This window comes from Trichomycterus rosablanca, chromosome 2, assembly GCF_030014385.1.
Source record: "Trichomycterus rosablanca isolate fTriRos1 chromosome 2, fTriRos1.hap1, whole genome shotgun sequence".
NCBI classification, from domain to species: Eukaryota; Metazoa; Chordata; class Actinopteri; order Siluriformes; family Trichomycteridae; genus Trichomycterus; species Trichomycterus rosablanca.
In genome coordinates this window covers 8,826,585-8,970,763 of record NC_085989.1, presented here as the reverse complement: position 1 = coordinate 8,970,763, position 144,179 = coordinate 8,826,585, and the positions used below count along the sequence as shown (strand labels likewise).

The following is a 144,179-nucleotide window of genomic DNA, read 5'->3' as shown; positions in this document are numbered from 1 at the left end:
TACTGTCCACTCTATTAGACACTCCTACCTAGTTGGTCCACCTTGTAGACGTAAAGTCGGAGACGATCGCTCATCTATTGCTGCTGTTTGAGTTGGTCATCTTCTAGACCTTCATCAGTGGTCACAGGACGCTGCCCACAGGGCGCTGTTGGCTGGATATTTTTGGTTGGTGGACTATTCTCAGTCCAGCAGGTACAGTGAGGTGTTTAAAAACTCCCATCAGCATTGCTGTGTCTGATTCACTCATACCAGCACCATGCCAGTGTCACTGCAGTGCTGAGAATCATCCACAACATAAATAATACCTGCTCTGTGGTGGTCCTGACCTTTAAAGAACAGGGTGAAAGCAGGCTAAAAAGGTATGTAGAGAAACAGATGGACTACAGTCAGTAATAAGATAAGATAAGATAATCCTTTATTAGTCCCACAGTGGGGAAATTCACAGTGTTGCAGCAGCGAAGGGACAGTACAGCACTCAGTAAAAAAAATAGACAATAAAAAGTACAGTGTATAACATAATAATAATAAAAAGTCAAAAACTCTGAAAAAAACTAAATATTTACAAATAATTACAAACAATAATTGCACATGGGAAAAAAAATATTGCACATATTGCACATTGTACATTGTAATAATTACATGGGGAAGAAGTTGCACATTGTTATGAATAATGAATGATTTAGAGTGTGTGCGTGATCTGTCTGGAGCAGTGCTGGTTATACAGTCTAACAGCAGCAGGAAGGAAGGACCTGCGATACCGCTCCTTCCCACATTTGGGGTGAAGCAGCCTGTCACTGAAGGAGCTGCCCAGTGCTGCCAGAGTCTCATGCATGGGGTGGGAGTCGTTCTCCAGCATGGATGCCAGCTTGGCTAACATCCTTCTGTCTCCCACCACCTGCACTGGGTCCCCAGGACAGAGCCGGCCCTCTTAATAAGTTTGTCTAGTCTCTTCCTGTCCACTGTAGATATGCTGCTGCCCCAACATACCACTCCATAAAAGATGGCTGATGCCACCACTGTATCAAAAAAAGTCCTCAAGAGTTCCCCCCGCACTCCAAATGACCGCAGTCTCCTGAGTAGGTAGAGTCTGCTCTGACCTTTTTTATAAAGTGCGTTAGTGTTAACTGACCAGTCCAGTTTGTTGTTGAGGTGAACACCCAGGTACTTGTAAGAGTCCACTCTCTCAATGTCCATTCCCTGGATGTTTACCGGTGACAAGGTGGGTCTGCACCTGCGGAAATCCACCACCAGTTCTTTGGTCTTCCCCACGTTTAACTGGAGGTGGTTCTGCAGACACCAGTCCATGAAGTCCTGGATCAGTTCTCTGTACTCGCTGTCCTCGTCATTGTTTATAAGTCCGACAATCGCTGAGTCATCAGAGAACTTCTGGAGGTGACAGTCCGGTGATCTGTACATGAAGTCAGCCGTGTACAGGGTGAAGAGGAACGGTGCCAAGACCGTTCCCTGAGGGGCCCCTGTGCTGCTGACCACCATATCAGACACACAGTCCCGTGCCCTCACATACTGTGGTCGGTTGGTGAGGTAGTCCAGTATCCAGTTGGACAGGTGACTGTCCACTCCAACATGATCCAGTTTGTCCTTCAGGAGCCCCAGCCGTATGGTGTTAAAAGCACTGGAGAAATCGAAGAAGGTGATTCTCACAGTGCTCCCAGGTTTCTCCAGGTGCGAAAGAGCTCCGTGTAGCAGATAGATGATGGCATCATCCACCCCGACGCCAGGTTGGTAAGCAAACTGAAGAGGGTCCATGGATGGGCTCACCAGAGGGCGGAGGTGGGTAAGGACCAGCCTCTCCAGTGATTTCATCAAATGTGAAGTCAGTGCCACCGGTCTGTAGCTGTTTAGGTCCTTTGGGTGCTGTGTTTTCGGCACAGGTACCACACAAGATGTTTTCCACAGCTGTGGTACTCTTCCCAGCTTCAGACTCAAGTTGAACATGTGCTCAACTACCCCGCACAGCTGATCTGCACAGGACTTGAGGAGCCTGGCACTGATGCCATCTGGACCCGCAGCTTTCTTCACCTTGATTTTCTTCAGCTCATTCCTCACCTGGGCTGTTGTGAAGGACAGATTGGAGCATGGGGGCTGGGTGTTGGAGTGCATGAATGGAAAGTTAAAGTTGCCAGCAGATGAACCAGTGGGAGGTGGTTGTGATAAGGGCGTGAGTGTGAGAGACGATGGGGGAGGGTAGCCAGTTGGTGGTGCCACAGAAGGGGGATTCAGCCATAATGTCTGTGTAGGGGGAGGGACAGGTGAGTGATCAAATCTATTGAAGAACAAATTGAGTTCTATTGGAGAACTACAAGGTGCTTTTATATGGTAAGTGGAGATGATAAAATGGACAATGAGTGTAGAAACAAGGAGGTGGTTTTAATGTTATGCCTGATCGGTATATATATACATACATTTGTTTGTTAATTTTAATGGTGTGTTTAAACACAGGAGCTAATAAGAAGCAGGGCCACTTTGTCTCCAGATAAGCTTCTTGCTTTTTTTTTTTTTTTTTTTTTAGAATGCTCTCATACAATTAATGAAAATCTCCAGTGTCTTTTGGTCAGACCTTCTTTTACAGCTGATACAAGCTGGTAATTGATGATCATCCTAATAAAACATCTGTCAACTAAAACTGTTAAACCAGTGTGTTGATCAGTTGAAGTGTCTAAGAGGATGGAGGCAAATTGACGTTCTAGAAGAATGACAGACTGTCTGTTTACATTTTGTTAGCAGGAGGATCCATGTTTCGCTGCAATCATGACTGATACACAAAGAAGTGTCGGAAATGCAACAGGTATGACCTAGCAAATGTTTTTGATCCATTACTGTAGAGTGTCTTGTGAACTGTTCTTGCAACTATGCATCATTCTCATTACACAGCAACTGTGCAGATGGTCTCAAGTCAGGGATGTTATACAGTATAGTAAAAGCCTACTTGTCTACTTGCTTTTAAATGTGATTTCATTGCAAATGTAATACATGAACAAATATAATGCATACATTTCAGGTTTTGCTAGACAAGTCCATGTTAAAATATTCTGTGTAATAAAATTGGGTTTGACCCAATAACCACAACGAAATAGGCATTTGTCTTAAAATTAATGAGAAATTTGCTATGTCCCAGTTAACACCAAATGTTTACAGTACCAGTACAATACCAATAGTGGTGCGCAAACTTGATGTAATACATAATGTTTTACATATAATTTAATGTTTTGATTAAAATCTCCTGCTTGCATTAAGGAGGTTTTAGTGCTGATCCTATTTTTAGTGGTTACGGCTTCAAAACCACCAGACAAACAAAGAGTGGACATATACAGGGGTTGGACAAAATAACTGAAACACCTGTCATTTTAGTGTGGGAGGTTTCATGGCTAAATTGGACCAGTCTGGTGGCCAATCTTCATTAATTGCACATTGCACCAGTAAGAGCAGAGTGTGAAGGTTCAATTAGCAGGGTAAGAGCACAGTTTTGCTCAAAATATTGCAATGCACACAACATTATGGGTGACATACCAGAGTTCAAAAGAGGACAAATTGTTGGTGCACGTCTTGCTGGCGCATCTGTGACCAAGACAGCAAGTCTTTGTGATGTATCAAGAGCCACGGTATCCAGGGTAATGTCAGCATACCACCAAGAAGGACAAACCACATCCAACAGGATTAACTGTGGACGCAAGAGGAAGCTGTCTGAAAGGGATGTTCGGGTGCTAACCCGGATTGTATCCAAAAAACATAAAACCACGGCTGCCCAAATCACGGCAGAATTAAATGTGCACCTCAACTCTCCCGTTTCCACCAGAACTGTCCGTCGGGAGCTCCACAGGGTCAATATACACGGCCGGGCTGCTATAGCCAAACCTTTGGTCACTCGTGCCAATGCCAAACGTCGGTTTCAATGGTGCAAGGAGCGCAAATCTTGGGCTGTGGACAATGTGAAACATGTATTGTTCTCTGATGAGTCCACCTTTACTGTTTTCCCCACATCCGGGAGAGTTACGGTGTGGAGAAGCCCCAAAGAAGCGTACCACCCAGACTGTTGCATGCCCAGAGTGAAGCATGGGGGTGGATCAGTGATGGTTTGGGCTGCCATATCATGGCATTCCCTTGGCCCAATACTTGTGCTAGATGGGCGCGTCACTGCCAAGGACTACCGAACCATTCTGGAGGACCATGTGCATCCAATGGCGGTGCCGTGTATCAGGATGACAATGCACCAATACACACAGCAAGACTGGTGAAAGATTGGTTTGATGAACATGAAAGTGAAGTTGAACATCTCCCATGGCCTGCACAGTCACCAGATCTAAATATTATTGAGCCATTTTGGGGTGTTTTGGAGAAGCGAGTCAGGAAACGTTTTCCTCCACCAGCATCACGTAGTGACCTGGCCACTATCCTGCAAGAAGAATGGCTTAAAATCCCTCTGACCACTGTGCAGGACTTGTATATGTCATTTCCAAGACGAATTGACGCTGTATTGGCCGCAAAAGGAGGCCCTACACCATACTAATAAATTATTGTGGTCTAAAACCAGGTATTTCAGTTATTTTGTCCAACCCCTGTAAGTGCTGCTTTGGACTACAATTTTGAATTGCTGGGATAGGGTCTTGGCTGCTTGATAGTTTTACTTATTGATCAGTCACATTAGAAATACAAGACCTGACGCCCAGGTGGTGCAGCAAGTTATTGCAACTGTTAGCACACCAGGTGCAATATCTCGCTGCATATACAAAGAAGAAGAAAAAGAAATACAAGGCATATGCCCTGAAGTGATGTTAATCCATGCGTTGGTCGGACGCAGTCACAGCAATCCATATTGCCTATATAGGCAATTTTTTGGATCTGTTTTAGTATGCCATGGGAGCATAACTTATGATCCGGAGAGCTAGAATTTGGCAGGCTGTTGTAATTCTGTTGCTAGAAGCCAATTTAAACCAGGTTTCAAACTTGCTCAAAACAGTTTAAAAGATTTCTCTGCTCTTATCGCACCTGATTTACCTCAGGAAGGATTTGAAATTCACCTCATGAACCGGATCCATTGTGTTGGAGCAGAAAAATCTTGAAGCTGTGCTCAGCACTAAACTTCCAAGATTGGAGACAAAGAATCGGGTGCATGTTCAATCGGGTAAAACACTTCAGACCTCCAGTACTGGTCAACCCTGCATTTAACCCTTTCCTATGTCAAAAGAATAGATACAAATGGCCCCCTCTGCATAAAATTCATGTATGCATAAAGCAACAGCAAGAATTTTCATTTGTGTGGTAGAGAACAGCTGGTTGTTTATTGTCTTACTTTAATTTTATATCCTTAAAACCAAGGTAGAACAATGTAACGCTGAATCATTTTATTGAGTACTACACTGTTAATAATGTCATTTCTGAAGGGGGTGCAATGCATCTCTACTCTGGTTATGATGATCAGTATTGTTTTACATCAGTTTTTACTACCTATTTACTTATGAGGATTAAACATTATACCAATTCATGGTTTATTCAATTTTCCTCTCTTTCATCTGCCTTTTTAAAACAGATTTAAAAAACGAGGGCAGCTATGAAATCTCTATTCCATTTGAAGACAATAATACAGACCCGGCTGGTTTCTACAACCAGACTGACCATGAGTTTGATGGTAAAGTATTTAATTCTTTAAGTACTGTTGCCAAATTAAGTTCTGTTAGTGCTCATGTGCTTGTTCATATTTCTTTTTAATTGACAAGTTGTACTTTGTTGTCTAATTAAATAATAATAATAATGACACACTATTCCGTTACTGCTACTACAGCTTTTGCCAGACCAGTCTCAGCCCCCTTGATATTGATATACTAATACATTCATGCTTTTTTCACGTTTAACAGAAACTACTTCCCAGACTTCCTACAATCCATATCTACTGATTTCCAACCTTCGTGCCCAGCTACAGATCTCTTTGGAAAAGAACTCATGGCTACAGAAGCGCATTGAGGATCTAGAAGAGGAAAGGGATTTTTTGCGCTGCCAGCTGGACCGGTTTATCTTCACCACTAAGAGTCAAGAGAGGAATGGTAAGGGATTGGAAGTGAACTAGACCAACGGTTCCCAAACATTTCTCATAGTGTCTGTGTTTTTGTTTAGAAATTGTCACCCACTCTTGTACGCTCCTATTTCGGAGATATATTTGGGCCATTTTGCTTGCACAGCATGTTTAAAATCTGCCTACAGATAATCAGTATTGTTAATGTTGGAGTTTAAGGTGTGTTTTGCACCTTATGTGTTATGTTGTAGAAGCTACTTTTGCTTTAGTTTCTAGCCTGAATTTGCTTGTATGTAGAAAAGGGGTTCTTACGGGCAGCTTGATGAGAACACACCAACATTGGTTTAAGAAGTCATGCACTAGGGACATAAGTGACAATTTAATTCAAATATCCTTTTAAAGCAATGCTACTTTTATTTATCCTAGATCTTCCATCTGAAGTTGCACAAAAACAGACTCCACAGAAGAACCCTTGCAGACCGTCTACTCCACCTCCGACACCCATGGTGACACGCTCTGGACAGATTCCCACACGCAGACCAAAGCTAAAGCATAGAAAACGCAAAAACAGTTGTGTTCAAGGTTAGTTGCATACTTACTATTTCAAAATTAAGTCTTTAGGTTTTTGTTTAGGGTATTCAAAATAGCCAGCTGCATTCTCAAAGTTGGGTTTGGTGCTCTTACTGTTACCTTTAACAAGACATCAGCCACCTGTGTCCACTTTTCCACATGATCTCAGAGAAAACAAAATTCATTGAGCCAATTGACCTCCTTTCACTGCTTCAGCATCCAGCTCTGATGCACTTGTGCCTATTGTAGGTGCTTTTGATAGTCAACAGTAGTTTGCGTAGACACAAACTGTCCTGCAACTATGCAGCCCCATACGCAGAAGTGTTGAATGCAGTGTGTGTTATGACGCATTCACCTCCTCTCCAGTGTTAAAATGATCTGCAATTTTAGGCACACTCTATCGTCTGTCGGTCCGTACCTATGCCATAGTCTTCCGACATCAATGAGTCTTGGCTGTCCAACAACCCTTGTCCTTTCTACCTCCACTGTTGGTGGGTACTGCGAGCGCTCACTGCCATGATGATTTTACACTAAAAATCACTCAGGTCTTTATGGCTGCCCATATCCGCTGTGTTCAACATGTGAACTAATAGTAACTACCATCAGCACATCATTTAATATATTCCTGACCAGTTTTGGGGGGTTGGTCCTAATGTTTTGGCTCATTACTGTATTTAATTTGCTATTTGCGATTACTTTAATTGGGCGGCACGGTGGCTAAGTGGGTAGCACTGTCGCCTCACAGCAAGAAGGTCCTGGGTTCGATCCCCAGGTGGGGCAGTCCGGGTCCTTTCTGTGTGGAGTTTGCATGTTCTCCCCGTGTCTGCATGGGTTTCCTCCCACAGTTCAAAGACGTGCAAGTGAGGTGAATTGGAGACACTAAATTGTCCATGACTCCATGATTGTCGATATAACCTTGTGAACTGATGAAACATGTGTGATGAGTATCATGTCTGTCATGATAGTAACCAAAAAGTGTAAAACATGACATTTTGTTAATAAGGTTACTTGGGTTAATACTGTATTTGTCATTATCAAACAGTGGTGTAAAACATTAGAAGAATAAAGAAGAAACATTAACGACAACTATTATTACTTGCACTGCGTAAAAACGTCTAAATTGCCTTTGTTCAGATGAGGAGGACGACGATGATGACATCATGGCGGAAGAAGAATATCTGGAGGAGGACGGTTACCTAGAAGAGGAGGAAATTGTTTCGGGTGGTGACGACTCCGACAATAAAAGCAGCAAAAGAAGCAGATCGAAAAGCAAGTCCAACGGCGGCCAGATGAGAGTCAAAAGGACTCGGGTTTTTCGCATTGCACGCGGAATGGAGAGACAGAGAGGTGAGAAGGGGGCACAGCACACAGTGAGAATTCTCAGCACTGCAGTGACACTGACATGGTGGTGGTGTGTTAGTGTGTGTTGTGCTGTTATGAGCGCTGCTGGAGTTTTTAAACACCTTACTGTCACTGCTGGACTGAGAATAGTCCACCAACCAAAAATATCCAGCCAACAGCGCCCCATGGGCTGCGTCCTGTGACCACTGATGAAGGTCTAGAAGATGACCAGCTCAAACAGCAGCAATAGATGAGCGATCGTCTCTGACTTTACATCTACAAGGTGGACCAACTAGGTAGGAGTGTCTAATAGAGTGGACAGTGAGTGGACACGGTATTTAAAAACTCCAGCAGTGCTGCTGTGTCTGATCCACTCATACCAGCACAACACACACTAACACACCACCACCATGTCATTGTCACTGCAGTGCTGAGAACGATCCACCACCTAAATAATACCTGCTCTGTAGTGGTCCTATGAGGGTCCTGACCATTGAAGAACAGCATGAAAGCTAAAAAAAAGTAGAGAAATAGATGGACTGCAGTCAGTAATTGTAGAACTACAAAGTGCTTCTTATGGTAAGTGGAGCTGATAAAATGGACAGTGAGTGTAAAAACAAGGAGGTGGTTTTAATGTTATGGCTGATCAGTGTATGTGTGTAGTAAAAGTAAAAAGTGAAAGTAAAACCTTTAGCTAACAGCTATGTAAAATGTCTGTTTTTTTAGTAAAAGATCCCTCCGGAGTCCTCCTTCGCTACAAGAAGATTCTGGTGACCTACCAGAAGCTGAAGAGCATGTCCAGAGCCTTTCAGGTTCACGGGGTGGACCGTAACACAGTCGCTTCGACCACTCCCATAGCAGAGCTGCTCCTGGTGGCCCCCGAGAAAGTTTCCGAGGTTGGCGAGTTCGATTCCTCCAAGGAGAAGCTTTTAGACTATGCACGGCGTTGTTACAAGGCCCTGGACGAGGCCTCTCACGCCAAGGTACAGGCTTTGAAGAAGAACAACCTTTTACTGCCCATTTCCTACAGATTTAGGAACTGATCTACTTAAAATACAACAACTATTTCTTTAAAAATGCTGCAGTGAGTTATGGAAGGGGAGGCTTCAAGGTTGCTGATCTGATGTTGCCGAGTCTAAACAAGGAACTCTGGTCATAATGGGGTTTTTTTTTCTTTGTACCTCTGCTGTGGGTCTTGAGTGGTTTTGTCTTTGTTTTTTTGTAGTTTGAGTGTCTCTGATCAGGTCGGACAGCATAAAATAAATAAAACTAAGAAGATTAAGCAGCAATAATGTGAAATAAAAAGTAATTCAAGAAACAAAAGGAGAGCATGAATAAAATTTGTGCTTCAATTGTAAAGAAACAATCACTGTATGTAAAGGCAGGTTCTATTTTTGTACTGAAAAGCTTGCAATAATATACACTGATCAGCCACTCATTTTATCAGCTCCACTTACCATATAGAAGCACTTTGTAGTTCTACAATTACTGACTGTTGTTCCTTCTGTTTCTCTTCATGCTTTGTTGGCCCCCTTTCATGCTGTTCTTCAATGGTCAGGACCCATACAGGACCACTACAGAGCAGGTATTATTTAGGTGGTGGATCATTCTCAGCACTGCAGTAACACTGACATGGTGTTGTGCTGGTATGAGTGGATCAGACACAGCACCGCTGTGTCACTGCTGGACTGAGAATAGTCCACCAACCAAAAATATCCTGCCAACTGCGCCCCGTGGGCAGCGTCCTGTGACCACTGATGAAGATCTCAAAGATGACCAACTCAATCAGCAGCAATAGATGAGCGATCGTCTCTGACTTTACATCTACAAGGCGGACCAACTAGGTAGGAGTGGACAGTGAGTGGACACGGTATTTAAAAACTCCAGCAGCGCTGCTGTGTCTGATCCAAGTGTCACTGCAGTGCTGAGAATGATCCACCACCTAAATAATACCTGCTCTGTAGTGGTCCTGTGGGGGTCCTGACCATTGAAGAACAGCATGAAAGGGGGCTAACAAAGCATGCAGAGAAACAGATGGACTACAGTCAGTAATTGTAGAACTACAAAGTGCTTCTATATGGTAAGTGGAGCTGATAAAATGGACAGTGAGTGTAGAAACAATGTTAATGTAATGGCTGATCAGTGTGAATGTGTCAGAGAGCCTTTTAGGAAAGCCTAGGGCTTTTATGGTTTCTCAAGACAGTAGGAGGATGGAACTATCTATCAAACGAAAGGCAGTAGTAATTTAACTAAAACATTGTTTCTTGGATAAAAATGTAAAACAGAATGAACAATTACGTGTAAATCAAGGGTTAAAGCTTTTTCCTTATTTATATATTTTCTATAGAGAAGAAAACACTTATTTTTTTACTAGTATTACTAGCAATACATTCAGTTTTTGAAGAAAATTCTGTTTATTACAAGGTACACAGGACAGCGATTTTGGTGCTGCTTGATTATTGTTTCCAAAGTGTTTATATTTCTGCGTTGCCACCACTTGGCTGGGCACCATCTAGCAGGCATAATTGGCAGTGCCTGCAGCAGACACGGTTCTGCTAGGGCGGGATGACCGGACTATGTTGGTGGGGTTTTCATACGCTGTGTAAGGACCCTGATTAGCAGATAGAGAGGCTCTTGTGCAGAATGCATGGGCGAAAAAGGGTTCCGCTAAGGGCTGTGCGTGGGTCGGAGGAGGCGTGAGCAGGAGTATACCCACCTTGACTGCAGTCGGGGATCCCCCAGAAGCTGAAGACAAATTGACTACACTAAATTGGAAAAAAATGGGAGAAAATGCATAATTGATGTGAAATGCAGTGTCATGACCACCAGTATACATAGTTCAGCTCCTCTACCATTCAACACTGAATCTCAGACAGCATCCTTCTGTCAAACCATCGATACCAAAGCATGTACTACACTCGCAATAGTATTTCAACCCGAAAAAAAAACACTGCTGGTGGTTTTTTGCTTGTTTGTAGGATTTTTAACGTCATGTTTTACACTTTGGTTACATTCATGACAGGAACGGTGGTTACCCATTACACAAGGTTCATCAGTTCACAAGGTTATATCAAACTTAGTCATGGACAATTTTGTGTCTCCAATTTACCTCACTTGCATGTCTTTGGACTGTGGGAGGAAACCGGAGCTCCTGTAGGAAACCCACGTGGACACGGGGAGAACATGCAAACTCCACACAGAAAGGACCCGGACTGCCCCACCTGGGGATCAAACCCAGGACCTTCTTGTGAGGCGACAGTGCTACCCACTTAGCCACCGTGCCGCCCCTACTGGTGGTGATCTGGATACTATTTAATATGGCAGGATGCAATTTGGGACACGGTATGCCTCTTGAACACGCTTGTCCAGTAGTCGCAGTTAAATCCCCACTGAATCATTGTTTTCCAGGGTGGCTCAGTGAGTAGCACTGTCGCCTAACAGCAAGAAGATCCTGATTCGATTCCCAGGTAAAGCGGTCCGGGTCCTTTTTCTGTGGAGTTTGCATGTTCTCCCCATGTCTGTGTCCATGTCTCCCACAGTCCAAAGACGTGCAAGTGAGGAGAATTAGAGATACAAAATTGTCCATGACTGTGTTCGAAATTAAACTTGTGAACTGATGAATGTTGTGTAACCAGTAACTACCTGTTCTGTCGTGAATGTAACCAAAGTGTGTAAAACATGACGTTAAAATCCTAATAAATAAACAATATGGCAGGATGCAATTTGGGACACGGAATGTCTCTTGCCCACGCTTATCCATGGACCGACGTTTCAACAAGGTGCAAGTAGTCGCAGTTAAATCCAAACTGAATCACTCTTTACCATCCAATCAGAATGGGATTTATCCAAGCTACTTCCCTTTCCCCTCTGCTTATCACATTTACCTTTGTATTTTATGTGGATTGTTACAATCATGAGCATAAGATTCAACTGTGTTATCCTGAGTTGTACAATGAGGATTTAAAAGTATTGCATTTCTTTCTAGGATATGGGGGCGGCACGGTGGCTAAGTGAGTAGCACTGTCGCCTCACAGCAAGAAGGTCCTGGGTTCGATCCCCAGGTGGGACGGTCTGGGTCCTTTCTGTGTGGAATTGTGTGTGCATGTTCTCCCCGTCCCCGTGTCCGTGTGGGTTTCATCCGGGTGCTCCGGTTTCCTCCCACAGTCCAAAGACGTGCAAGAGAGGTGAATTGGAGATACTAAATTGACCATGACTGTGTTTGATATAAACTTGTGTAATGAGTGACTACTGTTCCTGTCATGAATGTAACCAAAGTGTAAAACATGATGTTAAGATCCTAATAAACAAACAAACAATTCTAGGATATGGTGTTAAAACAGCTGGCCGATTTATTCATCTGGACCTCACTGTAAAAGCTGATTAAGGACATGGCTTTTTTAAATTGTAAACGAAAACGATTTTGGTTGCTTGGTTGTTTTTTGTGCTAAGTATTAAAGTTCGGACACGGCCATCCCATATAAAAAAACCTTATATAATTATTTAAAGTGATGACAAAAGCTACTGTACCTCAATGTAGTTGTGCGGTTTCTTCAGGAGTGGAACAGGCTTACTCAGTTTCAGTACACTTCACAAAATGTATATTTTTCAGCATATTTTTCAGTATATTTTTCAGAAATGTTTGTCTGAATACACTGTAATTAAAGGTTAATGATCTTACTTTGTTATCTTACATTGTTTCAGTCTATCTAGTGAAAACTTTTCTTGTCTTATCCTCATGTGCCCTCAAAGTGCTTTTAAGTGCTTTTAAATATTGTTTGTATGATTTCTGTCTAGTGAAAAGTTTAGGTACCAGTAAATGTTTATAGTCTCAAACTTCCACCAACGGACATCAAACCCCTCATAAATGACTACATTCAAAATTAATGGCAACTAGGGGTTGCTCAGCTGTTGCAGCAGTAAAACATGCTAGCACACCAGAGCTGACATCTGAAACTCATCAGTTCGAATCTCAGCTCTGCTACCAGCAGGCTGGGTGCCTACGTGAACAACGATTGACTCCTTCGCAGGAAGGGTGCCGGAGGGGATTCCATATAACTAATGCGATTATGGCCTCTTCTGCCTGTTCTATGGCGCCTGCACAGAGACGGTGGGTAATGAGATTAAGGTGTGTCTCTCTGTGTGCAAAGCTGATCCACATATAAAGCCACCTCGTGCAGGTAAAAAGATGCAGTCGGGTACTGCACACGTGTCGGAGGGGCGTGTGTTAGTCACGACTCTCCTCAGTCAGAGTGGAGGTCAACATCAGTAGAGGGGTAATTCGGGTAATTGGATACGACCAGATTAGGAGGAAAATAGGGGAAAATGCAAAAAAAGAAAGGCAACTTGAATGGAACATACAAACAAACATTAAACTACAAATAAAAAAACATACAGATCAAGTTATCTACACGATGTCGAATAAACCATTCCAGACTGACACACCAACACAATGCTAGAAGAAGATCTCACACTTTGTACCATCACTGTAAAACATCCTGAATGAATGCCCAAAGTACAACAGTGAAAGACAAAGACAGCATGCCCAAATGAAAGAAATCCTCACCCAAGATAATCCATAAATAATCCTCAAATTTCTCAACAGTATAAGACCACCAAAACAAGCACAAAACACCGATTCCTGCGGTGAATATCACAAATGTAAAAACGGGGTTAAAAATAAACAAACCTGACCTGTAGGGTGGCTCAGTGGGTAGCACTGTCACCTCACAGCAAGGTCCTGGATTCAGTTCCCAGATGGAGCGGTCCGGGTCCTTTCTCTGTGGAGTTTGCATGTTCTCCCCCCTCTGTGTGGGTTTTCTTCAGGTGCTCCGGTTTCCTCCCACAGCTTAAAGACGTGCAAGTGAGGTGAATTGGAGATACTAAATTGTCCATGACTGTGTTCAATATAACCTTGTGAACTGATTAATCTTGTGTAATGAGTAATTACCTGTCCAGTAAATAACATGACATTAAAATCCTAATAAATAAATAAATTATTATATTATAAAAATTATTGACCTGTAAAATAAAATGTATATGTTTAAAAAATAAATAAATAAATAACTATATATATATATATATATATATAGAGAGAGAGAGAGAGAGATTTTAACCACTGACCCACTGTTGGTGGTTCCATGTTTTTCCATTTACAAGGCATATATTGATCAGTTTTTTGTTCACACTCGATATTGTTGTATTTTCTGAGAATAAACCCAGAATACAGTTTTGGGCAGAAAGGTATCTAAATGGAGGAAATTAATGATATAATTTCTATTACACTCTTCCAAAAATTATTAATATAACTACATTCCCACATACAGTGAAATAATGTTCCTACCTCCACATCACACTTACTACATGTATCCGGGTTATTGTCATTAAACTTGTGCAACAGAGAAGGACAATAATATACTCGCATAATCCACTTGTACTGTAACAGTCTGAGTCTAGAATTTATAGAGTGACACTGTGAATCATGACACACCTTTTTCCATTCTTCATCAGCAATATGTACCTTCAGGTCTGTCTGCCAATCTATTTTTTTCTTCTCTGAAGATTCTTTACAGTTATTATTTTAAAAGTTATATTTAAATACAATATCTGACCCTTGCCAGAGGAATGTTCCAGAACAGTTTTTTCAAGTAAAGACAGCGCATGTTTATTATCAGTCTTTATCTGCGAGGCTAGGATATAACCTCTAATTTGTAGATATTGAAAAACAATGTTTTGTAGGAAAATAAAAACTTCAAATGTATAGAGCAAGTTATTTTCATCATATAGATCCACCACTTTACGTAATCCCTTATTCGCCCAAAGCTTAAATCTAGGATCAAAAGCATCTTATTTTAATTGCATGGTGGATTTAGAAAGAATTTAGACCCATTGACTTTTTGCACGCTGAATACTTTTCCCAGAATGTCCTAGAAATGCCCCACTGACTACGGTCAGGGATCTGTGATATTTTCAAGTTGTTTATGGTCTGGGAACCATGTTAGGATACGTGGCACCATGGATTCCATGTATAGGGTGATTTAATTAGACAGTAAAAGTAAATAATTGAAGTTATGTATTATTTTTCCTCATAGGGAATTAAACGAACTAATTGACCCACTAACTGACCTGATAACTCTGTTTTACTATTTTAATACTGTTCTCTTTATTATGTGGCTGTTATTTCCATATGGAACATACATGGTTGTAAGCTTGATTGCTTTGTACCTGATAGTAATGTTTTGTTTTGTTTTTTTTGCTAAAAAATAAACTAATTAAAAGGTGTCCAAAGACTTTTGACCATGCACTGAGCATTATGCGTATGTCTCTTTCCAGGCCGAATGAACAGTAATAAACCTCCGGGCCGATAGGTGACACAAAGCTTGTACGACGACTAGGTCAGTGAACGTGAGTAGTGCGGAGACACAAAGGCTGTATCTAAAAAGTCTCACTGCATCTTGGTGAGTGCACTACATAGTGCCTTAGATAAGAGGTTCCGGCAGGGTACGTAGGGCACACTGTGAGTCAATAGGAAGCCATTTGGGATTCAGGTAAAAGCCAGTTCCGCCAACGCATTCAGATACGAATCCGCTGTAAACTAACGAGAAAGAGAGCACGGTGTGGAGACTGTTGTGCACTCGGTATAACGGTAGTATTATATTTACATTCTTACATAAACCTTGAAATGTGTTTTATTTTAAGTGTATTGTGCAAAAATGGATTATTTAGCTTTAATTATAACACCTCGCTGCACCGTGTGAGACTTTTCTCGCGAGAGCTTCGAGAAGCTAGCTAGCTACCTAGCTGGCTAGTTAGCTAGCTAAGTTAGCAGAATAGCACAAAAGCACGCCTTGGATGAAGTTTTGTTTTAGCTAGGTTACCTAGGTGTATTTTTAATAAGCATTACTTTATAAATGTGCACGAATGTTTAATAAAAGACAAAAATACAGTTTTGAATGAAGTTAAATTGGTTAAGATTTAACGGGTTCACGTTCCATTCATCCACAGCGAATTCAAAATGTCGGAGTTCGACGAATTTGAGAGGCAACTGAGTGAAAACAAACAAGGTAGGTGTTTCGATTCATTATTTACTGGAAATACAATAGTATGGGTTACTAAATATCTACACACTCGAACCGTAAACGCTAAAATATGAGATTTTTATATCCTTTAAGTTAACGGTGTTCCGCACATCACTCATGGACCATTGTGTTCCGCCGAGCTCAGATGGAGCACGCAGTTTTACATTAATTAGGTGAAATCTGCACACCTTTCCTTTACCAGATTATCAGTAACAGTATAAAGTGTTATTCCACACTTAAAGATTTGGAGTAATTAGTATAAAACTAGAACGGTTCAGCTGTATGGAACAGTCGACCCATGTGAGGTGCGAAACATAATGATCTTACTGTATATGTTCAGACCATACAGCTGATTCATCTAGTTCTGATATAGCAGTAAAAATTGGCTCATAAACTTAAACAGATTAAAGAATTTCACTATAGATTACCAAATGTTTTAAAAAGGTTTATATATTCTATTAATAGTAACATACACCGATCAACCATAACATTAAAACCACCTTGTTTCTACACTCACTGTCCATTATATCAGCTCCACTTTCCATATTGAAGCACTTTGTAGTTCTACAATTACTGACTGCAGCCCATCTGTTTCTCTGCATGCTTTGTTAGCCCCCTTTTATGCTGTTCTTCAATGGTCAGGACCCCCACAGAGCAGGTATTATTTGGGTGGTGGGTCATTCTCAACACTGCAGTGATACTGACATGGTGGTGGTGTGTTAGTGTGTGTTGTGCTGGTATGAGTGGATCGGACACAATAGTGCTGATGGGGTTTTTAAACACCTCACTGTCACTGCTGGACTGAGAATGAACCACCAACCAAAAACATCCAGACATCAGTGCCCCATGGGCAGCCTCCTATGACCACTGATGAAGGTCTAGAAGATGACCGACTCAAACAGCAGCGATAGATGAGTGATCATCTCTGACTTTACGTCTACAAGGTGGAACAACTAGGTAGGAGTGTCTAATAGAGTGGACAGTGAGTGGGAGTGAACACGGTATTTAAAAACTCCACCAGCGCTGCTGTGTCTGATCCACCCATACCAGCACAACACACACTAACACACCACCACCATGTCAGTGTCACTGCAGTGCTGAGAATGATCCACCACCTAAATAATACCTGCTCTGTGGGGGTCCTGGCCATTGAAGAACAGGGTGAAAGCAGGCTAAAAAGTATGTAGAGAAACAGATGGACTACAGTCAGTAATTATAGAACTACAAAGTGCTTCTATGGACAGTAAGTGTAGAAACAACTAGGTGGTTTTAATGTTATGGCTGATCAGTGGATTCTATTTTCTTATCTCAAAAGAACCGCAGTATTATTATTTTCAAGCTTTTGCAAAACCAATTTTCTAAAACGTGTTAAGTCGGTAGGTTGGGAGTTTTTTTAATTTTTAGAATATATTAAATAAATTCATTCACAGCGCTGTGAAAAAGGTATTTCTTAGTTTAACTCTTTCGTCTTTGCTCAATTATCACAATGAATTGTTTCTGGTATGTAAAAAAAAAAAAAAAAAAAAAAACTGTAATACTGCACAGACAACCTGAGTAAATTCAAAACATTTTTCCATAAATAAATAAAATGTTTATGTAAAAATATCGTCACTACGATTTAACAGCAGCAGCAGCAGCCAAACACTTTTAGTTACTTGATTTATACTTGAGATATATTTTGAGGCTTTTGAGCATGAACTAGTTTTATATTTAGGTTGGTGCCACAGCATTTTAAAGTAAGAACTTTGATTAGGCCTCTCAAACCTTAAGTAAACTTATTATTCTATATCTTTAAGCTATTTGAGGTGGTATTGTATTTGGTATTGTTGTCTTGTTAGTAGACTTGCATCAATTTTGGCACGACAAGTCCAGAAGCAACAAAGCACCCTTATACACTTATCACTTAACTAGGGCGGCACTATAGCTCGGTGGGTAGCACTGTCACCTCACAGCAGGAAGGTCCTGGGCTCGATTCCCAGGTGGGGCGGTCCGGGTCCTTTCTGTGTGGAATTTGCATGTTCTACCTGTGTCTGCGTGGGTTTCCTCCAGAAGCTCCGGTTTCCTCCCACAGTCCAAAGACATGCAAGTAAGGTGAATTGGAGATACAAAATTGTCCATGACTGTAATATTGAACTTGTGAACTGACGAATCTTGTGTAACCAGTAACTACTGTTTCTGTCATGAATGGAACCAAAGTGTTTAAAACATGACTACAATCCTAATAAATATCTTAGAAGAACCACAAGCTTTTTTTCTTAAACGTGTTATGAAGTCGGTGGGTTGGGAGTATTTTTGAATTTTTTTGAATGAATTTTTAGAATACATTAAATAAATAAGTCATTCACAGTGCTGTGAAAAAGGTATTTTTTCTTTTAACTCTTTTGTCTTTGCACAATTATCACAATGAATTGTTCCTGCTCTTTACCTTTACTTAAATAATGTAATTTAAAAAAAATATATATTAATAATAATAATAATTTTTAAAAAAACTTAACATGTTGAATTTAGGGGTAAAAAAATTTTTATGAGGGGCAGTAGGTTTTAAAGATTTTGAGTTTAGGGGATGTTGAGTTACAAGGTACCACTGTACTTGATTTACATTGTATTTTGCCACAATTTGAATCTTTTGACGATAAACTAGTTTAGATTAGGTCAGAACTTCGACTAGGCCTCTCAAACTTTAAAGAGCCTCACTAATAGACTTATGTTATGTCATTCTTGTTTATTCCCTCTTGTATTTAATGTACAGGGTGGGCCATTTATATGGATACACCTAAATAAAATGGGAATGGTTGGTGATATTAACTTCCTGTTTGTGGCACATTAGTATATGGGAGGGGGGAAACTTTTCAAGATGGGTGGTGACCATGGCGGCCATTTTGAAGTCGGCCATTTTGGATCCAACTTTAGTTTTTTCAATGGGAAGAGGGTCATGTGACACATCAAACTTATTGAGAATTTCACAAGAAAAACAATGGTGTGCTTGGTTTTAACGTAACTTTATTCTTTCATGAGTTATTTACAAGCTTCTGACCACTTATAAAATGTGTTCAAAGTGCTGCCCATTGTGTTGGATTGTCAATGCAACCCTCTTCTCCCACTCTTCACACACTGATAGCAACACCGCAGAAGAAATGCTAGCACAGGCTTCCAGTATCCGTAGTTTCAGGTGCTGCACATCTCGTATCTTCACAGCATAGACAATTGCCTTCAGATGACCCCAAAGATAAAAGTCTAAGGGGGTCAGATCGGGAGACCTTGGGGGCCATTCAACTGGCCCACGACGACCAATCCACTTTCCAGGAAACTGTTCATCTAGGAATGCTCGGACCTGACACCCATAATGTGGTGGTGCACCATCTTGCTGGAAAAACTCAGGGAACGTGCCAGCTTCAGTGCATAAAGAGGGAAACACATCATCATGTAGCAATTTCAAATATCCAGTGGCCTTGAGGTTTCCATTGATGAAGAATGGCCCCACTATCTTTGTACCCCATATACCACACCATACCATCAATTTTTGTGTTCCAACAGTCTTGGAGGGATCTATCCAATGTGGGTCATCCTCGTTGAGATGCTGCAGCAGCTGGAGTTTGTAAGGGTGCCATTTGTGAGTAGCTAATATCCGCCGAAGGGATGTTCGACTGATGCCACTCTCCAGTGACATGCGGCGAGTGCTACGCTGTGGGCTCTTGCTGAATGAAGCTAGGACAGCCACTGATGTTTCTTCATTAGTGACAGTTTTCATGCGTCCACATTTTGGCAAATCCAACACTGAACCAGTTTCACGAAACTTGGCAAGCAGTTTGCTAACTGTAGCATGGGAGATGGGTGGTCTCGTAGGGTGTCTTGCATTGAAATCTGCTGAAATGACCCGGGTACTGCGTTCACCAGACATCAACACAATTTCTATCCGCTCCTCACGTGTTAACCTCTGCGACATGTCAATGGCTGTAAACAAAGAGAAGCTTGTAAATAACTCATGAAAGAATAAAGTTACGTTAAAACCAAGCACACCATTGTTTTTCTTGTGAAATTCTCAATAAGTTTGATGTGTCACATGACCCTCTTCCCATTGAAAAAACTAAAGTTGGATCCAAAATGGCCGACTTCAAAATGGCCGACTTCAAAATGGCCGCCATGGTCACCACCCATCTTGAAAAGTTTCCCCCCTCCCATATACTAATGTGCCACAAACAGGAAGTTAATATCACCAACCATTCCCATTTTATTTAGGTGTATCCATATAAATGGCCCACCCTGTATTTGTGGCATTGTATGCTGTTTGTGATCTTAGCTTCATCACATTGCTAGAAGGGTTTATTTACAATTCTATGAACATAACACTTGTATATTTGGGTTGTATTTGTCTTATACTGAATATAGTTAGAGTATCTGAAACCCTAGTGTGTAGTTAGTATAGTAATATAGTATCAAGTTTGTCATATGCAGGAATAAATGAAATCTGGAAGGAGGCAAGTACTTACATAACTTTCAGAGCACTGTGTAGGATAAACCTTTTGCTATCATTGCATCATTTGCAGTAATTACACTGTTGGAAAGGACTGAACGGTCATCTACAGTACTTTCGTGTTTGTCAGCTATATGCAAAGATAAAGGTCCTACATGTTCGGTTCTGCATACAGCATAATATAGTTGTATTTATTTATTAAAAGAAACTGAATTCCTGCATAAGGCATAAAATAGTTTTCCTGTATGATTTTAGTGTGCTCTCTGAGGGATTTTTAGTGTGTTTTGGGAAGATCTCCAAATGGAAACAATGGTGAATATCAGCTCTTACTGTACACAGAAATTAATAGAATAACTTAATAGCTCTTCTGGTTTTTCTCCCAATTTTGTCGTAGCCAGTTACCCAGTTGTATTAAATTGTTGATTTGCTAGCTCAGCAACATTGAATCATGTATTTGGGTCAGTGGTGCCATTGGTCAGATTGGGAAACACCTTGTTGCTGCAACAGCTGCTCCTTGAGGCACAAGTATTGGTTAAATACAGAGAGCACAGCATGTTTCTTTGTACGTTTTAGGCTCTCCTCCGGAGCTGCTGTTAGTCTGTGGCTGAGCTCTATGGCCCCTTTTTGGGTCAGGACCGGTTTAGTTCATGCACTTTAGGTCTGAAAACAATAGGTAATAGAAAATGGGAATCTGTTTTACTCAGGTTGTCTTTGAATTATATGAAGTGTGGTTAAAATCTAAAGAGTGGTGACTGTGCAAAAAGTAGAAGTAGTTAAAAAGGGGGCAAATATATTTTCACAGCACTGTATATGGATTTAAGTTTAGAAAAAAGCTCAACAACGGTTCAGATGACACCTTTGTTTCCATCCACAATTTTCATAGTTTTTACATATAGAACGATAGAAGAACTGAAAAAGGTGAACAAGTGGTTTTAGGCACATGCCAGAAGAAAGCTTAAATTTTTACCTTGTGAATGGAATCATTCACCTAGATGCTTTTTCTTAATGTTGCGAGCCAACGGCAGCTCTGACCTATTTGTCATCATTCACCTGCCAAACATGGTTATAGCGCAGGTCAGCAAAGCTGATAAACAAAGCCTGTGCAGGCTGTCACGCAGTGTATAAGGTTACAGACAGACACCTATAGGAGGCTCATAGACGGCATGCACACTCCATGGTAAGTGGAGCTGATAAAATGGACAGTGAGTGTAGAAACAAGGTGGTTTTAATGTTATGGCTGATCAGTGTATTATGGTATATGTTTATACAGGATGTATAAACATATACCATAATACACTGATCAGCCATAACATTAAAACCACCTTCTTGTTTCTACACTCACTGTCCATTTTATCAGCTCCACTTACCATATAGAAGCACTTTGTAGTTCTACAATTACTGACTGTAGTCGATCTATTTCTCTACATACTTTTTTAACCTGCTTTCACCCTGTTCTTCAATGGTCAGGACCCCCACAGGACCACCACAAAGCAGGTCCACAAAGCAGGTATTATTTAGGTGGTGGATCATTCTCAGCACTGCAGTGACACTGACATGGTGGTGGTGTGTTAGTGTGTTGTGCTGGTATGAGTGGATCAGACACAGCAGCACTGCTGGAGTTTTTAAATACCGTGTCCACTCACTGTCCACTCTATTAGACACTCCTACCCAGTTGGTCCACCTTGTAGATGTACAGTCTGAGACGATCACTCATCTGTTGCTGCTGCTTGAGTTGGTCATCTTCTAGACCTTCATAGTGGTCACACAGGACGCTGCCCATGGGGCGCTGTTGGCTGGATGTTTTTGTTTGGTGGACTATTCTCAGTCCAGCAGTGACGGTGAGGTGTTTAAAAACTCCAGCAGCGCTGCTGTGTCTGATCCACTCCTACCAGCACAACACACACTAACACACCACCACCATGTCAGTGTCACTGCAGTGCTGAGAATGATCCACCGCCTAAATAATACCTGCTCTGTGGGGGTCCTGACCATTGAAGAACAGCATGAAAGGGGGCTAACAAAGCATGCAGAGAAACAGATGGACTACCGTCAGTAATTGTAGAACTACAAAGTGCTCCTGTATGGTAAGTGGAGCTGATAAAATTTACAGTGAGTGTAGAAACAAGAGGTGGTTTTAATGTTATGGCTGATCGGTGTATGTCACTGTGCATTGAAACATTTTTCCCCCAAGTATTCTGCCAACTTTCACCATGATATATGACATGACTTTCTTTGTGCATTTGGTCAACAATAGGGCATTCCTAGTCAGCCTTTGGAGCATTGTATTGTGTTAATCACCAGTTCACCAGTTCTTTTAGGTCAATGCAAGCAAACCTGAGCCTGCTGTTGTGTGGCGTAGAGTAAGAAAAGTGAATCATTGCACAGTCTGATTTTAATCACTCTCATTTTCTTTCAACACAGGTGACGGTGTTAACGGCCATGGTGGGTATCGATTTGGAGTGCTTCCTCATACTATTCTTAACATACACAACTTTACTTTTTTCCTTTCTCAGATATGTTTTTTTAGTCTTCTCATGTATGAACAAAACGCCCTTAAAAGTATTTCCTGCACGATTTCACCTTTTGCACTCTCACACACAATGATTTTAACCTTTCCTATTTTAGTACTCAGGTAGGTCCTAAAATCTCTCATTTTCTGCTGCTGCAGTTACTGGCCCTTCTCTCCTCCACAGAATTTCATTTCCTGTCTTTAGGCTCCTTCAGCTATGTAAATATATTTCTCTTCTCTTTCAATGTTCAGTCTCACTTACGTTTGCCTCTTTTAGAGCGGGATAAAGAGAACAGGCACCGGCGGCGGAGCGGATCGCGTAGCCGCAGCCGGGAAAGAAAGAGGAGGAGCAGGGAGAGGAGAAGCCGGGAGCGACGCAGCAGCAGCAAAGATCGCAGACCTAGACGCAGGTAAGAGAGTAACCAGTCTGTGATCTGGTATTTACACTATTGTAAAAGGATTGATAACATATTGGTCATTTATTTAATTCATTTTTATTTATTTTTGAAGTGATTGCTGTAAAGTCTAATTCTATCAATACCAAATAGTGCACAGCACATCAAGCTTGTTATGGTATATAACAGCTTTACATGAATTACTGGTATATACTAATACTGTGGTGAATTTGAAAACTGACTAGGGATGCAAATTTTGCTCACTACTTTAAATCAGAATCAGATTTATTGGCCAAGTATGTGGATACACACAAGGAATTTGGTTTCGGCTGATGGTATCTCTCTAGTATAAATCCAGTATACAAGCAATGTACGAGTTGCAGACAATGCACAAGAACATTAAACACAAAAATATACAACTATAAGACTATATACAACACTTTAAAATATCACTGCACTTTGTACCACACTGAACTCTGTACTTTTTACAAGTGTACCATCTCGACTATATCAGTATTTTGCAAATTTGCACATGGCACTATTGCACTGTTTACACCAGCACAATAATAATGTATATACTGTATATACTTGCTATACTTATATACTTCACTTTATTTATTCTCATTCATTACCCATTTATGTAGCCACTTTAGTCACCTTCATTACTCTGTAAATACATATTAGTCAATTCACTGTACAATCATCATCATCTGTTTAATAGTCTTAATATTTTTATATGTCTCCTCATTTCACTTATCTGGTCACTTCTGCACTTTAATACTGTGTATTATATGTATATAATCTCTATCTTGCACTTCTGGTTAGATGCTACTGCATTTCGTTGGCTTTGTACTTGTTTACTCTGCACAATGACAATAAAGTTGAATCTAATCTAATCTAATATACAGGCAATATATGGAAAATGTATGGACATGTGCATGTATGCATGTATGCATGTATGCAGTATTCAGTGACCTATGTATGTACATATAAGCAGAGGTACACAATATATGGTAACATACCGATGACTATATACAGTAATATACAGATAATAGTAAGCTAGCAGTGTGTGGAATATTTAAAAATAACAGTAACGTGCACAGCATAGAGGATGAGTTCTACAATATTTGGCCAATTAAACAGATAACTGTCATTAATCGACTGTTAATCGATAAGCTTATAGGGTCCCATTAAAAAATAAACCACATCAGAGTTTCATATCAACAAGTGATGTTAATGGTTAATCGAGTCATTGTTTGATTAATGCTGTCGGTTAAAAAAGGTCATTTGAACTAATTTCCAGAAGGTGAAGTTTGACTGTGAGAGATTAAACTGCCAATTTGAGCTTTAACCTTAGCCACCGTCAGTACATATGTGCCAGCTTCGAATGATGTGGATATTTTGCATCGTTCCACTATAAAGGTTGAATTTGTAATGATGAACTTGTTCTGCGCATGGTGTTTGTTTCCATCCTGCTGTTTTACACCACTAAAAGTATAACGACTGTATGATGTTAAGTCAGTAATGTATTAATCATTAAAAACTAAATGCTGAACCACATTAAATGTTAAATTAAGTGCAGATTAACAAAGTACTCAAGAGGTTAATATGTTTCTGTAAACAGCATTCTGTTCAATTTTACAATGAACAGACTAGGGATGTAACGATGCACAACAAGACGGTTAAAAATCGATTCACGTGTAACGATTCAAATTGGTTTACATGTATAATGAATCGATATTCACTTTAAACAGCAGAGGGCACTGGCGCTATTCACCTCGCCTGGTTGACGGCACTACAGGGTTGCCAGGTTCGGAGTTTTCCAGCCAAATTTATTTATGTGAGGATACTTTATTTAGTTGTATTATTCATTTATTTATTTAATGTGGGATTTATTTCATTTCAGTTTCTTTTTTTTACACAAAAAGGGAAATGTGTAGCATTGTTTTGCATAGCTTGTACCTACTTCAAAAATAATCTTCATTATTTAGATAATAAAAGATGCGCACAAATACAGTATTTAATTAAATTTTTTTAAAGAGAAATAATAAAAGGAAACTCATTTGTCTTCAATTTCATTTTGTTTAAAAAATCTGAAAAAAATCGTCTTGTGAACCCAGTATCGTGAATCACATCGCATCGTGGGTAGAGTGTATCGTTACATCCCTGGGACAGACTATTGATTACATGCAATGTTGAGTCCATAAGCAGCATTTCTTTTTCTTATTTTCTGTTTTCCCCCTGCAGAATTCTGTTCTTTAGTGTGTTAAAGCTTCTTACTTTACTGGCTCACTATTTAAAAGTATTGTTTTGTTCGGCCTACACTTCAGGACCTAGTTTGCTTGGTTAAAATGACTCTAAACATCTTTAAAAGATAATCCAGCAGCAGATGCTTATGCGACCATAACTCACAAGTTGTTATAATGTTTAACATTTACAACCAAACATGTTTCCCATCTTTGGTCTTATTCTTTTAATTCAAATGCTTCTTTTTTTTTTAGTCGCTCACCACCACCTAGGGAGAGGAAGAAGAAAATCAAAAAGTACTGGGATGTTCCTCCTCCAGGCTTTGAGCACATTACACCCATGCAGTACAAGGCCATGCAGGGTGAGTAAAACACCAAGGAAATATTCCCTCTCCAATAGGTTCATATTTTCTTACCACTATTCAATGTAAACTCTACGCTGAAGTTAGAAATTATATATACAAAAATTAAAACATTGTGGTGTTTATTAGTGCTGCATTTATTTGTTTCTGGTATGATTATTAAAATATGATTATACTGTTACTATCCTGTGAACTGAGCAGTGTTTTTGTGCTGTTTTGATTAACATTCTGTCTCTGAATGTGTCAGCCGCTGGTCAGATTCCTGCCACAGCCCTGTTGCCCACTATGACTCCAGAGGGACTGACTGTTACACCTACTCCGGTGCCAGTAGTGGGAAGCCAGATGACCCGTCAGGCTAGAAGACTGTACGTGGGCAACATCCCATTTGGCATCACAGAGGTGAGTGGAGGCTCTCAAACCACTACATACTGTTAGCCCATTTTTGTATGTGTGTGTGTGTGTATATACACACACACACACACACACACACACACACACACACACACAAGTATTGGGACACAGGTATATAAAATCAAGCATCTAGCCATGTAGTCAGCCCTGATTGGGACATTCTACAGTTCACTGAATTTGAGTGTGCTGCTGTAATAGGATGCCACCATTGATGCTAAACATAATTCACATTCTATATTTATGTAATATGTTTTTAATTTATTTATTTTTGCTTTTCATCTTTAGGAATCCATGATGGACTTCTTCAATGCACAAATGAGACTCGGAGGTCTTATTCAGGCTCCGGGAAACCCAGTCCTTGCTGTGCAGATCAACCAGGATAAGAACTTTGCTTTTCTTGAGGTAAAATTTCCTTCCTGCCATCTTTATTAGTCAGTAAAATTATTATATTTAATTTTGCATGAGCTTGGCATCAGCTCTAAGGTACTAAAGCCCAACTTTTTTTTTCATTAATGTAAAGGTTAATATCAGAGGTTTATATCTTTTATATTGGAAAGGAGGCACTTGGAGTCTATAAAGTAGAATAGAAGACTGATCTTGCTCATTTCTTTTCTTTCTACCATCCTCTAGTTGCGCTCAGTGGATGAGACTACACAGGCCATGGCTTTTGATGGCATCATATTCCAGGGCCAGAGTTTGAAGATCCGCCGGCCACATGATTACCAGCCTTTGCCAGGCATGAGCGAGAACCCCAGCGTGTATGTTCCAGGTAGGTCTACTGAACGAAATACATCAACGTTCAGTACTGTCGACTGACCGTGTTTACAAACTGTCCTGTTCCTGTTAACAAACAAACCTTGTGTATATGTAAGCACTTGCAAACAACTTAATACAAATAATACACTGCCAATGGTATAATTAGTGAAGTCAGGGTCTATGGGACTTAACTTTGGACACGGAGAACATTTTGTCGAATTGCACAGTTAACCCTTTATAGCCTCTTTTCCAGGTGTGGTGTCTACTGTAGTCCCGGACTCTGCTCACAAGCTTTTCATCGGAGGCTTGCCCAACTATCTCAGTGATGATCAGGTCTGTTTGTACTCATTTTATTTGTGGTAACCCTAATTAACTGATAAAACCCATAAACAGTTATTTAGAATGAGAAAGTTGACCTCCTTTTTACCACTGTGTTTTAGGTTAAGGAACTACTGACATCCTTTGGCCCCTTGAAAGCATTCAACCTTGTGAAAGACAGTGCTACAGGCCTCTCCAAGGGCTATGCTTTCTGTGAATATGTTGATGTCAATCTCAACGATCAGGTGTGTGTGAATACATGTATGTTTTGTGACACAGAATGCATTGTTTGGAAGAAGTAAAATGGTGTAGCAATAATCAAGTTTGCTGCATATCCCTTTACTCTATAAAATGTATGTTTTGTGTGTGTGTGAACACCAGGCTATTGCAGGACTGAATGGCATGCAGTTAGGAGATAAGAAGCTCCTGGTTCAGAGAGCAAGTGTTGGAGCCAAGAATGCCACTATGGTAAGAAAACACTTGATTTTTGTTATATATGTAGTTATTATTACTTCTACCAAGCTTTCTTCCTATCTTTAGAACACGCTAGCACACCAGAGCTGGGATTTCGAACACATCGTATCGTATCGAATCTCAGCTCTGCCATCCAGCTGGGCTGGGCGGCTATATGAACAACGTTTGGCTGTTGTTCATACAGGGTTAGGGAGCCGGAGAGGGACCTCATAACTGATGCAATTACGACCTCTGCTGGCTGGTTGATGGTGTCTGAACAGAGTCGAGGAATAACGCATTGGTCAGGGTGTGGCTATTGGTGCACAGGGCTGATTCGCGCATGAACTCGGCTGGTGCAGGTGAAAAAATGCAGTTGGCTACTGTACACGTATCGGAGAGGCGTGTGTCAGTTCGCTCTCCTCAATCGGGGGTGGGGGTCGGCACCAGTAGAGAGGAAGCATAATGCAACCTGGGAGAAAAACACCAAACATCCATTATGATAAAGCACATCCTGATAGGATGCCCCAAATACACAAGAGAGAGACAACAAGTCCACATGCCTGAAACCATTAAAGAAATGCTTACACAAGAACAGGTTTAACCCAGGTCACGGCCATAAAGATGAAAATATAACATTGACCCGTAATATGAAGACAAGATACAGTATGCAGACTCAAACATAATACGGATCATGCCGTGAAATGACACAAATATGTGTTAAACATGGCATTAAAATCCAAACAAACGAATCGCTTGCATAAAGTGTGTTTAGATGAAATAAGCAACATGATGCATATTGTGTTCATCAGTTTGATTATAAATCCATGACTCGTGTTAAAATGCTCTTCAATTTGAGCCACAGTGACCTTTCTGTTGGTCCATACCAAACACCATAGGCTTCATGTCCTCGGTCATTAATTAGTCTTTGCGGTTTGTGTTCTGTCCTCACAGCTGCCTTTTAAGCACCCTTTGCATTTCCAGAGATACTTAATTCAGACTCGGGCCTTGTCAGTCACATAGATCTTAACGGCTGCCCATTTCACTTTACACTCCTGACCATTACATGCACAGTTGTTATACTTGCAAAATAGCCATTCCTATTGTTCTACCATGTGTTACAGAGTAATCGAACAGGACAAGTGCTAGACTCTAAAGAGAACTAAGTGGTGTCGTGATAGTGCAGCCCTGTCAGAAATAGAACTAATGGGTATAACTAAGCCCCTGTCTAATTCACAACTGTGAAAATCGCTTCACGGACCGTAAAATGAGCCGTTTTCTGTGTAATATGCAATTTGCTGGAAAAAGTTTGTGTTTACCAGTGTAACGTTTTATATTTGCTTAGCATTTAAGTGCCTCAAGTTTTCTGGTTAATTTGCACTATGAGGTGGTCCTAGAAATCTCATGAATTTAGTAACACCCTAAGTATAACCCATCTATGGTGACTTTAGAATCATGCCACTATTATGGAATCATGATCTATTATGTGCCCAATCGCCGGCCGCATCTTTTCACTCAGAGAAAGCACTGCATTATGTTTGGAGAGACTCGCTAAGCTGCTAGACTCGGCCTGTCAATAGTGCAGCTGAGATTTAATCTTGGATCTCAGCAATAGTGGGCTAGCACATGAGATCGGCATACTACCCGCGCTCAAATGGTCATTTCTGAGTTGTGGTTAAGTGATTAGGTTTATCGTGTCAGGTGTCTTATCCTGTATCTTGTACAATATTATAATATTACAATACTTTACAGTGCATTATGAGTACATCCCCAATATGCTATTTTATTTTGCTTCTATAAGTCGTTTTTGTCTGTTTTTTAACATAGGCAAGCATAAACGAGACACCAGTGACACTGCAGGTACCAGGCCTGATGAACAGCTCTATGAATCAGATGGGTGGAATCCCCACCGAGGTGCTGTGCCTGATGAACATGGTATCTCCAGAAGAGCTGCTGGATGATGACGAGTATGAGGAAATTGTGGAGGATGTCAGAGAAGAGTGTTCCAAATATGGTCAGGTTAAGAGCATCGAGATCCCACGACCTGTCGATGGCCTTGAGATCCCTGGAACTGGCAAGGTAAAGAACCAGTTACACATCTCATCACATAAACACCTGTGGAAGTATAGTTAAATTAACATTTTTTTCCCCCACAAACAGTTAAGCATGTTATCAGCCAGTTTCACAATATTTAAGAAAAAGTAATAGCTCCTATAAGGGTTGTGCATTTAAATTGTTTTAACTACAAAATGACTGAAGTTGTTTTAGGTTTGACACCAGTAGGTATAATACCTTATTACAGCTCTAATTATGCATTAACTGTTAAATGGCCAATTGTGGAATGATAGAAGATATAACTAGTCCTGTTTCTTTTGACAAGTTGTGGATTATGGCTAAATTGTAGTGGTATTATAGTATTACCACTAATGCCTATAGTCTTGATTAGTTTGGTCAACTGATGATTTGTATTGGGAAATCATCATGCATGCATATACACCTACTAGGCATAAGATTATGACCACGGACAGGTGAAGTGAATAACACCGATTATCTCATCATCACGGCACCTGTTAGTAGGTGGGATATATTAGGCAGCAAGTGAACATTTTATCCTCAAAGTTGATGTGTTAGAAGCAGGAAAAATGAACAAGCGTGAGGATTTGAGGAGTTTGACAAGGGCCAAATTGTGATGGCTAGACGACTGGGTCAGAGCATCTCCAAAACTGCAGCTCTTGTGGGGTGTTCCCGGGGTGCATTGGTCAGTATCTATCAAAAGTGGTCCAAGGAAGGAACAGTGGTAAACCGGAGACAGGGCCATGGGTGGTCAAGGCTTATTGATGCACGTGGGGAGCGATCCAACAGACGAGCTACTGTAGCTCAAATTGCTGAAGAAGTCTCTTCATGTAATATACATTAATGCTGGTTCTGATAGAAAGGTGTCAATACACAGTGCATCACAGTTTGTTGCATATGGGGGCAACAAAAGGGGGACCAACACAATATTAGGAAGGTGGTCATAATGTTATTCCTGATCGGTGTATGTTTGGTACAGTTGGAATAGAAAATAGTAGGTATAGAAAATTGAGCAAAAAAATTATGTCGTCTTATTATTATTATTATTTATTCTCATAGTGTTTCACTATGTATATTACATGAAGAGACTGTCCTTTATTATTTAGGCAACAAAATAACCTCTTGCGGAAGGTGTTATGTTTACAAAACCTGCATGTCACTTTAGCCACGTTTCTCTCTCTCTGCTTTCTACAGATCTTTGTGGAATTCACATCATTATATGACTCCCAGAAGGCCATGCAGTCTTTAACCGGCAGGAAGTTTGCCAACAGAGTGGTGGTCACCAAATACTGCGACCCCGATGCCTACCACCGCCGTGACTTCGGCTAGACCTGAGGTAGAAGAGGGAGCGGAGCGAGACAAACCGGATCTTAGGCTGTATGAGGAGAGGAGTAAGAATTAAATGGCAAAAGAGGGCGCATTTTTGTATTCAAGTGCAAGGTGGCATTTCATGTTTTTAAAGGGGTTGTGTTAACAGCAGAGCATCACAAACAGCTATTACTTCAGTTGATTTTGTTTTCCTTTTTTAATTATTGTATATGAATTGAAAATGTTAGCTGGGGAAAAGATGATTGATGGTCCCAAAACCAGGGAATTTTGACAACGGCAGGAGTTTTGGGGGGAGGGCGGGAATGTCGCTTTCTCCTCACTCGCAAATGAGAGAAAAGAAGTTGTTTTGTTCCTTGATCCCTCTTCAGTCACTATTTACTCTGTTCACATGTTATGTACATTTGATTCTGATTCTCGTTTTTACAGCCGTTAATATCCTTAGACTCCTTAATTTGGATTAAACTGTGTGTTAGTTATTACTCATCTCTGTCTGTTTCCAGTATACATCACTGCCTATGATACTGGTCATGTAACTTAGTCTAGCATGGCACCTTTGTGTCTCTGTATGTGTGATCTTGAATATAATAACCCTCTTTTGATAATAAACTTAGTGACAATTTGAAAGTATGGACATTACTGCTGCGCATCCTTTCAGTCCTCTTCATGCTTATTTGAGTATTTTACTAATTCATTTTAGATAAAAAATTATTTGGCTGTCATTTTGTGCTCAACAGCTGTTCTTGCTAAGATTTGTGAGGGGGTTTGTGTTTTTTTTTTTTAGTTTTTTTTTTTTTACATTCTCTGTAATTCACTTGATTTAAAAAAATGGGCCATGATAAAAATAAAGAAATAAATAGTAGCATCTGCTTGAAACCATTGCATAGCATTTTAAGTAAATAGTTTACAGGATTGGTTTAATGGGGGACATCTGTTTCTTTACATGCTCTGTTAGCCCCAGGACCACTACAAAGCAGATATTATTTAGGTGGTGGCTCATTCTCAGCACTGCAGTGACGATGACCTGGTGGTGTTGTGCTGGTATGAGTGGATCAGACACAGCAGCGCTGCTGGAGTTTTTAAATACCGTGTCCACTCACTGTTCACTCTATAAGACACTCCTACCTAGTTGATCCACCTCGTAGATGTAAAGTCAGAGACGATCGCTCATCTATTGCTGCTGTTTGAGTTGGTCATCTTTGAGATCTTCATCAGTGGTCACAGTACGCTGCCCACGGGGTGCTGTTGGCTGGATATTTTTGGTTGGTGGATTATTCTCAGTCCAGCAGTGACAGTGAGGTGTTTAAAAACTCCAGCAGCGCTGCTGTGTCATCCACTCATACCAGCCCAACACACACTAACACACCACCACCATGTCAGTGTCACTGCAGTGCTGAGAATCATCCACCACCCAAATGATACCTACTCTGTGGGGTCCTGACTATTAAAGAACAGCATGAATGGGGGCTGACAAAGCATGAGGAGAAACAGCAACAAAAGACCACATCAGGTTCCACTCCTTTAAGCCATGATATGAGACACTACAGCCACACTGCCTAGGTTAGGTGATCCCTCCAAAATCAGCAAGTTGCAGAAGTCAGTGTCTCTGACCATACATCAACACTATGTTCAAGACGTTACACCTTTTTGTGGGAGAGTTGCCAAAGGGTAAGAACAGCAAATCCTTGTTTGCTAGGACTGGTGAGACTAAAATCTTTTCACTTAAAATTTACACCATGTGATTTAAAACTAGCAAGCCACAGCTAAATGTTCATTGTAATGTTATGGAAGCATCAATTGCTGAAAATCCAGTAAGGCATTCTTGTTCCCCTTTGTCCAGAAGTTTAAATTGCAAAGAAGTCCTTTAAACAGAACAATGACCCAAATAAAAAAAATGATCTTATTACCATCAAACATCATTGTTGAGATGTAATCATGTGTCTGCTCAGAAGACGAGCATCGTCTATGGGAATTTGTTAACCATTTAGTCAAATGAGGCCGCTTGGGTGGTGCAGCATCGTACATCGTATCGAATATCAGCTCTGCCTGCCGGCTGAGGCTGAGCGGTCACATGAACAACGATTGGCCTGTTGTTCAGATGGGCGGGAATAAGCCGGATGGGGCCTCTCTCTCTCATGACTGGTGCAATTACGACCTCTGCTGGTCGATTGGTGGCGCCTGCACAGAGATGAGAAAAGAGTGCTTTCAGGGAATGTCTCCGTACACAACGCTGAGCTGCACTGCATTCGTCAAAGTGTAGGTGATGAGATGCATACGGCATGCTGCCCACGTGTCGGAGGGGGCGTGGGTTAGCTTCGTTCTCCTCAATCAGAGCAGGGATAGGCATTGGTGGAGAGGAAGCATGATGCAATCGGGCAATTGGACGCGCTAAAAAGGGAGAAAATGCATTAAAAAAATATTTTAAAAAAGAACCACTGGTAGAGAGTGACTGAATTTTGTTATACCTTTTATTCTTCATTTTTACATGGTATGTTTGATTTTACAAGATTAAAATGGCTAGATTTGTTTTCAGAACTGTTTTATGTCACTATGTTATTTCTGAGTAAGTAAGCATCCCCTGTATCTTTAAGTACTTCAGTCCATTACCATCCTTTGAACTGTTACGCCCAATGTTGATTACTCCACTGAATGTTATGGACTACTGAGTATTATGAAAAATTGTGTTTTCATATAGCATTGCTTACTCAGTGGGTAGAACTGTTGCCTCACAGCAAGAAGGACCTGGGTTCAATCCCCAGGTGGAGCGGTCTGGGTCCTTTCTGTGTGGAGTTTGCATGTTCTCCCTGTGTCTGTGGGTTTTCCTCTGGGAGCACCAGTTTCCTCTTACAGTCCAAAGACATGCAAGTGAGGTGAATTGGAGATACAAAATATTCCATGACCCGTGTTTGACATTAAACTTGTGAACTGATGAACCTTGTGTAAGCAGTAAGTGCATGTTCTGTCATGAATGTAAACAACATGTAGCATAGTTAATGATCCAGAAACCTCAGTTTTATATTCACTGACTGCTAATCTTTTTCTGCTTTGATAGGGTTTTAAATTTGCTTCACAGGATTAATGTCAATACACAAAGACTTAAGGAGAAGGAAACTACAAAGTTGAATTTCTAAGGATGAAAGTGTCCAAGTTCTTTATTTTCAGTTAGTGGAATGATAGTGGTACTGATTTAAGTTACTATTATGAATACTTTTTGTTTTCTGTCACCATTAAGTGTTGGGCCTTCAGTAAACTGGTGAGGAGTTTAATGAGGGGATTAATGTCAATACACAAAGACTTCAGGAGAAGGAAACTACAAAGTTGAATTTTTAAGGATGAAAGTGTCCAAGGTAGAAGGATAGTGGTATTGATTTAACTTACAATCATGAATACTTAAGTAAACAAAATAAAATGTTGTTTTAGTCCTGTTACTTCAGTAATTCCATTCATCGGCTAATTAATAAGCCTGTTTGAGACTTAACAGAACTGTGTCCTAGCAGGGAACTATTAAAATGTGCAGTGCTTGGATACTTCAAACCAGGAGAAATGAACTGGTGTAACTTTTAATTCTTTATAAATATGCTTTGTTTTGTTTTTGTTTTCTGTCACCATTAAGTGTTGGGCCTTCAGTAAACTGGTGTGGAGTTTAATCATGGGATTAATGTCAATACACAAAGACTTCAGGAGAAGGAAACTACAAAGTTGGGTTTTTAGGGATGAAAGTGTCCAAGGTAGAAGGATAGTGGTATTAATTTAAGTTACTATTATGAATACTTGTTTTGTGTTTTCTGTCACCATTAAGTGTTGGGCCTTCAGTAAACTGGTGAGGAGTTTCAGGAGTTCAGGTTTTAAGGATTAAAATGTGTCCAAGTTATTTATTTTCAGTTGGAAGAAGGATAGTGGTAATGATTTAAGTTACTATTATGAATACTTCAGTAAACTGGTGAGGAGTTTAATCATGGGATTAATGTGAATACACAAAGACTTCAGGAGAAGGAAACTACAAATTTGGATTTTTAGGGATAAAACGGTCCAAGTTCTTTATTTTCAGTTGGTAGAAGGATAGTGGTATTGATTTAAGTTACTATTATGAATGTGTTTTGTTTTCTGTCACCATTAAGTGTTGGGCCTTCAGTAAACTGGTGAGGAGTTTAATCATGAGAAGGAAACTACAAAGTTGGATTTTTAAGGATGAAAGTGTCCAAGTTCTTTATTTTCAGTTGGTAGAAGGATAGTGGTATTGGTTTAAGTTACTATTATGAATATGTGTTTTGTTTTTGTTTTCTGTCACCATTAAGTGTTGGGCCTTCAGTAAACTGGTGTAGAGTTTAATCATGGGATTAATGTCAATACACAAAGACTTTAGGAGAAGGAAACTACAAAGTTGAATTTTAAGGATGGAATGATAGTGGTACTGATTTAAGTTACTATTATGAATACTTGTTTTGTTTTTTTCTGTCACCATTAAGTGTTGGGCCTTCAGTAAACTGGTGAGGAGTTTAATCATGAGAAGGAAACTACAAAGTTGGATTTTTAAGGATGAAAGTGTCCAAGTTCTTTATTTTTAGTTAGTAGAAGGATAGTGGTACTGATTTAAGTTACTATTATGAATACTTGTTTTGTTTTTTTCTGTCACCATTAAGTGTTGGGCCTTCAGTAAACTGGTGAGGAGTTTAATCATGAGAAGGAAACTACAAAGTTGGATTTTTAAGGATGAAAGTGTCCAAGTTCTTTATTTTTAGTTAGTAGAAGGATAGTGGTACTGATTTAAGTTACTATTATGAATACTTGTTTTGTTTTTCTGTCACCATTAAGTGTTGGGCCTTCAGTAAACTGGTGTAGAGTTTAATCATGGGATTAATGTCAATACACAAAGACTTTAGGAGAAGGAAACTACAAAGTTGAATTTTAAGGATAGAATGATAGTGGTACTGATTTAAGTTACTATTATGAATACTTGTTTTGTTTTTTTCTGTCACCATTAAGTGTTGGGCCTTCAGTAAACTGGTGAGGAGTTTCAGGAGTTCAGGTTTTAAGGATGAAAGTGTCCAAGTTATTTATTTTCAGTTGGAAGAAGGATAGTGGTATTGATTTAAGTTACTATTATGAATACTTCAGTAAACTGGTGAGGAGTTTAATCATGGGATTAATGTGAATACACAAAGACTTCAGGAGAAGGAAACTACAAATTTGGATTTTTAGGGATAAAACTGTCCAAGTTATTTATTTTCAGTTGGAAGAAGGATAGTGGTATTGGTTTAAGTTACTATTATGAATATGTGTTTTGTTTTTGTTTTCTGTCACCATTTAGTGTTGGGCCTTCAGTAAACTGGTGAGGAGTTTAATCATGGGATTAATGTCAATACACAAAGACTTCAGGAGAAGGAAACTACAAAGTTGAATTTTAAGGATAGAATGACAGTGGTATTGATTTAAGTTACTATTATGAATACTTGTTTTGTTTTTTTCTGTCACCATTAAGTGTTGGGCCTTCAGTAAACTGGTGAGGAGTTTAATCATGAGAAGGAAACTACAAAGTTGGATTTTTAAGGATGAAAGTGTCCAAGTTCTTTATTTTTAGTTGGTAGAAGGATAGTGGTACTGATTTAAGTTACTATTATGAATGTGTTTTGTTTTGTTTTCTGTCACCATTAAGTGTTGGGCCTTCAGTAAACTGGTGAGGAGTTTAATCATGAGAAGGAAACTACAAAGTTGGATTTTTAAGGATGAAAGTGTCCAAGTTCTTTATTTTCAGTTAGTAGAAGGATAGTGGTACTGATTGAAGTTACTATTATGAATACTTGTTTTGTTTTTCTGTCATCATTAAGTGTTGGGCCTTCAGTAAACTGGTATAGAGTTTAATCGCCCGCTGTACCTTTAACCTCGAGCCGTACACCAACCAGTGCACGAGTCGCGCGGAAGCTGTCGATCTATTCCACGAGACGAACAGGCTCGAGCGTCCAATCAAAAGCCAGCGACGAGCCGCACGATCCAATAGGAACTCAGTAGGCGGGAATAGCGACCACCAGCGCCTCGGCGGAGGAGGTGTTCCTGGTGGCCATCTTTGATACGCGGAGTGATTGTTTGGCGAATAGAAGTGATAGGAAATTAAAAATAAAGCCCGAAAGTTGGGGGAATTGGAAACGGGACGCAAGGTGAAGATAAGAGGAAAGGTGAAACTCAGGAAAAGCAGGTAACACCGCCCGCGTCCGGCCCGAGCAGCATTCCATTTCCATTCTTCTTCATTTTCTCCCCTTTTTTCCTTTCCAGTTTGTAGCCCGGCCAGAAAGCTGAGCCGGCCGCGTACAGCCGCTCACTGCTGCTATTCAAAATATAGCCAGCATGCTAACTTCACAAACTAACCACGCTCGTGCTCGTACCGGACTTGCACAATTTCAACTTTATGACCCGCATTTCCACTCGTCGAACCACACAGCCTAGAAAAATCCACAGAAACGCGTGCATGTGAGGGGAGAACCGGAGCTGCACAGTCCTGAACAACCGGAGAACTGTTTAGTTCCTCCCGAGCCGCGTGTCACGTCGTGTTAAACCGCCTGTGATGTTGTTAGTGTGAGTGCACTGATGGAACGTGGCTCATTCCCTTCCAAACTTACTCTCTCGAATCTGTGTGTGTGCTTTTCAAGAAGGTCCTGGGTTCGATTCCCAGGTCGGCTGGTACGGGTTCTTTCTGTGTGGAGTTTGCATGTTCTCCTTCGAGAGTTCCGGTTTCCTCCAACAGTCCAAAGACATGCAAGTGAGGTGAATTAGGGATATAAAATTGTCCATGTTTGTGTGAGTCTTTTCTGTGTGGAGTTTGCGTGTTCTCCCCGTGACTGCGTGAGTTTTCTTCCGGGAGCTCCGGTTTCCTCCCACAGTCCAAAGACGTTCAAGTGAGGTGAATTGGAGATACAAAATTGTCCATGATTGTGTGTTTGACGTTAAACTTGTCCGTGTCCTTTCTGTGTGGTTTGCATGTTCTCCTCCAGGTGCTCTGTTTTCCTCCCACAGTCCAAAGACATGCAAGTGAGGTAAATTGAAGATACAAAATTGTCCATGATTGTGTGTATGATATTAAACTTGTCCGTGTCCTTTCTGTGTAGTTTACATGTTCTCCTCCAGGAGCTCCGGTTTCCTCCCACAGTCCAAAGACATGCAAGTGATGTAAATTGGAGATACACAATTGTCCATGATTGTGTGTTTGATATTAAACTTGTCCGTGTCCTTTCTGTGTAGTTTGCATGTTCTCCTCCGGGAGCTCCGGTCTCCTCCAACAGTCCAATGACATGCAAGTGATGTAAATTGGAGATACACAATTGTCCATGATTGTGTGTTTGATATTAAACTTGTCCGTGTCCTGTCTGTGTAGAGTTTGCATGTTCTCCTCCAGGAGCTCCGGTTTCCTCCAACAGTCCAATGACATGCAAGTGAGGTAAATTGAAGATACACAATTGTCCATGATTGTGTGTTTGATATTAAACTTGTCCGTGTCCTTTCTGTGTGGTTTGCATGTTCTCCTCCGGGAGCTCCGGTTTCCTCCAACAGTCCAAAGACATGCAAGTGAGGTAAATTGGAGATACACAATTGTCCATGATTGTGTGTATGATATTAAACTTGTCTGTGTCCTTTCTGTGTGGAGTTTGCATGTCCTCCTCCAGGTGCTCTGTTTTCCTCCCACAGTCCAAAGACATGCAAGTGAGGTAAATTGAAGATACACAATTGTCCATGATTGTGTGTTTGATATTAAACTTGTCCGGGTCCTTTCTGTGTAGAGTTTGCATGTTCTCCCTGTCTGCGTGGGTTTCCTCCGGGAGCTCCGGTTTCCTCCAACAGTTCAAAGACATGCAAGTGAGTTGAATTGGAGATGCACAATTGTCCATGACTGTGTGACTTGTAAACTGATGGATCTTGTGTAACGAGTAACTACCGTTTCTGTCATGAATGTAACCAAAGTTCTAAAAAAAAATTCTAAAAAATAAATAAATAGTGGTCAGTACACAGTTAGTAAGCTGGACAGTTTGGTCGGTCGAGTCCACAAGCTGACAGAAGTTATGAGAATTTATCAAATTATTGTTACCTTGTACAACATCTTTGTCTGTTTGTTGATTTTGTACAGGACAGTCCTAGTGTGACGCTCAGTTTTATGCTGTGAATGTGTCTGATGTTGACTGTCAACACACATAAAAGCTTACATCAACACAACATGCAAATGCTCTTTAACTCTTGTGTAGTCTCAATGTTCATTATACTCCCCTTGTCCTGAGGGAAAAAAGACCTGCCTGCACTAAACCCTTAAAATAAGGCAGCTTAATTCATTTTTAAAACCCAAACCTATTTTGCATTGTATAGGGTGGTTAAGGTACTGGACTGGTAATCAAAAGGTTGCTTGATCAAGCCCCATGGCCGAGCAGCTGCATCCAAGCCTTACATCACCAAGCGCAGTGCAAAGTGTCCGATGCAGTGGTGTAAAGCTCGCCACAACTGGACTCTAGAGCAGTGGAGACGTGTTCTCAGGAGTGACGGATCACTCTTCTCCTCGTTTCTCGTCTTTCAGGAGTTGGGCTCGGCCCCTTAGTTCCAGTGAAAGGAACTCTTAATGCTTCAGCACACCAAGAGATTTCATGCTCCCCCTTTTTGTGGGAACAGCTTGGGGATGGCCCCTTCCTGATCCAACAAGACTGCGCACCAGTGCACAAAACGAGGTCCATAAAGACATGGATGAGCGAGTTCGGTGTGGAAGAACTTGACTGGCCTGCACAGAGTCCTGACCTCAACCCGATAGAACACCTTTGGGATGAATTAGAGCGGAGACTGGGAGCCAGACTTTCTCGTCCAACATCAGTGTCTGACCTCACAAATGCGCTTCCAGAAGAATGGTCAAAAATTCCCATACACACACTCCTAAACCTTGTGGAAAGCCTTCCCAGAAGAGTTGAAGCTGTTATAGCTGCAAAGGGTGGGCCGACATCATAAACCCTATGATTAAGAATGGGATGTAACTCAAGTTCGTATGTGTGTGAAGGCAGACAACGAATTCTTTTGGCAATACAGTGTATTTGATGACTGACTACTCACATTCTTCATGTCAACAGATGTCTACTGTCTTCACCCAAGTATAACATGCTTACAATTACTGTTTAGATCTTGTATGGGATCAGTATTGGTGTCGTTCTTGATATTTGAATGCAATATTGCGATGTGATCAGCAATGCCATTTGGTATTGGGACAGTGGAAAATGCCAGTGTCTTGTAGTTCTATACTGTTATTGGACTAAATTGCTGAAGTGTATTTGCTTGTCACTCATGGCTCATGTTTACGACAGCTTGTACTAGTTTCCCAGAAACCACATTTGGCTCTTATTTGAGTTCTAACTCTCTTGTGGAGCATAACAGATCTTTCATCACTGCATTTTCATTAACCGGTTTATCCTGGTCAGGGTTGTGGCGGATTTGTTTCCCCCGGGAAGCACAAGGCAGAAATAACTAAGGGTGCCAATCCATTGCAGGGCTTCATCCCTCCAGCGCCACTGAGATTCGAACCTCGAACGTCAGCAGCTCGGCAAAACCGATTTGTAGAGTGTTCATGTGATCATCACTACCATACAGTACTACATTACAAAGTATACTGTTACCATGATATTAAATCATACACACTCACCCTTGCTTTATTAGGTACACCTGTTTGGGATGTATAGTCTTTTTTATTTTTTTATTTTTATTTTTTTTTTATTTTTTTAAAGCTAAACCTACCATCAGATAAACTCTATATTGCCAAAAGTATTCACTCACCCATCCAAATAATTGAATTCAGGTGTTCCAATCACTTCCATGGCCACAGGTGTATAAAACCAAGCACCTAGGCATGCAGACTGCTTCTACAAACATTAGTGAAAGAATGGGTCGCTCTCAGGAGCTCAGTGAATTCCAGCGTGGTACCGTGATAGGACGCCACCTGTGCAACAAGTCCAGTCGTGAAATTTCCTCACTACTAAATATTCCACAGTTGACTGTCCGTGGTATTATAACAAAGTGGAAGCGAGTGGGAACGACAGCAACTCAGCCACGAAGTGTTAGGCCACGTAAAATAACAGAGCGGGTCAGTGGATGCTGAGGTGCATAGTGCGCAGAGGTCACCAACTTTCTGCAGAGTCAATCACTACAGACCTCCAAACTTCATGTGGCCTTCAGATTAGCTCAAGAACAGTGTGTAGAGAGCTTCATGGAATGTGTTTCCATGGCCGAGCAGCTGCATCCAAGCCTTACATCACCAAGCGCAATGCAAAGCGTCGGATGCAGTGGTGTAAAGCACACCAGAACTGGACTCTAGAGCAGTGGAGACGTGTTCTCTGGAGTGATGAATCAGTGATGGACGAGTCTGGGTTTGGCGGTTGCCAGGAGAACGGTACTTGTCTGACTGCATTGTGCCAAGTGTAAAGTTTGGTGGAGGGGGAATTATGGTGTGATCAGGAGTTGGGCTCAGCCCCTTAGTTCCAGTGAAAGGAACGCTTAATGCTTCAGCATACCAAGAGATTTTGGACAATTTCATGCTCCCAACTTTGTGGGAACAGTTTGGGGATGGCCCCTTCCTGTTCCAACATGACTGCGCACCAGTGCACAATGCAAGTTCCATAAAGACATGGATGAGCGAGTTTGGCGTGGAAGAACTTGAGTCCTGACCTCAACCCGATAGAACACCTTTGGGAGGAATTAGAGAGGAGACTGTGAGCCAGGCCGTCCAACATCAGTGTCTGACCTCACAAATGCGCTTCAGGAAGAAACACACTCCTAAACCTTGTGGAAAGCCTTTCCAGAAGAGTTGAAGCTGTTGTAATGGGTGGGCCCACATCATATTAAACCCTATGGATTAAGAATGGGACGTCACTCAAGTTCATATGCGTGTGAAGGCAGACGAGCGAATACTTTTGGCAATATAGTGTACAATGGATGACTAGGCCAAAACCAACCCCCAGCATTATTTGTATTATGTAATGCCCACTTAAAAAATTGGAAGCACTGGATGTTTCCAAAGTCATCTATTAAAATGTTCTGATTGATTTGTGCCCTGTGTGTATGTGTTTGATGAAGGACTAATCATGTGTTTTGTTTAATCTTTTACAGTGAACGAAGGCATGAAGAAAGCGTCTTAGTCAAGACATGGCTGATAAAAGGAAACTACAAAGTAAGTAAAAAAAATGTACTGTTCATGCTATGATTCACACTTAAACTTTTTAAAATTCCAAGTGCAAACCACAAAGCTTGTTTGTCTGAAGCTACTATAACTGAGCACATGGGTGAGTGAGTGCTAGTAATCAGTTCAGCTACAAACTAGGCACAAAACAATATCTTCACATCACTGATGCTGATTTACACTGATGATATTAACGATATGTGTAGTAGTAGTCCAGCCACAACAGTCAGGTATGAAATCCCCCCCCCCCCCCCCCCCTTTTATATAGAATGCCTTTATTTGTCATATATACATATACAGGTGTACAGTACAATGAAATTCCTTCTTCGCATATCCCAGCTTGTTTGGTAGCTGGGGTCAGAGCACTGGTCCAGCCATTGTACGGCGACCCTGGAGCTGAGAGGGTTAAGGGCCCAACAGTGGTTACAAGGCGAAGCTAGGATTTGAACTCTCAACCTTTTAAATGATAGTCCAAAGCTCTATCCACTAGGCTACCACTGTCCCTTAGGCTCTAAGCATGTAATCTACGAGGGCATACACTGATCAGCCATAAAATGAACAGTGAGTGTAGAAATAAGGAGGTGATTTTAATGTTATTAGCTCCACTTACCATATAGAAGCACTTTGAAGTTCTACAATTACTGACTGTAGTCCATCTGTTTCTCTACATACTTTTTAGCCTCCTTTCACCCTGTTCTTCAATGGTCAGGACCCCCACAGGACCACCACAGAGCAGGTATTATTTAGGTGGTGGATGATTCTTAGCACTGCAGTGACAATGACACATGGTGGTGGTGTGTTAGTGTGTGTTGTGCTGGTATGAGTGGATCACACACAGCAATGCTGTTGGAGTTTTTAAATACCGTGTCCACTCACTGTCCACTCTATTAGACACTCTTACCTGGTTGGTCCACCCTGTAGATGTAAAGAGACGATCGCTCATCAATTGCTGCTGTTTGAGTTGGTCATCTTCTAGACCTTCATCAGTGGTCACACAGGACGCTGCCCACGGGGCGCTGTTGGCTGGATATTTTTGGTTGGTGGAATATTCTCAGTGCAGCAGTGACAGTGAGGTGTTTAAAAACTCCATCAGCGCGGCTGTGTCTGATTTACTCATACAAGCACAACACACTCTAACACACCACCACCATGTCAGCGTCACTGCAGTGCTGAGAATGATCCACCACCCAAATAATACCTGATCTGTAGTGGTCCTGGGAGAGTCCTGACCATTGAAGGACAGCACGAAAGGGGGCTAACAAAGCATGCTGAGTAACATATGGACTACAGTCAGTAATTGTAGAACTACAAAGTGCTTCTATATGGTAAGTGGAGCTGATAAAGTGGACAGTGAGTGTAGAAACAAGGAGGTGGTTTTAATGTTATGGCTAATCGGTGTATACTAGTTAAAGACTGCTGTATGTAAGATGTATCTAAATGACCTGGTACATTTATGCAGGTATGCATGCCTTTTAATCTTAGCAGTTCCTAAGTATTTATAAAGGGTTTAAACAAAAGCTCCTGCCAGATTCTTATTTAGAGATCTTTATCATCTGAAACTGCACCAAATGTGGTTTGCAACAATGTGTTTTTGCTAGAGCACATTTTCTGCCTTAATTAGCATGAAAACAACATACAGGGTCGAAAAAGATGGGGGCTGAAACCGTCATATCATATGCAACCGTACATTGTATCTGTTGTGACGTGCGTGTCTATTACAAGTGTATGTAAAATTTAGACTTCTGTGTAGTGGCACTATGTGCAGCTGTTTATGCATTCGTGTATGTATGCGTACAGGGTGATACAGCTGCTCACAGAGCTTTAATGTCTCTGTGTAAAAAAAAAACAATGGATTGGAACACACTAAAGAGTGCGGTGACTTTAAACATGATGCTGTCCAGAAATGCTTTTACACAGTAGTTGGGCAGTTGTAGCCTAGCGGTTAAAGTACTGAACTAGTAAGCTTAAGGTTGCTGGTTCAAACCCCACCACTGCCAGGTTGACACTGTCTTCTGTAGACTGTCTACTGTAAGTCGCTTTGGAGAAAAGCGTCTGCTAAATGCAGAAAATATAAATGTTAATGTAATTTGTTTATTAGGATATTAACGTCATGTTTTACACACTTGGGTTACATTCATGACAAACGTTAGTTACTCGTTACACAAGGTCCATCACTTCACAAGTTTAATATCTAACACACTCATGGACAGTTTTGTATCTCCAATTCACCTCACTTGCATGTCTTTGGACTGTGGGAGGAAACCGGGACTCCCTGAGGAAACCCACACAGACACGGGGAGAACATGCAAACTCCACACAGAAAGGAGCCAGACCACCCCATCTTGGGATCAAACCCACTGAGCCACCGTGCCACCTGTTAAAGTCATCTGCTAACGCAGCCCTGGTCAACTTGAAGTGTTATTGTGAAGTGGAAATGTCTGGGAGCAAAATCAGCTCAGCCTTGATGCTGTAAGATTACAGAGCAGAGAATAATATTCAGTTTTTACTTTCAAGCGAACCCCTGGATGTGACGTCCGCTCAGTGATTTGTTTAGTAGAGGCTTTATTGGGTTTTGTCTTGAGCCAACCACTTTTTACAATATGTCAATGAATAAATCAGCTGGAGTGGTGTAAAGCACAGCACCATTGAATTCTGCAGCAGGAAGATGTTCTCTTTTTTTATACATTTTCTCCTGATTGATTTTTTTTTTTTAGCACGTCTAATTTTTACCCAATTGCGCTATGCTTCCTTTCTACTGGTGCTGACCCCCGCCCCTGATTGAGGAGAGCAAACTGACACGCGTCTGACAGAGTTCATATGCGGACCTCTCCTTGTGCACGGAGAGCCACACCCTGATCAGCATTATTCCTCGACTCTGTGCAGACGCCATCAATCAGCCAGCAGAGGTCGTAATTGCATCAGTTATGAGGTCTCTATCCGGTTCCCTACCCTGTACGGACAACAGCCAAATGTTGTTCATATAGCCGCCCAGCCCAGCGGTAACAACTCGGCCACCACCATCTGGCAGTCTGAGAAGGATAAATTAAGATTTGACAGGTGTATTGTTGTCTAGTGCTGCTTTGGTTTATTTCTGCTGGTCTTAGTGGATCCACCATGACGTTCCAACCCTGCTTAAAGTGACACCTCAGCGCTTGGGCGGCATTTAGAACTCGCAAGCTTCAATCTCAGCTCTGCTACGGGCAGGCCAGGAATCTGTATGCACAATGATCGGCTCGTCCGCATGAGGGTGTGTTTGCTGGAGGGGATTCCTTGTAACTTATGCAATTACGACATCAAGGGTGCCTGCGCTATGGGACGGGGGGGTGGCGGGGATCTGTGTGCAACTCCCCCGTACGTGATGCGGCTCCGCGCACGCGTCGAAGGGGGAGTGCGACGGTTGTGGCTTTCCTACAATTGGGAGTGAAGGAATGCAGCAGTAGAGGCCGGAATACGAATCGAGTAATTGGATCTGACTAGATTGGGAGAAGAATTGGGGGGGGGGAAATAGAGTAGAAAAAAATTTGACACCTCAGCTATATCAACATAATATAGAAGACTTTAAATTGCAAGAAAAATATAATAAATTGCCTATATTCTTTAGTAAAATATAAGCGCTTTATTACAGTTATAATCTTCTAATCCTTGTGTTGTCTTTTAGGTGAAATTGATCGATGTCTGAAAAAAGTAGCGGAAGGAGTGGAGCAGTTTGAAGACATTTGGCAGAAGGTGAGTCTTTTAATTGCAGCACACATTTGTATTGGTATTTCTTTATTTGTTATTCCGTTCATGCTGACTCAATAGGCACTAGCAGCCCAAAACCTTATAGTTTAGCACAACAGTAGGAGGTTCTAATGTCTATTAAACAAGAAGACTTGTAGTAAACACACTGTAGTGAAGAGTGAAGGGTTGGGGTGTGGGGGTTTGAGGTACTGTGTTGGATTGGCATCCTGTCTGGGGTGTGTTTCCACAGAAGCCTGATCTATCGCTTCTCCTGACCAGGATAAAGCGGTGGTAAAACAAAAATGCAATGAAAGAATCAGCATAACAATTGGAGTGGGAAGTGAAATGAAAAAAATAGGATTAGCATACAGAACTACTAAACAGCACATTTATGACACACACAAGCCTACATTCTTTGCTAGAGTTTTATACTTTCTATTGAAGCGCATGCTTACATGACAACCGGATTATTATGGGAAAGAGACAGGCATTTAATCAGTAGTGCCCAGACTTGCCTGGTAGTGTGTGTTTCATGTTACTGACACTCTGTGTTCAAACGAATGATTTGCACTGGTCAGCAGCTTGTGTGTGTTATGTATATGTGTGATGTGTCTCTGTGCCTCTTTCCCTTCAGCTTCATAACGCAGCAAATGCCAATCAAAAAGAGAAATATGAGGCTGACCTCAAGAAAGAGATAAAAAAGTTGCAGGTAATAATTGCACACATTTCTGCTCTACACTTATAGTGCAAACTGTAAAAACGTAACCAGTCTTGAATGAATGAACGGCTTTATGTCTCATATATACATATACATGTGTACAGTACAACAAAATTATTTTACCGTGTATCCCAACTCATTTGAAAGCTGGGGTCAAAGCAAAGGGTCAGCCATTGTACGAACCCAGGACCTTCTTGCTGTGAGGCGACAGTGCTACCCACTTAGCCACCGTGCCGCCCTGTCCAACATCCTAATTGATATCAGTAATTTAATTTCCGCAGGAGATCTGATGAATTTAGTAGGGATGTACAGGGATGATGAGTTTGTTTGTTTGTTTATTAGGATTTTAACGTCATGTTTTACACTTTGGTTACATTCATGACAGGAACAGTAGTTACTCATTACACAAGATTCATCAGTTCACACAAGGTTATATCGAACACAGTCATGGACAATTTAGTATCTCCAATCCACCTCACTTGCATGTCTTTGGACTGTGGGAGGAAACCGGAGCACCCGGAAGAAACCCACGCGGACATGGGGAGAACATGCAAACTCCACACAGAAAGGACCCACACTGCCCCACCTGTGAATCGAACCCAGGACCTTCTTGCTGTGAGGCGACAGTGCTATTTACTTAGCCACCGTGCCGCCCGGGATGATAAGTATTGTATAATCTATTAAGAAATTGCACTGTTAGGGCTTTAAGACCACCCTTAAAAATGTGGATGGCAGCGCTTATATCATCACATTTAAGCATGTTACAGTCAGTTCTATTTATTAATGGGACTCATAAAGACAAAATGATCTTTTATTTATCGCTACATTTCACCATGTCCCCTGCTGCAAATGATTTCCGAAAGCCTAAATGCGACTCCAGTAGATTTAGTACTTCCTACATCATCTGCAGAACTGTTATGAGTGCCTGTGTAGTAAATATGAAACCATATGGGATTCAAGTTTGTCAGTTACATTATTACGATTGGCTGTGTCTGTGGTGGAGGGGGCAGTGAACAAAAAGGCACAGTTTGTACTGATTATTTATTTTCCTTGGGTGACACGGTGGCTCTGTGGGTAGCACTGTCACCTCACAGCAGGAAGGTCCTGGGTTAGGTCCCCAGGTGGAGAGGTCTGGGTACTTTCTGTGTAGAGGTTGCATGTTCTCCCCGTGTCTGCGTGGGTTTCCTCCCACTGTCCAAAGACGTGCAAGTGAGGTGAATTGGAGATACTAAATTGTCCATGACTGTTTGACATTAAACTTGTAAACTGATTAATCTTGCGTAATGAGTAACATGATGTTAAAATCCTAATAAACAAATAAATAAATATTTATTTTCCTTTATTTATTGAAGTAAATAGCAATGCAGCTATGTAAATACTCTGACTGCTTTATTAACCAAATGTAATTAATAATTAGTCTTGATTAAACTAGAAATGCCAACCTAGACATCACTTTTTAGCCATGTAAGGTAGGCCAGCATGCCTCAGCACTGACTCAAAGCTGCTATGTATGCCACAAAGACTTTGTGACTCCTTCAAACCACAGCAAGAGCCTCTTTTGATTAAGAAAAACAAAATTCCCCAAGAGTGCACCAATATCTGCCAATATTAGCAACAACTGCACCCAGTTATCAGATTTAGGAGGTAATTACTTTCATATGGGTGATTTAGGTGATGCATGATAAATATTGTAAAATGTGATTTGGTTTTTTTTATGTTCTCTTTGCTTGTATTTAGACATACACTGATCAGCCATGACATTAAAACCACCTCCTTGTTTCTACACTCAGTCCATTTTATTAGCTCCACTTACCATATAGAAGCACTTTGTAGTTCTACAATTACTGACTGTAGTCCATCTGTTTCTCTACATACTTTTTTAGCCTGCTTTGACTCTGTTCTTCAATGGTCAGGACCCCCACAGAGCAGGTATTATTTAGGTGGTGGATCATTCTCAGCACTGCAGTGACAAAGACATGGTGGTGGTGTGTTAGTGTGTGTTGTGCTGGTATGAGTGGATCAGACACAGCAGCACTGCTGGAGTTTTTAAATACCGTGTCCACTCACTGTCCACTCTATTAGACACTCCTACCTAGTTGGTCCACCTTGTAGATGTAAAGTCCGAGATGATCGCTCATCTATTGCTGCTGTTTGTCATCTTGGTTGGTCATCTTCTAGACCTTCATCAGTGGTCACAGGGTGCTGTTGGCTGGATATTTTTGGTTGGTGGGCTATTCTCAGTCCAGCAGTGACTGTGAGGTGTTTACAAGCTCCAGCAGCGCTGCTGTGTCTGATCCACTCATACCAGCACAACACACACTAACACACCACCACCATGTCAGTGTCACTGCAGTGCTGAGAATGATCCACCACCTAAATAATACCTGCTCTGTGGTGGTCCTAACTATTAAAGAACAGCATGAAAGGGGGCTAACAAAGCATGTAGAGAAACAGATAGACTACAGTCAGTAATTGTAGAACTACAATTTGGTACCTTGGTCAACTGCTAACAATAGGATCAACATTTTCATTGTATGATTACTGATAATCTGTTTCTATTATTAGCACATTATAATAAGCCTAGCTACTAGGTAATATTTTTTGTCACAGTGATCAGTTTTACTGCCTAAAGTGTGTTTATCTTTGCCAGTTACTATGAGGACCGACGCTACCCAAGCCAAGGCCAAATGAGTTTGTGCGTGCGTGTGAGCTCGGTCCACTTTGCTTGGCCTCACAGGGCGAGTTACTGCATGCTGGACTCGAGCACACGGCTCCTAATTTCTCGTTACTGTCCTTCCTCTTTTGACTCTTTCTTTCTTTTTCGCTCTTATGGCTGTTCCTCTGGACTTGCAGCGACTTCGAGACCAGATTAAAACGTGGGTGGCTTCAAACGAGATCAAAGACAAAAGGCAGCTAGTGGACAACCGAAAACTCATAGAGACGGTGAGTGAGCCTTCTCAGTGGACACTGTACGAAAGACAGTGTAGATTTGTTCTTGATGGAGCCTTATTTATCTCAAAATCTTGAATATAACAGTAAGTGAGAACAGCTATTCAACCACTGATGTACTGATGATTTAAAAATCTTTAATTTAAGATAGGTGCATCTTTAATTCAAGCTAGTTGTAGATAAGCGAAATAAAAAAAATCACAAGTGGTACTTGACATTAATAGCATTTTTAGTCCATTTTATTACTGCTATTAAGAAAAACATACACCGACCAGGCATGACATTATGACCACTGACAGGTGAAGTGAATAACACTGATTATCACATCACAACACCTGTTAGTAGGTGGGATACATTAGGCAGCAAGTGAACATTTTATCCTCAAAGTTGATGTTAGAAGCAGGAAAAATGTACAAGCGTGAGGATTTGTGCGAGTTTGACAAGGGCCAAATTGTGATGCTAGACGACTGGGTCAGAGCATCTCCAAAACTGCAGCTCTTGTGGGGTGTTCCCGGTCTGCAGTGGTCAGTATCTATCAAAAATGGTCCAAGGAAGGAACAGTGGTAAACCGGCGACAGGGTCATGGCCGGCCAAGACTCACTGATGCACGTGGGGAGCGAAGGCTGGCCCGTGTGGTCCGATCCAACAGACGAGCTACTGTAGCTCAACTTGCTGAAGAAGTTAATGCTGGTTCTGATAGATAGGTGTCAGAATACACGGTGCATCTCAGGTGCAGGGCTGTTTTGGCAGCAAAAGGGGGACCAACACAATATTAGGAAGGTGGTCATAATGTTATGCCTGATCGGTGTGTCACTGAAGCAACAGAGCAAATGTACAGAAGCTGGAATTGTAGTAATAACTACTTGTATGTAATAAGCAGAACATTGCTTAGTCTTGGCTCTAGTTACATGGTAACTTATTTGGTAACTTAGGGTGTGTTCGAAAACCTAGTGAGCTGCCTTGGTGCCTACTGCCTACCTAGGCAGCTGCCTAAGTATTCTAATAAGTCATCGAACTTATAAGGCAGATTAATCAGACACACTACTTAGACGGCGATTACGTCACCTCAGTTTTTGCTTACAAAGCTAACACAGTTAGCCTCAGGCCATTCAAACCAATGGGCTAAGGTGGCACAACCAGCTAGCATGCCAGCTAACATCTGTCTCTGTACCGAAAATGGTTAAACTGTCACTGACGAGACCGAATTTGCAAATAAATGACACTTGTACACTTTTATATAAAAAAAAAAAAAAAAAAAAAAAAAAACTCCATTCGTTGCTCTGCATCTGTTCACTATATTTGTAAGTTGTGCCGCACTGAATTCTGGGATTGCCTTCACTGCTAAGGAAGCATTGTATTCTCACTTGTCATTCAGTCAGATTATAGCTTCGAAATAAGGCACCTCAGTTGGCATCTAAGAATTCGAACATCCTTCTGCTCAGGACAGCACTTAGGATGACGTAAGAGTGCTGATGTAGAGTGCTGTTTTTCGACAGACCCTTAGTTTTAGTGAGAATTAAGCTGAAATAGTATTACTAGAAATGAATGATCTTTAATTAGTATTGACACTCATATGTATTGATTAGGGATGCATCGATACCATTTTTTCCCAACCGAGTACAAGTAGATATATTTTTGTACTCACCGATACCTATTTAGAATGATGCAATCTGGATCATTATGGAATAGTGTAGTTTTTAGTGTAAAATAGTGCAGTGGAACAGACATCATTGAGAAAGCTTCTGACAAGCTAACGTAAACGTTCATTAATAAACGCACATAATTAACGCTGTGCACATCATACATGCGATGCGATTCTGCTGATTGAAATATTTAATCGTATATCGTAAACGACTCTGAGTCGGCTCCCGCTCTGTGGTAATAACCAGTATAATTAAGCCTGAGCTTTATAAGGTAAGCGAGTCACACACAATGTTCCGTAGTATTTGGTGTTTATTTACAACCGCAACATTCATTATAACAGTAAACACGGAGAATTGACTGAGAAAAGAAACTTACGCTGTGCTTAAAATGAGTCGACTCCTGAATCACTTGTATCGACACTGTGAACAGAGTATTAAAGACACAAACACGTCCTATAACAGCGGTCGCTGCTTTTGTAACCGGTTATCTCCACTGTAGCTCTATTTTGAAGTTTTTTTTTTTTTTTCAAACGGAACTAAATAACATTAAACGTGCATGTGAGCGTGGTCAGTGAGAATAATTCAATCTTTAGTTTTAGAAGTAAAAGGCAGTGCCTGACCCCCCCCGGTCAGGCACTGCCGCCCCACAGGTTGAAAATCCCTGCGTTAACGCAGCAACGTGCACTAGGCACAAGGTATCGGATGTTTAGTATCGGAGCCTCGTTTGCGAGTACGAGTACGAGTTAATGAGCGCGGTATCGGGCTAATACCCTAGAATCGGTACTCATGCATCTCTAGTATTGATACTCATGTATGTTTGTGTCCTCAGCAAATGGAGCGCTTTAAGATCGTGGAGCGAGAAACAAAAACAAAAGCATACTCAAAAGAAGGACTCGGCCTTGCTCAGAAAGTAGACCCCGCGCAAAAAGAGAAAGAGGAGGTCGGCATGTGGCTCACGGTAAGTTCTGTACTAGATTTTGCATGCCTGGGCAAAACTGTAATGTATAAAGTGTAATGCAAGTCACAATTAAATCAGCACTAAAAGACTACTGTTGTTGGGGTTGTTGCAGACTCACACTGCACAGAATGTATTTCCTATAGTTTTATCATTTTACTACCTGAATCATATCAGTATGAAATCCTCAGTTTTCTGAAAATGTGACAACAAACCATGAACATTCAATTTACTAAAGCTGTAGTTCATTACACAAATTGCAGCTTCTACCGCAATAACGGCACGTTGGGTAGCGCTGTCGCCTCACAGCAAGAAGGTCCTGAGTTCAGTTTCCAGGTGGAGTGGTCCGGGTCCTCCCTGTGTGGAGTTTTGCATGTTCTCCCCACGTCTGTCTGGGAGCTCTGGTTTCCTCCTACAGTCCAAAGACATGCAAGTGAGGTGAATTGGGGATTCAAAATCGTCCATGACTGCGTTTGACATTAAACTTGAACTGATGATTCTTGTGTAACCAATAATAAGTGTGTAAAACATGACGTTTAAATAATAAATAAATAAAAGTCTGAGAAAACTAACAGCTGTATAAACCACTTAACATCTGTGCCTTAATTAAAAGTACCAGAATACACCCCATGTCCTCCTACCATCCAATAACTGCAGGATGCCAGAGTGCTTTTGATTATATAATATTATCCAGGTGCTTGGGTGACGCAGTGGTCTAATGCGCCAGCTCGTCACAGCTGAGAGAGAGTTCGAATCTTAACTGTGGTATTGTCTGACCAGGCCCAGTTGGGAGAGAAGATTCATAATTGTTGCTGCGTTTGCGCCTTCACACAGATGGTGAATAACGGAGTGCAGCGCACAACTCTTCATACGCAATAGGGCTCTGTAGTCATTGTACAACTTGTATAGCAGTGTAGATTTACTGTCTTCTGAAAATAACTCAACACACAGCCATTAATGTCTAAATAGCTGGCAACATAAGTGAGTACACCCCACAGTGAACATGTCCAAATTGTGCCCAAATGTGTCGTTGTCCCTCCCTGGTGTCATGTGCCAAGGTCCCAGGTGTAAATGGGGAGCAGGGCTGTTAAATTTGGTGTTTTGGGTACAATTCTCTCATACTGGCCACTGGATATTCAACATGGCACCTCATGGCAAAGAACTCTCTGAGGATGTGAGAAATAGAATTGTTGCTCTCCACAAAGATGGCCTGGGCTGTAAGAAGATTGCTAACACCCTGAAACTGAGCTGCAGCATGGTGGCCAAGGTCATACAGCGGTTTTCCAGGACAGGTTCCACTCGGAACAGTCTTCGCCAGGGTCGACCAAAGAAGTTGAGTCCACGTGTTCGGCGTCATATCCAGAGGTTGGCTTTAAAAAATAGACACGAGTGCTGCCAGCATTGCTGCAGAGGTTGAAGACGTGGGAGGTCAGCCTGTCAGTGCTCAGACCATACGCCGCACACTGCATCAACTCTGTCTGCATGGTCGTCATCCCAGAAGGAAGCTGACGCACAAGAAAGCCCGCAAACAGTTTGCTGAAGACAAGCAGTCCAAGAACATGGATTACTGGAATGCCCTGTGGTCTGACGAGACCAAGATAAACTTGTTTGGCTCAGATGGTGTCCAGCATGTGTGGCGGCGCCCTGGTGAGAAGTACCAAGACAACTGTATCTTGCCTACAGTCAAGCATGGTGGTGGTAGCATCATGGTCTTGGGCTGCATGAGTGTTGCTGGCACTGGGGAGCTGCAGTTCATTGAGGGAAACATGAATTCCAACATGTACTGTGACATTCTGAAACAGAGCATGATCCCCTCCCTTCGAAAACACAACCTCCAAGATGACAACTGCCTTGCTGAGGAAGCTGAAGGTAAAGGTGATGGACTAAACCCAATTGAGCACCTGTGGCGCATCCGCAAGTGGAAGGTGGAGGAGTTCAAGGTGTCTAACATCCACCAGCTCCGTGATGTCATCATGGAGGAGTGGAAGAGGATTCCAGTAGCAACCTGTGCAGCTCTGGTGAATTCCATGCCCAGGAGGGTTAAGGCAGTGCTGGATAATAATGGTGGTCACACAAAATATTGACACTTTGGGCACAATTTGGACATGTTCACTGTGGAGTGTACTTACTTATGTTGCCAGCCATTTAGACATTAATGGCTGTGTGTTGAGTTATTTTCAGAAGACAGTAAATCTACACTGCTATACAAGCTGTACACTGACTACTCTAAGTTATATCCAAGTTTTATTTCTATAGTGTTGTCCCATGAAAAGATATAATAAAATATTTGCAGAAATGTGAGGGGTGTACTCACTTTTGTGATACACTGTACCTTGAAACTCAATGTCGTTTAAACTCAACGCCACTCCCAGAACCAACTGACGTCAAGTTTCAAGGTACCACTGTATGTCAGATCAGTAGCTAACCTTTTCTAATATTGTGCAGTTGTGTTTCTGGACATTTCTCTGAAGCTGTAGTTTGATACACTGTAGATGTGCTGACCTGAACGTTTCAGATAACATGGTCAGATTATTAATTCATATTATTTTCATTTTGATCAACCGCTTTATCCTGGTCAGGGTCACGACAGGCCCAGTTCCTCTTGCAAACATAGTCAATTGTGTTTGGCCCTCTAATAGCACCAACACCGCTAAGACTGGAACCCAGAATTTGGAGGTGGTGGGCTAGCATAATAGACGGCACCACCCAAGTAGCAGTTTATTAGAGTGCATGTAAACACACTCACTTCTCTGACGTCTTTCTGTTCCACAGGCAACGATAGACATGTTAAACATGCAGGTGGACCAGTTTGAGAGTGAAGTGGAATCACTCTCGGTGCAAACGAGAAAAAAGAAAGGCGACAAAGAGGTCAGTTTCATTACTTTTTTTAAATCTTGTTAATAATGCAGACCACAGTGTAAAGCTTGATGCGTACAGCTTCTATTGTTTTTTTTTTTTTTAATTCTGCTAATGACAGAAAAGGGTGTCATATTTTGTTTCCTCCAATAGAGCAGTAATACTGAGGTAGAACACATATAATACAGCCCTGTATCATTGTAAACATGGAGTTGAGTGCTTTTTTGCAGCGTCTGGAAGTTTAGGGTATTTCCAAATTATTTAGAAAACTATCCAGATCATCATGTGACAATATATCTGGCCCTTTCCATTGGTGACAGGTTGATTTAAAGTATTATTGCCTGTCTATTAAGTACAGTACTTTGCCCATGTAGGTGGAGATTTAGAACTTGTGGCATAGTTTCCATTTTCCTTGGTTGTAGAGCATCATCAGATACCTACGTGGGGGATGTAAAAGGTTTATTTGGCTATTCATCATAAAAAAGCTACACGAACAGAAACGCAACCTTTTCCGCCATGCATTAATACACATGGTGGCATACAGGAACCAATAGGACTATAAGACATTGAGAAAAAAAACCCCACAAAATGTATTTTTTAACGTTTTTAAAACCTGTGCTGCTCGATTTCTAATGTGAGTACAATAACATAGATCAACTATGACCGATCGTGTTAAGCAGTGATCTAGTAGTTGCGTTGGCTTCTCAGAAACAGGACCGGATAGATGAGCTGAAGAGGTTTATCGAGAGACACCGCTTTCACATCCGAATGCTGGAGACAATTCTACGAATGCTGGATAACGACTCGGTACAGGTGGATTCAATCCGTAAGATCAAAGATGACGTCGAGTACTACATCGATTCCTCCCAGGATCCAGACTTTGAGGAGAATGAGTTTCTCTATGATGACCTGGACCTGGAAGATATAAGTAAGTTGATTTGTTGGTGTGTGTGTTTCTTATTTCCCTCCCAATCTGGTCGTATCCAATTACCCGATTGTGTTATGCCTTCTCTTTATCGATGCTGATTCCCACTGCTGATTGAGGAGAGCGAGCTGACACACGCCCTTTCTGCATCTTTTCATATGTGGATCAGCTTTGTGTACGGAGAGCCACACCCTGATCACATTATCCCTCGACCCTGTGCAGGCACCATCAATCAGCCAGCAGGGGTCGTAATTGCATCAGTTATGGGGTCCCCTCTGGCTCCCACCCTGTATGAACAACAAACCAATCAGGGTTCATGTAGCCGCCCAGCCCAGCCGGATGGCAGAGCTGAATTTCGAACTGTCGAATTAGTTTTTAATCATAATTCATTTTAGTTATTGTAGAATCTGTTGTGCCAGTCACGGTCAATATTGCTAGTTCATGCACCCTTCCTGTGCTTCTTGGTACAGAGTGCCCGGCCATGAAGTCCTTGGTTGTTAAGTGATCTTTTTTTTTTTTTTTTTTTGTGCATGTTCTCCCCATTTCCCCCCCGATTTAGCACACTCAATTTGCTGCTGAGGGATACCCGATTGCTTCCGACACGTGCACAGCCCTCCTCTTCTCGCCCCTGCATTATGCACAGGCGTCTGTTCCGCCAATCAGGGTCCATACACAGTGTATGAACACCCACCCACCCACACATAGTCCGGTCGTCCCGCCCTGCAGATACGGTGGCCAATTAGTATCTGCTGCAGGGACTGCCAATTATGGCCGCCAGATGGCACCCAGCTGACCGGTGGCAACACCGAGTTTCGAACCGAGGAGTTCAGAACCTCGGTGCTGGTGTGCTAGCGGAATATCCCACTGCGCCACCTGGGCGCCTTTAAGTGATCTTACGGTTGCCACTGATGCATTTGTTCCAGCCATTGCTAAAGCCACTGGACAAAATTTACAGCCTTCTCCTACAGTCAGGCAGGTTTGCTGCAGCACCATAAGTTTGGAACTTCCAGATAGTACTTACAATGGTGTCTCTAAGAATATTCAAGTTCTTGGAAATCCTTTTATACCCATTGTCCTTTCGCTTTCCTCTCTTTGCTTTTGTGACTGCTCCTTGTTTTTCACAGTGGTTGTAGCACTTGAATCTCTGGCCAAGTTGGAGATGAATAATCCACTGTTTATACTGCTCAGGGTCACAGCAGGCCAGGTTTCATCTAGAGACACTGGGCGTAAGGCAGGATTACCCTGGACATAGTGCTAATACATTGCAGGGCTTTGGCCATTCCCAGGCTTAGACATAGACAGTTTTCTTTTAAACGCCTACCCGGCCAATAGTGGTAGTGGGCTAGCATAATAGATCACTTAACTGCCTAAGCGCCTTGTTTATGCATTTGTATTATTAGAACAGTAAATGGAACTAGGTATGGAGTGTTTTTCTATCCCTCTTGTAAATACAATTTCCTAGTTAAAATAATCCCAATTAGGTGATATGTTTGCAGATATGAGTGATTCATATGAGTCATTGATTCTCTACTGAGTCCGTAATGAAGAGTCATTTAAGTGTGAAGGTAATGCTGTCGTTTACTGGTCCCAAAAGTTTTATGATGCTATTTTCTGTTTCTCTGCTTAAACCATTTAGCACAGCCATTGGTTGCCACATCTCCTCCTGCTCACGGTGAAGACGAACTCTTCCAGAACTCCAGTTCAACTCCAACATCAACCACCTCGTCTTCCCCCATCCCTCCATCTCCGGCTACTTGCACTACGGTATGATGACACACCTTAGATTTCTATTCTATGTAATGCTTATGCGTTTCAGGTAACAGTTAAAAGTTCCTATTCACCTACTGTGTATGTTGATGACAATGAGCAGCGCCATTGTATTATTATACTTTTACAATTGGGACAATTTGTAAAAAGCAATACAACTAAGGTCTGTAATTTCTTAATTCAAAGACTTCCAGTGTTTTCACTGAACAACTGGATTGGATTTTGTATATACAAAGGAACCTAGATTTAACTGTCTAAAAGGGGGAGCACTGGTCCGTTAAATGCGATTGTCCGAAACGGCGAGGTTTTTTTTCCCCATGGGGTCCGAAAACCAAGCACTAAAGGTCCACAAAAGTGCTAAACATGCACATATGATAAAAAGTAAAATGAACAATGTGAATAAATATCTAAATATGCCTAATGTAAAAACTAAGCACTAGAAATTAAGCATAAAGCACAGAGAAAAAGACGAGAACAGGGCGAGTCTTCCAGCAAAATAAAGCCCATCACTCATGTGATACGTGTGCCAGGGAAACGTGTCCTGGCTAGCGGACAATTACTGAACAACTGGTTTTGGTACACTTCTCACAGGAAATGTAAACAATCTGACCGGACGTTCGGTTTTCCAGATTTTGTCCGTTAAATCCGAAATCCGTTCAATGGAGGTCTGTTCGATTAAGGTGCTGTTTGATTGCTTCAACACACACGGGCAAAATGAAATAAGGGAAAAGTTGATAGAATATTCATGTTACACTGTTTTGAAACGCTCCACAATACGCAAGTGAATTGGTAAATAGTGAGAGTGTCATCACTGATTATAAAAGAAGGGATATTCCGCTAGCACACCAGTGTCTGGGGTGTTCAGAATCTCGGCTCTGGCAGCAGTATACCCTCCTAGAACACGATCGGGGAGCCACAGCAGCGGAAGACAAATTGACTACGCTAAATTGGGAGAAAAAGGGATTGCACCCATTGTGGCTTTACAAGTACATGTCTAAGCAGTTTGACTATCTGTGCTAAATAATTATACTTCTTTTTTCCTCTTCTGTCTCCTGAAGAATTCTGAAGATGATAAGAAGCGAGGACTTTCCACAGACAGTGAATTCAGCCAGGTAACTTCTTTATTATCTTTTTTTTGTTGGGATATGTTACACTGGGGATTTCATTTGGTCTTGATGCTTAGTGTACATGTACGTTGTGCTTATAGCCAAACTGAGTAGAATAAAGAGTGAGGAGTCACATGGTATAGGTTGGAGCTGAAAGAACAATTTAGCGTTTAAAATAATGCCTCAATGATTCCCCCCCCAACTTAAATACGATTGAATCGAGTGCATAAGTGCAATTACCGATTAAGGTCACGGTTGTGTAGACTGGGAAGTGGCAGTCCATGCCATTAACACAATTATCACCAGTGCTTAAGGTAGCTTACTTCAGTCTGTTGTGGCACTTAGCCATTTATCTTGGTTGGTAATTCTTTAGTATACTTCGCTGCAGTGCTGATTTACACACAAAGCCCAGCCAGCTGTGTGCATGCTCAAATGCACCGACACACACACACACACACACACACACACACACACACAGAGAGAGAGAAAACGTTTTTGTTACAGGTAAATAGGCAAAATCTTCTACAGAATAGTTGCCCTACCGTTTGGACGTTGCACAATCCATTCCTGCTGATGTCATTCATGGCCAGAAGCAATCTATGGCGTCTGTCAGCTCATGTACGAACAAGGGCGGTTACTGCCTCAGAACACAATCTGCTCATTAAAAAAAGCATCTGCTGTACGCCATACATGTAAACGCACCCACATCACACAGGCCACAGCTGGTAAAAAGACCGTAGCTGACTTCCATCTCGCAGTGAGAGACCACCAAAACGTCAAAAAAGAAATAATGCAGTACACAGCTGAATAGAAAACAAGCAATGTAAACACGCCAGTGTATAATACCATAATGAATGACCTTAAAATGTGATTGTGCAGTCTGCTGGAAATAATAGATATTTTTAGATATAGATATATATAACATGGGGTATAGAGGTGAGTTATGGTTTTGGGGGTTTGTAAAAGGTATTGGGGTTATTTAATCTTACACACTGATATATTGGTTACATTTGTTTATGGCGCTAGCACACCAGCGTCGAGATTCTGAACACCCCAGTTTGAAACCGGTCGGCTGGGCGCCATCTAGCGGACACAATTGGCAGTGCATGCAGCAGACACAAATTGGCCACAGTGTCTGCTGGGCGGGGAAATGGCTGGACTAATTGGGTGGGGTCTTGCTGTGCAAGGACCCTGGTTAGCAAAAGCACGGGCGTAAAGTGCCAGTGCATTTAGCAGACAACTTTATCTAAAGTGACTTACATTATAGTTACATTATACAGTCTGGACAACTGAGGGTAAGGGCCTTGCTCAAGGGCCCAACAGCAGCAGCCGAGCAGTGGTTGGGTTTACACCAGCGCCCTTCTGATTACTAGTCCAATAGCTTAACCACTAGGCTACAGCTTGCCTCTTACACAGACACGATTGGCTATGTTTGAGGGAGGATGGGACAAAGTGATCGCCAATCACTGCTGCAATAGCGGCCTCTGCTGGCTGGTTGATGGCACCTGCACTGAAATGGGGAGTAATGAGATCAGAGCATGACTCTCCATAACGCTTTGTGCAGGAGAAAGGAAACATTTGGCTGCTAAACACTTGTCAGAGGGGATGTGTGTTAGGTATTTTACCATGTTAGCAAAAGCATGTGTTGACAGTACTGAGCAATGTCTGATTGGCCTCTATTATTCTTGAAGATTTTGCTTATTTCTAAATGTAACTTATGTAATCCTAATGTGGTGCTTTTTTTCTTCAGTCTCCTGTAAAGAACGGCAACCCGTCATCTCTATCCTCTTCGTCCTCATCCTCGTCCTCTTCCTCATCCTCAGGAGCCTCCTCTACCTCGGTGGTGTCTATGGCGATCGTGGCCAGCAGTGGTAGCCCATCAACGGGGGGCAGCAGCCTCCATAGCAACGTGGGCGGCCACATTCAGAACTCGTGCAGCTATAGCTCTGCCATCCAGCAGCAAATACAGCACCAGGCCAAAAACGCAGTGAACTCCCAGTCCAGCACCTCCCCAGCCGCAGCCCCCTCCAACAACATTCTTATAGCCAGCCCCACCTCAACGTCCTCTCCTCCCAGCATCAGTGCACCCAGCAGCCAGGCCCAGTCTCCGCTTGCCCCTACTTCAGCTTCCACCCTCAGTCATGCCATCAGCCTGGGCTTAGCCAAGAGTGGCATGCCAGCCACTAGTAGCTCTGGCCAGATTTCTGGCCTCGGCCTTTCAGGGATGTCGGCACCCAGGACCACCCCTGCACCGTACGCCCAGGCTGCTGCCTCTGGTACTGCCAATGCCTCTGTGAATGCCAGTGTCGCAAGCTCTAGCGGGATGCCGATGTTGGCTGGATCCAACGGAAGCAGCTCCTTAACAGGGCTATTAGGCTCTGCACCAGGCACTACAGCTATAACTGCTGTGGTCTTGGGCCTGGGGTCCACACAGACTGCAGTACAGCCCATGATCTTGGTGGCACCCACCCCTGTTGGAGGGGTAATTGGGCAGGTGAGCAGCGTAGGCGTCATTGGGAGCAACAGTGGGACCTTAACATCAGGATGCTCAGCAGCTGTAGGGACTGCTATTATCCCGCTGCCACCTAGTGGACAGAAACTGAATGGTGGCACAAGTAAGTGTATTAGTAGTATTACACTGGTTACCTTAATTAATGTTTTAAATCCTCCCCAACTAGACCTGTTCATTGGAAGTTGTTTGGCTGTCATGTCATTACTATACAAGCCAGCAGAGGGGGCTGATTGGTAGCAGTTTTATCATCTATTTACCCAGGTTGTTCTGTAGTACTACTTGAATCCCTCCCTAAGCATTGTGCCACTGCGATCCTGACCAGGATAAAGCAGTGCCAAGTCATTAAATGAAATGCAGTCAATCAAATTCTATTGATTGCAACCCATTTTCCGCAGACTTTCATACCCCCACTTCGAGACGTGGGCAGCCACCTTCTGCTTCTTTTCACCTGCCATTGTTTCATATGGAGAGGCACACACTGTTACCCACGATCAACCGGCCCTCGTGTAGTTGCCTCGACTGACCAGCAGAGGCCGCAATATCAGCGACAATGATGAACTCCTGTTTTACCATTGTTCCTTTTTTTAATGACCCAGCCAGTGGTGCCTGTGGCGGCACCCGGCTGGTCGATAGCACAGCTGAGATTTGCTCTTTGATCTCAGCACTTGTGTGCTAGCGCATTAGACCAGTGCATCATCTAATATTAAAATAATAATATGTTAATGAGTAAGTACAATGAAGAAGAAGGTGAATTATTAAAAAGGAGGGAATATTAGAGTTGAGAAAAGACGATTCAGAGCAGGGTGGGAATTCAAAATATCAAAGGAATAATATGTAACAAGGAAGAATCAGAACTAGAATTGTTAATTTGTTAGGGTTGCAGTGGGTCCAGTTTTACAGGGAAACGATGGATTCAAGGTAGGAATGCCAAGTTATTGGCCACACCATTGGATCAGAGGGCTTTGACCACCCCTAACTCGGATCTCAGAAGTGGTGGGTTTGCGTAATAGACCTCCGCATCTCCTGAGCACTGGTGTGTTCTATATACTTCTATATTCTATATATATTTTGTACAACTACTGTAGTGTTTATTCACTGGTTATTTAATATTCTAGTAAGTTGGCACACAAGCATAGCAACTGGGGCGGCACGGTGGCTAAGTGGGTAGCACTGTCGCCTCACGGCAAGAAGGTCCTGGGTTCGATCCCCAGGTGGGGCGGTCCGGGTCCTTTTTTTGTGGAGTTTGCATGTCCTCCCCGTGTCCGCGTGGTTTTCCTCCGGGTGCTCCGGTTTCCTCCCACGGTCCAAAGACATGCAAGTGAGGTGAATTGGAGATACAAAATTGACCATGACTGTGTTCGATATAACCTTGTGAACTGATGAATCTTGTGTAATGAGTAACTACCGTTCCTGTCATGAATGTAACCAAAGTGTAAAACATGACGTTAAAATCCTAATAAACAAACAACTGCAGCAACTGTACCAAAAGATTGGAAAATATCAAGCTTTTTGCTTGTTGTTTTGCCTGTATTCTTACAACACCTTGTGCAATCAAGAGCTGCCATATTTATTATTCCCAAGGATCAGTCAAAAACACATTGATGACATGAATTCTATATTAATTCCTATGGATTAAGAATGGGATGCCTTAGAAGCTCCTGTAGGTGTAATGTGTAGGTGTACATATAGTGTGTATGCTCATAACGATCAAAGTATTTCCAAATATCGTCTCATAGTTAATATACATCACTGTACTGTGGTTGTAATACATATTAGCCTCTAACTGGAGGTCGTAATACTTGTACACTTTTAAAAACTGGTTTTAAATGTTTGACAAAGGCACTTTTTTTTTTTTTTACACTTCAGCGTATAGTGCAGTAGTAGCAGATAGCATGTCGGATTCACCTCTCAGCAGTTCCAGCCAATCACAAAACAGCCAACCCTTATCCCTAAGTTCTACATCCAGTCTGCTGTGAGTATGACCTCTCTTCTTACTAAATCTCTCCTGAGCTTGGACATAGTTATGCCACATAGTGTAGATTGTAGCCTTTATAGCCTTTAAAGGCAGTTATAGCCTAGTGGTTAAAGTACTGGACTACTAATCGAAAGGTTGCTGGTTCAAGCCCCACCACTGCCAGGTTGCCACTTTGGGCCCTTGAGCAAGGCCCTTAACCCTCAACTGCTTAGACAATATACTGTCACAGTACTTTGGATAAAAGCGTCTGCTAAATGCCGTAAATGTAAATGTAGTTTGTGCTACAGCAACTGCAAAGTCTTCATTGCTTTTAAGGGTGGGGGGGGCGACTATGTAGGGGTCATGCAACAGCCTAGAATGGGGTTTGATATTGCTGTTTGTCCTTGCAGTTATTAATCATTCATCTGTAAAACTGTTTCAGCACTACAATACTCAGCATGCATATTTTCTTTCTCTTCTTTCAGTAAGGAAAGTGGGTCCAGCCTTCTGGGGTCTATTAGTCTTCCTCCTAGTTCACCCTCGCCTTCATACAGTGAGAGTAAACCGAGTGGGGGCAGCCTGCTGAACGGACCTCACTCTTACACACAAGCTGCCGACGTTATTAAGGTTAGAACACGCACGCACACACACACACACACAGTTCTCTGTTCTCTAAATGTGTACACTGTGTTTAAACCATAGAATGATGACGAGTGATCAGTCCCAAGGCAACATTTTGCTTTAGTTACAGTCATCAGTCTGTTGGGATATGTCCCTACCACCTCTGCACACATAGACCAGTAATACATTTTTACATTAAGGAAACATGGCAAACTGAATGGAACACACAGACCACAAATAAACAACAATAAACCAAGGACACACCAAGGACGACGTATAGACCAAGTTATACACACAAGGTGCAGAATCGACCACACCAGAGTAAATGGTCACAAATGGAGAAAACCCACCAGCCAGTGAAATCTGCCAATGACCTGTAACCATAAAGCACATACATATAGAATGCCCTTTGTAAAACGGATAGTTCCGGTCCTAAAATCTGATTGGCTGAGCCGCGTTCGAAGCCGTTGTAAAATCCCTGATAAACGCACACCTATGACCACCTCACATCATTCCATATTAATACGCCACTGAAAAGAAAACGTTAATGTTATGTTCGCCCTCATGTTGCCTAGCAACACTGTTAATCGAACTACCTGGCGTCGCGGAAGAATGCTTTTTGTAAGTTTATACACAATAAATACATTTATGAATTAAACATTGTTGTATTTATTGTATTTTATGTTGACCGCCGTTTTATAAAAGCAATAAGCCACTCGAGACCGTGCATTACTGTTATGATTTTATCACGGGGAAAGAAGTTTTAGGCACTCCGCTTCATGTCGGGCCAAAAAACGTCATTCCCCGTGATAAAATCGCAGTAACGCACGGTCTCTCGTGGCTTATTGCTTTAAGATACACCAAGGAGAGACAATAAGTACACGTCTGAAACCATAGAAGAAATCTTTACACAAGACAACACAAGAACAGTCTCAACTTACCTTGTAGCCATAAAAATAACAATGAAAATATGAAAGAGCCCATATTTTTTAGGGGTTGGACAATGAAACTGAAACACCTGTCATTTTAGTGTGGGAGGTTTTATGGCTAAATTGGACCAGTCTGGTGGCCAATCTTCATTAATTGCACATTGCACCAGTAAGAGCAGAGTGTGAAGGTTCAATTAGCAGGGTAAGAGCACAGTTTTGCTCAAAATATTGCAATGCACACAACATTATGGGTGACATACTAGAGTTCAAAAGAGGACAAATTGTTGGTGCACGTCTTGCTGGCGCATCTGTGACCAAGACAGCAAGTCTTTGTGATGTATCAAGAGCCACGGTATCCAGGGTAATGTCAGCATACCACCAAGAAGGACAAACCACATCCAACAGGATTAACTGTGGACGCAAGAGGAAGCTGTCTGAAAGGGATGTTCGGGTGCTAACCCGGATTGTATCCAAAAAACATAAAACCACGGCTGCCCAAATCACGGCAGAATTAAATGTGCGCCTCAACTCTCCTGTTTCCACCAGAACTGTCCGTCGGGAGCTCCACAGGGTCAATATACACGGCCGGGCTGCTATAGCCAAACCTTTGGTCACTCGTGCCAATGCCAAACGTCGGTGCAAGGAGCGCAAATCTTGGGCTGTGGACAATGTGAAACATGTATTGTTCTCTGATGAGTCCACCTTTACTGTTTTCCCCACATCCGGGAGAGTTACGGTGTGGAGAAGCCCCAAAGAAGCGTACCACCCAGACTGTTGCATGCCCAGAGTGAAGCATGGGGGTGGATCAGTGATGGTTTGGGCTGCCATATCATGGCATTCCCTTGGCCCAATACTTGTGCTAGATGGGCGCGTCACTGCCAAGGACTACCGAACCATTCTGGAGGACCATGTGCATCCAATGGTTCAAACATTGTATCCTGAAGGCGGTGCCGTGTATCAGGATGACAATGCACCAATACACACAGCAAGACTGGTGAAAGATTGGTTTGATGAACATGAAAGTGAAGTTGAACATCTCCCATGGTCACCAGATCTAAATATTATTGAGCCACTTTGGGGTGTTTTGGAGAAGCGAGTCAGGAAACGTTTTCCTCCACCAGCATCATGTAGTGACCTGGCCACTATCCTGCAAGAAGAATGGCTTAAAATCCCTCTAACCACTGTGCAGGACTTGTATATGTCATTTCCAAGACGAATTGACGCTGTATTGGCCGCAAAAGGAGGCCCTACACCATACTAATAAATTATTGTGGTCTAAAACCAGGTGTTTCAGTTTCATTGTCCAACCCCTGTATATACGTACATACATATATACATCAGACAGAAACATAATATCTGGGCACCCAGATGGGGCAGCGGAACATTCTGCTAGCACACCAGCGCCGAGATTCTGAACTTCCCGGTTTGAGTCTCTGCTCAGCTACCGGTCGGCTGGGCGCCATCTAGCGGGCACAATTGGCAGTGCCTTCAGCAGGCACAAATTGGCCACCGTGTCTGCTGGGTTGGGGAAATGACCGGACTAAGTGGGTTGGGTCTTCAAACACTGTGCAAGCACCCTGGTTAGCGTATAGAGGCGTCTGTGCAGAAGCATGGGCGCAAAGAAGGGGTCCGCTAGGACTTAACACACGCCGGAGGGCACACGAGCAGCAGATATACTCTCCTGGAACACAATCAGGGAACCACAGCAGTGGAAGACAAATTGACTACGCTAAAATTGGGAGAAAAAGGGAGAAAATGTCTAAATAAATAGGGAAAAAAAGGAACATAATACCCGTCTTGACATAAAATGATACGTGTTAAAAATGGCATTAAAATCCAAATATATACACCTATTTCTCTTTGCACAAAAGAGAAAAGTTCAGTCAAATTTCGTGGTGCCCAGCAATGTACTGCTCTTCAAAAGTCAATTCACAGATTTTCTATCAGATTTAAGACAGGGCTCTGAGTTGGCCTCTGAAGGACCTTCACCTTCCTATCCCTCAGCCACTGCTTTGTTGTTGTTGTGTTTTTTTTTTTTTTTTTTTTTTGGTAGTATGTTTACAGTTGTTTCTTCAAGAATTTGAATATACTTGGCAGCATCTATTTGTCCTTCAGTCCTGACCAATTTCCCAGTTTCTGCTATAGTGATCCTCCAACAATGTTGTCACCACCGTGCTTTACAGTAGGCATTTGGTTTGGTGTTCTCCAAACATACCACTTGGAGTTCAGCTCAAAAAGTTCAATTTCTGTCTAATATGAACAGAAAACCTTTTGCCCCATGGCATACTAATTTTCCAAGTCTTTCAGCATGGTACTTTTTAAGAGTGGCTTTTTGCCATATAGAGACAGACAATCCCTGCTGTCTGCATATTGAAATCCACTCTTTCACCCCATGCCCCCCCCATTGTTTTTTCGCTGCATATCAGCGTACAAACAACTTGGATTTCTCGCTTTTTGGTGACAATCATTTCTTGGAAAGAAATGTCACTTCTCTTGTGTGTTTTTGTGACAAAACGTTATTTGGAGATCTGGCAGACTTGTCTGGTGAAACATAGTGTATTGTGTGACCCACTATCGCTGATCAATCATGTAGTGTGAACCACAATGACTTAAACATTCTCGATTGCAAGAGATCAAGTTGTGTAGTGTGAACAGTACAGCAGTCTACCTTATTTTGCTCACCCTGCTGCCTTCCATTCATATTTACTTTTATACTATTCAGGTGAAAATAAAACTAATGGTAAAAATCCATGTCCTTAATTTATCTTATCTTGGCGGCTAGAGGGTTTAGTGGGTAGCACTGTCGCCTCACAGCAAGAAGGTCCTGGGTTTGATTCCCAGGTGGAGCGATCTGGGTTTTTTCTATGTGTAGAGTTTGCATGTTTTCCCCATGTCCGTGTGGGTTTCCTCCAGAAGCTCCGGTTTCCTCCCACAGTCCAAAGACATGCAAGTGAAATAAATTGGAAATACAAAATTGTCCCTGACTGTGTTTGACATTGAAGACTTGAACTGATGAACCTTGTGTAACGAGTAACCACCTGCCCTGTCATAAATGTGTGTAAAACATGACGTTAATAAAATCCTAATAAATAAATTTAAGTGATGTAATACACACCTACCAGCCAATCAGTATTGAACAATGTCTGTGAGCGTATTGCAAACTGCATTCATGTGCTGTGTTTATGTAAATAATTTATAATTTCCTTTTTTTCTCCTCTCAGCCTCAGGAACCACTGAGTTCTTTGAAGTCGATGGCAGAGAGGGCAGCTCAGGGCTCAGGTCTAGAGGGAGAACTCTCTGCACTACATCTCGGTGGAGGTGAGAATCAAGCACACACATCTTATACACTTAAGGCCTGTTGTGAGGCTGTAAGTGATCATTTTTATTATACTGTATATTATATATATTGTATAAACCAGTAACAGTTAAATAAGTGTAGTAACACTGGACTTACTTACAGACACGAGCAGCTTGCTTGCTTGCTTTGAAGACCATGGTGCTATCATAAGAGGAACTGCGACTAAAGATAGTAATTAATGCTTACTGGTTCTAACGTTCTATCTAGCTGTCTAACCCACATAACTTTACTAACATTTGGGTGCTTGATCTCTGTGAATGCCATGTTATGAACACATACACAAGGTGCCAGACTCTTTCGAGTGATTTCTGATGGTTTAAAGGGGTTTCTAACTGTACCAGTACTAACAATACTAAAAGCCTCCAGCTCCAAAGTCTAGGTGGAAACTGAAACCATTTCACTGATAAAACGCAGCCGTACATTAGACTTTTACCCGCCCAAGTTCTCCCACATCACCTGTCTGCTACTGCCTTCCTGTAGCTGCCTAAATCTAACTCAAAACAATAAAACGTCGTTAAACCCGAAATGGACCAGCCCTAGTCCTAACGGAAAGCACCGTTTGAATTCTGCTCTATTTTGTGCCCCAATCTGACTTGCATATGTACGTCTTAAACACTTTGTGGTATGGTTTAATAATTCATCGTTAGCGATTAACTGTAGCTGATGACGTCTCTGTATTCAAGCAAATATGAGTAGTTTGACCCCACCTCTAAAAAGTACATGGAACAGTGTTCTTATGCCAAGGTTGTGAGGAAAAGCTTCTGCAAACCCTGCTTCTGAGGGAGAATAAGTCCAGATGGTTATGTATAGGACCCTACTAAGATTTCACAAGTTTTTTACAGAAAACTGCCACATTCTACAGCGGTCATTAAATAACACTTAAATTAAATTATAGAATAAATGGAAGCTACAATACACAGCACAGTTACCTTAATGGTCGAATGTAAACCTAGAACATCCAAAGATGAAAATTCTTGTCCGTGTTTTGACAGAAACCCCCCCCCTGCATCCAAAGAATTGGTTGGGAGTTTTCCAAACTCAGTTACCTGAGTAGAGTTTTTAGCTGCTTTAGACTTCAACATCTTGGACATTTTGACTAACCGATTGCTAACTGAATTGCCGTAGGATTGCCAGGACTGCCTCAGTGCAGATTAACCAGTAAATGTGAGGCACTTAAATGCTACATGAATTAAAAACGTCAGGTAGATATGTGTAATCAATGATTCCCATTATGCCAATAGTTCGATGCTGTGTCCAGTCAAACAAGCTGTTGGTTGACTCAGGTGGCGCAGCGGTAAAATCACACGCTGGAACCAGAGCTGGGATCTCGAATACATCGTATCAAGTCTCAGCTCTGCCTGCCGCATGAACGATGATTGGCCTGTTGTTCAGATAGGGGTGGGATATTGAAGCCACGATAGGGTCTCTCTCATAACTAATGTGAGCCTCTTTATGCCTGCACAGAGATGGGAAAAGAGTGCTCTCAGGGTGTGTCTCTCCGTACACAGTGCTGATCCGCGTTGCACTCGTCAAAGTGTAGGTGACAGAATGCATACGGCTGCTGCCCACGTGTCGGAGGGGCCGTGGGTTAGCTTCGTTCTCCTCGATCAGAGCGGGGATCGGGATTTGTGGAGAGGAAGCATGATGCAGTCGGGCAATTGGACGCGCAAAAAGGGAGAAAAAGGGGAGAAAATGCATAAATAAACAAACAAACAAAAAACGGAAACACTTATGCCCCCTCGTTAGTACCATTAAGTTCATGAATGTTAGTGTAGACACCACAAAATGCAGCCAAATGGCCAAATTCTCGACCAAACCACCAAACATTAGCCAATTAGCTCGATTTTAAATGTATTAATTGGAAAAGCATTACTTGGGTTCACCTTTAAAACCTGATTAATTGTGCCGTAGTCGTTTGTGCAGGAGTGAGCTGGTTTCACGGAACAGTTTATGTATTGTTCAAGCCCCTAGGAAATTCAGTCTGTGATAGCTTTCTAATTGGGTTAATATTGGTCCTGTGGGCACACACTAAGCACATTAATCTCACACTAATCCTTTCCTTTTCTTATGCTAATTACTATTTTGTGTTTGTTTTTCTGGGTTTTGTTGTTCTACTGCTATTTTCCTTCCCTCTATATGTCGTTTTTTGATCCTCTTTTCTTATTTTCTCTATTTATTTTCCTCTAGATATTTTTCCCAGCTCCACAGCTCCCTCAGGTCCCCCTGCAATTCCTCAGCCTTCTCTATCAGAGGTGAACATCCCTCCGTCACTGGGTGTGTGTCCTCTTGGTCCAGTCCCCCTCTCCAAAGACCATCTCTACCAGCAAGCCATGCAGGAGTCAGCCTGGACACACATGCCCCACCCGTCCGACTCGGAGAGAATCAGGTACACACAGCTTGCCGTTTGGTCTTACACACACAACCACCTTACAAGATGTAGGCATGGATTCTGGACACCTGACCAGGAGCTTCTTAGGCATATTTTTCCAAAACTCATGGGCATTATTATACCCTTCTAAGAAGGCGTGTCATAAGATTTCTAAGTGGGTATGTGGGGATCTGTGATCAGGCACTGATGTTGGACGAGAAGCCCCGGCTTGCGATTCCAGTTCATCCCAAAACGGTTCAGCAGGTTGAGGACAGGACAACCTACATAATGTATTACGTTATGTAGGTAGAGCGGTCTGGGTCCTTTCTATGTGGAGTTTGCATGTTCTCCTCGTGTCTGCGTGGGTTTCCTCCGAGAGCTTTGGTTTCCTCCCACAGTCCAAAAACATGCAAATGAGATGAATTGGACTGATGAATCTTGTGTAACCAGTAATTACCTGTCCTGTCATGAATGTAGCCAAAATTTCTCCAGCAACGCTGCCTGACTTTACAGATGCTCTTTACCACATGGGCACAAATCAACATGCTGTTCTCATATTTAATATGTTGAGAGATGGTGTGCTGACTGAATCCTTTTGTCTCTCCCAAACAGGCAGTACCTGATGAGGAACCCCTGTCCCACATTGCCTTTTCATCACCAGATGCCACCACCACACTCAGACTCGGTAGAGTTCTACCAGAGGTTATCCACAGAGACCCTCTTCTTCATCTTTTACTACCTTGAGGTACCATCAGACGCAACTGTGTAAAGTTTCCTGGTTGGCTTGGAAATGCACTGTAATTGAACTAATCTTTTTCTGTCACTAGGGTACGAAGGCTCAGTATCTAGCAGCCAAAGCCTTAAAAAAGCAGTCCTGGAGATTCCACACAAAGTATATGATGTGGTTTCAGAGACACGAAGAGCCGAAGACCATCACTGATGAGTTTGAACAGGTGAGACTCATATAGGCTTGTATTATGATGGAATAAATGGAAGCTACAATACAATACACAGCACAGCCTACCTTAACGGTTGAATGTAAACCTAAAACATCCAGCGACGGTGCGAGGCTCTGTCCCCTCTGCATCCACAGAATAGGTTGGGAGTTTTCCAAACTCGCTTACCCGAGGAGTGTTTTTAGCTGCTTTAGACTTTGACATCTTGGACATTTTGACTAACCGATTGCTAACTAAATTGCCGTAGGATTGCTAGGACCGCCTCATAGTGCAGATTAATTAACTAAATGCTAAACACTCACCCTAAAGTTTCAATTTTAAAGAAATTTCATATTACACATGTAAAGGCTCGTTTCACGGTCCGTGAATTAGGTAGGGCCTTAACCTTAATATACAGTACAACCGGTAGGTCAGGACACAGCAATCCTAATGTTTTTAAATACAGGTAAAACACATGCTGGGCTGAGCAGCCACATGAACAACGATTGGCCCGTTGTTCATATAGGGAATGGGATATTAAGCCGGATAGGGACTCTGTCATAACTAATGCAACTACGACCTCTGCTGGCTGATTGATGGCGCCTGCACAGAGACGTTGATCAGGGTGTGTCTCTCCATACACGGTGCTGATCCGCATTGCACTCGTCAAGTGTAGGTGACAAAATGCATACGGCTGCTGCCCACGTGTCGGAGGGTGCGTCGGTTAGCTTTGTTCTCCTCAATCAGAGCGGGGATCGGCATTAGTGCAGAGGAAGTGTGACGCAATTGGACACGCTAAAAGTTAATTAAGAAAATTAATAAACATTACATATATATATATATATATATATATATATATATATATATATATATATATATACAGTGGTGTTAAAAAAAATTGCAGTGATTTTTTAAAAAGTGAATAAAGCACAAAAAATTACTCTACTACACTTTCAAGTGAATTTTTTGCTATGCAGAAATAGCATTTCTACTACAAACATTGATCTATCAGGTTAATGGTGTTGGACACCATTAACACACACACTGATCAGGCATAACATTAAAACCACCTCCTTGTTTCTACACTCACTGTCCATTTTATCAGCTCCACTTATCATAAAGAAGCACTTTGAAGTTCTACAATTACTGACTGTAGTCCATCTGTTCCTCTGCATGCTTTCTTTAGCCTGTTTTCACCCTCTTCTTCAATGGTCAGGACCCTACAGGACCACCTCAGAGCAGATATTATTTAGGTGGTGGATCATTCTCAGCACTGCAGTGACACTGACATGGTGGTGGTGTGTGTTGTGCTGGTATGAGTGGATCAGACACAGCAGTCCTGCTGGAGTTTTTAAATACCGTGTCCACTCTTAGACACTCCTACCTGGTCCACCTTGTAAATGTAAAGTCAGAAAGGATCGCTTATCTATTGCTGCTGTTTGAGTTGGTCATCTTCCAGACCTTCATCAGTGGTCACAGGGTGCCGCCCACGGAGTGCTGCTGGCTGGATATATTTTTGTTTGGTGGACTATTTTCAGTCCAGCAGTGACTGAGCATTGCTGTGTCTTATTCACTTATACCAGCACAACACACACTAACACACCACCACCGTGTCAGTGTCACTGCAGTGCTGAGAATCATCCACCACCTAAATAATACCTGCTCTGTAGTGGTCCTGTGGGGGGTCCTGACCATTGAAGAACAGCATGAAAGGGGGCTAACAAAGCATGCAGAGAAACAGATGGACTACAGTCAGTAATTGTAGAACTACAAAGTGCTTCTATATGGTAAATGAGAGTCTATGACCAGGTGCAGGTGGTCCAGGCCAGATGTAGGTGCACGTCATTGTTTCCAAATAGGGCTTGTATATTTATGGATCAATACACCTTTGTTCTTCCTGAATAAACATTTTAACCTTTTTTTACCGTCATCCGATCGCCAATGAGTCATCGGTGTGTTCATCCCACTCCTCCCACTTCCGAGCCACTTCAAATTTCTTTAGAACATTTGCTCAGCAAGCTAAAAAGCCACCAACGCAAAGCAGCTAAAATCACTCAATCTAGAATAAAGGTTACGAAAAAAGGAGGCCACTCGGGATTCAATAAAAACATTGTGTTGATCATCATTCTTAAAGAAAATACAGAAGTATTTCCTGCTTTACCTGCTGGTCTGTCATGGAAAGAAGCATTCTAGATCTCAGATGAGGAATATAATCTACATACGGTGCTTGCTTTGTCCATATTTAGTTGTTAACTGTTTACACCCAGTAGTTCACATTTGTGGAAGTGTGTCATGGTATGACGAGTAAAAAGGGTTCCAAAACCACCTCTAAAGAATTTAGACTTCACCTATTCATAGTCAGGTTGTGTACAAACTGAGGAAACTCGAGACCATTGTTACCTTCCCCAGGTGTAGTCGACCAACAAAAATCACAATGAACACGATGGTCACAAATGAAACCAGGGTAACTTCTAAGCAACTAAAGCCCTCTGTCGCCTTGGCTAATGTTCATGAGTCCATCATTAGGAGAACTATGAGCAACAATGGAATGCATTCAGAAAGCTCAGGTGGCGCAGCGGCAAAACATGCTAACACACCAGAGCTGGGATTTCAAATACATCGTATCAAATCTCAGCTCTGCCATCCGACTGGGCGGCTACATGAACAACGTTTGGCTGTTGTTCATCCAGATAGGGACTCCTCATAACTGATGCAATTATGACCCCTGCTGGCTGATTGATGCCGCCTGCACAGAGCTGAGGAATAATGCTGAACAGGGTGTGGCTCTCCATGCACAAGGCTGATCCGCATACGAACTCGCCTCGGGCAGGTGAAAAGATGCAGTCGGTACTGCACACGTGTCGGAGGGGGCGTGTGTCAATTGCGAGGCTCTTCAGTCAGCAGTGGAGGGTTGTATCGGTAGAGTCAGGGTAATTGGATACGACTAGATTAGGGGGGCTTTTTCTTTTCAAGTTACTAAAAATGGAGCAACCCTGAAGACACATTTTTAAAACTTTGATATTTAAAAAAAGCAAATCTAGACACCCAGGTGGCGCAGCGGGATATTCCGCTAGCCCACCAGCACTGAGATTCTGAAATCCTCGGTTCGAAACTCGGCGTTACCACCGGTCGGCTGGGCACAATCTAGCAGGCATAATTGTCATTGCCTGCAGCAGACACGGTTCTGCTAGGGCGGGATGACCGGACTATGTGGGTGGGGTCTTCAAACGCTGTGTAAGGATCCTGAATGGCAGATAGAGAGGTGCCTGTGCAGAGTGCATAGGTGAAAAAGGGTTCCTCTAAGGGCTGCATGCGGGTCAGAGGAGGCGTGAGCAGCAATATAACCACCTCGACTGCAATCGGGGATCCCCCAGCAGCGGAAGACAAATTGACTACGCTAAAATGGGGAGAAAATACATAAATAAAATAGAAGAAAAGCAAATCAGTGAAGAATTGTTTGTCGTTTCTTTCTTGTGCCACAGGGAACATACATTTACTTCGACTATGAGAAGTGGGGCCAGAGGAAGAAAGAAGGCTTCACGTTTGAGTACAGGTACCTCGAGGACCGGGACCTCCAGTGACAGACGGACAATAAGAACTGCAGACTACTGTTGACATTCCTGGACAAAATCTGCACTCACACACACACGTGGGTGGGGGGACGACGACTCTGATGCTATTTCGAGGCTGTTTTATGTCTCGTTGGTGCATATTGCCTTTGGAGCTTCTCCCACTACCTACAAAATTCATATTCCCAATACATATTCTAATTTGTTACTTTACAGATTTGGTTTGTTATTTTCTTTTAGCCAAAGAGGTTGAAATTCAGTCCTTTAGAACAAACAGGTCAGTCAGATAAAATCACTAAGAGCACATAAGCAGTGGTGTATGATGCACATACCCACAATATCAGCACAGTAAATAAGCAGTTGTGGAAGATCAGATTGACTTTCCATTTCAAAGCTAAATGAACCAACTGACATGTGTTTGATTTGTCCAACTGCAGCCATCAGCAATGCCAAGTCAGTTTCCTTTCTCCCTGTACCATAACAACATGGTCAGCATTTCTAATTAAAATTCATTTAAATCTGCGCTCCAGTTTTTAACATTTAATGACACTGCCATGTGCATGTAGAACGAATAAGAAAGAACAAATAAAAAGCACCAGCACTAAAATTAGAACCTAGAGTTATGTACATAATAGGTCAACTCGCTATGGATCGTACATGTACACATCAGAATTGAGCAAGCATCACACAAAGCCTTTATTTTGACTGGCTTAGTAAAAACATATGTGTTCAGGATGGGTAGAATTGGTGCTCCGACTGCTTTTTAGACATCACTACAGTCTCATCAAGGGCATAATCGGCCCCACTACGTTCCCCACGTATACCTAAGCAATCTGTTTCATTTTACAAACCTTTCCCAATCTGAAATTCTCCAATGTTTGGAGTGCCATCGCAGATGCTTTATTTTTGAACTCATAAAAGAGAGTTAAAATCCATCAATTATGTTCGATTTAAATCCTTCGATTGTGGTTTCTTGAGAATCCGTGTGCCATATTTTGCCATAGTTTTGTTAGATTTGCCTCGTTTGGCGAGCGTACTGTACGGATGAGAATTAAAATGTGAATTTTTTTTTTCCCTAACTGGAAACCGTGATGTACAGAAAGTTCTTCCACCTCATGTCTTTGTTTCCCTTTTATGAACTGAACAGCATGGAGAATGACGACTGCAAAGAGGACTTGAGTTCAACACCAGTACATTAAACAATACAGTAAAATGAAGTAAAGGATTGTAAAATATTAATAAAGAAATTACTTTTCAAATATGCTATGCGTATAGGTGTATTTTGCATTCGTAAAAGGGAAAATGTTACAAAATACGAGTCCGAGTCAAGTTTTACTTAGTGCCTTTACTTATATACACAGATCAGCCATAACATTAAAACCACCTCCTTGTTTCTACACTCACTGTCCATTTCATCAGCTCCACTTACCATATAGAAGCACTTTGTAGTTCTACAATTACTGACTGTAGTCCATCTGTTTCTCTGCATGCTTTGTTACCCCCCTTTCATTCTGTTCTTCAGTGGTCAGGACCCTCACAGGACCACCACGGAGCAGGTATTATTTAGGTGGTGGATCATTCTCAGCCTGCAATTACAGACATGGTGGTGGTGGTGTGTTGTGCTGGTATGAGTGGATCAGACAACGCAGCGCTGCTAGAGTTGTTAAATATCGTGTCCACTCTATTAGACACTCCTACCTAGTTGGTCCACCTTTTACATGTAAAGTCAGAGACGATCGCTCATCTATTGCTGCTGTTTGAGTCGGTCATCTTCTAGACCTTCATCAGTGGTAACAGGATGCTGCCCAAAGGTGCTGTTGGCTGGATATTTTAGGTTGGTGGACTATTCTCAGTCCAGCACTGACAGTGAGGTGTTTAAAAACTCCAGTAGCGCTGCTGTGTCTGATCCACTCATACCAGCACATCCCCATCTCTGCCTCACACATGCTTATTAAGCATGTTTTTATTTAAGTTTGCTTTAATGACATTATCATTCACTACTAGGCTGACGATTGAACGAAATGCCATTTCTCCTGAGTCAGGGTGTGGATTAGAAACTAAAAATAAGGCTGACCTTGAATTACCCTTTTCTTAGAATTCGATTTAGGCTAACAGGAAAACTGATAAATGGAATTTAGGCACAGCACACGGCTCGAGTTTTCCTATTTCAACGGCAGATAATTAAAAGTGTTTATTTAATATCATGCACATCACTGCATTTTGATTCTATTGTTTTTGTTTACAGTACTACAAATTAGGTGACTATCTGCTGAACACATAAAAACAGCCTGTGAAGCGGTGTGTGTGTGAGAAAACAGCGTTTTTTCAGGGGAGGTAATTCCCTCACAAGAAGTCGTCTCAGTAAACAAAAAAGGAAATTTATTGATACATGCAGGCAATTTTGAGTTAAAATAAAGACGATCTGGCAGCTCAGGTGGCTCAGTGGTAAAAACACACTCTGGAATCAGAGCTGGGATCTTGAATACATCGTATCGAATCTCAGCTGTGCCTGCCGGCTAAGGCTGAGCAACCACATGAACAACGAATTGGCCTGTTGTTCAGATATGGGCTGGACTAAGCTGTATGGAGTCTCTCTCTTATGACTGGTGCAATTACGACCTCTGCTGGCTGATTGATGGCGCATGCAGGGTGTGTCTCTCCGTACACAACGCTGAGCTGCACTGCACTCGTCAAAGTGTAGGTGATAAGATGCATACGGTATGCTGCCCACGTGTCGGAGGAATTGGGCAATTGGATGCGCTAAAAGGGAGAAAAAAAGGAGAAAATGCATAAATAAAAATATAGATTTTTTTTTTTTTTAAATGAAGACGATCTAGTTCTCTTGAGAAATGTCCATGTGCACAATTATTCAACACCCAGCCTCAGTATGCGTAGATAACCACTAATAAGTGAATTTGTTAGGTGCTAACAAGCTTCCGACACCTCTCCTGTAGAATCTTCACCCATTCCTCTAACGAAAAATCTTCCAGCTCATTGAGGTTTGATGGCTTTCGTGCTGCAACTGCTTTTTTTTTAAGCTTGCCAAAGATTTTCTAGGGGCTTTAGACAGGCCAGACAGGCTACAGACAGGCCAGTTAAGCACATGCACTCCTGAATCTTTTCACAATATTATGTACTGTAAATGGGGAAAGACTAAAATTACAAACCCCATTTCCAAAAAAGCTCTCTTGAACGTTTATTTAACTGACAGATGTAGAAATAAAATAAAAAAATTTTCCACTTTTTTCCCCAAAATTTCTCCCCTAATCTAGTCGTGTCCAATTACCCTGACTGCGTCCTCTATACTGATTCGAGCCTTCACCGCTAACTGAGGACGCCTCTCAACTGACATACGCCCCCTCCGGCACGTACAGTCAGTACAGACTGCATTTTTCACCTGCATGAGTCAAGTTCATACACCGACGGGCACAGTGTACGGAGGGCCACACCCCCATCGGCATTATTCCTCAGCCCTGTGCAGGCGCCATCAGCCAGCCAGCATGGGCCGACTTTTTTTTACCCCTAACCCTATGAAAAACAGCCAATCGTTGTTCATGCAGCCGCCCAGCCCAGGTGTGCTAGAATACTTTTACCGCTGCACCACCTGAGCGGCACAAAATTTGAATTTGATGCCTGCAACACACTCAAAACACTGTTAAAACAGTCACAATCATGGTGAATAAGTAACAGGTAAGGGTATTATGATTGGGTATATAAAAAAGGCTCACCACTTCATGAGACAATTGTACTGCAAATAGTGCTGCAAATAATTCAGGTGTTTCACCATCTACAATAATTAACATTGAAATGATTCAGTCCATGTAAATCAAGAATGGAGACCACTGATGATTGTGCATTATCTTTGAGTCCTCAGATAGCACTGGATGAGGAACTGACAGGCTGCTGGGATAAATATAGCTAAATGGGCTCTGGAGTAAAACTGTGGTTACTTAAAAGTCTGCCGCTGCATCAACAAATGTGACCTGATACTCTAGTTACTTCTAACAGCCCACTACTACATCAACAAATGCAACATGATACTCTATTATGCAAAGAGAAATCCATAAATCAATTCTATGTAGAATTGGTGCGTGGTTGTCTTGACCTGAGCTCATCTTAGATGTACCCAAGGATGATAGAAATGTGATGTGGTCAGATGTGTTAAAATGTGTTAATATTTACAGAGTAATGGGGGTTAGGATCAGGGCTCTGTGCAAGCCATTGGTGTTCCTCAATGACACTTATCAAATCATGTCTTTAAGAGCCTTCCATGTACTGTTCGGACAAAATTGGAAGCACTTTTAGTACAACCCCAAATCAGAAAAAGTTGGGACAGTATGGAAAATGCAAATAAAATAAAAATGCAGTGTTCCTTACATTTACTTTGACTTTTATTTGATTGCAGACAGAATTAACCTGAGATATTTCATGTTTTATCTGCTCAACTTCATTTCATTTATTAATAAACATTCATTCCTGCATTTCAGGAAAAAACTAAATAATGATGTGATTCCAAACAAGTGATGTCAACAGGTGATTGTAATCATGGTTTGGTACAAAAGCAGCATCCAGGTAAGGCTGAGTCTTTGATGAGCAAAGATGATCAGAGGATCTCCAGTTTATCAACAAATGTGTGAGAAAATTATTTAAATGTTTAAAAACAATGAACCTCAAAGAAAGATTGGAAGGGATTTGCATATTTCTCCCTCTACAGTGCATAATATCATTAAACGATTTAAGGAATCAGGAGGAATTTCAGTGCGTAAAGGCCAAGGGGGCAAGCTTAAGCTGAACACCCGTGATCTTTGATCCCTCAGATGGCACTGCATCAAGAACCACCACTCAACAATAGCTGATATAACCATGGCGTCGACTTCTCTGGGCTCTGAGGCATCTAGGCTGGACCATCACACAGTGGAAACATGTATTGTGGTCAGATGAATCAGCATTTCCATTTTGGAAAAAAATGGACGTCGTGTGCACCAGACCAAAGACGAAAAGGATCATCCAGACTGTTATCAGCAACAAGTCCAAAATCCAGGGTCTGTCATGGTATGGGGCTGTGTCAGTGCCCTTGGCTAAGGTCATTAACACTTATGTGATGGCAGCATTAATGCAGAAAAGTACATTGAGATCTTAGAGCAACATGTGCTGCCTTTAAGACGACATCTTTTCCAGGTACGTCCATGCATTTTTCAACAAGACAATGCAAAACCACATGCTGCACACATTACAAAGGCATGGCTGCGGAGCAAGAGGGTACGGGTACTGGACTGACCTGCCTGCAGTCCTGCATTCCGCAATAGAGAATGTGTGGAGAATTTTTAAACGGAAAATGCAACAACGACGACCCCGTACTGTTACACATCTTAAGACGTGTTTGCAGGAAGAATGAGACAAAATTAAATCTAAAACACTAAATCACTTGGTATCCTCGGTGCCAAAATGTCTTTTAAGTGTGATGAAAAGGAGCAGCAACATTACAAAGTGGTAAATGCTTTACTGTCCCAACTTGTTTTGGAATGTGTTGCAGGACTGAAATGCAGGAATGGATGTTTATTAATAAATGAAATCAACTATCTCAGGTTGTAGTTCCCCCACCAGAGCAGGTATTATTTAGGTGGTGGATCATTCTTAGTGTTAGTGTGTGTTGTGCTGGTATGAGTGGATCAGACACAGCAGTGCTGCTGGAGTTTTTAAATACTATGTCCACTCACTGTCCACTCTATTAGACACTCCTACCTAGTTGGTCCACCTTGTAGATGTAAAATCAGAGACGATCGCTCATCTATTGCTAGTGTTTGAGTTGGTCATCTTCTAGACCTTCGTCAGTGCTCTCAGGACGCTGCCCACGGGGCGCTGTTGGCTGGATATATTTTTGGTTGGTTGGTTTTCGACAGTGAGGTGTTTAAAAACTCCAGCAATGCTGCTGTGTCTGATCCACTCATACCAGCACAACACACACTAACACACCACCACCATGTCAGTGTTACTGCAGTGCTGAGAATGACCCACCACCTCAATAATACCTGCTCTGTAGTGATCCTGAAAGAGTTCTGACCATTGAAGAACAGCATGAAAGTGGGCTAACAAAGCATGCAGAGAAACAGACGGACTACAGTCAGTAAACGACGACCCCGTACTGTTGCACATCTTAAGACGTGTTTGCAGGAAGAACGAGACTAAATAAAACCTGAAACACTAAATCGCTTGGTATCCTCAATGCCAAAATGTCTTTTAAGTGTGGTGAAAAGGAATGACATCATTACAAAGTGGTAAATGCTTTACTGTCCCAACTTGTTTTGGAATGTGTTGCAGGACTGAAATGCAGGAATGGACGTTTATTAACAAATGAAATGAACTATCTCAGGTTGTAGTTCCCCCACCTGAGTCCAAGTATTAATCAGGAGGGTCAGACCTTCCCCTTAACCACCTGTAATCTAAACCATGGGTGTAAACCAGGTAAATTAGAGTTTTGTGTTACAAGAGCGCGTTTCATAAGGAATGCCGCGTTCGCACAATCCCTCGATTCCTGGTTAATTAAAATGACCGCATGTTCGGAATAACCGGGTCTGTTTTTACTAATAACCAGATGGTCCAAATTAGTTCGAGTGGTTCGTTTTCGAATCCCACGAAGCCGGAGCTGAAGTACACACGCTGTCGGTCCTAAACAAAGCAGTATGAGTGGATGGAAGTGGCAGCACTGAGGACTGAGGTCATTAGCACTCTCCAATCCGGCATTAAAGCGCTCACCGCATGTGCACCTCATCCTGACTGACTGACGATGCTGCACCCTGCGAATCGAATCCAGCCATTTTTTCCACTCGGATCCGACTCCACGCTGCTATTGAGACTCGAACGGGACGCTGGAAGAGAAACTGGGAAACTGGGGAAAAGGGAATGAATAATTAAAACGCTGGGGTTAATCTGGTTTAACTATATAACCATTTTTTTCCTCCTCAGCGTTTTTCCTGTGGTGACTCGATGCTGCGTTCATTGCCACATTAGCTCCAAGTGAGAGGTTATGTCTCTCTCGGTAATGATGCTTGCTTTGACTCTGCAGAGGAAGATATGAACGCTCGGCTCTTTTGTCCTAAAATAAGTATATTCTCCAACATGGTGAAAAACGGATCTTCTGAAGCTAAAGCGAGCTGGTTTAGGGACTACAGCCCTCCACAAGCAGGTAAACAGCATTCATTTTCTTCTCCCTGCAGCATAGTACTGCAGTGACGGCTCTGACATGCTTTGTTTTTGCTATTACTGCTTGAGCATGTTTTTTTTTTTAATGTATTTATTTACAAAGCAGAGCACAGAACTAACAATAAAACACCAAAGACTTAAAAACGCAGTTCATTTTCATTAATATTTGGTTTGTGTGCATTTTGCACTGAGCTCTCCTGGTGCACACACAGCACACCGCCTCATGAATGCTAATATCTTCTCCCAGTGCCACCAGTTTCAGCCCTCAGGCTTCATACATGTGCCTTCCATTTAATACCAGTCACATAACACCTTGCAATATTTCATTCATCACTTAATGCAATAACATGTGGAACCTACTGCTGTTACACTTACATTTATTCCACTATAACTATACACAATGTTTCATAGTGCTTATGACTGCTTATGACTATTTTTCCCTTCCTGACAAAAGACTTGTTGCCATAACAGGTTACCAAACTGGCTTTGTAAAAGAAAAAAAAGATGCAAGAGATGCAAGCTGGTACCTAAAGATGGGTGAACATGTGATGGCCCCCGCAGTACCATTTTGTTTTTCATGGCCTGCTCCATCCTTCTTCACTCTCTCACCTTTCTGTTTTCTGTCTCTTCTCATTTCACGCTCCCGCTTTACATTAACATTCGACATCTGACTGAGCTTTTTTTTTGTATGTTTTGAGAAGAACCTGACGTGGATCTCATGTCTGTTCTGCTTGATCACATAGAGAGATACACAGATCAGCCATAACATTACATCCACCTCCTTGTTTCTACACTCACTGTAGTCCATCTATTTCTCTACACACTTTTTTTTAGCCTGCTTTCACCCTGTTCTTCCCACAGGACCACCACAGAGTGGGTATTATTGAGGTGGTGGATGATTCTCAGCACTGCAGGCGACACTGACATGGTGGTGGTGTGTTAGTGTGTGTTGTGCTGGTATGAGTGGATCAGACACACTCACTGTCCACTCTATTAGACACTCCTACCTAGTTTGTCCACCTCGTAGATGTAAAGTCAGAGGCGATCGCTCGTCTATTGCTGCTGTTTGAGGTGGTCATCTTCTAGACCTTCATCAGTGGTCACAGGATGCTGCGCTGTTGGCTGGATGTTTTTGGTTGGTGGACTGTTCTCGGTCCAGCAGTGACAGTGAGGTGTTTGCTGGGTCTGATCCACGCATACCAGCACAACACACAGTATAGTAGTGGTCCTGTGGGGGTCCTGACCATTGAAGAACAGCATGAAAGGGGGCTAACAAAGCATGCAGAGAAACAGATGGACTACAGTCAGTAATTGTAGAACTACAAAGTGCTTCTATATGGTAAGTGGAGCTGATCAAATGGACTGTAGTGAGTGTGGAAACAAGGAGGTGGTTTTAATGTTATGGCTGATCGGTGTAGAGTATTTTGCTAAACGTATCCCTAATGTTAGACTATGGTTTCCTTATTTTTGGAACCATATTATCTTAAAATGTAGCTTCAAGGTTCCTAGGTGTTAATTACTTGAGTTACGATATAGCAGAATGTTAAGGAAATGCTCTTGAAACCAACCTTGAAACTCAATGGTAATTGGTTCTGGGAGTGGCGTTGAGTTTGAAGGTATTTTTCCCATAGAGATGTATTAAAAACCTGTTAATGTGTTCCATGGTCCCGTGGATCTGCATATATTTTATGCAAATGTAAAATAATGGGGTTGTTTTTAACACTTGCACACTGAAACTAACACAAATATAATATAAAACACTGAAATACAATTGAAAACAGTTAAAAATTAATATAAAAATACAATAAAACCTGCTCTTTACCTAAACTTCTTTGTTTTCTTATGCTTCTTAATTAGTAGAGAGATGTTATAAGCAGTAATAATTAGGAGAGGTTTAGTGTTTCTATGTCGTTCTTTTAATACATTAAGTCACATTAAGCTTTTTTTTAACAATAAGTGATTTAGACTCTCTTGGAAAAGCTGATTCTTACAGTTTCTCAGAACCTCAAGCTGTAACACAAGTTTAAAAGTGAAACAGGATCAAAATCCAGATAAAAAAACTTTGGAAAAATGTTCTTTTAACCAACCCCACAATCTTACTCCAATGTTCCGGTACAAAACCTAATGATTCAAAATGTACTAGAACAATGTTTCCTGAACAATCCCAGATTTTACATTAATTATTTAAAGCTTACTTATTGATTGGTTGGGGGAAACCATGTAAACCATCTCAATGTTACTCCAAGATACCTATAAGGTTTCCAGTCATTTAAAGGTTACCAGAACATTAAGAGAACGTTTTACAAACTATCCTTGAATGTTACTGCAAGGATTTTAAATGGTTCCCAGCATAAATGTTACTAGAACACAAATGTCAGGTTTCCCCTGAAAGGTTCAGTTTACTTAAAGGTTATCAGAACATGTTCTGAACCATCCCAAAACATTACTAAAAGCTTCCCCAAATGTTTGAATTATTAAAACCTTTAATTAGAATGGTACTGAAACTGCTAGGTCCTAGTAGTGTAGCAGGTAAGGTATTGGACGAGTAATTTAAAGGTTGCTGATTTAAGCCCCACCACTGCCAGGTTGCCACTGTTGGGCCCTTGAGCAAGACCCTTAACCCTCAATTGCTTAGACAATATACTGTCACAGTACTGCAAGTGGCTTTGGATTAAAAAAGCTTCTGCTAAATGCTCCTAGAACCATCCAAGAATGTAACTGCAAGGTTCCAGAGTGGTGCAAATAGTATGTTAAATAATATTTAACTATGCCGCTCAGCACAGGTGGCGCAGCGGTAAAAACACACGCTGCAACCAGAGCTGGGATCTCGAATACATCGTATCGAACCTCAGCTCTGCCTTGCCGGCTAGGCTGAGCGGCCACATGAACAACGATTGGCCTGTTGTTCAGATGGGCAGGACTAAGTCGGATATGGGTCTCTCTCTCATGACTGGTGCAATTACGACCTCGACAGAGATGAGGAAAGAGTGCTCTTAGGGTGTGTCTCTCCGTACACAACGCTAGGTGGCACAACACTCGTCAATGTGTGAGTGATAAGATGCATACGGATTGCTGCCCACGTGTCGGAGGGGGTGTGGATTAGCCCTTTGCGAACTATTTAATGTACTAATGTACCATCCTATAAGATAACTTCAATGTCCGCAATGCGTTCCAATCATTTAATACTTTGTCACAAATTGTAAAAATCTACCAGAACATCGAGGAATTTTCACTGAACTTCCTTCCAAAATGTCCATACAAGGTTTACCACTGGAGTTCAGCCATACCATACAAATACATAGTATCAAATATACACCTGTTGGATGTGGATGACACAATAAAATATTAGAAGGAGCACAACAAAACCCTTGTAAACCTACAGATGTACTGTGTTTGGGTGTTTGGTCATTGCTGTCACTGACGGTACTTAATTAAACACTTAACTTAGTCACTTAATTATTAAATTATTAATTACATACATTTTAATGTATGTAATGATGTTCTTTAATGAATGGTTACATAACCTAATAGCACATCATGCTTTTGAAGTACAGTGGTACTCAAAATCTTGCGTCAACAAATTTGTACCCTTAAACTCAACGTGTTTACAAAAGTTCTACAATTACAGACTGTAGTACATCTGTTTCTCTGCATATACCTTTTTTATGCTGTTCTTCAATGGTCAGGACCACCATTCTCAGCACTGCAGTGACACTGACATGGTGGTGGTGTGTTAGTGTGTGTTGCGCTGGTATGAGCGGATCAGACACAGCAGCACTGCTGGAGTTTTTAAACACCTCACTGTCACTGTTGGACTGAGAATAGTCCACCAACCAAAAATATCCAGCCAACAGTGCCCTGTGGGCAGCGTCCTGTGACCACTGATGAAGATCTCAAAGATGACCAACTCAACCAGCAGCAATAGATGAGCGATCGTCTCTGACTTTACATCTACAAGGTGGACCAACTAGGTAGGAGTGTCTAATAGAGTGGACAGTGAGTGGACTACAGCAGCGCTGCTGTGTCTGATCCACTCATACCAGCACCATGTCAGTGTCACTGCAGTGCTGAGAATGATCCACCACCTAAATAATACCTGCTCTGTGGTGGTCCTGTGGGGGTCCTAACCATTGAAAGTAAAGTATGTAGAGAAACACATGGACTACAGTCAGTAATTGTAGAACTACAAAGTGCTCCTATATGGTAAGTGGAGCTGATAAAATGGACAGTGAGCATTTAATGTTATGGCTGATCAGTGTATATGCAAGTCCATGGGACCATGGAACGCATTAACAGGGTTTCCCATACATCCTCATGGGAAAAAATACCTTAAAACTCAATTGACGTTGAGTTTCAAGGTAACACTGTAATGCCTTTTACATTAGAGGCTTTATTTGCCCATCAGCATCTGGTGAGACCATTGACCAAGACAGATCTGAGGACAGAAACTAATGAGCCAAGGACAAGTCAAAAGACAAAAAAAGAACCGAAAGCGGTCTGTTTCTCATCCATCTCATTCTCATCCCTCACTTTCTCTGCTGCAGAGTTTTCCCGCGAGAGCAGCTTCTGCCCACACTCTGACCAGGAAAAACTGAGAGATGACATAATGTGTGTTGTGCAAAAGCTGGCTGCAAATGCTGGCTGGTGGCGTGTGCGCATAACTTCGCCATGCATAAGCACATGCTAAAGAACGCAGGGTTTTGGTTCGGTACGTTCACAGATGAAGCCACTTTGTAGGATTGTTCACTGCATTGTCATTTTTCAACCACTGGTGTCTACTGACCTGCTTAATCAGATACTAAGGATGAGGGAAAGCGTGTGCAGTCCTATTTATTTATTTATTTATTTATTTATTAGTTAAACCCTAGGTTAAAGGGTTCTAAAATGATCTTAATCTAACCTGCATGAGGTAAAATCTTGTTTCTAGTGGTTACTAAGTACTGCAATCTGTTTGTTTTTTGAACCCCCCCCCCAACAATGCATAGGTACAAAAAACAATGCCTCCTAGACTCCATCCCCTTCACAGTAGGTTTCGCCATCTTAGAATGGATCTAAAAAAAAGCTTTTCTAGTCACACACACAGTTTTCACAGCATATGCCCTATTTAATAGATACTACACCGACCAGGCAAAATGGGCAAGCTTAAGGATTTGAGCGAGTTTGACAAGGGCCAAATTGTGATGGCTAGACGACTGGGTCTGATCATCTCCAAAACTGCAGCTCTTGTAGGGTGTTCCCAGTCTGCAGTGGTCAGTATCTATCAAAAATGGTCCAAGGAAGGAACAGTGGTAAACCGGTGACAGGGTCATGGGCGGCCAAGGCTCATTGATGCACACGGGGAGCGAAGGCTGGCCCGTGTGGTCCGATCCAACAGACGAGCTACTGTAGCTTAAATAGCTGAAGAAGTTAATGCTGGTTCTGATAGAAAGGTGTCAGAATACACAGCGCATCACAGTTTGTTGCGTATGGGGCTGCATAGTCGCAGACCAGTCAGGGTGCCCATGCTGACTCCTGTCCACTGTCGAAAGTGCCAACAATGGGCACGTGAGCATCGGAACTGGACCACGGAGCAATGGAAGTAGGTGGCCTGGTCTGATGAATCACGTTTTCTTTTACATCACGTGGATGGCCGGGTGCGTGTGCGTCGCTTACCTGGGGAACACATGACACCAGGATGCACTATGGGAAGAAGGCCAGGCGGAGGCAGTGTGATGCTTTGGGCAATGTTTTGCTGGGAAATCTTGGGTCCTGCCATCCATGTGGATGTTACTTTGACACGTACCACCTACCTAAGCATTGTTGCAGACCATGTACACCATTTCATGGAAACTGTATTCCCTGATGGCTGTGGCCTCTTTCAGCTGGATAATGCGCCCTGCCACAAAGTAAAAATGGTTCAGGAACGGTTTGAGGAGCAAAACAACGAGTTTGAGGTGTTGACCTGGCCTCCAAATTCCCCAGATCTCAATCCAATCGAGCATCTGTGGGATGTGCTGGACAAACAAGTCCGATCCACGGAGGCCCCACCTCACAACTAACAAAGTTAAAGGATCTGCTGCTGACATCTTGGTGCCGGATACCACAGCACACCTTCAGGGGTCTAGTGGAGTTCATGCCTTGATGGGTCAGGGCTGTTTTGGCAGCAAAAGGGGGACCAACACAATATTAGGAAGGTGGTCATAATGTTATGCCTCTTTGGTGTATATGGCCAAAAGTATTTGGACACCTCTTCAAGAGCTTGTTGGACGTCATATTTCAAAAACAAATAGTACAATTAAATAGACTGACCTCTATGTGATCTTTTCCTCTATAAAACAGCCACTCTTCTGAGACAGCAGTGTGTGGGAATTTGTGCCCATTCAGTCAAAAGAGCATATGTGTGGTCGGGCACTGATGTTGGTCAAGAAAGCCTCGATTGATGTTCCAGTTCATTCTAGAAGAATGCCTTAATTTGTCATATATGAAATTCTTTCTTTGCATATCCCAGCTTGTTTGGAAGCTGGGGTCAGAGCACAGGGTCAGTCATCATACGGCGCCCCATGGAGCAGAGAGGATTAAGGGCCTTGCTCAAGGGCCCATCAGTGGTTGAGTGGCAGAGCTGGGATTTAAACTCTCAACCTTTCAATTGATAGCTCTACCCACTAGGCTACCACTGTCCCCCAGGGCTAAGGTCAGGACTCTGGAGTTTCTTGAAACCATGCTTTTCTTCGTGTCTTTATAGACCTTGTTTTGTGCATAGGGGCACAGTCATGCTGGAATGGGAAAGGGCCTTCCCTTAAATGTTGCTGCAAAGTTGAAAGCATATATTTTCCTTAATACAGTTGATGTATTACACCTGTTCACAACTGTTGTTGCTGAAACACATGAATCCAGTAATTAGAAGTGGTGTCCCAATACTTTCGTCCATATAGTGTACCTACTGTGCATCTATAATCAACTCTGATTGTAGGAAAATGATTAATTATGAATTATATTGGGTGCTTGGGTGGCAGCGGTCTGTTATGCAAGCCCACCAGTTAGATCAGGGTTCGAATCTCAGCGGTGCTATCAGGCAGCATGGTGTCTATAAGACAGAATTGGTCATACCTGGGGAAGGAAGTCGGGGGTCAAAGCCCTGCGATGAATAGGCATCCGATTTAGGGTGTTTCTGCCTTGCGCCCAGTGTTTCTAAATGAAATAAAAATATTTAGTATGAATATTTGGCTTTTGTATTTAGAAGAATACCTTTATTTGTCATATATACCTCCCTGTTTCTACAATTACTGACTGTAGTCCATCTGTGTCTCTGCATGCTTTGTTAGCCCCCTTTCATGCTGTTCTTCAATGGTCAGGACCCCCACAGAGCAGGTATTATTTGGATAGTGGATGATTCTCAGCACTGCAGTGACACTGACACGGTGGTGGTGTGTTAGTGTGTGTTGTGCTGGTTTGAGTGGATCAGACACAGCAGCACTGTGTCACTGCTGGACTGAGAATAGTCCACCAACCAAAAAAATATCCAGCCAACAACACCCCGTGGGCAGCGTCCTGTAACACTGATGAAGGTCTAGAAGATGATCAAGTCAAACAGCAGCAATAGATGAGCGATCGTCTCTGACTTTACATCTACAAGGTGGACCAACTAGGTAGGAGTGGACAGTGAGTGGACACGGTATTTAAAAACTCCAGCAGCGCTGCTGTGTCTGATCCACTCGTACCAGCACAACACACGCTAACACACCACCACCATATCAGTGTCACTGCAGTGCTGAGAATGATCCACCACCTAAATAATACCTGCTCTGTGGTGGTCCTGACCATTGAAGAACAGGGTGAAAGCAGGCTAAAAAAGTATGTAGAGAAATATATGGACAACGGTCAGTAATTGTAGAACTACAAAGTGCTTCTATATGGCAAGTGGAGCTGATAAAATGGACAGTGAGTGGTGGTTTTAATGTTATGGCTGATCAGTGTATACACATGTACAACAGCCCAACAGTGACCAAATGGCAGATCTTGACCTTCACATTCAAAACCATAGGTGTTAAGATAACCACCTCATTCTTTCAATAGTTTTGGGACGTAGTGGCGGTGGTAGCTCAGCGGTTAAGGTACTGTGTTCGGCTAAGAATCAGATTAAGGGTTTCTAAACGTATATCAACTTAAAACATAATTAACAAAACCATATTACTGCTGGATATTCTTATGAAAAATTAGAATACCATTTATATCAAACATTTTATTACACTTGAAATGCAGTTGCTTAATTCAAATTAGATTGTACTCATATTTTCAGGTCAAGATTAAGAACAAATTAACCTAAAAACGTCTACATAACATTTATTAAACAATAACAATAATACTAGAGCGGATTTAGGCAGTCGTCTTTCATTCTTTCACTGCATTCTGCTGTAAGGATGCTTATCTTTCGCTTCCTTTCATTTCTCCCCCACCTCACCACATGGGGTTTGTCTCCAGCCTGCCAACCCCCTTGTCACTACACATCTGTGCCTCTTTTCACCCCTCCTCCCCACCTTTACTCATCTCTGCAACTCCTCTCAAAACGAACCATCATTTTTTTGTACATACACCAGTTATATAACAATATAGTTTGAAATGTACACTGATCAGCCATAACATTAAAACCACCTCCTTGTTTCTACACTCACTGTCCATTTTATCATCTCAACTTACCATGTGGACCCCCCACAGGACCACCACAGAGCAGGTATTATTTAGGTACTGGATCATTCTCAGCACTGTAGTGACACTGACACGGTGGTGGTGTGTTAGTGTGTGTTGTGCTGGTATGAGTGGATCAGACACAGCAGCGCTGCTGGAGTTTTTAAATACCGTGTCCACTCACTGTCCACTCTATTAGACACTCCTACCTAGTTGGTCCACCTGGTAGATGTAAAGTCAGAGACGATAGCTCATCTATTGCTGCTGTTTGAGTTGGTCATCTTCTAGACCTTCATCAGTGTCTCTGACACAGGACACTGCCCACGGGGCGTTGTTGCCTGGATATTTTTGGTTGGTGGACTATTCTCAGTCCAGCAGTGACAATGAGGTGTTTAAAAACTCCATCAGCGCTGCTGTGTCTTATCCACTCATACCAGCACAATGTCAGTGTCACTGAAGTGCTGAGAATGATCCACCACCCAAATAATACCTGCGCTGTAGTGGTCCTGGGAGAGTCCTGACCATTGAAGAACAGGGTGAAAGGGGGCTAACAAAGCATGCAGAGAAACAGATGGACTTGAAAGTGCTCCTATATGGTAAGTGGAGCTGATAAAATGGACTGAGTGTAGAAACGAGAAGGTGGTTTTAATGTTATGGCTGATCGGTGTATGTTTTATTTTCTCTAGTGTTCTGATTGGAATAATCGTTGGTGTTAGCAGGCCGGTGTGTTGCATCAGTCGGGCCTACATTCTTGTTGTGTAAGGATGTGGTGAAGCGTATGTGATGGAAGAAACTGTTACTCATTTCGATGGCTTTAGCACATGACTCAGTGTGTGAGACGGCCGAGGTCACACTGCCATGTGCTTAAAATATGGCAGATGCATATTCAGTGCATAATTTGCATGTTAAGCTTGGATGAATGCGATGATTCACATTCATATGAATGGTTTAAATAACGTATTAGCAAAAGAATCACAAATACACTAAAAGGTCAGTAGTACAGTCATGGCCAAAAGTGTTGGCACCCTTGAATTTTTTCCAGAAAATGAAGTATTCCTCCTAGAAAATTATTGCAATTACACATGTTTTGTTATACACATGTTTATTTCCTTTGTGTGTATTGGAACAACACAAAAAAGCAGAGAACAAAAGGCAAATTTGACATAATTTCACACAAAACTCCAAAAATGGGCCGGACAAAATTATTGGCACCCTTTCAAAATTGTGGGTAAATAACTTTGTTTCAAGCATGTGATGCTCGTTTAAACTCACCTGTGGCAAGTAACAGGTGTGGGCAATATAAAAATCACACCTAAAACCAAATAAAAAGGAGAGAAGTTGACTCAGTCTTTGCATTGTGTGTCTGTGTGTGCCACACTAAGAATGGAGAACAGAAAGAGGAGAAGAGAACTGTCTGAGGACTTGAGAACCAAAATTGTGGAAAAATATCAACAATCTCAAGGTTACAAGTCCATCTCCAGAGATCTTGATGTTTCTTTGTCCACGGTGCGCAACATAATCAAGAAGTTTACAACCCATGGCACTGTAGCTAATCTCCCTGGACGTGGACGGAAGAGAAAAATTGATGAAAGGTTGCAACGCAGGATAGTCCGGATGGTGGATAAGCAGCCCCAATCAAGTTCCAAAGAAATTCAAGCTGTCCTGCAGGCTCAGGGTGCATCAGTGTCAGCGCGAACTATCCGTCGACATTTGAATGAAATGAAACGCTATGGCAGGAGACCCAGGAGGACCCCACTGCTGACACAGAGACATAAAAAAGCTAGACTGCAGTTTGCCAAAATGTACGTGAGTAAGCCAAAATCCTTCTTGGAAAACGTCTTGTGGACAGATGAGACCAAGATAGAGCTTTTTGGTAAAGCACATCATTCTACTGTTTACCGAAAACGGAATGAGGCCTACAAAGAAAAGAACACAGTACCTACAGTCAAATATGGTGGAGGTTCAAAGATGTTTTGGGGTTGTTTTGCTGCCTCTGGCCCTGGGTGCCTTGACTGTGTGCAAGGCATCATGAAATCTGAAGATTACCAAAGGATTTTGGGTCGCAATGTAGGGCACAGTGTCAGAAAGCTGGGTTTGTGTCCTAGGTCATGGGTCTTCCAGCAGGACAATGACCCCAAACATACTTCAAAAAGCACCCAGAAATGGATGGAAACAAAGCGCTGGAGAGTTCTGAAGTGGCCAGCAATGAGTCTGGATCTAAATCCCATTGAACACCTGTGGAGAGATCTTAAAATTGCTGTTGGGAGAAGGCACCCTTCAAATATGAGAGACCTGGAGCAGTTTGCAAAAGAAGAGTGGTCCAGAATTCCAGTTGAGAGGTGTAAGAAGCTTGTTGATGGTTATAGGAAGCGATTGATTTCAGTTATTTTTTCCAAAGCGTGTGCAACCAAATATTAAGTTGAGGGTGCCAATAATTTTGTCCGGCCCATTTTTGGAGTTTTGGAGTTGAAATTATGTCAAATTTGCCTTTTCTTCTCTGCTTTTTTGTGTTGTTCCAATACACACAAAGGAAATAAACATGTGTATAACAAAACGTGTAATTGCAATAATTTTCTGGGAGAAATACTTCATTTTCTGGAAAAATTTCAGGGGTGCCAACACTTTCGGCCATGACTGTATGTGTAGGTCTGTGGATATATTTGTGGCTGGAATTTAGTTACATTACCAACAATCTAAGTGTAAGTGTCGTTTATCAGCATTCTTGATGTTACGACAACTGTTCCTATTTTCTGATGCTGTTTGTCCATGTTTGATAAACTGGTGTGTTTTTTTTTTTTTTTTTTTTTTTTTTTTAATCAGTTCTTTATTGATTTTTTCCCCTTTTTCACCCAATTGGAGTTTCTTTCTCTTTCATCTCTTCAGTCACACCCTCCCTCGATTGAGAAAGGGCTGAGGCTGTCACCTGTCGGCTGGGCGTGTTTGCAGAATTATGCCCTTCTTGCATTGTCATTTTTGGCTGGCAAAGGGAGCATGGAGGCAAATGATTGGTGTGTCGGTTTCTTTAAACTCTTAAGTGTGTCTGCGTTCTTTCTTTTTACCTGGGGCCCTTTTCCGGAGTCTTTTTCAGCCACCACCTTTATTTCCCTTTACCCATTTTTGTTTGTGGCTTTTTAGCCACAGTATTGTGCTACCTTGGTTAAGCATCCTGTAAACTGGGTTCATTTCCAATTCATTTCATTTCCATCTCAGAGGCGTGGCAAATCAGTTAATTGACGTTATAGAACTCTGTACCAGCATAAATAAATAAATACACCGATCAGCCATAACATTAAAACCACCTCCTTGTTTCTACACTCACTGTCTATTTTATCAGCTCCACTTACCATATACAAGCACTTTGTAGTTCTACAATTACTGACTGTAGTCCATCTGTTCCTCTGCATGCTTTGTTAGCCCCCTTTCACCCTGTTCTTTAATGGTCAGGACTCTCCCAGGACCAATACAGAGCAGGTATTATTTGGGTGGTGGATCATTCTCAGCACTGCGGTGACACTGACATGGTGGTGGTGTGTTAGTGTGTGTTGTGCTGGTATGAGTGGATCAGACACAGCAGCGCTGCTGGAGTTCTTAAACACATCACGGTTACTGCTGGACTGAGAATAGTCCACCAACCACAAATATCCAGCCAACAGTGCCACGTGGGCAAGGTCCTGTGACCACTGATGAATGTCTAGAAGATGACCAACTCAAACAGCAGCATTAGATGAGCGATCTTCAAGGTGAACCAACTAGGTAGGAGTGTCCGATAGAGTGGACACGGTATTTAATCCACTCATACCAGCACCACCATGTGAGTGTCACTGCAGTGCTGAGAATGATCCACCACCTAAATAACACCTGCTCTGTAGTGGTCCTGGGAGAGTCCTGACCATTGAAGAACAGCATGAAAGGGGGCTAACAAAGCATGCAGAGAAACAGATGGACTACCGTCAGTAATTGTAGAACTACAAAGTGATCCTATATGGTAAGTGGAGCTGATGAAATGGACAGTGAGTGTAGAAACAAGGAGGTGATTTTAATGTTATGGCTGATCAGTGTATATCACAAGCAGATAGGCATAGCACAGTATTGATCAACATCAGCATATTGTAAGATTTCACCTATCAAATATTTTTAATAGAATTTTATAGTATCCACATTAAGATAAAACAAAGAAACTAATAAAAGGATTGTAGGTTTATCTTCCAAAGCATATAAAATGATATTTGTGCTAGTTATATAATGTGCATTTTACAAAACAGCCCTGTTTTTTAGTTCTGCTTTTTGCAAATTTCCGAATTCCTCTCCTCCCACAGTGTTTGAGATACAATAACTGAACACTGTAAAAACCTTTAACCTGTGCCCACTCACATTTTGCTTCTTTAGAAAGGCATCTCGCAACCAACTTTTTCAATTTTTCCCTTAGCTTTCCCCATAGACAACAAGGTGCATTGAAGCTCCTAATGAACTATCAAGCTAGGGTCACCAAAAAACTTTAATACTTGAACTGCGAGGTTCGCAAAACCCCATGGGCCTTAAACATTCTTTGAAGAACAAGCTAGAATAGAATGCTTTTGTTATATGTATATGCATGTGAACATTTTGATCAACCCTGTTGTCCTTGTCAGAATTGCAGTGGGTCCGATCCCACCGGGAAACAATCAGCACAGGGCAGGAATACCCAAGACAGGGCGCAGGTCAATCGCAAGGCTCTCAGGCATAGCTTATCATGTCTATCAAGGTGGACTAGCATCACCTTCGTGCCCACATGTGTACAGTACACTAAAATTCTTCTCCCGAATATCCCAGTGTGTTTGGAAGCTGGGATCAAAGCACAGGGTCAGTCATTATACAGTGATCCTGGAGCTGAGAGGGTTAAAGACCCAACAGGGGTTTCTTGGTGGAGCTGGGAATCCAATTTTTGTGCAATCCAATCACATCACTGAGAGCCGCTCAGGTGGCGCAGCGGTAAAAAGACACGCTGCAACCAGGGCTGGATTCTGAGTACGTAGTATCGAATCCAGCTCTGCCTCACCGGTCCGAGGCTGAATAGCTGTATGAGCAACGATTGGCCGGTTGCTCAGTTGGGGGGGTGGGACAAGGAACCGGATGTGGGTCTCTCTCTGTCAATGCGATTACGACCTCTGCCGGCTGATTAGAGGCGCCTGCACAGGAGCTGAGGAAGAGTGCCCTTAGGGTGTGTCTCTCCGCATGCAACGCTAGGTGGCGCCAGACTCATGAATGTGTGGGTGGCAAAAATGCATCTGGCTGCTGCTCATGTTTCGGAGGGGATGTGGGTTAGCTTCGATCTCCTCGGTCAGGGCAGGGTTCGGCATAGACAGAGAGGAAGCACGATGCAAATTGAACAATTGGATGCGCTAAAAGAGGGAGAAGAAAAAAAAACTGAGAAGTTTAACAGCCTGTTCAAGTAACTGTATGTAAACAGTTGTATGTAAAGTAACAGTGATGTCACTGTTGTCATAGTATTGGACCACACCAAATGAAAGAGGTTATCCTCATCGTAAAGTTGTACTTGGTCCGTAATGTCATGCATTTAGGTGTGAACCTGGACCGGAGTCCACCTATTAAGAACCCCTGACCTGGGCGCTCAGGTGGCGCAGCGGTAAAAACACACGCTAGAACATCGTATCGAGTCTCAGCTCTGCCTGCTGAACAACGATTGGGCTGTTGTTCATTTAGGGGTGGGATATTAAGCCGGATAGGGACTCTCATAACTGATGCAACTACGACCTCTGCTGGCTGATTGATGGCTCCTGCACAGACGTTGATCAGGGTGTGTCTCTCCGTACACAGTGCTGATCCGCATATGCACTCGTCAAGTGCAGGTGACAAAATGCATACAGCTGCTGCCCACGTATCGGAGGGGGCATGGGTTAGCTTTGTTCTCCTCAATCAGAGCCGGGGTCGGCATTAGTGGAGAGGAATCATGATGCAATCGGGCAATTGGACGCGCTAAAGTCGGGAGAAAAAGGGAGAAAATGCATAAACTATATAAAAATAAAGAACCCCTGACCTAAGGTTAAAAGTATTATATGCTTGATCTGATATTTCTGAGTGGTTATTTTAGTTAGTGTAATTAGTGTAGTGATTCTCTCGACAAGGTGTTGGTGTCTCTGCCTGTAGACTTGCCACCTACTTGCCCCCCACTATTCTTTGGAAACTGTTGAACTGATGTGCATTAAAATCCTAGGGGTTTGACTTATTCAAACCAGCCTGTTTAACCCCAACAGTCATTGGGGTGGCACAGTGACTAAGTGGGTAGCACTGTCGCCTCACAGCAAGAAGGTCCTGGGTTTGATTCCCAGGTGGGGTGGTCCGGGTCCTTTCTGTGTGGAGTTTGCATGTTCTCCCCGTGTCTGCGTGGGTTTTTCTGCGGGAGCTCCGGTTTCCTCCCACAGTCCAAAAACGTGCAAGTGAGGTGAATTGGAGATACACAATTGTCCATGACTGTGTTTGACATTAAACTTGTGAACTGGTGTGTAAAACATGACATTACAATCCTAATAAATAAATACACCAATCAGGCATAACATTATGACCACTGACAGGTGAAGTGAATAACACTGATTACCTCTTCATCACGGCACCTGTTAGTGGGTGGGATATATTAGGCAGCAAGTGAACTTTTTTTTATTTTTTTTATTTATTTTTTTTATACCCCTTTTTCTCCCCTTTTTAGCGCATCCAATTGTTCAATTAGCATCGTGCTTCCTCTCTGTCTATGCCGAACCCTGCCCTGACGGAGGTGATTGAAGCTAACCCATATCCCCTCCGAAACACGAGCAGCAGCCAGATGCATCTTTGCCACCCACACATTGACGAGTTTGGCGCCACCCAGCGTTGCATGCGGAGAGACACACCCTAAGGGCACCCTCTCCCATCTCTGTGTAAGCGCCTCCAATCAGCCGGCAGAGAACGCAATCGCATTCTGACAGAGAGAGACCCACATCCGGTTCTTTGTCCCACCCCTCATATGAGCAACCGGCCAATCGTTGCTCATATAGCCACTCAGCTTCGAACCGGTAAAGCAAGGCTGGATTCGATACCACGTTCTCAGAATCCAGTCCTGCCATCCATGTGGATGTTACTTTGACCTGTACCACCTATCTAAGCATTGTTCCAGACCATGTACACACTGTAAAAACCTTTAACCTGTGCCCACTCACATTTTTCTTCTTTAGAAAGGCATCTCGCAACCAACTTTTTCCATTTTTCCCTTAGCTTTCCCTATAGACAACAAGGTGCATTGAAGCTCCTAATGGACTGTCAAGCATGGAAACTGTATTCCCTGATGGCTGTGGCCTATTTCAGCAGGATAATGCACCCTGCCACAAAGTAAAAATGTTCAGGAATGCTTTGAGGAGCACGAGAACGAGTTCGAGTTTGTTGACTTGGCCTCCAGATTCCCCAGATCTCAATCCAATCGAGCATCTGTGGGATGTGCTGGACAAACAAGTCCGATCCACGGAGGACCCACCTCACAACTTAGAGGAGTTAAAGGATCTGCTGTGGACATCTTGGTGCCAGATACCACAGGAGTCCATGCCTTGATGGGTCAGAGCTGATTTGGCAGCAACAGGGGGACCAACACAATATTACTCATACAGTGTTCATCTGAATAAAAGCCATTGTGCTAGGATTAGGATTTCCATTCATTCTGAACTTTCTCTTTTCTTTCAGTGATAATCCACGATTAACAAAGGCACACAGAGGGCGACGACAACTGAACGGAAAGAGCCATCGGTGTGGATGAGAATGACCGGAGCACCAGCAAGAAAAAAAAGTCTTTCCTTTTTAATGGAGCTGAAACATCATTTGGTCTTGTTTTCCTTTTTATGAGCCCGAGTGGTTTTGTGTAGGATGTTAAGTTGCACACATTGAAGTACTTGTCTTACTATTTTTTTGGTTTTTAAAAAGCAAACCAAAACCAGTGCCAAACAAACTGTGCCAAGAGAAAAGCAAAAAAAAAAAATCAGTTCTGCAGTATTTTTTGTATAATTTGTTACAACTTGTCAATTTATCCCCATTCTATCTAATGACACTTTACATATTTACACATTTACATATTTTTTATGAAACGTTGCCAGAATTGTGCAAATCTGTAACGTAACGAGTGCAACTGCTGCTTTAACAGTTACAAAAACAGTGCATTACTGGTTCAAAGTGCTTTATTTAAAGGTGGCTGTTAGCTGTGAACTCTCGCTGCGAGGAGTTCGTCCTGGCTCGACTTGATCGATAAATAGTCAACACAAGCCTCATTAAACTCCCCAAAGTAATCCGCTGCTAATTTCGTCCCTAGTTTGTCAACCTCTGAGCTATTCGAAACTCCTAGTTCCCACCACTTTAAAAAAAGCCATATCCTCCATAGCCATGCTAATGTTCAGATCCCATTTGTCACAGTTAAGTTTGGGCTTTGGGACTGTGATATAACTGTTTTAGATGCACAGGTTAAACGATATATTCAGGGACACTTGACAGAACGTTGGAAGCGTAGGATCATTTTGACTATTCTCAGCACATAACCTGAGGTGTTATTGTGTTTACAAAGGCTGTTCATCGGTTCCCACAATTCTCCTCAGTGCTAGAATACTGAAAAACAATCGTCTGGTTAATTGTTTCCCGTGCACGTGTTCCATATTGACGGATGACTTCCATCTTGTTTAAGTGTGTTCAGTCGGCTCAGCTGTGCTGCCCTGCCAGAACAGAACAGAAGCCACCGATTGTTTTATTCTGTCGGGCTGAATTGAACCCAGAGCAAAGACACTTGCTCAGAAGGGTACAACACATCTAGACATCCCCCCCCCCTTGACCTATTAAGCACGCATTTACAAGCATACTTCCGTCAAATTCTGTCAAAGTCGAACGCCAATGCTTATGCGTATGCTTTTACTCTGACTAATTAGACTCGTCTCAAGCTTTGGTGATGAGCGCTCTTGTATCGCCTTTATAAAACGATCCGCTCTTCCTCGAATTTTTTAATTTGCGAAAACATTTAAAGAGGTTTTTTTTGCTGTTGTTGTTTTTATATATCAAACAGTCTTGCTGTGTAGCCTCAATAACTTCCTGAACACAGAAGACGTATTTTTGTATGCACTTAAATTGTAGTGTCGTGAGTAGGTGAAGTGTGATCGATTCTAGAGATTTCTAGAGGCTTGAAGTGTTTTATGTTTTTTATATGTAGGTAATGTCATCGTCATAGTCGAAAACACCAGCTCTCTTAGATTTGTTCATAAGACGTCAATTGTTAGAGCTGCCCCAGTTTACAACTCACCAGAAAGAGCTAAAAAATATATATATATTATACATTTATATATATTATACATTTGTTTTCTCAGTAGTCTGACTAAAGTGCCAACTAAGCAGTATTAAAAACAAGCTCCTTTCATATTCATAAGAAGCTAACAGTAGACTTCAAGATAATACGTTTACATGTCAAGAGAAATGTTTACATTTTCCCTCTGAGGTAAGGTAATGTTATGTCTGGTGCAGTTTGTTAGCGTGATAGCTCTGATACACAAATGTCCAACAGTTGAGAAGTAAAAACTCGTGTCCTTGATCTGCTGTAGTGATTCGATAGCGTTTACATCGTTTAAATAATGATGTTTAGGGCATAAAGTTGTTCTTAACAAAAGATTTAGACACAATCATTTCCATTTCGGGTCGTTCCAGTTCATGACCATTCCAATAACTGTTAAAAAGTTCAAATAAGCAATGTCATACAATAAGAAGCTTATAACTGTGTACATATCTTGATCTGCTTGAAATTGCAAAGACGCCTGTGTAATTTGCATAAGTGTATGCACATAAAGATCTATTAATCCTGCCCATATCACATGTATTGTTAATGATACATATTGTTCTCGACACACCAGTTTTGTAAATCGAAGCTGTGTATTTGCAATGCATTCTTTTTTGATAAAAACAAGCCCCAAGATCAAAATGCCATCTGCTGCGAACTTGTTTTTTATCCTTCTACTGGACTGTGTGGTTTCCAATATGGCTATTACCTCAGAACGTCGCTTAACCAATGGTGGGCCACTGTTGGTTCTACTGCGAAGCTGGGGCAAAGACACATCACCCCCTTTAAAGGAGGGCTGGGGAAAGAAAGCAGCAGCCCTGGCGGTGGAACCAGAGGCGGCCGAGATCCCACCAATGCCCCTTCCCCAGATCATGCTCCCACGTAACGTGACGGCAGACGCCCTGAAACCTCCGCTGGGGGCCGCACAGGTAGCGCCACCTCCACGCCGACTGGTGGACGTTGATGTGTGTCGGGGCTACTATGACGTCATGGGCCAGTTCGACAACACCTTTAACTGCACCAAGGACACCTACATCTACTGCTGTGGTACTTGCCACTTCCGCTTCTGCTGTGAGCATCAGCGCAACCGTCTGGATCAAGACTCCTGCACTAATTACAACTCGCCCGTCTGGGCGAACACACAGGTACCTGCTACTCAGCCCCCGAGCCGTTCGGACCCAGACTTCGACCCGCTGCAGCACCAGAACAACAATACAGCTTACGTCATCGGTGGTGTCATCTCTTTCACGGTGGCTGTAGCCATCGGGGTCAAAGTGGCTTTTCGGAAGGTTTCTCGTAGACCCAGAAACCGAGACATCAACATGCCGAGGTAAGTCCTTTTTTTTTAATATACAAATATATTAACAGCTCCTGAATTATTGACAAGTATTGACTGGGTACAACTTGCTTCAGGTGCATTTAAACATTCTTAATTGGTTGATTTAGAATGTAAAATTTTGTAGTGTTTTCTGATACCCTGTTCTTAATTCCTGCGTTTCTCCTTTTCTCAGAGCATTGGTTGAAATCCTGCGTCATCAGTCAAGCCCAATACAGCACAGTGAGAGGAACAATAGCACCATCCTGACTACCGCCACCAGCAGCAAGGGCGCTTTAGGACGGCAATCCAAAAACCAGTACACACCTATCCTCCAGAGCAAAGATAACCGAAGTAAGTCTCATGCTAGGTCAGCTAAGGCCTAAAACTGATCAACCAGTGTCAGGGGAAAGAAAAAGATAGGACATTTCCCAGGATATATGCAATGAGGATGGATTTGGAATAAGATAAATGATACTTGTGGGATTTCTTTTCGGACCAAATGATTCCTAGAGGTTTAAAAAGACCATTAAAGGATTTGGAGGTAATTCTGTATTGTTTAACAATCATTAAATGCAGCAAATAACGTTCAGGGGAAACAATGTCTTATCAGTGTGGTCTAGAAAAGGGAAAGGCAACAACTTTGCTCTCTGATCGATGGTTCAAAATTCTGGGTTATTTGCTGTTTTCCCCCAATTTCCCTCCCAATCCAGTCGTATCCAATTACCCGATTGCAATACGCTTCCTCTCTACTAATGCTAACCTCCACTCCTGACCGAGGAGAGCCGTGGCTAACACACGCCCCCTCCGACACATGTGCAGTAGCCGACTGCATCTTTTCACCTGCACGAGGCGAGTTCATATGCGGATCAGCTTTGTGTACGGAGAGCCACACCCTGATTTGCACTATTCCTTGTCTGTGCAGGAGCCATCAGTCAGCCAGCAGAGGTCGTAATTGCATCAGTTATAAAGTCCCGTCCGGTACCCGCCCTGAATGAACAACAAGCCAATCGTTCATATAGGCGCCCAGAGTTAGAAATGTTGGCTTTGATGTGCTAGCGTGTTTTACCGCTGCACCACTTAAGTGTCCTAATATTTTTATATATTGTGGAGTCGGTGAGACGCTAGCAAACATAACCCTCTTTTACTTTTGGGAGATTAGCCCATATATTAGGAAAAAGAGATCTTGTGTGAATTACAAGGGCGTAGAAAAAAGGGGCCAGATCTGATATACAGCAAATCCCTCCCACATAAACACAGAGGTCACTATTAACAACACACTTAATGTAAATGGTAGCTTTACAAAATCATTACAACTCTAACACAAAATGCGCTATTCGCTACATCACTCGAACACATCTAACTCTACACAAACCCTCCTAAAACAATGCAACCATTAATCCCAATTTAACCCTTATTACTGTTTTTGGCTGTGGGCTCCCATGGTCGGTGAGGTTAGCAGACGGGGCAACCCAAGGGGACCCAATACGGTCGCTCACCACAATATATAATGCATGGTTTTGCATTGCATCATACCAGCACAACACACACTAACACACCACCACCATGTCAGTGTCACTGCAGTGCTGAGAATGATCCAACACCTAAATAATACCTGCTGGTCCTGTGGGGGTCCTGACAATTAAAGAACAGGATGAAATCAGGCTAAAAAAGTATGTAGAGAAACAGACAGACTACAGACAGTAATTGTAGAACTACAAAGTGCTTCTATATGGTAAGTGGAGCTGATAAAATGGACAGTGAGTGTAGAAAAAAGGTGGTTTTAATGTTATGGCTGATCAGTGTATATAAAGGACTAGACATACACCACCAATGACATCGGCCACACATTATTGGAGAGACTCTGTCAGTGTTGCTCTGCTCTCTTGCAGTTGGAAAACACAATTTAATCCAGTCTGGGTCAAGTCCCAAACACACAGCTACTATCGGTAAGCCAAAGTGCACAAATAGCTTGTGAGCTACTGGCTTGAAAGATAATGAATGGACGAATGTGTCTGTGTGTGTCAGTGGGGTAAAAACCCACCCATTATTTGTCCGTAAGATGTAAAGGTGTGCTGGACATGTGTGAGCAAGCTTCCTGAATCAGCTTATGTCTGTGTGACCCATGTGTATGTCAAATGTGTTGCTTTTTGTGCAGCAGCTTTCTCTCCACACCCCCTCTAACTCGAGAGTGCATGAGGGTGTTTACATGGCTCTTTTTCGCTCACCAAGTGCTCCCACACACCACCACTGCCATGTTGTAAGCTGTTGTTTTTTTTTAATGTGTGCTTCACAGTTGGCTGTCAGTGTGGGCACTCGTTGCTTGTTTGTAGAGTTGGTTAAGCTTCATTTTGCGGATGACCATGCTTGTAAACATGCTTGTATTGCATATTTATGGAATGCGTAAGCATGAACTTAAAAAGAAAAATACGCCACAGATGGGCACTTTCATCCTAAGACATTTTCTAAGGAGGAATGTCAACTCTGGGTGGATGTTTCACAGAAAAGAAGAAAGTCTTTTTAAAAAGTGTCATTAAAAAAACCCACATTTAAATGCGACTTGCATGGAAAATGCAAATAATAAAAATCACAGAGTTTCTTACATTTACTTTGACTTTTATTTCATTGCAGACAGGATGAACCTGAGATATTTCATGTTTTATCTCTTTAGCTCAACTTTATTTCATTTATTAATAAACATCCATTCCTGCATTTCAGGCCTGCAACACATTCCAAAAAAAGTTGAGACAGTAAAGCATTTACCACTCTGTAATGTTGCCATTACTTTTCACAACACTTAAAAGACGCTTTGGCACCGAGGAGACCAAGTGATTTAGTGTTTCAGCTTTTATTTTGTCCCGTTCTTCCTGCAAACACGTCTTAAGATGTGCAACAGTACGGGGTCGTTGTCGCATTTTTTGTTTCAAAATTCTCCACACATTCTCTATTGGGGAGAGGTCAGGACTGCAGGCAGGCCAGTCCAGTACCCGTACCCTCTTCTCCCGCAGCCATGTCTATGTAATGTGTGCAGCAGGTGGTTTGGCATCGTCTTGTTGAGAAATGCATGGACGTCCCTGGAAAAGATGACGCCTTGAAGGCAGCATATGTTGGTCTAAGATCTCAATGTACTTTTCTGCATTAATGCTGCCATCACAGAAGTGTAAATGACCTTTGCCAAGGGCACTGACACACCGTGACAGACCCTGGCTTTTGGACTTTTCGTCTTTGGTCCGGAGCACACGGCATCCTTTTTTTTCCAAAAAAGACCAGGAATGCTGATTCATCTGACCACAATACACGTTTCCACTGTGTGATGGTCCATCCTAGATGCCTCTGAGCCCAGAGAAGTCGACGCCGCTTCTGGACATGGTTAACATAAGGCTTCTTTTTTGCACAGTAAAGTTTTAAGTGGGATTTGTGCATGTAACTCTTACGTTTAATGATATTATGCACTGTAGAGGGAGAAATATGCAAATCCCTTCCAATCTTTCTTTGAGGTATGTAGTTTTTAAACATTTCAATCATTTTCTCACACATTTGTTGACAAACTGGAGATCCTCTGATCATCTTTGCTCATCAAAGACTCCTTTGAATTCTTTCCTGGATGCTGCTTTTGTACCAAACCATGATTACAATCACCTGTTGACATCACCTGTTTGGAATCACATCGTTATTTAGTTTTTTCACCTCATTACTAGCCCTAACTTGCCCCCGTTCCAATTTTTTTGGAATGTGTTGCAGACCTGAAATGCAGGAATGGAGGTATATTAATATTAACAAATGAAATGAAGTTGAGCAGATAAAACATGAAATATCTCAGGTTCAAACTGTCTGCAATCAAAAAAGTAAATGTAAGGAACACAGCATTTTCATTTTATTTGCATTTTCCATACTGTTTTAACTTTTTCTGATTTGGGGTTGTATAGAAACTCGTCTTTTATTAATTATTTTATGAAGCTTTTATGGAGGCAGTTTAAATAACCTGTGGAAAAGATCCCTTGGTTTAACCATAGCCAACTATAGAATGATTTTAAAACTACACTATATAAAGAGATGTGTTCCTAATCCGTGTATCTATGCATTTTGAGTCTCTGGTTTATGTTTTGCCAGGGTTCCTATCTGACTGTTTTATGTTTTATACCCTCCTACCTTTTAAAGGCTTAATGGCTTGAATATTGCGCAGATTAATAGTATTTCTTTTTACATTTTCGTCAGCCAGGATATCATTCCTCATCCAGAATAGATCAACCCAACTGCTGCTGATTAGGCTTTTCTCATTTATAAATGCTTTGTAGCTATAATCAGGCTTCCAAGCCTGTAGTGTACACTAGACTTTAACAGAGCACATGCCCAAACACAACTGATATTACATCTTAGGGTGAGATGGGTCCCACTATTGTTTCCTACTGATAATAACACAGCCAGATGTTTCCATAATGAACCTGTGCATTTAGGGGTAGCACCTTAAAAATGACCCATTCAAGCCCTCAAGTTCGTTGTGGATCCACATTTCTGTTTTGATCTATCTGCTCGTCTCTTGGACGTTTAAGTGCTGACCTTTCGATTCTGTTCTATCAGAGCGTGTACCACGAATAAACAATGCCCAGCTGTCCTCCACTGCAAATCTGCTTTCCAGCAAGACCAGCAACACGGGTCCTCATCCGACCTTCTCTCACTCCTTTCACAACCTGGCCCAGCTCCCACCAACATATGAAGCTGTTATGAAACCTGAGATTAACCGCTATTCCTCTCTCAAGAGACTAGGTAGGTGGGTGGGGGGGGGGGGGGGAATTGCTTCTAAACTATGAGAGGAATTGCTTCTAAACTACCAGTGGCTTTAGCCCAGTGCACAATACACCATGTAAAAAATCAGTGTGATCAGGCGAAGTGTCGGCTCTAGTCAACTAATGATTTAGACACCACTGGAAATTCAGGCTAAAAGTGATGTATTATGTTTATTAATGTCCTTGTACATAAAATAAGAAAATATATGATGATTATGAGAATAACCTTGATCTGCATTTCTTCTCTTACGCAGAGAAAGAGCTGGATGATATAACAGGTTACTATACCTCGAAGCGACGATCCAACAATGCACCACCCTCCTTTCACTCCTCTCAGCATCACCTGCCATGGGGAGGTGATTACACCCTAGATGCAAGGGGCACGTTGCCGTTGCACTCATCCCGACCCCGAATATACGTACCTACATCTACCTCCACACCAAACCCTTACCCTTTACCACAGACACCATACAGTCCCACCCTTGAGACAGCGAGCCAGCCTCCACGCCGTGTGATGTCTCAAGACCAGCTGCTGGCCCTGGGAGAGGGAAACGCTCTCTCCTACCTCTCCAAGAATCAGCAGCACCAGTACTACAAAGCCATGACCACCAGCAAAAGTTCCAACTCCCAGACAATACGAAAGTCCCACGAACGCCTTCCCGTGTCACCGAGTTACCTAGACGAAAGGATGATGATGGGCAGAATGCGTGACTACGGTGGCATGGTGTCCCCCGTATCTCACCTCAGCCACCACAAGAAAGCGCAGTCCCAGCTGAACGTCTGCGTGACCCCCTCGCTCGACCGGCACCACATGATCAAGATGAACTCGCACCCGACCTCCGGCTGCGAACAGGAGCGGGGTGTCCCCGGCATGTCCGCCGCTCACGGGACTACCGCTCTGAATTGGGGGGAGGGGCCTGGCTCTCTGGGCGTAACGGTGGGCCACAGTGCCCGCAGGATGGCGTTCGCTACCAAGCGACAGAACACCATCGAACAGCTGCACTTCCTCCCTGGGGGTGGCGGGGGAGGGGGAGGCAGTCAAGCATTGTGGACAGGGAGTAAGAATGAAGTCACTGTGTGAGGGAGGATTAAGAAGGGAGGTAGAAAGGGTTGTTAGAAAGATGATATGCATTTGCTCAGACAGAAAGCAGGCATAGTACTTTGAGGCGGAGGTCTAGGTAAGAGTTAGAATGCGGGATGGAACATGGAACATGATTGGATTGATGGGAACCTCAGAGATAGAGTAAGGCAGAACATGAGGATGCAATCTGGGGATTCATTTGACCCCCGGGGTGCTTGCTGCTTAGGACAGGGGCGGACAAACCCTTGTGAAATAAAAGCATTTTCAGATGGAACTTTAGATGAAGGTCGTCAGTTTTACTCATCTATGTATGCTGTATATATTCAATTTCGGAGGCATTTGCATCTACATTTGAGCCATATGTTTAGATTCGAAAGCAAAAAATGTAAAAAGAATATTACATTGAGGCTTCCTTCATAGAGAAACTTTTCTAAAGAGTACGTATTCTCACTAATTTGTATTGCTATCTTGGTGAGAGAACATGATAAATGATCAAATTTGACTATAACTTGAAGGTGGAAGCTTTGAGTACTGGTGGCCTGACTGTAATTTCATGAATTTTCTTACTATAATGCAAACTGTTTATATGAACAAGGTGTCCCATGAATAATGCTGTGACCTTTAATGGATAAAGACGTTTTTTGAAACGCAAATAATGTGAATTCAGAAATACACTGTACAGTTTTATTTGGCTTAAAATAAGAAAGATGCTATGAGGAATTGTAATGCTTCTGTATCGTAATATGACTCTTTAAATTCAGAGTCTTGGCACTGTTATCATGTTGTTTTTTAACAGTTATTTAGATGATATGACAGTACTGAACTTGACAGTATTTTATCAGCCTATATTAACGCTGTGAGTAGTATTGAAGTTGTTTTACTATATTGGCAGGGTTGGGCAGCAATGGAATACAAGCATTCAGAATACATATTCAAAATGCAAACAAAACATCTGTATTGATGATTTATTATTACATTTAGGGCAGACCATTTCTGTTTGTTCTTTGTTTTTTAGTCAGTAAAATTATTTAGAAATTAAACTAATAAAACACGCATCGATTTCCCGCAACAGTTATTGGCACCCTTGGTATTGTTGAGTAAAAAGGGTAACAAGAAGTGAACCTTACCCTAACCCTGCATTCAATACTTTGTACAACCGGTAGCACTGTCGCCTCACAGCAAGAAGGTCCTGGGTTCGATCCCCGGGAGGGGGTCGGTCCAAGTCCTTTCTGTGTGGAGTTTGCATGTTCTCCCCGTGTCTGCGTGGGTTTCCTCCAGGTGCTCCGGTTCATGACTGTGTTCGATATAACCTTGTGTGAACTGATGAACCTTGTGTAGGGAGTAACTACTGTTCCTGTCATGAATGTAACCAGTGTAAAACATGACATTAAAATCCTAATAAACAAACAAACAAACTTTGTACAACCGCCCCTCGCCAATAAAACAGCTTAAACGACTTAGTTTTCTCCTTTAATATCTTATAAGGTTGGAGAATATAGAGCAGGGAATTTGAGACCATTCCTCTTTACAGAATCACACCTAGGTCCTTTCTTGTTCACTCTCTTTAGCTTACCCCACTGGTTTAGCACCCAGGTGGCGTAGCGGGATATTCCGCTAGCACACCAGCACAAAGATTCTAAACTCCTCGGTTCGAAATTCGGCATTGCCACCGGTCGGCTGGGCGCCATCTAGCGGGCATAATTGGCAGTGCCTGCAGCAGATGTTGATTGGCTATTGTTTCTGCTAGGTAGGGATGACCGGACTATGTGTACTATGTGTAAGGACCCTGATTAGCAAATAGAGAGGCGCCTGTGCAGAGTGCATGGGTGAAAAAGTGTTCCGCTAAGGGCTGCACGCGGGTCGGAGGAGGCGTGAGCAGCAATATACCCACCTCGACTGCAGTCAGGGATCCCCCAGCAGCAGAAGACAAATTGACTACACTTTGGATCATTGTCCTGCTGGAAGATCCAATGACGACAGATTTTTAGTTACTTGGCAGGAGCAGACAGATTTTGATTTAAAATATCCTGGTAATTTAGGGTTTGGAGAAACATCAGGAAACACCACAGATTTTCCATCATACTTAACAGAGGACATCACACACCAAACACACTCTGAGTGTTGGTTGCCAAATAGCTGAATTTATTTTATCTCACCATATAACATGGTTTTAAAGTCTCAGTAGCATTATGCAAACTCCCATGCTTATGTTTGTGGCTTTTTACTGGGAAACCTTCCAAATGATTGTTGGTGTGGATGTGGCATCTGATGGTAATGTTCTGAAGAGTTTTTTTCTAACTTTCCAACACTAAACCCTTTGCCTTTTTTACCATTCTCCACACTATCATGGGTGCAAAACAAACTTGGGTTCTTGTGTAGGCACGCTTTCCACAGTTCCAGCTATTCATTATTGCCCCAACTGTAGATTTATGCATATTTTATTTAGGTGAGTAGCCACTTTTATAGCTATTCCCTGACCTATGAAGGTCAACACACTTTTCCCCTAGTTTGAATAGTTAAAATTCTCTTGTATTTTCCATGTTAAGGAATTTTGTATTCATGTAAGTGTACGTATAGACTAGGATTATTCACCATTATTCTCTAGGATTATGGATTTAATATTACCCTTTTTACTCATCTTTACCATGAGGCTCATGTGTTAGCATCAAGCTGAACATTAGCTAGTGACAGATCAGTTGAGTGAATTATGGGACAATGTCACTATCAGGGTTTGTTGATGGAGGGGAGGAAAGTGTATGGAAATCAATTGAACAGCTCTGAACACATTTAAACAGATTACACCTAAACATGGGTGCTTGGGACCTTGGGATTCAATCATCACTTCAACTCCCTGTCTTGAAAAGTTTCACATGTTGTTTCCATGCTTTCCCCCACATCCCAACACATACAGAAGGTGGATTGACTGGTTTAAATTTCTTCTAGGTGCACCTAGCACTGAGGAATAGTGCGATGTATGTTTTGGGGTGCCTTTTCAAAATGTATTCTGATGCTGGTTCTGTTTTCACATACAGTGGTACCTTAAAACTCAACGTCAATTGGTTCTGGGACTGGCGTAGTTTAAAAGGCGTTGAGTTTCAAGATATTTTTTCCCATTAGGATGTATGGGAAACCTGTTAATGCGTTCCATGGTCCCGTGGACTTGCATACATTTTAGGCTTATGTCAAATAATGGGGTTATTTTTGACACTTATACACTGAAAATAACACAAAATAATATAATATAATATAAATATAATATAAAAATGCTGATTTTTACAATTTCTCAGAACCCCGAGCTATAACACAAGTTTAAAAGTGAAACAGTGAGGAAAATCCAGCTAAACACAGATACATGTGGAGCTTTGCAGAGATCTGATGGTCATTCCACACAAATGCAGATTCGTCTCATATTCGCACTTTGATGATGTTTTACCTCACCGCTCAAGCCGAGCTCTGAACAAAGCCACAATTCACGTCGAGTTTAAGGGAAACGTTGAGTTTATGGGTACAGATTTCTCAACGAAGGGCATTGAGTTATAAAGATTTTGAGTTTAGGAGACGTTGAGTTAAAAGGTACCACTGTATTGCAATTGAATTGTTGCTAAATACATTTAGAACAGTGTATTTAGTATTCAACCATCAATACTCAACCTCAAAATAGTTTGCCCAACCCAGCTAATGACTACTTTATGGAACTTGGCTCTGAGAGCAGTATGTACTGGTAATCTTTGATTATTAATGAGCAAATCAGAATCAGGTACATATAAAGATTTTGAGCAAGACAGTTATTGGCTGAAAGAATCCAGTTCATAATCAATAGTGGTGATTAGCCAGCAAGTGCTACGACTGACTACGATGCATGTCTGACCAAAGGACCGATGCATTTCTTTTATCAAGTCTTGGGTCCTTACACGGTCTGTTATCTTGGGAGTGTAAAGTAATTATGAGCATGCATTGTTATCAACAAAACAGCAGATTCTCATACAAACTATAACTACAGATGTTCACTGTATAAGGATGGTGGGCGATGGGAAAGGGGATGGGCATTCGGTGGACACTTTACTTCAAGGGCTATTCTGAACATTTTCTCTGTATGTCTGTGCTTCTGTGTCGGCATTTTTAAATAATCACGTGTCAGTGTAATTGGCACGGCTATAGATGATTACTTATTACTGAAAATGCAGAAAACAACAAAGAACAAGGTAGTGCCATAGATATTTATGTAGTCTGCCAAGCTGAACACTTTGTAATATATAAAATGATGTAATTTTCCCATTATTGAGCAGGCTTTTTTGTATATGCTGAAAAGCGCTGTTTTAGGTCGAAATCTCGTTATACTTTTCCACTGTTCTCACCAAAATGGACAATTGTTGTATAGTGGGTGCCTGAGACTGGACTGAAGTGAAAGTTGTGGCTGAAATTAAAAGAAAATTGGAACAGCCACAGTACAGGCCTGAACACATCCTGAGTCATTTTCTTTTCATTAAAGTTATTTAATTATAAAGTGTATTTTAATGCATTTTATTCTGATTTATTATACACTGATCAGCCACAACATTAAAACCACCTCACTGTCCATTTTATCAGCTCCACTTACCATATAGAATCACTTTGTAGTTTTACAATTACTGACTGTAGTCCATCTGTTTCTCTACATACATACAGGACCACTACAGAGCAGGTATTATTTAGGTGGTGGATCATTCTCAGCACTGCAGTGACACTGACATGGTGGTGGTGTGTTAGTGTGTGTTGTGCTGGTATGAGTGGATCAGACACAGCAGCGCTGCTGGAGTTTTTAAATACCGTGTCCACTCACTGTCCACTCCCACCTAAATGGTCCACCTTGTAGATGTAAAGTCAGAGACAATCGCTTGTCTATTGCTGCTGTTTGAGTTGGTCATCTTGTAGACCTTCATCAGTGGTCACAGGACGCTGCCCACGGGGACTATTCTCTGTCCAGCAGTGACAGTGAGGTGTTTAAAAACATATCCACTCATACCAGCACAACACACACCAACACACCACCACCATGTCAGTGTCACTGCAGTGCTGAGAATGATCCACCACCTAAATGATACCTGCTCTGTGGTGGTCCTGTGGGGGGTCCTGACCATTAAAGAACAGAGTAAAAGGAGGTTAAAAAAGTATGCAGAGAAACAGATGGACTACAGTCAGTAATTGAAGAACTACAATGTGCTTCTATATGGTAGCAGTGTGTGTAGAAACAAGGAGGTGGTTTTAATGTTATGGCTGATCGGTGTAACTAGTTATATTTAACTAGTTCCCAGCATTCAGACTAATTCTCAGATCAGATTATTATTGTTTACTTGATTTTACTTTCTGTGACTTTTTCTTTATATTAACCTTTAATTCTTTTAATGAATTTTCTAGTATATCCTATACTTTGTAAGTACTGACAAAAAATAGATGCAATCAAAATGAAAAGATTTAAAGCATGAAGATGTCAAGCCAGTGTTGATGTCATTATAGCTGATTATCGATGTCAAGGTGTGTGTGTCCTGTTTGTCCGTGTTTCTGTGCCTGTTTGTATTTCAGTGTCTGTTCTTTGGAATGCTGAATCACACATTTTATCTGACTTCTATCTAATTGGTCAGATAATGTGCTATTCAGAAAACCCAAGACAAATTAAACCCAAAATGACTTTATTTATTTTTGTTTATATGAGTGTTTTCATACAAGTTTAATTGAAATAAAGATGGAAGAATTAAAACCTGCATCCTTTAAAATACTTAACAATGAATAGTTAAGGAAAAAAATAATGTAGTTTTTATTGCCAAAAGTATTCGCTCGTCTGCCTTCACACGCATATGAACTTGATTTAATATGATAACAGCTTCAACTCTTTTGGGAAGGCTTTCCATTTTTGACCGTTCTTCCAGAAGCGCATTTGTGAGGTCAGACACTGATGTTGGACGAGAAGGCCTGGCTCACAGTCTCCGCTCTAATTCATCCCAAATGTTTTCTATCGGGTTGAGGTCAGTACTCTGTGCAGGCCAGTCAAGTTCTTCCACACCAAACTCGCTCATCCATGTCTTTATGGACCTTGCTTTGTGCACTGGTGCGCAGTCATGTTGGAACAGGAAGGGTCCATCCCCAAACTGTTCCCACAAAGTTGGGAGCATGAAATTGTCCAAAATCTCTTGGTATGCTGAAGCATTAAGAGTTCCTTTCAGCCGAGCCCAACTCCTGAAAAACGACCCCACACCATAATCCCCCCTCCACCAAACTTTACACTTGGCACAATGCAGTCGGAAAGTACCGTTCTCCTGGCAACCGCCAAACCCAGACTCGTCCATCGGATTGCCAGACGGAGAAGCGTGATTCGTCACTCCAGAGAACACGTCTCCACTGCTCTAGAGTCCAGTGGTGGCGTGCTTTACATCACTGCATCCGACGCTTTGCATTGCACTTGGTGATGTAAGGCTTGGATGCAGCTGCTCGGCCATGGAAACCCATTCCATGAAGCTCTCTACACACTGTCCTTGAGCTAATCTGAAGGCCACATGAAGTTTGGAGGTCTGTAGTAATCGACTCTGCAGAAAGTTGGCGACCTCTGCGCACTATGCGCCTCAGCATCCACTGACCCGCTCTGTCATTTTACGTTGCCTAACACTTCGTGGCCGAGTTGCTGTCGTTCTCAATCACTTCCACTTTGTTATAATATCACTGACAGTCGACTGTGGAATATTTAGTAGTGAGGAAATTTCACGACTGGACGTGTTGCACAGGTGGCATCCTATCACGGTACCACACTGGAATTCACTGAGCTCCTGAGAGCGACCCATTCTGTCACAAATGTTTGTAGAAGCAGTCTGCATGCCTAGGTGCTTGGTTTTATACACCTGTGGCCATGGAAGTGATTGGAACACCTGAATTCAATGATTTGGATGGGTGAGTGAATACTTTTGGCAATTTAGTGTATGTTTAACTTTTTTTCAGCTGCAGATTAGAAAAAGAAACAAACATTTTCTATTTTTTGCTGAATGGATTACATAGATAGCCAATATTAAAGCTTCATGGGTCTGAAATTTAGTGACGTAGTCACGTTTTAAAGCTGTAAAAGGTAAGTTCATTTTTTATTTTGGATTAAAGACCAATTCTGCTATCATTACTGGTACACATTTTTTACAATATCCAATCAAAGTGGAAATAGTCCCACAAAGCATTTTGATTATATCAGGGTAAAGTCAAAATAAATACATTCTGCAGTAAAACTGTGTACTTGGCAACACTCTGCTGAGTACTGTAAGGAAAAAGCCACCCTGCAAGGTTTAGTATTTTGTATCTGGAAATTTGTGGCCATTCAGTCTTATTGGACAAAGATGCCCTTTTAACCCACCCAAAAATGTCTTATTTAATACACAACACACAGAGGGATGTCAAATACTTCTGTCCATATCATGTGTGTGTTGCAAGGTAAGGCTTTTGTAAATCAGACCTCCCCCTCCCCCTCATTTTCACCCAATCTAATCATTGCCAATTCCCCTGTTGCAAAAAGCACCACATTCGTCCAGTCAGAGAAGCAGTCTATTGCTTTGTACAATTTGTGACCCCTTGTACACTATTCATCAATTCAAATGGGACCCCCAAGGGACCCTTATTGATTAGATTATTCAGAGGGTAAACCATTATCAGTACTGCAATGACACCATCATTGTAATAACATGGTAAGAGTGTGAGTGTTGCTGGGATTTTGAACACCTCTATTTCGGGGGGCATGGTGGCTCAGTGGGTAGCACTGTCTCCTCACAGCAAGAAGGGCGGCCTTGATCCTCTCTGTGTGGAGTTTGCATGTTCTCCCTGTGTTTGCGTGGGTTTCCTAACACAGTCCAAAGACATAAAAGTGAGGTCAACTGGAGATACAAAATTATCCATGAAACTTGTGAACCGATGAATCTTGTGTAATGAGCAACTACCGTATACAGTCTGAGCAACTAAGGGTTAAGGACCTTGCTCAAGGGCCCAACAGCAGCAACCTGGCAGTGGTGGGGCTTGAACCAGCGACCTTCTGATTACTAGTCCAGTACCTTAACCACTAGGCTACAGCTTGCCCGACAGCTTGCATACTTAAAGCAGTACGCTCTTTCAGTACTTAAGTGTGCAGTAAGCACGCAACCTCGTACGTACTACGTCTGCCATCTTACCAACGTCACATGATGCATGATGTCACATCGCCACAGTTATAACAATTTTAAAATTGGACAAAATTAATTCTGTAAATTAAATAAATTAAATAACTCATAACGTTTATCAGGGTTGTAATTAATCATAACTTTTTTTTTAAAAATTTTTTAATGCTTTTTCTCCCCCTTTAGCGCGTCCAATTGCCCAATTTGCATCACGCCTCCTCTCTGCCTCTCTGCTTTCGCGTACTGTTCAGTATGGAAGTACAGTAGACCCTTGAGTTATGAACGGTTTACCATACGAACATTTTGGGTTATGAACTGAAATTCACGAAACACGTGACGTCACGTACAAGTTCACTCCAACCGTCTCTCTCTCTCTCTCTCTCTCTCTCTCTCTCTATCTATCTATATATATATATATATACAGTGTATCACAAAAGTGAGTACACCCCTCACATTTCTGCAAATATTTTATTATATCTTTTCATGGGACAACACTATAGAAATGAAACTTGGATATAACTTAGAGTAGTCAGTGTACAACTTGTATAGCAGTGTAGATTTACTGTCTTCTGAAAATAACTCAACACACAGCCATTAATGTCTAAATGGCTGGCAACATAAGTAAGTACACCCCACAGTGAACATGTCCAAATTGTGCCCAAAGTGTCAATATTTTGTGTGACCACCATTATTATCCAGCACTGCCTTAACCCTCCTGGGCATGGAATTCACCAGAGCTGCACAGGTTGCTACTGGAATCCTCTTCCACTCCTCCATGATGACATCACGGAGCTGGTGGATGTTAGACACCTTGGACTCCTCCACCTTCCACTTGAGGATGCGCCACAGGTGCTCAATTGGGTTTAGTCCATCACCTTTACCTTCAGCTTCCTCAGCAAGGCAGTTGTCATCTTGGAGGTTGTGTTTGGGGTCGTTATCCTGTTGGAAAACTGCCATGAGGCCCAGTTTTCGAAGGGAGGGGATCATGCTCTGTTTCAGAATGTCACAGTACATGTTGGAATTCATGTTTCCCTCAATGAACTGCAGCTCCCCAGTGCCAGCAACACTCATGCAGCCCAAGACCATGATGCTACCACCACCATGCTTGACTGTAGGCAAGATACAGTTGTCTTGGTACTTCTCACCAGGGCGCCGCCACACATGCTGGACACCATCTGAGCCAAACAAGTTTATCTTGGTCTCGTCAGACCACAGGGCATTCCAGTAATCCATGTTCTTGGACTGCTTGTCTTCAGCAAACTGTTTGCGGGCTTTCTTGTGCGTCAGCTTCCTTCTGGGATGACGACCATGCAGACCGAGTTCATGCAGTGTGCGGCGTATGGTCTGAGCACTGACAGGCTGACCTCCCACGTCTTCAACCTCTGCAGCAATGCTGGCAGCACTCATGTGTCTATTTTTTAAAGCCAACCTCTGGATATGACGCCGAACACGTGGACTCAACTTCTTTGGTCGACCCTGGCGAAGCCTGTTCCGAGTGGAACCTGTCCTGGAAAACCGCTGTATGACCTTGGCCACCATGCTGTAGCTCAGTTTCAGGGTGTTAGCAATCTTCTTATAGCCCAGGCCATCTTTGTGGAGAGCAACAATTCTATTTCTCACATCCTCAGAGAGTTCTTTGCCATGAGGTGCCATGTTGAATATCCAGTGGCCAGTATGAGAGAATTGTACCCAAAACACCAAATTTAACAGCCCTGCTCCCCATTTACACCTGGGACCTTGACACATGACACCAGGGAGGGACAACGACACATTTGGGCACAATTTGGACATGTTCACTGTGGGGTGTACTCACTTATGTTGCCAGCTATTTAGACATTAATGGCTGTGTGTTGAGTTATTTTCAGAAGACAGTAAATCTACACTGCTATACAAGTTGTACACTGACTACTCTAAGTTATATCCAAGTTTCATGTCTATAGTGTTGTCCCATGAAAAGATATAATGAAATATTTGCAGAAATGTGAGGGGTGTACTCACTTTTGTGATACACTGTATATATACAGTGAGCAAACATTCGGACAGTGTTTTTCCGGTGTTTTCTTTATATTTTGTAAAATTCAATATTAAAATGTCCCCAAAGAAGGTGCAGAGAAAGCCTAGTGTTGAAAAATGAAAAAATCTATTATTCTTTGTTGTTGTACAGTATAATTACTCCTGCTAGTAGATGTCACTGTGTATCAGACAGTGAGTGAGAGAGAAGAAGGAATTCGGCTCAGTAAAGTATTCTTTCTTTCGTGCAATTACACCTACAAAATACAACACTATTGAAATAAAGAAAGAAAATAATAGAGAAATATGAGAGTTATTGCTGTTTCTGGTAGATACATTTTATTAAAAAAAAGGGAGGGAAATGTATTATGGTGTATGGTACGGCACACGTACTGTACTGAAATGTGATGTGGTGTTTTTTATGTACAGTACTATTGTATTGTTGATTATTATTGCTTATTACAGGAATGTCTATTCTATAATTTAAGTTTTAAGGGAAAATATTGTAGTATTTATAACAAAAAAGACCATTTAAGACATTAGAAAGGTTAGATAAGGGGGTGGCTTGGGGGGTCTGGCACATGATTTGTTATGGGAAAAATAGGGTTAAGTCAAGGGTCTACTGTATGCAATTTTGGACGCAGCCATGATGTTAAAATCCTAATAAGTAAATAAGAACACCTCTACTTCAATAGTGTTTTTACTAGGGTTGCCAACCATCCCGTAAAATACGGAATCGTACCTTATTTGGAAACTAAACATCGCGTTCCTTATTGAACTGATACAGGACACACTATGTTCCGTATTTTTATTAATGGGAGAGAAATGCTGCAGATTAGACAGACAGGGCGATGTGTATGAAACAGAAGGAAACTGTCGCTACCGTGGGAATTAGAAAGCGTTTGGTTATTATTTTAAGTAGTGTTCACTTTTAGTCTTAGTAACGCCGTGTCTGCGCAGGCATATCAGCATAACAACCTGTTTATTACTCCACTGTTTGAGTAGCGCAGTGGTCAGAGCACATCGCGCATATCTTTCAGCCTCAGGTTTGAATCCGGCTTAGGGTGAAACTAAAGTAACACAAGCAAGGCCAGCGCTATGGGGGCGCTGGGGTGTGCATTGCACCCCCCAGATTTTCTCCCTGCCCCCCTAAGCAACGCAGTCCAGAACCGGGGCTGCATGTCCGTGTGAAGATGGATTATGTAAAAATGTTGTTTGCACTATTGAGAAAAAAATGTTACATGATGATTTGCCTAAAATATGGTTCTGATTTATTATTATAAAGAATGATAATAATATAAGTTAAACAGCCTAAATAAAACATTTTGATAATGTTCCAATGACGGTGTAAAACCTGTTATATTTTTTTAAAGGTGCAACCCTAACCACCTACCCCCCCCCCCCCCCCCCCCCCGCTCCCGCTCAGGTAAACACCCGCCATCCCACCCCCCACCCTATGCCTTCCGCCAACCTGCCAGCCCAGGGTGTTCCTTATTTCCAATTCTGAAAATTGGCAACCCTAGTTTTAACCAAAAATTAAAAAGCCTTGATATCACTTTCATGGACTTAACAGAAATATTTAATTAATTTTGTAATTGAACCAATTTTGTAGTCTGGTGTTTGACAGCTTGTATTTTGTTACTAAACAACTCTGAAAATTAATAATGTAACACCACTGCACACTTCATTACTCCTTGTGAAAACAATAGATGTATGGTATGTTAGCTCATTGTTTATCTTTAAAACAACTTAATATTTGTAGTATATATTTAATTCTCACGTTGTTTTTTTAAATGTTTTACAGGTAACGTTACATGTCAACAACTTTTAACAGGAAATACATGAATGCATGGCAGGCGTGGATTCGCCATTTTGAGGGGCAGGGTCGAGCAGGACCTTATTAGGGGGAACAGACGCGGCTTGTGGCTAAAATGGCTTCGGAGATGTGACATTGGTCTTACCGTTCAGCTTTTTCAACCTGCTTTACTTTATTCCCTTGTTTTTAAAATCAGCTTTCTACATAATTCTGCACTCATAACCAAAAAGTAAACAACCTCTAGACGTAAATAAATGTTGCTAGTTAAAAACTCTGTGTAGTACACGTCTGAATATTAATAACGCTCCTATGCTGTTTTATCTCAAACATGTTAAAAGTTAATGTGTATGTTCAAATTAAAACGTTCTTTCGATAAATCTGCTTCATTTAACATGTTGACGGAACTGCTTATTTAAGTGAGGTGTCGTTCATGAAATGAGTCGGCTCTTTAAACCAGCTCACTCGGAGTCGATTCGCATTGTTGAGTCATTTTTATAAAATAAACACTTGACAAATATGTGAATTTCGAAGCCTTTGCCTTAAGAATAAAATATACGAGTTAGAATTAATTATATATATAATATATATATATATATATATATATATAAATGTATAATTAATTTTATATATAATGATGTAATGTATATAATTATAATATATATATATATATATATTTATTATATATAATTTAATTATATATAAATTATTTATAATTAATTAATTATATATTATATAATTATATAATTAATTATATATAAATAATAAACCTATAACCTGAACTGTGGTTTTATATATACTGTATTCTCATATATATATATATATATATATATATATATATATATATATATATATATATATATATATATATATATATATATATATATATACAGTGTATATATATGGGACAACACTATAGAAATAAAACTTGGATATAACTTAGAGTAGTCAGTGTACAACTTGTATAGCAGTGTAGATTTACTGTCTTCTGAAAATAACTCAACACACAGCCATTAATGTCTAAATGGCTGTCAACATAAGTGAGTACACCCCACAGTGAACATGTCCAAATTGTGCCCAAATGTGTCAATATTTTGTGTGACCACCATTATTATCCAGCACTGCCTTAACCCTCCTGGGCATGGAATTCACCAGAGCTGCACAGATTGCTACTGGAATCCTCTTCCACTCCTCCATGATGACATCACGGAGCTGGTGGATGTTAGACACCTTGAACTCCTCCACCTTCCACTTGAGGATGTGCCACAGGTGCTCAATTGGGTTTAGTCCATCACCTTTACCTTCAGCTTCCTCAGCAAGGCAGTTGTCATCTTGGAGGTTGTGTTTGGGGTCGTTATCCTGTTGGAAAACTGCCATGAGTTTATCTTGGTATCGTCAGACCACAGGGCATTCCAGTAATCCATGTTCTTGGACTGCTTGTCTTCAGCAAACTGTTTGCGGGCTTTCTTGTGCGTCAGCTTCCTTCTGGGATGACGACCATGCAGACCGAGTTGATGCAGTGTGCGGCGTATGGTCTGAGCACTGACAGGCTGACCTCCCACGTCTTCAACCTCTGCAGCAATGCTGGCAGCACTCATGTGTCTATTTTTTAAAGCCAACCTCTGGATATGACGCCGAACACGTGGACTCAACTTCTTTGGTCGACCCTGGCGAAGCCTGTTCCGAGTGGAACCTGTCCTGGAAAACCGCTGTATGACCTTGGCCACCATGCTGTAGCTCAGTTTCAGGGTGTTAGCAATCTTCTTATAGCCCAGGCCATCTTTGTGGAGAGCAACAATTCTATTTCTCACATCCTCAGAGAGTTCTTTGCCATGAGGTGCCATGTTAAATATCCAGTGGCCAGTATGAGAGAATTGTACCCAAAACACCAAATTTAACAGCCCTGCTCCCCATTTACACCTGGGACCTTGACACATGACACCAGGGAGGGACAACGACACATTTGGGCACAATTTGGACATGTTCACTGTGGGGTGTACTCACTTATGTTGCAAGCTATTTAGACATTCATGGCTGTGTGTTGAGTTATTTTCAGAAGACAGTAAATCTACACTGCTATACAAGTTGTACACTGACTACTCTAAGTTATATCCAAGTTTTATTTCTATAGTGTTGTCCCATGAAAAGATATAATGAAATATTTGCAGAAATGTGAGGGGTGTACTCACTTTTGTGATACACTGTATATATATATATTTGGTGAATCAATCAGACAGGATTAGTGCACACATTTAAATCGATGATATAATGAACACGTGTGGCTTTTTAGGGGACCCAGGAGTTGTACGAAGAATTTAATGGGTCCCAGTGCAAAAACTTGAATGTGCACCCTTTTAATTATTAAAACCAAACATGAAATGGGCTGTAAAACCTAATTAAGGTTGGTAAAGCATGTTAAATTAGTGCAACTACTTTTAAACCATGGGTGTAAATTGTGTAAGTGCCAATATAAGGGCCCTAAAAAGATTCTGTTGTCTATAGCACTTTTTACAATAGACATTGTCTCAGAGCAACTTTACAAAATCCAGGACCAACAGATACAAAAACCCCTGTTGAGCAAGCTGAGGGTGACAGTGGCAAGGAAAAACAACCTTAAAATTACAGGAAGAAACCTTGAGAGGAACCAGACTCAGCAGGGACCTCATCCTTCTTGGGTGGTCTGGAGGATATTTTAAATGAATAACATTTACACAAATCATACAAACACAGAAATAAAATGAACTAAAAGTTATAACTAGCAATAAATAAATAACAGAGTTATTATTCAGTCCAGTCTGTAATAAAGTCTGTAGTGAGTTCTTGACATTCTTGGTGCAAACACGCCAGGTTTTCCGTCACATCCGGCAGGAGCAGCAATGTTGGCCCGGCAGTCTCGACTTCATTCCTTAACCTCGGGCAGGTAAACAGGTTTCCATCAGAAGGACCTCGGGGTAAAACAACAGAAACTGTAGTTAAAAGTGTAAAATGCAAGTTGAGTGAAGTGCACTCAATTACTGTTACAATAAAAGAAAAATATTAAATGTTTGCAAATATCTCAAGATTTGTTAAACTGCTTTTAAAATAGATTACAATCCAACTGAGCCAATCCAATACAGCCAATTTGAGGCAAGTGATTTTATTTTTAGACTTAGACAAACTTTATTGTCATTTATTATACACAAGTATACGCAGAACGGAATTTCGTTGCAATTGGCTCGCACGGAATAAAAAACAAAAAACAAAAACATTGATACATAGTATTATAGAATTAAGGTATGAAAGTATATATATATATATATATATATATATATACATAAAATAGCAGCATGGAATAAAATTTAATAATCTGAAGTGTGGCCTGTTTGGAACCAAATAATGTTATATAGTTGCAACTATTAAAATTCGTATACTGTTATTTTGTACATAATATAAAATGTTTTATGATATGTTGTTATGATGTTCGACGATTCTTTTGAATGACTCTTAATTTTGGACGCTGTTGGCTGAATTAAAACCGAAGAATCGACTCTTGTAATATGACTCTCAAAATAGAGCCGAAATTTCAAACACTTCATTGTTTAAGTTATTAAGCAGTCTAAAATAATGCAAACGTGTGTGTCGCTGTTTAATAATGAAGTAAATTACACATATAAGGGTATATGATAAAAATATAGTTTCCTTATTTTCACTTTAAATCACACAAATAAGCTAGACTTAGCATTAGCTTTTGAAAAATGAACACACGACGCAGTCGGACACTTTATCGAGCGACACTGTCCGGAACTGTATCACTGGCCGGAAACGACCACTGTGAAACGAACATTAGCGCCCACAGGAAGACGGGGACGTTAAAATGACACGGGGAGAGAAAGATTAAAAAAGCAATAATGTTTAAAAGTGAGAAGTGTGCGTGAAGGCTGGAAAGGATTGATTCAAGGCTAAGCGAGCTGAAGCGCCTGGCTGGGTAACTGGATCCGTTTGCGTTGAGCAGTGAGCGAGCGGAAAGTGGGTTTGGTTAACGGGGCGATGAGACGGATGTGTCGGGCTAATGGAGACAGAGGCCTGTGATCCTGCTGAGCCACGGACCGAGAGCAGCAACACTGAGCCGCTAACCTGAGAGCACCGAGCTGAAACCCGAGAGCGCCGTTGTGTTCGTGCACATTTTTTATTTGTTGCAAAACTCTGTTTGTTTGTGCGCCACGAATGAGTTTGGACATAAACGAAGTGAAGTGCAAGTGATGGAAACGCAACACGGGCTTTTTTGAGCTAGCTAAAGTGCTAACAGCTAACGAGCAGAACACTGAGCAGGACACTGAACACACAAACCCACATTCATCTGCCTCACTGTGCTATCTGTGCTGTTTATCAATCACTTTTACTACTACCCAGAACTTCCAAGAGGATTTAAACTCTTCTCACAAACTTATTGTTTACCACACGGTTCGAATCATTTTTGCACCAAATGTCACAGAATCGTTTCTTCGGATTCGAATTAACCTCCCGCTCCACGTCGCTATTTTTATTTTTTATTTTTTAAAAACATCCCCCGACTTTTTTTTTTTTGTATTTTCGAGGAATACAGCTGAAGAAGGATTAAAGTATCAAAAAATATCAATCTCATTGTTTTCAGTGGAGTAGCTGAACCGACACTGAACTTTTCAGCACGAATCACTGGTGAGTTCACAGAGTCATTTGTGTGTGTTTTTCTTTAAATAATTAAAAAAAACACAGTATACAGTAAACATAACAATACACTTAATATATATGAACATATATGACCAAAATATGCTTTAACATTAATGCAACAATAATCAGTATATGTTCAACAACAATAAAAATACAAGGAATCATTTGGGGAATCTTTTTCCAATAGCATCACAAATAAAATAGAATATACAATAAAATAAAATCCTCATTAGAAATGCGTCATTTTATATAAATCTAAAGTGCTTTAAGATAATTAATAATCTACATAATTTCTTGTTCAAAGATTGACTCAAAGAGTCATTTGTAATGTGCAGAATGAACAGTAAGGTCACAGTGTTCCGTGCAGCACGTAGGTTTGACTTTTCCTACTTCAAAACAACAAAGTTTTCTAAATAATTTAATAAATACAGTCTCACGGAACGTATAGACAGCTTCAGACAATTTTCCTGTATCTGAGAAAAGAAAAACAACTTATTCTTTGCAGAAAACTTCTTCACGTTATAATGCATAATAAACATCAAAACATACACCGTGCAAAAGTTAATCACGTGATTTTGTTTAGTTTTGTCTTCTATGTTAAGTTTAGCAGATAAACAGAAATGTGCACAAAACAAACGAAATGCCTTATTTGTTATTTAATCTAAAACTAATCTAAATCTAAAAGTTAAGAAATCCATAACTGTATGTGAACATCTGTACTGAGGTCATCACCAAATCCTAAACTCTGACCTGCATGTACAGTCATTTACTATATATGACTATATGTATATGTAACCTCATGCTTGTAAATATGTTTTGATGCATCCAAATTAAATGCATAACATATTCGTCAAGGCTTTGACTTTGATTAATGCCGTCAGTTAAAAATGTTTTGTTTTAATTTCCCCTTTAATGTTAATTTTAGCAGATAAACAGAAATTATGCACAAAATAAACTAAAATGCCTTATTCCAGGTTGTTCCCTACACTGAGGCCATCACCTCACAAATCAAATGTATTGGGGCAAGCCGTAGCCTAGTGGTTAAGGCACAGGACTAGTAATCCAAAGGTTGCTGGTTCAAGCCCCACCACTGCCAGGTTGCTGCTGTTGGGCCCTTGAGCAAGGCCCTTAACCCTCAGTTGCTCAGACTGTATACTGTAACTGTAATGTAAGTCGCTTTGGATAAAGGCGTCTGCTAAATGCTGAAAATGTAAATGTATTGTATATTTTACAATCCAAAACAACTCTGGCGTGACCATCCCAATATGTGTAAATATTAGGAATGTCAGTTATTCACATATAATCATCAAAGTTTGATCAATCCTGTCCTGTAAAAAAAACCTTATTTGAGGTTGTCCCCTACACTGAGAAAGTCACCAAATTCTAAACCTTAACTATAAATGACATGCATCACATTTGTTTTCAAAACCTCATTCTTGTAAATATGTTTATTTTTCTAATATCGTATATTTTACAATCCAGAACAACTCGGATGGTGTGACCATCCCAATATGTGTAATAATTAGGAATGAATATATAAAGATTATGCACAAATTAAACTAAAATATCTTATTTGACGTAATCACCAAATCCTAAACTCTGACCTGCATGTACAGTCATTTACTATATATGACAATATGTATCATATTTGTTTGCAAAACCTCATGCTTGTTAATATGTTTTGATGCATCACAATCGAATGTACTGTATATCTTACAATCCAAAACAACTCAGATGGTGTGACCATCCCAATATGTGTAAATATATGTCATTAACATAGTGTATCACAAAAGTGAGTACACCCCTCACATTTCTGCGGATATTTAAGTATATCTTTTCATGGGACAACACTGACAAAATGACACTTTGACACAATGAAAAGTAGTCTGTGTGCAGCTTATATAACAGTGTAAATTTATTCTTCCCTCAAAATAACTCAATATACAGCCATTAATGTCTAAACCACCGGCAACAAAAGTGAGTACACCCCTAAGAGACTACACCCCTAAATGTCCAAATTGAGCACTGCTTGTCATTTTCCCTCCAAAATGTCATGTGATTTGTTAGTGTTACTAGGTCTCAGGTGTGCATAGGGAGCAGGTGTGTTCAATTTAGTAGTACAGCTCTCACACTCTCTCATACTGGTCACTGAAAGTTCCAACATGGCACCTCATGGCAAAGAACTCTCTGAGGATCTTAAAAGACGAATTGTTGCGCTACATGAAGATGGCCAAGGCTACAAGAAGATTGCCAACACCCTGAAACTGAGCTGCAGCACAGTGGCCAAGATCATCCAGCGTTTTAAAAGAGCAGGGTCCACTCAGAACAGACCTCGCGTTGGTCGTCCAAAGAAGCTGAGTGCACGTGCTCAGCGTCACATCCAACTGCTGTCTTTGAAAGATAGGCGCAGGAGTGCTGTCAGCATTGCTGCAGAGATTGAAAAGGGGGGGGGGGTCAGCCTGTCAGTGCTCAGACCATACGCCGCACACTACATCAAATTGGTCTGCATGGCTGTCACCCCAGAAGGAAGCCTCTTCTGAAGTCTCTACACAAGAAAGCCTGCAAACAGTTTGCTGAAGACATGTCAACAAAGGACATGGATTACTGGAACCATGTCCTATGGTCTGATGAGACCAAGATTAATTTGTTTGGTTCAGATGGTCTCAAGCATGTGTGGCGGCAATCAGGTGAGGAGTTCAAAGATAAGTGTGTCATGCCTACAGTCAAGCATGGTGGTGGGAATGCCATGGTCTGGGGCTGCATGAGTGCAGCAGGTGTTGGGGAGTTACATTTCATTGAGGGACACATGAACTCCAATATGTACTGTGAAATACTGAAGCAGAGCATGATCCCCTCCCTCCGGAAACTGGGTCGCAGGGCAGTGTTTCAGCATGATAATGACCCCAAACACACCTCTAAGACGACCACTGCTTTATTGAAGAGGCTGAGGGTAAAGGTGATGGACTGGCCAAGCATGTCTCCAGACCTAAACCCAATAGAACATCTTTGGGGCATCCTCAAGCGGAAGGTGGAGGAGCGCAAAGTCTCGAATATCCGCCAGCTCCGTGATGTCGTCATGGAGGAGTGGAAAAGCATTCCAGTGGCAACCTGTGAAGCTCTGGTAAACCCCATGCCCAGGAGAGTTAAGGCAGTTCTGGGAAATAATGGTGGCCACACAAAATATTGACACTTCAGGAACTTTCACTAAGGGGTGTACTCACTTCTGTTGCCGGTGGTTTAGACATTAATGGCTGTATATTGAGTTATTTTGAGGGAAGAATAAATTTACACTGTTATATAAGCTGCACACAGACTACTTTTCATTGTGTCAAAGTGTCATTTTGTCAGTGTTGTCCCATGAAAAGATATACTTAAATATCTGCAGAAATGTGAGGGGTGTACTCACTTTTGTGATACACTGTATATTCATCTAAGTGACTGTTTTATAAAGTGCATTATTTGAGGTTGTTCCCTACACTGAGGTAATCACCAAATCCTAAACTTAGACCTGCATGTATTTATTCATTACAAAAACTATGTGAATATTTGACACCATGCGTCAGTATAAAGGTATAACTTATTATTGCTTATTACATCATAATAACTACGTTTATAATAATAGAGCAGTTGAATTAGCATGTTCATATATACATATTAAATAGTAAATATACCATTAAACATATGGTTTATCAAAACATTAGTGTATGGAACACTGATACTGTGTGGAATATTGTGAGCTTAAATTGTCAGTTTTTAATGCCCATTGTTGTATTGTTCATGTTCAGTTCTGTTATTTATTTTAAATCCATGACTTCACATCATCCACTGTACCTCCGGTATGTGAACATCTGTTTAATCTGTTTTTTTTACACTGACATCTCTGTCATAGTAACATGACTTGTTTTTTAAAACCTATAAATATGTTGCAAAATTATTCAAATTAACCAAAAACTTTTTTTGGTGCAAGAATAAGGACAGTATCCTGTCCACAGATATTAAAGAAATAAGCATTAAAAGTCATGGTTAGGCTGGTACAGTTTTGGTATTGATCTAAAATGTTTAAAAAAGGAAAAAAAAGTACATGGATATGAAACAATTCAGTAATCTGTATATATTGTAATAACATTTTGTTATGTTTAACATTTATTAGTGGTACTTGTGGTACCTGGTATTTTAAGTGATGTAGCTGATTATTTATCTATGTTGAACCTTTTCTTAAAAGCAAGGGTAAGGGTTTTTTAATACACTTACTGTCCATTTTATCAGCTCCATTTACCATATAGAAGCACTTTGTAATTCTACAATTACTGACTGTAGTCCATCTGTTTCTTTACATACCTTTTTAACCTGCTTTCACCCTGTTCTTCAATGGTCAGGACCACTACAGAGCAGGTATTATTTGGGTGGTGGATCATTCTCAGCACTGCAGTGACACTGACATGGTGGTGGTGTGTTAGTGTGTGTTGTGCTGGTATGAGTGGATCAGACACAGCAGCGCTGATGGAGTTTTTAAACACCTCACTATTACTGCTGGACTGAGAATAGTCCACCAACCAAAAATCTCCAGCCAACAGCGCCCCATGGGCAGCGTCCTGTGACCACCGATGAAGGTCTAGAAGATGACCAACTCAAACAGCAGCACTAGATGAGCGATCGTCTCTGACTTTACTTCTACAAGGTGGACCAACTAGGTAGGAGTGTCTAATAGAGTCGACAGTGAGTGGACACGGTATTTAAAAACTCCAGCAGCGTTGCTGTGTCTGATCCACTCATAACAGCACAACACACACTAACACACCACCACCATGTCAGTGTCACTGCAGTGCTGAGAATCATCCCCCACCTAAATAATACCTGCTCTGTGGGGGTCCTGGGAGAGTCCTGACCATTAAAGAACAGCATGAAAGGGGACTAACAAAGCATGTAGAGAAACAGATGGAATACAGTCAGTAATTCTAGAACTACAAAGTGCTTCTATATGGTAAGTGGGGCTGATAAAATGAACAGTGAGTGTAGAAAAACAAGGAGGTGGTTTTAATGTTATGGCTGATCTGTGTACTTATACATAGTTCAGTTTCTTTGGTCTGGACAAATGTGACAGTTATAACCATAAGAACATCTTTTAACCAAGGACTTTGTGGGAGCACTTCATGCCACATGCCACTCTTGACCAAGAAACACATGAATGGTTGACTAGATACACCAGAAGAAATTTGAATAGGCCAGAGTTCTGGGACACACTTCAATGGAGTTACGAGAGTTACATAGAGTCAGCAGAAGCCGTTACAAGGGCCAAATAACATGCTAACTACTAAAGGTAGAGTTATTACCTTTATACAGGACATGATGCAAAGTTTTCACATTTTCATCACAGTAGGCACATTGATCTTTCATTAGTGTGCACTGCTTAATTACATGTGTAATTTTCTTACACTTGTATATGTACTGATCTGTTGTATTTTGTTCTTTTTACATCAGACTGCAGGGGCTGACAGCAGACAACTAGATGGTCCTGTTATTGTCGTGCTCCTGGTCTTCCATCCTTGGACATCAATCTGTTGGCCATTGTGACCTGTTACCTTTTCACTGTGATTTGAACTGAAATGAAAAGACATTCATATGAAACACAAAATGGGGACCAGTTCTGTTCACGCCTGTGAGATAAATAAGTAAAAGAATACCCCCTCATCGGTAAGATGTTTGTTTATATTCATTTAATGTAATAATTATAGTCATAATGTTGCATACAATCATGCTTCTCATTTATGTTACCTAAACAATGATTATATGCACCTTATGCCATGGAAAAATTCCTCTTGTGATTGGCAGGCAGGTGAGCTTATACTAAAACAGTGCTCTAACTATGTAACATGTAATCTGATTAGTATAAACTCCATTTCTGGTATTTGCAAAATGCAGTAAAACAAGAGTCTGTGACCTTTATTTAAGTGACAAATGAATTACACTTTTTATTACACATTTTGGAACTGATGATACTGTAATTTAGCAAGTGGCAGACTTCACCTGTTCAACATTCTGTAGTCATCATTGTCTGATTCTCATTGTTATGATGTGACATACACTGATCAGCCATAACATTAAAACCACCTTCTTGTTTCTACACTCCTTTTTATCAGCTCCACTTACCATATAGGAGCACTTTAATAATTCAAAAATTACTGACTGTAGTCCACCTGTTTCTCTGCATGCTTTGTTAGCCCCCTTTCATGCTGTTCTTCAATGGTCAGGACCCCCCACAGAGCAGATATTATTTAGGTGGTGGATCATTCTCAGCACTGCAGTGACACTCACATGGTGGTGCTGGTATGAGTGGATCAGACACAGCAGCGCTGCTGGAGTTTTTAAATACCGTGTCCACTCCTACCTAGTTGGTCCACCTTGTAGATGTAAAGTCAGGGACGATCGCTCATCTATTGCTGCTGTTTGAGTTGGTCGTCTTCTAGACCTTCATCAGTGGTCACAGGACGCTTCCCACGAGGCGCTGTTGGCTGGATGTTTTTGGTTGGTGGACTATTCTCAGTCCAGCAGCAACAGTGAGGTGTTTAAAAACTCCAGCAGCATTGCTGTGTCTTATCCACTCATACCAGCACAACACACACTAACACACCACCACCACGTCAGTGTCACTGCAGTGCTGAGAATGATCCACCACCTAAATAATACCTGCTCTGTAGTGGTCCTGTGGGGGTCCTGACCATTGAAGAACAGCATGAAAGAGGGCTAACAAAGCATGCAGAGAAACAGATGGACTACAGTCAGTAATTGTAGAATTATTAAAGTGCTCCTATATGGTAAATGGAGCTGATATGTTATGGCTGATCAGTGTACATTTACAGTAGGAAACAGGGCAGGACTGCAGGTAGGCTGGTCGGGCACACACGCTCTGTCTACGAAGCCATGCTGTTGTAACCTGTGCATAATAAGGCCTGGCCATAGTCTTACTGAAATATCAATGGGCTTCCTGTAAAAGACATTACTATGATGCCAGCATATGTCTTTATACAATTTTAATATACACCTCCATTTGGTGTCTCACCCATGGCATGATTCACCCCCATACTATTACATTAGTTGGCTTCTGCACCTTTCACTTTTTGCCCCCAAAACAAGCTAAGCATTTGTGATGCAGAGGTGGATTGTGTTAAGTGACAACACATTTCCGAAGTGCTCCTGAACCCATGTGTCTATATTTATCACAGTAGCCTGCCGGTTTTCCATGCAGTGCCATCTGAAGGCTCAAAGGTCACACACATTCAACAGTGTTTTCTGGCCCTACACAGACATGGATTTAACAGTTCCTGAATCTTTTCATAATGTTATGTATGACAGGTGGTGAAATACCTCAATTCTTTGCAACCTTGCCTTGAGAAATGTTTTTATTTTATTTTATTTTTTTATATACTGATTGGCAATTGTCTCATGAATTTTGGCACAAAGTGGTGAACCTAGACCCATCTTTGTGTTGCAGGCATCAAATTCAAAATTTGTTTACATTTACAAAGTACAATTAACAGTGGCAAAGTTACACTGTTTTAAAACATTCCAAAACAAGCTGGTGAACTGGTAATCGGTAAGAGTATAAAAGGTTCAGTCTTTGCCAAAAAAGTTGGTCATTGTTGTTAGTTGAATAAGATTCTTGTTTTATAGTATTTAACAGAATGCCATTAATCCTTCTGAAAATAGGATTCACTATGGTCATGTGACTAAATACTCCATTATAGTTTTCCGAGCTCATTGATACTACTGGCGCTTACAGATTCAGTTGGCCATGTCTGCAGGAAGGAAGGAAGGTTAGATAGGGTGCCTTTTTTATTTATTTATGCATCCCCCTATTTTCCTCCCAATCTAGTTGTATCTAATTACCTGATTGGTAGGGATGTAATGATGCACTCTACCCACGATGCGATACGATTCACGATACTGAGTTCATGATACGATTTCCCCCCGATTTTTTTTTAAGCAAAATGAAATTGAAGACAAATTATGACAAAGTTTTCTTTTATTATTTCTCTTAACCCTTTGATGCACAAGCTAAGCAAACCTCTTCTAATGCACAACATGGGTCAAAAATGACCCATATTCATCCATTCAAGAATATTTTCATATGCACATTTGTCAGTTATTCATGTATTTGCTGTCTTAGCTAATAAAAGCTATCTATACTAGAATATGTAAACAGCTAGCAAGCAAATAGTATTGGACATATTCAAGATTCAAGAGCCTAATCTTTGGTTGTCTTTCAAAAGATCAGTAAATATGTTTTTGACTACAAACACTTACAAATGTCAGTTTCTGTCAAATTCCATAGTAAATACATTTTGACCCATGTTGTGCATTAGGAGGGTAGTGATACAAAAATGATTTTTATTAAAAAAGCAAAAAATTAGGGCTGTCGAAGTTAACGCGATAATAACGCATTAACGCAATCTCAATTTAACGCGATTATAAAAATTAGTGCCGTTAACGCAAATTCTAGTTCATGTTGAGACTTGACTGGTAGAACAAACGTTTTAATGTCGGACTTGCCACCGTTTTTTATTTGCGGTTTGTTAACATAATGTTACCGAGCGTGGTAGTGTCGTAGTAATGCACTTGCATAATAAAGAAGCTGCCAGTCCTCCATTCACGTAACGCTAGAACGGACACTTAAAAATCCTCCTTTTGGAGTGAACTGGTTTCATTTTTGATCAATATTATTTACCATTGGCTCAGGTACATGTCGAAACAAATGCTTTGTATATCATTGGTTTAACAGCCTCATTTGACTCCTTATAGAGCTACCACTGGCCAATCGGAGAAGGTCCGCCCTCTAAATGCTAGTCTGTGATTGGGTGGTTGAATTTCGCCCGCCCTCTCTGTTTTGTAAACACCGCGCTACCTGAGTCAATCACTCAGCTCTCATGATCAGGAACGCGGTGAAAATGCCAAAAAGTAAACTTTTGAGGCAGCGATGAACGGACCTAAATATGAAAAGACACAACATTTAGTGAGTAAAACAGTCATTTGTTATATAATTCTTGCTTAAATTGGTCAAAAACTGTTATATGGGTTCTGGATTCATTCTGTGTGTTGCAGTAGCATGTCCCCCTGTTCCTAATAAGATGTCCGGCTTTTTGGGGTGTAATGTCCTCCTTTTTGTTACTATGAATCTGGCCACCCTAGTCTAAACACACTCAGTTCGTGTAGAAACGTCCATTAAACCACTGGATAGTATTACTGCCTAGTATGTGAGTGAATAAAACTCCCTTACAGTTTTCTCTTGTCCCAGCAGTTTTTAACATTAGTACATTTAGCATAAAATGTGTTCACCATTGTAATTGTAACATTTCACTTAAAAATCCTTGTTTTCTATAACATTTACACAGATTTTTTTTAATGCGATTAATCGCGATTAACTATATGAAATTCTGAGATTAATCGCGATTAAAAATTTTAATCGTTTGACAGCCCTACAAAAAATATAAAACTGAAATAAGGATTTGTGATGATCAAAAACAAGTTAATTGAACCCAGGTTGTGCATCACAGGGTTAAAAAAATTTAAGAAATCTTTGATTCATCTAAATAATGAATGCCCTTTTATTTCTGAGGTAGGCACAAACTATGCAAGACAATGCTGCACATTTCCCTTTTTGTGTAAAAAAAAAAAAAACTGAAACAGATCCCACATTATATAAATAAATGAATAATAAAAATAAAGAAAGTGTCCTGACAAATAAATTTGGCGGGAAAATCCCATACAACTCAGTGGCGAGGTGAATAGTGCCCTCTGCTGTTTTAAGTGAATATCGATTCATTATACATGAATTACCGATTCGAATCGTGGCACATGTGCACCGATTTTTAACTGCCTTGTGGGGCATCGTTACATCCCTACTGATTGGTATTTTCGCCTCTATTGCTGCATACCTTCACTCCTGATCTAGTAGAGCCACAAACGTCACACTCCCCCTTCGACACGTGTATTACTCATTACCTGCTTGAAGCAGGTTCATATGTGAGTCCATATAACGCACTAAGAGTCACGTGCCGATCTTTATTATACCCCATGGCATTGTGCAGATGCCATCAATCGGCCATCAGAGGCCGTAATCGCAGCAGTTACGAGGAATCACTCCCTCCCTTGGACAAGACAAGTCGTGGTCCATGTTTGCTGTGCTACCCTAGCACCTTAGGATGTGTTATAAATGCTGCAGTATCCCTAAATGTCATTACATGAGTCAGATGTGATTAACAAAGGGTTGCTTAGTTATATGTAGTTGTTTTTTACATTAAAAAGAAACAAAACACTAAATGTGGGGATTACAATAAAAACAAATGAATCAGTTTGCAACAATGATTTTGCTATTATCAGATTAACTTGATAACCAGTTGTAAATGCTACAAAGGGACAACTATAAGCAAATCAGGTTGCATCAGGTCATCTTAATAGAACAAAACAATTGGCTGAATAAATTCTGCCAACTTCATATTTACTAGCTCATGTAATTAGTACTTATTAGTGCTTATATTGGGTCATGCGTGTTAAGTCATGTTGTCTTCTTTTACTGCAGCGGCAAGCTAACGGGAAGGAACGAGGAGTCCCTTACAACAGTGAGGGAAATGTTCCAGTTTGGGAAGTGCCCTATGGACATTTTAGAAATGCTAAGCGGGCACCAGGCACACCAGTTCAAAGGCCTGGGGCTGCAGCACCAACAGCAGGTTCAACTTCAACACCCACAGCAGCTTCAGCATCAACAGCAACAGGGTGAGGCCTCTGGAGCGCTCCTGTCTGGGCTTGGCCTAGGTTCGCTTCAAGGATCTAGAAGCAATGCGTTTTCCGATTCTTCGATCTTTGCAAAAATGAGCGCTCCTCTTCCACCTATTCCCCAGCAAACTCAGTCTGCTTCCTCGCAAAGCTCGCGCAAATCTAGCAAGATGAGCAGCGGCAGTGGAAGTACAGGCGCGTCTGGCTATCCGCAATTCCTGCGTCCTTTTCACCCTGCAGAGGCAGCCCTGGCGCAAGAGCAACTTCACTCGGGGATGGGACGTTTTGATTTCGCGGGCGGAAGCGGTACTAGTGGTTCTGGAGTAATTGGCGGGGTCGTGACGTCTGCTCCCCCACCACCACCGTTACACCCTGGACTTTCTGTGCCGCAGCCATCACCTGGACCACCCTCTTCATCACCGTCTCCTTCCAGTTCGACCACCACCTCCAATAATCCTGCAAGCAGCAGCAGTACGGTAGCCGGACTGGTTGGCTCCCAATCCGACGCTCGAAGTTTACACCAGCAGTTTAGTTGCATGCTTGCAGCCAACCAATACTTTCTTTCTGGAATGCCAGCCAACGCGAGCCTAGAGCAGTTTCTAGTTCAGCAGGGCCCCCATAATCCTCTCGGTCTTTCAGAATCAAACATAGGTCTAGCTCCACCCCCAGCACTTCACCCATCTCACACACACGGCCACCCAGCCTCTCAGCCTCAGCAGCAACAGCAGCAGCTAGCACCTCATGCCTTGTCTCACCCACACAGCCATGCCCACCCACATCACCCTCTTCACACCGCGCCTCAGCCCTCGCCACTTAGCGGATTTGATTTTCAAGGCATCCCCGTTCTGTCCTCCAATCAGCTAGCTTCCCTAATGCAGCAGGAAGCCGGTCTTCCCCTTACACTTCCGCTTCATCTTTCCGCCCCAAAGGATGACGGGAAAGGGGATGGTGGGTCTGGGGCTGGAGGAGGCGGAGGTAGTGGCAGCAGGAGAAAGAAAGCAATGGCTGGATACCTGCCCCAGAGAAAAACAGACGGCAGCAGTAGTGGCAGTAGTAGCAGTACTAATTGCCACAGCAGCTCTGGGGCGCATGGTCATGATGGGTCTTCTGGCCTTGTTGGAGGAGGTTCAGGGGTTGGCATGAGAGGTCTTGCTGGTGACCCCTCCTCCATCCTCACACCTTCCACACCATCCTCCTCCTCTTCTTCAACTGTCTCTTCCTCCTCTTCCTCTGCCCCCTCTTCAAATTCTGCCTCTGTGCTGGTATCGAACGTTTCACAGATGCCCAAAACTGATAATCAGTCTGCCATGACCCCTACTGTTTCTGAGCCGGAGCCTGTCTTTCACTGTGGAGAATGTGGTAAATCGTTCACACACATTAATAGTCTCCGTAGACACATACGAAACCATGACGATCATAACGGCCCTAACGCCAGTGCTAACGCAAACCCAAATACTGTCCATCAGCATCAGTCCGATACCAGTCTGCCTCACTCGACTCAGGACAGGATATCTCACCAACATGAGCCAAACCAGTCCAACCCAGACCTTTCTTCATCTTCGTGTGAAAGTCCAGATAAGACATACTGTTGTAACGAATGTGGAAAAGGTTTTAAGAAACGGGGGCATCTCCTTCAGCATGGTGTTATCCACTCCGGAGCGCGTCCGTTCGCTTGTTCAACCTGCCAGAGATCTTTTAACCGCAGAGAATCTCTTACACGGCATGAGAAAATCCACGAGGATAAGCCTTACCGCTGCCCAGTCTGTGATCGCTGCTTTAGAGAGAGTACGTCTTTGCTTAACCACGCTTCATCTGGTTCGTGTGGCAAACCGGGGAGGGGGAGTTCAGGAAGCAGCGACGGCAGCAGTTCGGTGAGTTCCGATGACAAGGTGGAAGGAAGCGAATACCAAGGTAGACAGTTACCAGATGATAAAGCACTGGTGTATCAGAAGACAGAGGGAGGTGCAACGGAAATACCCTGTGATGCCTTATACCCACAAGGAAGAGCAGGAAATCCACATTCTGCTGATAAAACAGAAGGGAAATATAATTCACCATACTCAAGAGATCCCTACCAAACGTCCTACAGGGTTGACGATTATCGCCGGCCACAGGGTAACCTCCCGTACTCCGGTGATGGTTCTTGCAATAACGGTTTGTCAGGCCCCGCTTTAAGAAAAGCTCCCTTGGCTCCAACACTTCACCCACACCCTTCGAGTCAGCAACAACAGCAACATCATCACCAACAGCAGCCTCATCTCCCCCTTTCTGCTCTCCTCGACGATTCAGAAGATGAAGTCACCAGCAGTGCTATGTCCGCAATAGCTGCAGCTGCAGCGGCCTCCGTCTTGCCTCCCGAAATGAATAACAACGGGGGAAGAGAGGAACGTAGGGATATAATCGGAGGTCTGTTAGGGGGTCTTGGCTTTGGTACCATCGGTGGCCCATCGTCTACGTCTACAGGAACCGGCGGAAATGATGAGTGTTTGAGTGGATCCATGATGCCCTTGTCTCATCCCACTCAGCAACAGCCTACTACACAAAACGCCACGCCTAATGCCAAACCAAAGCGGCCACGGAAGCCCAGACAGAAGAGGGAACCCAGACCTGGTGGTCTACCCGGAGAGGGTGTGAAGCGTCGGCGGAGCCAGAACGGGCCTCGCGGGGAGGGATCGGAAAGGCCTTATTTATGCACCGTTTGTGGGCGGGGCTTTGGCAGACGGGAAACCCTCCGGAGGCACGAGCGTGTTCACACCGGAGAGAAGCCGTTCCATTGTGATGTCTGTGGCAAAGATTTCCGAGAACCTTTCCATCTCACAAAACATCAGACTGTTCATTCAGGGGAGAAGAACTACAAATGCTCCCTCTGTGGTAAAGATTTTGGGTACGCGCAGAGCCTGAAAAGACACGAAAAACTGCACCTTAGGGGGGATTTCAAGCCAAGGCGGAGTAAAACCAAGTCCTCAACAAATCAGGCCAGTCAAGACGGCAGTCAGACAAACCCTGGCTCATATTACCCCTATCCTCAGGATAAAGCTCAAGGATCCAGCGCTGGTGCATCGAACCAACCCCCGCCTAAGCTGTATACATGTCAGATATGTTGGAAGACTTTCCGCCATCACTTCCAGTTGACTGCCCATCACCAAGCCATCCATGAACAGGGTGGGGAAAAACTTTTCTCATGCGAGGTTTGCGGAAAAGCCTTCGCTTACTCGAACAGCTTGACGAGGCATCGACTATCTCAGCACGGTTTAACACGCACCGTACCGACCACTCAGCCAACAGGGGGTGGATCTGGCGGAAATTCTGCAACCTTAGAAGAAAGCGAAGCCGCCACCAACACCCTTCTTAATCTAACGCCAGACAGTGGAGGTCACAACGTCCAGCAAACGCATTCAACCATTTCTCACACACAGATTCACTCTCAACCAGCCGGCTATTCCCCGCTCTTTTACACACCAGAATCAGGTCCTCATAATTCAAATACCAGTGCCCCTCCACACTCCCAACACCCTCACTACCCGCACTCCACTGTAGCCCCCCTGTCACATCAACAGCCCATAGGCGGCAAAGTACAACAGATTTATACAGGGGTCACCGCAAACCCTCTTCATCCTGCTCCCCCGCATATCCACATTTCATCCTCGTCACACCCTCAGTACCACCAGCAGCAGCCGCAGCAGCAGCAGCAGCACTCTTTTCAGATGCAGCATCAGCAAATGCAGCATCAAGTCGGTCAGGTGCATGCCGACGTCGCCCAAAAGAAGAAAGAAAAGAAAAAGAAAAACGTAAGATTCGTCCATGACGGGCAGGTCACGAGCGGGTTCGGTGGCGTACAGAACACGAGGTGGGATCGATTTCTAATGAGGAAGAAGCTGCTGCTTCAGCAACAACTTAAAAGAAAGAGGTGGATTAGTCAGCTAAACTGGGCCCGATATACTGCAGGTATCGGAATCAACGTAGGGAACGGGATCTGGCGGGCGGGCCGCTTGAAGTTCCGAGGTCTGCGGTCTTTCATGGTACCCTTTAGGTTTTTTCCATGCCCCATCTGTCCCTCCACCAACTTCACACGACGGTTAACGCTGTCGGTGCATCGTGTGATAAGGCACCCGCCAAGAAAGCATGGCTGTCGGGCACGTCTCCGGTGCGTCGTGTGTGGCAAGCGTTCCCGAAGGCTCCTGTCTGCTCTTCGCCATCGGGCGCGTCACCTCTCGCAAGGGTATTTCTCCTGCCCCCAGTGCCCCTCTCGTTTTTGGAACGGCACCCTACTCCAGCGGCATAGGTTTGTTTGTCAACGTTTCGGGGGTGCACAGAAAACACCAAAGGGGACTTATTCTAAGAAAGAAGAGTACTTTATCGAAAGATCAGCCGGCATGGTGGAATACAGGCACTAATTTTCCTTTCCTTTGTCTTTTTGCTAATGACTTTTACAACCTAAACCAGAGACACACTCTTACGTATAGTGGAAAACACGTTAAACACTGTACGTCACTAGTCACATTTACGCACGGCCATTGCACAGATGGCCTCTGGTTTCCGCCAAGGGAGTGCCTCTTCTAACAGATCATTTGGAAAACATGGACATTAAGCCTGTATCTTATAAAAGATAAAAACATCCATCTAGGACATGGATCTCTAACGTGGTTTCTCCAAAGGGGAAGAATATTTTAGATTTACGGGACTGTTTTGGTAGCACCTTGGTTGTTATGGTAGCATCTTTATCCTCTAGAACACATCATTATGTATTTTCGTAATTTTCTTTGTGCTCCGATGGTGGATGCTAACTAGAAAGGGCGAACCAGTGGGTAACAATCTTTCTAAAATTAGTTTCCCTTTATTACTCAGAGTTTTGACAGTATAGTATTTCTTTATTTTTAAATATATGTAGCTTTTTGTTTGTTGGTTGGTTTTTATCCCCCTTCCTTTAGCGTAGTGTTTATACGAATGCTTGTCCGAAGATTTAATGCTGGTTGAGAAGCTGTGGAAGATGATTAATTATGTATTCTCCAAGTACAACTTACTAAGACACTTAGATTTTCAGAACCTAACTTTGTAAGAAGAAAAAAAACTAATTAGCAAGTGTATCTCTTTAAACTGTCATATTGAGTGAAAACGGTTGCTAATGGAAAGCGTAAGGTATAGCGCAGTGGATGCCATGTTTCATGTGTTGTGGTTTTTTTTTTTTTTTTTTTTTTTTTTTTTTTAAAGAAATATGTAATTTTGTAGGTATTTCTATGACAAGTGTTATCTTTGGTTGCGATAGATTGGTGTGAGTAAGAGTGGAGAAACCAGTCTACTGTAAAATGCGTATTATATTTTATTTTATTATAAGTTTTTTAATCATTTGTACTATTTGTGGGTGGGTGTAAGTATGTTTTAAGAGGAGGGGAATCTATGTATCAATGTGATTTTATTTTATTTTCCCTCTTTTGGTCTGTCTAACCTAAAGCAGTTTAACACAGCTCCCCAACACTATTGTATACATTTTAGTACTTTACTTAGCTCCTCTGTCTCAATGTAATCCTAGAAAACTAAAATATGGCATATTAATACTAAACTATCCTTTTTATTTTCCTGCGTCACCAAAAATATAAAATCCCACGAAATCCAATAAAAAAAACGAAAAAAACAAACACTCGTTTGATATTATTTTAAACACACACCAAGTCAAGTTTATTTATATAGTGCTTTTTACAATAGACATTGTCTCAAAGCAACTACAGAATCCAGGACCAACAGATACAAAAACCCCTGTTGAGCAAGCCGAGGGCGACAGTGGCAAGGAAAATCTCCCTTAAAATAACAGGAGGAAACCTTTTTTTCTTTTTTTCTTTATATTCCCCCCCCCCCCCCCCTCTTTTTATCCCCCAGTCTAGTCGTGTCCAATTACCCTGAATGCGTCCTCTATACTGATTCGACCCTTCACCGCTGACTGAGGACGCCTCTCAACTGACATGCGCCCCCTCCGGTACGCACAGTCAGTACAAGACTGCATTTTTCACCTGCACGAGTCGAGTTCATATACTTGACAGGCACTGTGTACGGAGGGCCACACCCCCATCCGCGTTATTCTTCAGCCCTGTGCAGGCGCCACCAGTCAGCCAGCCGGGGCCGCAGTGGCACCAGTTATGAGGACCTATGATCCGACTTCCTTACCCCTGACCCTGAACAACAGCCAATCGTTGTTCATACCGCCCAGCCCAGTCGGAAAGGCAGAGCTGAGGTTTGATACGATGTATTCGAAACCCTAACTCTGGTGAGCTAGCGTACTTTACCGCTGCGCCACCTGAGCGGCTACAGGAGGAAACCTTGAGAGGAACCAGACTCGGCAGGGACCTCATCCTTCTTGGGTGGCCTGGAGGATAATTTAAATAAGTAGGATTTACATAAATCATACAAACAAAATTAAAACGAACTAAAAGTTATGACTAGCAAAAATAATTGGAGTTATTATTCAGTTCAGTCCGTGCTAAAGTCTGTAGTGAGTTCTTGACATTCTTGGTGCAAACACGCCAGGTTCCCGTCACATCTGGCAGGAGCAGCATTGTTGGCACGGCAGTCTCGACTTCATTCCTTAACCTCGGGTGGGTAAACAGGTTTCCCTCAGAACCACCTCGGGGTAAAATGACAGAAACTGTAGTTATGTGAATTAAGTAAAATATCAGTTTTACAGAGAGTAGCTTTAGACTCCGGCACCCCTAATTATTACAGCATAACTAAAAGGGAGAGCGAGCAGGTAACAAGGTCATGAAGGCTTTCATCGCCCACCTCCCTACCGTCATCAAACCTGAGTGATCGGACAAGAAGGGCAGAACGACAGCAACCCAACGACCCTGATCACCACCAATTATTCACCATCAATTCATGAATCAATAGTTATTTTCAACCTCTACTGACCACACCAATCACTGTCCATGGAATGGGTTTAAAGTCTTTTTAACCTATGAATAGCAGAAAAGAAAGGGCCAGGTGGTAGGCACCTGGCACTGCAGCGTCGATGCCGTGTCTTTTATGGAGCTCCGTCCCACTCACATGTTCCAGCACATGCACTCCGCAGTGCCATACTTTAATAGAAGCAGGGAGGAGAATGCCTGCAGGGTCACAGCATCAGACCGAAAGAACCGTCTGTTCTTCGAGTCCTTCACCCAAGAGAAAACGTAATGAAGTCGGTGCAGTCTGATTTCTTCTAGTTTTTAAACTGACTGCCAGAGGAATTGATTGAAAGCTGTTTACTTTAATAAAAATGAGTACTGGCTGAATTATAACCTATGAAGAACATGCATGTCTTTTCTGGAAAACAGATTTGTAACAGTACGCCTAATGAGCTAGACGTCACAGGGCAAGAAATGCTCTTGTATGCTGTTTATATTCATGTAAATAGGGCTGTTAGGGCACAGTTTAATAGTATAAAGTGTCACCTAGATCATTGACTACAAATACAATAAAATATTAATGAATAAATAGTTATTTTCAACCTTTTTTGACCACACTGTCATTTTCACTTAGTCGTTACTAGACAGAAAAAGCCCCGAATTAATTATATATTCAAGTTTTTTCCACTAGGTTAGCTGGTGTATTAATAGCAAGAAAATAAGTAAGATGCAAAAGTTCAAGCTTTGTTTTCCATTGATTTGCCTACAGGAAGGCAAAAGTTGCACGTCATGTAGCGAACAGGGCCTTCATACAGTGCAAGGAAATGTATTCAACCGCTCGTGTCTTTATTTAACATAGTTTCAGTTCAGAAAATGTGCTGTCGGACTGAAGTTAAGAAAGCGCCTGTGTCTGCTTGAGATTTTCACCATGTGCTATGAGCTGTAAAACTGTACTAACGTCATCTGTTCACACATTTGATTCACTTAATCAGAACCACGGTCAAATACAAAAATTGCTTGTCATGTTTGGGGGAAGAAATGTGGCTCGGTACAGTACAAGAAAGCCCCATATTATAATGCTTGTACCTTCTTTAGGATAGCATTATAATATGGGGCTACATTAAAGAAATATTTCATTTTTATCAGCCATATAAATTTAAACAAGGACGTTACAATAACACGACTTGAGTGTCTTCTAAAATAGAAATTAATGGTATATACACCGATCAGCCATAACATTAAAACCACCTCCTTGTTTCTACACTCACTGTCCATTTTATCAGCTCCACTTACCATATAGAAGCACTTTGTAGTTCTACAATTACTGACTGTAGTCCATCTGTTTCTCTGCATGCTTTGTTAGCTCCCTTTTATGCTGTTCTTCAATGGTCAGGACTCTCACAGGACCACCACAGAGCAGGTATTATTTAGGTGGTGGATCATTCTCAGCACTGCAGTGACACTGACATGGTGGTGGTGATCAGACACAGCAGCACTGCTGGAGTTTTTACCTACCGTGTCCACTCACTGTCCACTCTATTAGACCTACCTAGTTGGTCCACCTTGTAGATGTAAAGTCAGAGACGATCGCTCATCTATTGCTGCTGTTCGAGTTGGTGGACTGTTCTCAGTCCAGCAGTGACAGTGAGATGTTTAAAAACTCCAGAAGCACTGCAGTGTCTGATCCACTCATACCAGCAGTGCTGAGAATGATCCACCACCTAAATAATACCTGCTCTGTAGTGGTCCTGTGGGGGTCCTGGCCATTGAAGAACAGGGTGAAAGCAGGCTAAAAAAAGTATGTAGAGAAACAGATGGACTACAGTCAGTAATTGTAGAGCTACAAAGTGCTTCTATATGGTAAGTGGAGCTGATAAAGTGGACAGTGAGTGTAGAAACAGGAGGTGGTTTTAATGTTATGGCTGATCGGTGTACATGGCCAGCTAATCTTCAAATTTGAATCACATTCAAAATGTAGGAAGGATTCAAACTGCCAGTCTTAAAGAGGCCCTTTGTAATCTTAAAAAAACAAGGACTAATTGCTTAGAGGAATGAGCCAAAGTTTTATGTTGTGGTGTCTGAATACATATCCTTCCTTATTTCCAGCTTCATTTACATGTTTA

General features: G+C 41.9%; 5 protein-coding genes and 1 long non-coding RNA gene across 17 annotated transcripts in view; 5 read left to right on the top strand and 1 right to left on the bottom strand.

Moving 5' to 3' along the window:
• Positions 1-9,246, top strand: part of ccdc106b (coiled-coil domain containing 106b) — a 10,354-nt gene extending 1,108 nt beyond the window's left edge. Inside the window, exons 2-7 of one of the 2 annotated variants that reach the window (XM_062990034.1) lie at positions 2,743-2,806; positions 5,546-5,644; positions 5,871-6,056; positions 6,452-6,607; positions 7,730-7,942; positions 8,663-9,246. In XM_062990034.1, coding sequence (XP_062846104.1) covers positions 2,770-2,806; positions 5,546-5,644; positions 5,871-6,056; positions 6,452-6,607; positions 7,730-7,942; positions 8,663-8,979 — 1,008 coding nt within the window. In that variant the 5' untranslated portion in view covers positions 2,743-2,769 and the 3' untranslated portion in view covers positions 8,980-9,246. The remainder of the gene's footprint in view (positions 1-2,742; positions 2,807-5,545; positions 5,645-5,870; positions 6,057-6,451; positions 6,608-7,729; positions 7,943-8,662) is intronic. The other variant, XM_062990035.1, reaches the window with a different exon arrangement.
• Positions 9,247-15,466: 6,220 nt separating this feature from the next.
• u2af2b (U2 small nuclear RNA auxiliary factor 2b) lies at positions 15,467-31,958 on the top strand. 5 transcript variants are annotated; one of them, XM_063010943.1, is made up of 13 exons: positions 15,467-15,570; positions 15,938-15,996; positions 22,904-22,924; positions 23,269-23,401; positions 25,888-25,994; positions 26,242-26,393; positions 26,691-26,807; positions 27,036-27,174; positions 27,403-27,494; positions 27,602-27,724; positions 27,861-27,947; positions 29,757-30,008; positions 31,197-31,958. In XM_063010943.1, the coding sequence occupies exons 2-13, from the start codon at positions 15,948-15,950 to the stop codon at positions 31,329-31,331; spliced, it is 1,407 nt and encodes a 468-aa protein (XP_062867013.1). In that variant the 5' UTR covers positions 15,467-15,570; positions 15,938-15,947; the 3' UTR covers positions 31,332-31,958. The 5 variants fall into 5 exon arrangements, with proteins under 5 accessions (XP_062867013.1, XP_062867014.1, XP_062867012.1 ...); XM_063010944.1 differs by having other exon boundaries at positions 15,478-15,578; positions 27,415-27,494; XM_063010942.1 differs by having other exon boundaries at positions 15,478-15,578.
• A 5,423-nt stretch (positions 31,959-37,381) lies between these two features.
• Positions 37,382-76,656, top strand: cnot3b (CCR4-NOT transcription complex, subunit 3b). Of its 6 annotated transcripts, none has more exons than XM_063010907.1 (20): positions 37,382-37,498; positions 42,441-42,501; positions 46,169-46,236; positions 46,865-46,939; positions 49,802-49,891; positions 52,370-52,498; positions 55,268-55,363; positions 56,060-56,279; positions 57,913-58,040; positions 59,102-59,155; positions 60,900-61,764; positions 63,528-63,633; positions 64,101-64,242; positions 68,387-68,483; positions 68,626-68,694; positions 70,711-70,909; positions 71,504-71,636; positions 71,719-71,844; positions 75,309-75,379; positions 76,543-76,656. In XM_063010907.1, the coding sequence occupies exons 2-20, from the start codon at positions 42,477-42,479 to the stop codon at positions 76,592-76,594; spliced, it is 2,745 nt and encodes a 914-aa protein (XP_062866977.1). In that variant the 5' UTR covers positions 37,382-37,498; positions 42,441-42,476; the 3' UTR covers positions 76,595-76,656. The 6 variants fall into 6 exon arrangements, with proteins under 6 accessions (XP_062866977.1, XP_062866986.1, XP_062866970.1 ...); XM_063010916.1 differs by having other exon boundaries at positions 37,382-37,518; positions 56,066-56,279; XM_063010900.1 differs by having other exon boundaries at positions 37,382-37,518.
• A 1,125-nt stretch (positions 76,657-77,781) lies between these two features.
• LOC134329647 (uncharacterized) lies at positions 77,782-120,046 on the bottom strand. 2 transcript variants are annotated; one of them, XR_010014898.1, is made up of 5 exons: positions 119,880-120,046; positions 115,481-115,598; positions 89,682-89,762; positions 82,149-82,281; positions 77,782-78,155 (listed from the first exon to the last, which is right to left on the bottom strand). It is a non-coding gene; the product is annotated as an uncharacterized LOC134329647 (long non-coding RNA). The 2 variants fall into 2 exon arrangements; XR_010014899.1 differs by lacking the exon at positions 89,682-89,762.
• shisa7b (shisa family member 7) lies at positions 101,217-108,808 on the top strand. The gene is made up of 5 exons (XM_062990033.1): positions 101,217-101,905; positions 102,087-102,244; positions 103,783-103,839; positions 106,469-106,654; positions 106,929-108,808. The coding sequence occupies exons 1-5, from the start codon at positions 101,217-101,219 to the stop codon at positions 107,753-107,755; spliced, it is 1,917 nt and encodes a 638-aa protein (XP_062846103.1). The 3' UTR covers positions 107,756-108,808.
• Positions 120,047-123,589: 3,543 nt separating the features above from the next.
• On the top strand, positions 123,590-140,817 carry znf865 (zinc finger protein 865). The gene is made up of 3 exons (XM_063010887.1): positions 123,590-124,405; positions 129,896-130,108; positions 134,991-140,817. The coding sequence occupies exon 3, from the start codon at positions 135,040-135,042 to the stop codon at positions 139,576-139,578; it is 4,539 nt and encodes a 1,512-aa protein (XP_062866957.1). The 5' UTR covers positions 123,590-124,405; positions 129,896-130,108; positions 134,991-135,039; the 3' UTR covers positions 139,579-140,817.
• Positions 140,818-144,179: the final 3,362 nt, after the last annotated feature.

Coding starts and splice junctions, on each gene's coding strand:
- u2af2b (XM_063010943.1), top strand. CDS start 15,948: ATGTCGGAGTTCGACGAATTTGAGAGGCAACTGAGTGAAAACAAACAA. Junction 27,948..29,756: donor GAGCCAAGAATGCCACTATG/GTAAGAAAACAC, acceptor TTTTTAACATAG/GCAAGCATAAACGAGACACC. Junction 30,009..31,196: donor AGATCCCTGGAACTGGCAAG/GTAAAGAACCAG, acceptor TGCTTTCTACAG/ATCTTTGTGGAATTCACATC.
- cnot3b (XM_063010907.1), top strand. CDS start 42,477: ATGGCTGATAAAAGGAAACTACAAA. Junction 46,237..46,864: donor TTGAAGACATTTGGCAGAAG/GTGAGTCTTTTA, acceptor CTTTCCCTTCAG/CTTCATAACGCAGCAAATGC. Junction 71,845..75,308: donor TCACTGATGAGTTTGAACAG/GTGAGACTCATA, acceptor CTTGTGCCACAG/GGAACATACATTTACTTCGA.
- shisa7b (XM_062990033.1), top strand. CDS start 101,217: ATGCCATCTGCTGCGAACTTGTTTTTTATCCTTCTACTGGACTGTGTG. Junction 103,840..106,468: donor CAAACACACAGCTACTATCG/GTAAGCCAAAGT, acceptor CTGTTCTATCAG/AGCGTGTACCACGAATAAAC. Junction 106,655..106,928: donor TTCCTCTCTCAAGAGACTAG/GTAGGTGGGTGG, acceptor TCTCTTACGCAG/AGAAAGAGCTGGATGATATA.
- znf865 (XM_063010887.1), top strand. CDS start 135,040: ATGTTCCAGTTTGGGAAGTGCCCTATGGACATTTTAGAAATGCTAAGC.